The 144179-nt window shown below is 42.8% G+C and overlaps 3 protein-coding genes across 4 annotated transcripts; 2 read left to right on the top strand and 1 right to left on the bottom strand.

Annotated features, from left to right (window-relative positions):
* The first annotated feature begins 35920 nt into the window (after nt 1–35920).
* Nucleotides 35921–74173, top strand: tfpia (tissue factor pathway inhibitor a). Of its 2 annotated transcripts, none has more exons than XM_079731232.1 (7): nt 35921–36065; nt 56270–56473; nt 67163–67339; nt 68756–68839; nt 69169–69207; nt 72255–72440; nt 73270–74173. In XM_079731232.1, exons 1-7 carry the CDS (start codon nt 35939–35941, stop codon nt 73329–73331), a joined length of 879 nt encoding a protein of 292 aa, XP_079587358.1. In that variant the 5' UTR covers nt 35921–35938; the 3' UTR covers nt 73332–74173. The 2 variants fall into 2 exon arrangements, with proteins under 2 accessions (XP_079587358.1, XP_079587357.1); XM_079731231.1 differs by having other exon boundaries at nt 72252–72440.
* A 10513-nt stretch (nt 74174–84686) lies between these two features.
* LOC307072982 (calcitonin gene-related peptide type 1 receptor-like) lies at nt 84687–112891 on the top strand. The gene is made up of 13 exons (XM_079732603.1): nt 84687–85089; nt 89648–89747; nt 90296–90449; nt 91393–91509; nt 92437–92549; nt 93700–93791; nt 94012–94138; nt 94502–94655; nt 108656–108716; nt 109003–109069; nt 109282–109500; nt 109886–109927; nt 110206–112891. The coding sequence occupies exons 2-13, from the start codon at nt 89691–89693 to the stop codon at nt 110395–110397; spliced, it is 1395 nt and encodes a 464-aa protein (XP_079588729.1). The 5' UTR covers nt 84687–85089; nt 89648–89690; the 3' UTR covers nt 110398–112891.
* A 23716-nt stretch (nt 112892–136607) lies between these two features.
* LOC307072983 (uncharacterized protein) lies at nt 136608–137784 on the bottom strand. Its single transcript, XM_079732604.1, has 4 exons — nt 137558–137784; nt 137305–137462; nt 137097–137208; nt 136608–136993 (listed from the first exon to the last, which is right to left on the bottom strand). Exons 1-4 carry the CDS (start codon nt 137703–137705, stop codon nt 136665–136667), a joined length of 747 nt encoding a protein of 248 aa, XP_079588730.1. The 5' UTR covers nt 137706–137784; the 3' UTR covers nt 136608–136664.
* Between the last annotated feature and the right edge of the window lie 6395 nt (nt 137785–144179).

Here is a 144179-nt window from a genome sequence, read left to right as displayed (position 1 = left end):
TGTGTATGCGTGCATGTTTGTGTGTGATTATGCGTGTGTATGTGTGTGTGTGAGTCTGATTTTTGTCTGTATAAGGAGGTGGGAGGTGAGTTTGTGTTTTAAAGTGTGTTTTTGTGTGGGGGGGTGTCTGTTGGTTGATGTGTGCCTGGGAGCGGTTTGGTGAGTTTGTGTGTTGGAGTGGGTGTGTGTGTAAGCCTTTGCACATCTGTCTGTGCATCAAATGTAAACACAAATAATAATTGTTAGTTTTATTGTATCACATTAATAAGAGAGCATAAGAGAGGTTATCAGTACCTACACATTCTGTACATACCAGTGACCAACGGGTTTTACAACAACATTGTCCAAATATAAAAAGAGCTGCATGAATCAATACCTCATTACAAGTATTTGAGGGGAATTGCCATTAAATATAATTGCATATTATCGTTTTTGTATTGATCGAGAGGCACATCATCTTTCCTATTGATTAACTAAGGCATCATCATCAAGTGTTTGTGTGTGTGTGTGTGTGTGTGTGGTGCATGCGTGCGCGTGTACGTATGAGGGGCCGCGTACGTGTGTGTAGATGTGTGTATGTTTGTGTGCTGTGGTGAGCAGTTAATCTCCTCCTAGTCGGGGATGATGGGAAACATTTGCCACACAAAATACCTCCCACCCCCCTGAATAAAGACTCACCTCCGCAGGGATGGGACTGGAAATCCTATTAAAATGCCCGCTGTCGATAAGACGAGCATGTTTCCCCCTCAAAGTCGCTCATTAATTCACCCCCCCCGTCTCCTTCCTTGCGGTGGATCCACCAGAGTGGGCCGCAGCGGTACGGCGAGGTTAGCGTAATAACGCACGCAAACAAAAATATTTCGGTGGGCAACGATAGCGGCGGTGGGGAAATGTGCCAGGACCTGGGGTATTCAAATGTATTTAAATCACAGGGTCAAACGCAAATTGTGCAGCATATGAGATCATCTCCGTGAACCTCTATCCGAGGATCAGAAGATGCCGGCGCCCGGGGAGGAAGAAGTTTCTTATCTCAGAGTCGCAGATATCCTCGGACGCCCCCCCGCCTCCACCAACGTTCCGTTTCCACCCCGGAGTCACAGGTTATCCACCTACTAAAGGTCACGGTTTGGCTGAAGCGTTTAGCAGACGATTTTATCCAAAGCGGCGAGCAAGTGAACTTCACTTACATTAAGGAGTAGCGGGGGAAGGAGGTGGGGGGCTAAGGTAAGGGCTGCCTAAAGGGTAGGAGCATTGGAGTTTGAAGTCGGAACCTTTCGACTTGGAGTTAAACATAATTATTCTACATCATTTAAGAATGCTTGATTCTGATTGGCTGAGAGGAGGGCATTAACCCGGCAAGTCGCCCGTTGACTTGTCGGTTCTACTTGCTGCTGACTGAGCACAGCATCATCAAATAATAGATCAATACGCCGCTTGCATTTCATGGAATACTTGATTCTGATTGGCTGCAGGGTGTCCATTAATCACTGATGTATGGTATCAAGTAGTCCCAGTCCAATTGTCTGTTCAGCCTTCAAAACGAGAGCTGGTAAATTGTGAAAAATGCATTAAACTGTAATCAGAAAGTGTGATTATATGCTATACACCCTATAGTATCTGTGGTATAAAGGCTGGGACGAATTTCACATTATAAATATGTACACTTTATGTTGAAAGTATAGACCTTCGCGATTCCCATTGAAACGAATGGCGCGGTGATTAGTCTTCAAAACGCTGGTAAATTGCGAAAAATGAATTAAACTGTAATCAGGCAATGTGGTTACATGCTATAAGAGTATCTTTTGTATAGAGGCTGGGACGAATTTCGAATTATAAATATATACAATCCATAATGTTAGCTCTCTGGCTCATAGCTCAGCGGACTAGAATACCTCCCGTTGCCAAGTCGTAGCTAAGGTCCGTCCTATTTAGTGTGAGTGAACAACGTTTCCTTTGCATAAGAACCTTGCGGGAGGGTAATGATTGTTCCAGGTATTAGTCAAACCTTCAGACGTTACCACGGAAACTAAATTATGGCATGTGAATAACTTTATATTTGGATTGTAAAAAGTATGAAAATATAAATTAATGATCTTAATTTCTTTTCTTTGGTAAGTGACCATGGTATAAGCTGGATAATGCCCTTCGAGGTGTCCAAAACATGTTTGATCGATCGTAATTAAAAGGGACTACTTTTTGAGGGAAATTAACTCAAACAGAGTATACAATACGAATAAGAAAAAGCATCATTATTAAAGTATTTGAATTGTTTTATTATGTTGGCAAGCAAGAAGTAGAATAAACGGGATAATCACCTCATGACGGGCAATAAACAGTTTGATATGCCAGGCTCGTGGACAGCTTACCGCTCGAGACGAAGTCGAGGGCGGTAACCTTCCACGAGCCGGTCATATCAAACTGTTTATTGCCCTGCCCCTTGGTGATTATCCATTACTTACCACTCCACTGTCCTGCCTTGAGCCCTTACCTGTTCTTCTTATCTACTTAGTATAGCCATCAGGGGGGCTGTTAAATGCTGTGATATATGGGTTACTGTGTGTTCTGAGGTATCGCTGATGATTCTGTGCCAGATGAAAATCTGGCAATGATATCAACAGCAAGTATTCAAAATGAGTTGACCATGTTTGGAATGGAGAGCATGTTTTATTTAGTATTCCTCTATGTCAGCCTAGTTGTACACAGAGTTAAGTCTTTATGTTGTTCATTAGGTCCAGAATACATGCATCTAAGTTCTTGCTTCTAAGGGATATTAAGGCATCTGTTCAGTGCAAAAGAAAGAAACTCTAACCCTGTAATTGCCGTAATTGTGTAATTGTGTTTCCTGCTCGTTGCTCAAAAACCTGTTGCCCGGAGTAACCAGACCATAATGTCTCAGCATTTGGACCGCATACTCGACTGACTCTCTGTTTCAATTTCATGGCTATGCACAAGAAAGTCCTGGGATCATAATCAAGCAGTGTGTCAGTCTATAAGAGGCTCAAGTAAAGATTGTCAAGAAAAAATCCTATTTACTGCTATTTTAAGTTGTTGCTTTTTTAGCAGACTTCTTTATCAAAAGCGTTTTGATGCAAACTTCAAACGTCAATAGCGAGCAGGTTGGGGCTTAGGATGTGTTGGTAAACTGTGGACGGCTGGCATCAAGCCCTGAACATTTCGGCTAGGAGTCCACAACCGCACCGCTGTGCCCTTGGAGTAGTCGAAGGAGTTGCTCATGTTGTATTAATAAGGGGTGTGTGTGTGTGGAGAGGTTTATAGCAGGTGAATTATGGGCGAACTGTGGGAAAAAAAATCCCCCTATTTCCTCCAGCGAGAATTTAGAGAAAAGATCCCAGGTCCTGGGGAGACTGGATTGGCAGTGCCAGCTCCACAGCAGTCACCGCTCAGCGACTAGACAGAGGATTTCATTACTTACCTTAGCCATCGATTTTCCTCCCACCCTGATAATATAAGGGGTCTTTCAAAATAGAGAATAGATCGCTGTCCTCTGTCCTCAAGAAGGGAACTTAGGACATTCTGTTGGGGTAGAAAACGTCTGGTTCTGGTGTAATGTAGGGGTGTTTTTGCGTCAGTTAACCATCACTTCTGTGCCCTGCTAAGCTGTGAAGTGGTTCTCCTCTCGTGTCTTCAAAGTAGTTGGAAGACAAGACTCGGGATGAGACTTTCCTCCTCATTATATCAAGTCCCAAGCCATCAAGCCCTTCTTCTTCCCCTTCAGGAACCAATCTATGTGAAAGTGTACATGTGAGATACTGAAACAAGATCATCCCAGACAGTGAATTTGTGTGTGAGCAGCAGAATTACAAGACCGTAAAATTATAAAAAGAGTAAAGATAGAAGGGCTTGGGGGTGATAAGAATTGCAAACTGATTTGGTAGTTTGCCAGTGACTGGTCTTAAAGGTCCCGCTGCCTGCTGCCTGCTAGCCGCTGCCACGAGGCACCACCGTCGCGAGGCACCACCGCTGCGAGGCACCACCGCCGCGAGGCACCATCGCCGCGAGGCACCACCGCTGCAGGGCGGTGGTGCTTGTTTGTACTGTAAACAGAGCGCATGGTACCGTGGCCGCAAGCTGCTCAGGGCCACACCCTCACCCTCCTCCTTGACCAGCCTCTCGCCTCCTAATTTGCATTAAAGCTAAAGACACCGAAACGGTGCGTTTGGGGAAAGCTCAATGTGCGACTGGCTCGTAGTGGCTGTAATTCTGCACCACGGCTACTACTAGGTATTAGTGGGCCCCTAATACTGTGTTAGGGGCCCACTAATACCTATATTAAAGCATCCATAAGGTAGCATGCCATGGGACCTTTAAGTTTTTCAGGGGTCAGTTCAATATTTCCCTGTATACCTTGAACTTTGATTACAACACAGCATAATTTATTTAGCAATACATAGCAAACCAACATTTATATGTAGTATTTATCTAGATGATAATACTTGACAATAATTGAGTGTAGTTGAATTTGTGTTCTAATGGAAGTTGGACCTAGCAGTACGGGTGAGAAGAAGGCGAGGCAGAACCTATTTAGCACACATCCGTGACTGTACACGCAACATCGCCTTAAAAGCTCTTAGTGCGCACGTGTTTTAGTGGGAAGCCATTCAGGGCAGGAAAGGCAATATGTTCCACTTAAGTAAGCATTACCACTCATTAGCGAGAGCTGGTTTTCCAGCAGGGCCCAACAGATTGCCTCATTTAAGCAATAATCATATCGTGTAACAGTTCATCTGAAAAGCATTTTGGTCCTCACTACACACACACGCACGCGCCCACACACATGCACACACACACACACACACACACACACACACACACACACACGCAGAATCAACAGAGGGAGTGCACCTTAATGATAATTTCATCTCTTAATATTTTGGATTTTGAAAAATCGAGAATTGCTATTTCGATAGGTGATTGAAGCCAGAAGTTTTAATCTTGATTGAATCTCACTTCTCTGGCTTCAACAAATAGCGACAGAGGTTTACCTGTGGTTGGCAAACTCTTCTGGACTTTTTTTTTGGTTGAAAACTGCAGACTGCTTTTTTATTCATCTATTATATTATCATATCGTTGGACACCATTGGGTTTTACTGCCCATTTGTTGCATTGCAAATTTTCAATGTCGTTATTTTGAACAACAAAGTTTTGTTTCGCTTAGTAGTAGAAGAGTCAGAAGGCTGAGCATCATAAATGGCTACCTCATAGCAGGTCGATAAACTGAGAAAACAAAAAAAAAAGTCCCCTATGTTAGACATCCCAGGTGACTCAGAAGCAATACCTGCAGCTGGCTTTGAAATGTTTGGGGAAAATAATTGAAAAATGCTGGGATGAGGAAGAGGAGGATGAGGAGGAGGAGAAGGAGGGTGGGTGGGAGGGGGGGATGATTGCCGCATGCTAACCCCATTCTAGCGCGTGTTCGTGACGAGGCATTCAGGTGGCTCATCTCTTTCTGAATGGGGACCAACACTGAGAGCTGGCGGTGGTAAAAAACAACCTAGAAGAGTGCGATAGAGCGAGTGGGTAAACAATCACAGCTGTCCTCCCTGCTACAGGCGCTCCCAGCGGTGCTGGAGCTGATCCGGTTCCGAGCAGGCCCTCGGTCCTGATGCATGCTGATGTCCTTATCAGGCCGCAGCGGCTTGGGGTCCGTCTGCCGCCATAGGGAGGTGGTCTATACCTGATGTCCCTCATCCACTACCATCACCACCTCCACAAATACCACCACCACCACTCACACTAACAACGCCACTAACACTCTGTGACTTGCTAAGTCCGCTGCCGGGTTCTCGTTCTTTGGCCTCTGTGGGGGTGAGATCTCCATGCTGATCTCATGTCCAACGCCTTGCTGTAGGACCAAACTCAGGCAACGTTGTGCCCTGTCCCTCACCTCTTACAGTTTCAGGGAGTAAGCTGGTCATCTCAGGTTGGAGAGCTGACACCGGAGAGAGTTTGTCTCAGGGTCCCCCCCGCCCCCAATGCCCGAGGATAGAAGAATGAGGGGCGAAAGAACACAAGGGAAGGAGCGAGGACGAGTAGGAAAACAGTGATAGAGAGACAGTGATGAAGAGGGAGAAAGGGAGAGAGCAGAGCGGCCGGAACAATGGAGACAGTGACCGATGACGACAAGGCTATCCATGTCTCAACGACGACGAGGAATGTGAAGCAGGCCTTTTCACAAAGCATTTTAATGTAGGACCCCCTCCCCCCCACCCTCCCTCTTCACGTCCTCTATGGAATGACCCAATAATCCCCCCCCCCCCCCCCCCCCCCCTTCCATGCTCACCTCTCGGGGGAAGGATCCTGGACACAGTCCTGCTGGTCCAGTGCTGAGAGCTTTGAGCGGCGGAGCTGGCCAGTTGCAGAGGGCGTTGGGGCTTTGAAACACCAGCCAGCAATCAGCCCCTCCAAGTCTCAAGTGAATAGAAAGTGCTTATTATCTGTGTGCATGGCTTGGAATTACGTGCACGTTTTACAGTTGCAAGCTCGTTAGGGCAAGAATGGGCCGCTTAAGTCTTTGAGCAAAGTAAGTAGATTGATTCGTGAAGCGTGCCAACCACTTTTGTCATTTCGTCCCAATCTAAATTTGCATCACTGTTTGATGTTTGATCCAGCGAAACTCACAGACGGGCTTTGTCTCGGTTGGTTTTTCCAGCTGAATATCAATGTGTGGTGTATATAGATCAGGGAGTAGAGGTATCGAGGCATATTGGTTAAGTGTGTTTGCAAATGATTATGCCATCGAATTGCTGCAATGCAAACATTGTGCCCTGGCAACAGGTTCTGCATGCAATGAGGACATTTAAAAGACAGATGTTTGTACATCTACACTTCATACAAAGGACATACATGTGTCATACACTCTTTAATATAAATGATTAATGTATTCATACCAAAACCTCCAGCTTATTAATGAGTGTGATTTGATTTAGATCAGCATTGAACTTTGATCACATTCTTGAAATATCCTCATTCAAGGTCAAGCCAGGCTCACTGGACTAAGGAAATGTACTTAATGTAAGAGTTAATTAATCTAACTTAAGTTCAAGTCAGGTTTAAATTAGTCTGATTAAATATAAGCAACTCACGATGATCAATTAAGCCATCAAGGTCACGTAAATGTTCTGAACCTGTCTTTTAAATGACTAATAACCTATAAAAACCATCCCTATAGAATGACTAAGGACTACCAATATACAAATTGCTCTGATTACCGTATGCCTTTCATGCTTCAAATATTCAGCTAAAAAGAGCTAAGTTGGATATTCCTTAATTTAGATCTGGTATTAACGGTTTTAAATTCCTTCCCTGTGCTTCAAGTGATGAAACAATTTCTCAACATTTTGTCAACACTATTACTGCTGAAGATGTTGAAGCAGAGAGAACCATCCGATGGGTGTTTGGCCTAATTGAACACGCGGGCGAACATCTCTTGTAAAGAATCCATGACTGTCATCATATACTCAAGTCTTCCTCAAGAACAACCGCGAGACAATTACACACGATGATGTCTCAAGATATTGAACCCAACAACAAATTGAAACCAAAAATTGAAAGTGTGTGCTGTGTAGCAACGGTAACCAGATATTAGGCTAAATCAGTTGAGTGGAGATGAGTTGGTTCATCTCTTTGCTGCTGGAGGTCATTATTCTGGCTTTATTACCCAGTATGTTGCCAGCTTCTGAATACTTGCAACTTCATGACACGCCTTTTCTCAAATAGGAGATGACGGCACTGAGTGGACTGAGTGCAAGTCGGCGGTTTGGTGGAATTTAAAATGGAATTAGATTCACTGAACTGATGCGTTTGGGAGTATAAAGTATTTTATACATTACATTTATAAATATTTGAGGTGTTTAGTGTTAATCGCCTTGCATCAGAGACTCGTTCAGGGACCCATTTATGTTCGCTTGGTTGCTTTTTTACAAAGCATGACCCATTTCTTGAATACTATTCACTATTTACTACTATAGTCACTTAGAAGACACTTTTAACCAAAGCAACTTACAGTGGGTTTAGATACATTGAGGAGCAGGTAGAGATCAAGGCATTTTGCTCAAGGATTGGGGATTGAACTCAGAAACCACCTCGGAATTGACCCCAACAAAAGACTTTGAAGACCCTTTGGGAGAACAGTTGATTTGTTAACTTGTTCATGTCTTGAGGCGTTTTTTTGTGTTATAAAAATACTTCAATGGTAAAATGTACATTTACGCCATATATATTTAAACTGCATCGACATCAAGGGTTTGCTTTCAAGCTCTGTAAAAGAATACTGACTTCTGAAAGAAAACATTTTCATAATTTCTATGGTTTGTTAAATACTATGGGAAGGAGTCTTTGTGTGTGTGTGCGTGTGTGTGTGTGTGTGTGTGTGTGCGTGTGTGTGTACGTGCGTGCGTGCGTGTGTGCGTGTGTGTGTGTGTGTGTGTGTGTGCTTGCGTGTGTGTGCGCGTGTGCGTGTGTGTGTGTGTGTGTGTGTTTGTGTGCGTGTGTGCGTGTGTGTGTGTGTGTGTGTGTGTTAGAGAGTTTCAGGAGTTGGCATTTTAAGCAGCAGGGGAATAGCAGAGGGGGTATAGTGGGGTCGTGGTCCTGGAGTTCCTCTACACCTAGCCAGGGTGGAGAAAGAGAGAGGGAGAGTCGGACGGGGGGCAGAGGGAATGGGGAAGGAAGAGAGAAATAGGGTGTGAGAGAGAGGAAGAGAGAGCGGAAGACAGTAAGAGGAAGAGATGGAGGAGGAAGAGAGAGATAGGAATGAGAGAGACAATGAGAGTGGAAGTTAATGACAGAAAAAGGGAGAGAGACAAGGGTAAGAGGACGAGAGGGAGTTGGAGAGAGAGTGAGAGGATAAAGAGAGAGGGAGATAGAGGGAACTTTGGAACGAATAAATACATAAATCTACAGAGAATAATCTGCATAGAGTTAATGTTAAGTCCCCCTTAGAGCTGGGGGAGGGGGACACTAGGAATCGATAGCAGGGAGTTGTTAACTACATGCTGACGCATTGGAAACCATCCAGGGCTGGATTGTGCACCAGTCATGGAATATCTGATTGCATTAACATGTGATTATAATTCACTTTGAATAAACAATTGGCTTTTGGTGTTCCTAAACCCAAGAGGAGATCATACTGGAAGGTGTAGTAATTAAAGCCATATCTTATTCAAGTGAATGGCATTTGATTTTGTTTCCCTGTTTTCTTCTTAACTAATTAAAAATAGCATGGGGTTGATTATTTTTGCATACAACATCATTGTATACAACATAAATAAGATAAACTATGCACTATTAAACCTTAACAAAAGCTATAGAAATGTAAATGTGTTCCGGGCATATGTATTCATTGTGTGCAGCTGTTTTCCTGTTTGGTGAGATGCCATATTGTTTTTCGGGTTTGCTCCAATTGGAAAAGCTACCACAAATGTGTCGGGCCTTAGAGATTAGCATAATAAATATTGATATATATATATAGATGTATTATTATTATTTGTCCACGTAGTATAATATAACATTGTATTATATTCTGAGAAAATGGAATTTGCAATGAGTTTTTCTTTTGTCGTAGTCTGCATACTGAATCAGTAGAATGTCTAACATGTTCTTTATTTTTGGTCATTTAGTTGCAACTTTAAATTTAAATGTATTCAGTCGTTATCGTTTATTTGTCAATAAAAATATAATACTACATTGAATATACGTTTTTATATTTGTAAGTGAATTGTGAGTTAAAGTAAATCGATCATGGTGTGGACCGGCAAGCAGGCAAATGCTTGCTGATAAACCAAACTCTAAGGCATTGACAGCAACTTCTTTAAATTGTAGAAATCACCCACTCTCCCCAACAGCTACTTTTGCAATTGCCCTCAAATGCCCCTAAAGGGGCCCTCGTGGTGTTTTGTGCCCTGTAGCCAGGCTCTGCTATTCAAGTGCTAGGAATTTCACTAGAGCCTGGGGAAAGCTGTTTACAGAAATGTGTTAACCATTCACAAACTGATCTGCTCATCTTGGTTCCTCTTCCTATGCTTGCCTTCAATCTTAAAATAAACATAATTGAATTGCAGTCTGCTTTCAGTTGAATATGTGCAACAAGATTTTGTGTTTTAAATATTCTTAGAAAATAGTTGGAAATCATTAGAATTATATATAAATATGCCTAAATATGACAAATTATATAATCAGATCTACGGTGGGTATTTCTGCCTTTGGCCTAGTGAAATCTTGAATTGCAACTGAATGCAGGTGTCAAATATTATTTTCAAACATACCAATAATTACAGATAATTATCTCTTTGTAAGGCAGATATGTCCCGCTTTTGGAACGAACTGCCGCCTTCCATCAGAGACACTCCTTCCATCACCAGTTTTAAATCTAGGCTCAAAACACACGTTGTTTTTTTATGTTTTCATGTACTGTTCTTTTTTAAATCAACTTTATTGTGTGTATATACTGTAGGTATATAAAGGTGGCTGTGTTCATTTAAATGCTTTTTTGCAAGATGGATGGCGCTTTTCCCTGTGAAACCTGTATTTAAATGTGCCTTATAAATAATTGTTACTTACTTACTCAAGACCTATTCCAAACACTTCCAAGACTGTCAAGTCGATCAAATTTTTTTATAACTTTTTACAAGATACAAAGAAAATCACATCCATCTTTGAATAATGGAATTGTCAGTCTTTAGGAAATAAAGTTTCCATTTATGTTTTTCCGTTATCCGTCTCAGACAAGAAGGACAACAGCATTTTGTTTCTCCCAATCAGCCCAGTTCCCTCCCAAGTCCTTGATTAGCATTCGATTGAGTTAGAAAAATCCATGCAATCCGATTTCCTAATTAGCCCAAGCCGAAGTAATGATATTTTAGCGATTTCACATGTCTCTCAGTGATGAAATGGTTGTTGTGAACTTCGGAGACCACTGGGCTGATTTGATGAGTATTCCTTTAACATTTGCATTAGCATGAGCTTGTCTTGCTTTATAATATATGTTTGCTCAGTCAGAGAAAAGGAGTGATTCACAGTTCTGCATGAATTAAGTACTTTCCCTTTTAGTTCCTCAGTAATCAAATTAACTGACATGGCGCTTTCAGACAGCATTGATTAGGATTGACTGGAAGCACTTTTGAGTAATGAGTCAAGCATATTCTCAGCACATCTTTGCCCATTCAACTCTCAGAAGCGTTTTTTTTTGGAAGAGAACTGAAAATGGTTGAAAAGGTAAGACCAATGCCTTTTTTATGGTTTCTGGGGGAAATCGTTAAAATTTTGTCTGCTCTCTTACCTGGAGAATAAGCAATTTTCTGGTGACTAAATCGTTGAGCACTGTAAATCATTCAAATGCACAACAATGTGCCTGGCCTGAGTTTGAAACTTTTTCTGATAAAATTCATTTCAAGTCGGAGCTCCAGAATTTGGCTTATGTCTACACCTATACGTTTGGATCATGCATTTTGTGCACACGGCGGTAGGCCTGTATAAGACCTTCAAATTCAATATCGATTTACTAAGTTACATCAGGGTGTGTTTGCCACATCCATTGTCAAATGTTTTTTTCTGTGTCTTTATTATCTTTTCATGACGACATGTATGCTGGCTATCGGTCGTCACAACGCTGGGTAAGGTAAGCTAAATGCTAACAGGGGCAGGGGTTCGAAGAATAGTGAGGTCCGGAGGGGGGGTGGGTATAAACTGAACTAGCCATGTCTCTTCGTGGCTGTGTGTGCTTTAGACCATGTAAGTAGCCTACTATCCTTTAACACAAATGCTTACACTATTTCTGTGTATGAATAATCATACACAGTTTGTCGTATGAATTATTTAGTTCTTCAGTCTGTTGAAACCACATGCCTACATCCATGTCGGACGAAAAATTACAATAAAACCAATGTCAGCCAAGCCTGCTGCCTTGTTCTGACCGAACAACGCGCTCGCTGAAAGGTTTAAAGGTTTCCCAGAGTGGCTAAATTGGTCTGCTCTCCAACAACGGCACCAGAGGTTCTGAATCTACTGAGGCTGCAGCCTTTAAATAAGAGTCTGCAACAATTCCTCAATGAATAAGGACTTATCCCTGTCTAAGAATGTGACCAAGTGATTCATTCCAGTGTTTCCTCCACCGTGAATCCTGATTCAAGTTCAACCGGAGAGGATCCACGTGACAACTTCTGGGTGAGCACACGTCTCCGGGGGTTTTATGAGAAAAATAAAACATAGAAAGTCATGCGTTCTTGGATAAACTCACCCTGTTTAATGATGTACAAAGACAATAAAAGCAATGTTTCTGATCTCTTTTGTTTCGGGTGGTCTATAAAGAATTAGGGAGGTCCGGACCTTGGGAGTCCTGATAGCTGGCTATGGGCAGGACTGTCTCAGCATTCCCCTACTTTGAGGTTATTGAAGGAGAATTTGTACAAAACCATTTTTTTCTTTTTTCTTCTTTTTTTCATTCCTTATTCATTCCTCTTTCATCTTATGTCATTCCTCATAGCCTCTAGAAAGAACTCAATGAACCATTTTTATTTCTGACATTAAATTCTAGGCTTATGTTGCATATGCGGCTGCTTTCGAAATCGAACAGCTGAGCTTTGGTAAAGAACAGATTCTTAATTATTAGTAGCACTTGACTCTGCTCCTTCGTTGGGTTAGGCTCTGAACCCAATGAATCTTTTAAGGCTGAAGTGTATTGTTTACACGACCACCTGTTTGTCTGAACGCAATCTAGAGAATCTACAGGCAAAGTGTGTATATGTGAGTGTGTGTGTGTGTGTCAATGTGTGTGTGCATGCAAAAATGCGTGTATGTGTATTAATGTTCTTGCACGTAAGTGTGTGTGTGTGTGTGTGTGTGTGTGTGTGTGTGTGGGCATCATAAGGAATTTACTGCAGCTGTTTGTTTAGCCCTTGTACTCTAAGCACCTGAATAACCTTTTCATCCTGATATGCAGGATTAAAAGGCAAGTTCATAACTCACAGCGCACGGCTCACAAAGGCCTGCGCCTCATTTGTTCAGAGCATCCCTCGATGCAGATATGAAGCTCATTCAGACTGCAACTTCACACTAGGGCTGAGTCAAAGTAAACACCCCCCACGTTTTCACATTATACTCCAACAAATATAATCGGCAAGTCAGATAAACCAGTGAATCACAACCATACAGCACATCAACAGAATCTGTCTCCCTTTTCAAATGTCAACATTGAAATGTGAAATCACACAGAGTGATGGAAAATCCGCCAGGGAGATATGTGTGTTTTTGCCGTGAAAGAAGCAGTTCATTTCAATCACAGCTTGAGTCTTGAAAGGTCATCACTCTTGTGACACCTGGAGTGACACTCAGGTGTCAGCATCATAACTCAAGATCAGTTTGGATGCCCCAGGAATGTATTTTGGTATTTCAATTTCTCACACATAACAACCAAAAGTATAAAGGTGTCCTTCCTTTGCATGGATTGTGGATGTTTGGTGGCTGTGCAAAGTTATGCCCTTGAAAATTGCACCCTTTCAAAATAAAAAAGGTTTGCATGTATTCAAGTTCTCTTTTCCATTTCCTGTCATCCAATATAACAGGAAATCCAAAACAATCTAGTAATGCCCCACCCCCAAACCCCCTTATCCAAGATGCATCGTGTCTGCTTTCCAATCATCAGCGAGATGCTGTTTGAGAGCGACAGGCCACTGAGGATCTCATTAACTCTGCTTTCATCCCCCCTCCCCATCACACACACACCCTTTTATTGACTTTGCAGAGCCCCCCCCCCTCCCTTTGACACCTTTTTAAAAACCAGCACAGGAGAATATGAGTCCTCATCTCAAGTTCCTGGACAACACTCCTACCCACGCCCCACCCACCCCTCGTGATCCCAGTCTTTAATCGAGTTACCATGACAAGGGTATTACTCTTCCTCTTTCTCCTCCTCCTTCTCTCTCTCCCCTCTATATCCTCCTAGGGCTCTCTATCCATCTCTTTTCTCCGATCCTCTCACTCTCTCCTCCTGTCTGTGGAGTGGATACATGCCCAGGTCCGCCGGTAGAGTTCCGAGGCCTCTTTATTCCCTGAGGAGCGCTAATGGGGGAGATAATGGGCGGAGTAGAGGGCGAGGCTAGTCAGCGAGCTAACCTTGTAAACTGTCAAAGTTGTTGATGTTTGACTCTTTGCGCGTTGATTGATCACGATTCAAATATTAATTGTGTTACATTTTCTCTCTTCCCTTTCATTCCTTTCCCCTCTCCCTTCAACAATAATCAGACAAAGACAATAATGAGCATGTGTGTTAAACTAGCACCTTGTTTCTTTGTGAACCTGCTAATTGGTTTCTGAAAGTCAATTACCGTAAAGGTAGTGCGCTACGGCCAAGCCGTCATAGGCCGAACCTAATGATGGTAATTTGTGTCAGATGCTCAAAGCGATGGATGTCGCTGATGATGACTTGACTCGTGTAAAATATGATGACAGTGCTGTCACTCTTAAAGTAGGAGACAAACAGGAGTAGGTGCGATGTCATTCACGCGGAATTGGCTCATTACACCTATCACACAATGTAGTGTACACAATGTAATGTACACAATGTAGACAATGCAATTTACACAATCTATACAATGTAATGTACAAAATTAACACTATGGACACAAGGTACACAAATGAAACTCTTTATTCATTGAGGAGAAGCTTTCATTCAAAGCAACTAATTGTATATTTAAAGAAGTAGGGGCTAGGGCATCTTGGAAGCCTTAAGGTCATGTTGTCATGCACTTCACCTAGAATGTGTCTAGTAGTGTGTGTAGCGTGAGATAACCAAATAGCCTCGGTACTAAGGCTTCTATACTGCAAGTTGAAACTATTTTGGAAATTAAAACAGGGCAAACAATATATCAGCGGCCCATTTATCAACAAAATATCAGATTTGATTATTTCTGAAAAAAAACAAGAGGGCATATGGAAATTGTGCCTTTATTTTAATGGTATATGTAGGCCAAGAAATTGGGAAGTACATACAATGTTTTACTATAATGCTTTGGTAAAGCAGCTCGAAATTAGAATCGTTCTATATTTATTGATAGCCTATTGTTTATGATCGGTCATGCGTGCTAATGGTATGAAGTTGATAGATAGACCGTGTAAGTGAGGTCGCGTCACAGCCAGTCAGATAGACTAACTTCGATCTGTCTAGAAATGAATATTCATGAGCAAGACAAAAAAATTGCCATTTCAAAATCTGTTAATATATTTTACAAATCCTATTTGTTTAAACAGGGACTTTTACGGGGAGAGCTACAACAGGAACGGGCTACCAGGCTGTAAAATGGGCAAGACCGGCCCCCTATCATACTGCTAATGAGTCATTAGGAGGACAGGATTCTGATACTGTTAAGCTTTTTTCCCACATGCAGTCTTTCCCTGCAATGTTCAGATAAGGCTGCAAAGGGTGATGTAAAGTCTGACATGACATGCTTTCATGGGGAGCAACTGGACCAATCACAAGGCTCAGTTGAGGATGTATTTCTATCTCTTTATCGTAACGTGCCAAAGTTTGAATGAACATCAACAACGTTTCTTTTGTTTGTTTTTGTGTAATGAAGGGGCAGGTAGGGTAGACATCTTGCTCAAAAAACTTGTAATAATAGGTTAAGCTGCGGAAGTAGGGGTTCGAACTTAGTACCTTCAGGCTGGTGGTGCCCATCCTCACCAGTACCACCAGAGTCAACTTAATTCCCATTTTTTAAGGTTTAAAAGTTTTGGTTTAGCAAATACTTGTAATTGCATGCAACCTAAACGAATCAGTAAGCCAATTTCAAGTTAAAGCATTGCTTTCAATAACGTCCCGTCAAACAAATTAAATAAATAACCATTGAATAATCATCATTTCCACTGCTTCTTGAAATGTAAGACTTCACATCACAGTTACACCAGCACCAGTGTTCTCTTGCTCATGCTAGCTGTGGCTACATCACATAGATTACTGCTGGAGTAGGGTGGTGAGTGCTCAGCTCCACCAATAGAAGAGGACTGATGAAAATATGTGTGGGCCAATAGTAGAGGAGATAGGGACGTGGATGTGATCCAGGGTACACAGCGGATGCCTGTGGCTAACCGCTGAGTGAGCCATGCAACTCTTATTTCAGCTGTGCACTGTGGCTGAACCCTGAGGTAAAACCAGTCTGTGTGTATGTTTGCTTGTGTGTGGCTGTGTGTGTGTGCGTTGGCAGAGGTACATCCATCTGAACCTGAGGTATAATGTGTGTGTGTGTGTGTGTGCGCGTGTGTGTGTGTGTGTATGTGTGTGTGTGTGTGTGTGTGTGTGTGTGTGTGTGTATGTGTGTGTGTGTGTGTGTGTGTGTGTGTGTACAGTATGAATGTTGTACGTCCTGGCACTTGCACATTGCACTTATTGAAGGTACTTAATTGTGTAGCGTCTACAGTAGCTGCTATCGTTGCTTTACACGGGGAATGGGTTAGCCTAGCGACTGTAATACTTGCACTTGGTTCTATGAACATCTTTACTGTACCGACAGCGATATATTGTTTCACTTCTTATGACAAATGTACTTATTGTAACAAATGCACTTATTGTAAGTCGCTTTGGATAAAAGCGTCTGCTAAATGCCCTAAATGTAAATGTAAATGTGTGTGTGTGTGTGTGTGTGTGTGTGTGTGTGTGTGTGTGTGTGTGTGTGTGTGTGTGTGTGTGTGTGTGTGTGTTTGTGTGTGTGTTTGTTTAAGAGAGCTAGTGTATGGACATGTGAGTGTTTGTGGTTGTGTGGGTGCTTGGGTGTCTATGTTTGGGTAAGTGAGTCACTAAGTGCATGGATGTGCACAGAGGTGTGTGTATGTGTGCCGAAAGTGTATGTGCGCATGTGCAGACGTACGTTCGGGAAAAATGTCCTTACTGCTTTATTTTCTTACACAGCATCCTCAGGTTGAAATACCAATAGTGGTTTGCTATTGGTATTTCATAACAATTTCACATTTCGTAACATTCAAAACAGTATGAATGAACAGGAATGTTGATGGCTTCCTGGGCTCCTAAGTAGCAGAACAAATCACTTGGCAAGTGAGGCAATTCAATTAACTTTGCATTTTCTACGGCAGCCTTTGAAGCTCCAACTTGACAGGCTTGGTTTGCTGCCCACCCCTGGTCTCGCTTACAGAAACACAAACCCAGCGCTGCTGAACTTGCAGTTTTACTTCAATGTGCTTAAGAAACCTTATCTGTATCCAAATACATACACAGAATGGAGGACAGCTGAGGTGAATGTGATTGTGAAATAAATATTTAGACTTTGCATCTCAAATATCTGTTTCTTTCTTTCTCCCCACAAGTTTATTTTCTATATTTTCACTAAATACAGATTTTGATGTTGGTTTCTGAGCTATGGATAGGCAATTTAATTTGTGAGAATTTAGCTTTCCTCCCTATCCACTGTTGCTGTTGTCATATTTACCAGATGCAGACCATGCCAATAGCAGAATCATTGCCTCGTAATAAATGCAATTATTAATTTGTATCATTTTACTATTAAAATGGAATCATCAATCATTCATTAAATAAAATGCAAATTAAAATACATTTTATTTCTTCAATAATACTGTAATTATAAATATAAAACTTATAAGCTAGGGTCACTAGCTTTTAAACTATTTATTTATACAACACTATTTATTCCACTTTAATTAGTGGTAAATATGATATGGTATGCATATCCAAAGCAATTATGATAATGAGGATAATGGTAATTAAAGCGTTATTGTTATTTGATGTTGGGTTAAGCCATGGTAAACTGTCTCCCATACCAAGGCAGGGAGGATTCATATCAGGGAAAAGCTGTGTGCATGGTACTGACCTAGAAAGCTGTGGTGCTGGGAATATGGGGGCTTTCGTGGTGTCAACAACCATTAAGATTCGCTCTGCGGTCTGGGAAAATGTGGCCGAGCAAATTTAAATTGAGTTTGAATCCCTCCCTGCTCAGTGCCATGCCAGAACAAAGCAAATGAGTACCTAAATGAAGCCCGCAGAGCGGGGTGGGGGGGGGGGGGGGGGGGGCTGAATAACAGCAGGACAATGCAGTGGTTTTCCTCCATTAATGGGTGGATTGACTGCATGAATATAAAGCAGGCGGATATAGACTGTCCGTGTAGAGACAGGATGGTGTATAGTGACTAGGGTGTTTCGCTCCCAGCCGAAGGGAGATGCGATGTACCCAACACTGCTTACCTGTAGAGATCAAAGGAGCAGGATGCCACTCTACGGCTTATTGACATGAATCTGAACGTGCTTTATGTCTCCTTGGATAACGGTGCCTGCTAAATGGACCAACAGTATAAGTAATACCAATTATAACTATTTAGACATTATGTCTAAATATAATATGTTAATAATAAAGCAATATCGTGATATAATTTAGCAGACACTTTTATCCAAAGCAAAATACAGCAAATTGCCCTTCACCTTTTAATGTTTAATGACATGTCAATGACATGCTGTATGTTACTTTGGATAAAAGTGTCTGCTTAATGTCTAAATAGTAATCGTAATAATATAGTCCTTGAACACTGTATTCTTAAAGATTTAACAAATCACTAAACACTGCCCTCAGAATGTTCAATGGTTGAACAAGGCATCAACTTGAAGAAGGGCCACTAGCCAATAGCACAGAGGCTCTCTGGGCCTCAGTGTCCACTGAGACTGATGAGGCGACCGCGTGGACAAGATGGTGGACGCTGTCAGCAGACGTTCTACCGGAGGCACCGCCGCCTTCGCAACTGTCTGTTTTGTGTCTTCAGCTAATCATGTCAAGCCTTGGTATTATATAATCCAGAGGAGACTCTGTCACACACAGACTTTGGCTACGGCGACACCCTGAATGTTAAAAACACGCGCTGTCTTGGCAGACATTCATTCAAAGGAGAAATGAGAATGTTTCTTTTGCTGTGTTTCTCTCGCTCCTCTGTAAGCTGCTGAACGGAGGGCTTGTCAGGAGATGTGTAAAGAAGTGCAACGTCTGACATAGGGATGTTACCACCTCCTCCTCCTGCAGAGAGGAGGAGAGAGAGGGAATGAGGGGAGGAGAGGAGGACAGAGTGTGAGAAAAAGAGGAGGAGAGAGAGGGAATGAGGGGTTGAGAGGAGGAGAGGTGGAGGAGAGAGAGAGAGGATGAGAGGAGGAGAGAGGGAATGAGGGAAGTAGATTAGGAGAGAGAGAGGATGAGATGAGGAGGAGAGAGGGACAGGGAATGAGGGGAGGAGAGGGAGGGTTGAGAGGGGTTGATAGGAGGGGAGAGAGATAGGATGAGAGGAGGAGGAGGGAGAGAAAGCGGTTTAGAGGAGGAGGAGAGAGAGGGAATGAGGGGAGGGGAGGTGGAAGAGAGAGAGGATGTGAGAGAGGGAATGAGGGGAGGAGGGGAGGAGAAGAGAGAAAGGGGATTAGGGGAGGATATGATGGGGAGGAAGAGAGGAGGAGATCGAAGGTTGGGAGTGAAAAGGAAGTTACAGAGAAAGAAAATAAATGAATGGATTTCGTTGTGTTTTCTCTTGATCTGAGCTGGAAAGCCTTTTTCTGAAGTGCTTTGTCTCCTATAATGTCTACTCCTGGTTGTCTTGCATGTCAGATGTAGTCATATTTTTCATTTAAGTTTACGGCACATTAGAAATATCATCAGAAACTCACTGTTTTGCATGAGACCTTTGCTTTACCCTTCAAAAACTCAAATGAAGAACCCACACGGTCATGCACACAGTTCCTGCAGATTTTTGCTCATGATGTATGCATTTTGTTATTGAACAACAATGTTCTTTTGTTCTAGGGGATGCTTGTCTCTTGCAATTAATGTTTAGTTTATTTTTTATCTACATTTTTTATCCATTGACTGCCAGGACTGAGCACTGAATCAGAGTGGATAAAGATGAAAATGTGGATACAAATACAACAGTGAGCTATTGTTACTCATGACCATGAATGAAACTTATATGTAACACTTTACAATAAGAGTACATTAATTAGCATTAGTTAATGCAGAAATAATGATTATTATATAGCAATAGCATATGGGTTAGTTTAACTCTATTGCATATTTCATTAACATGGCCACATAACCATTACTAAACAGGAACCATTAGTAAATGATGAGTAGATCATAACTGTTAATTAACTGTTCAACTCATGTTAATTAATGGTTAATGAATACCATTATTGTAAAGTGTTACCAACTAATCAAACCAATTGTATAGTGACACATGTCGTGCTGTTTGTCTGTAATGTTCATGTGATCTCCTTTCAAAGAGTGTCCTATTGGAAAGGGGATTTTCTTGTCCCGCTGTGCCTTTTCCGGTTCAATACAGCTTACAGAAAACGGATGAGAGAGAACAAAACAGCAACAATGACAGTAAAGAAGCCAGCGTTTGTTCTACAAATGGTTTCAGACAGCGAGTAAGCCTCGCCTTTGTTTGCTCGCCGCCTGTTTCATCTCTTGGAAGTGTTGCCTCATGTCCCCCTCCTGTGCTGGCTTTGTTTTGTTTCCCCCTTCCCTCTGGAACCGACTGTGGTCCTATGTTCCTCTTTGCCGCGGAAACCCATATTGTTCCTAGCTTAGTGTGTGCATAGTTTGTGTATATGTCTGTGTCAGTGTGTGTTTGTGACGGTGCGTGTGTCTCAGTCTGTCAGTGTGTGTGTGTGTGTGTGTGTGTGTGTGTGTGTGTGTGTGTGTGCGTGTGCGTGTGTGTGTGTGTGTGTGTGTGTGTGTGTGTGTGTGTGTGTGTGTGTGTGCGTGTGTGTGTGGTTTGTTTTTGTAGGTGTTCGGCACACCCAGCTGACTTTGTATGCTGGGAGATGGGGTCCCACTTTGATGAAAGTGATTCAAACATTCATTTATTTCAATCTATAGTATATATCTGTTTGTCTGTTTGTCTGTCTCTCAGTCTATTCGTCCATCTGTCTGCCTGTTTATTTATTCAACTTTTATTAATTTACTTTTCTCCTCACATACACCTCACACCTCTCTGTGATAGGTTGACGGTCATGTCATTTCCAATTGGTTGACGGCCAGGTCGTTTGTAATTGATTCTCAGCTATGTTGTTTCTGATTGGTTCACGGCTGGGTCACTGATACGAATGGTCTGAAAACACACAGCCTGGTTAAATTGAATATTGATGTGGCTGTGTAATCTCCCCATCGGCTCCTTGATCAATATGTCACCAGGGAGAGCTGTTGTTCAAGCAATGGCAACTTGACTTGTACACATAGAAACACCACCTTATATGTCCAAAACAAACCAGAGGGCCCACGGTGCTGTACTGTGCTGAGGGCCAATAGTGCTGTACTGTGCTGAGGGCCAATATTGCTGTACTGTTCTGAGGGCCAATAGTACTGTACTGTACAGAGGGCAAATAGTGCTTTACTGTGCTGGGGGCCAATAGTGCTGTAGTGTGCCGAGGGCCAATAGTGCTGTACTGTGCTGGGGGCCAATAGTGCTGTACTGTGAGGGACAATAGTACTGTAGTGTACTGTGATGAGGGCCAATTGTACTGTATTGTGAGATCAAGTAGTGCTGTACTGTACTGAGGGGGCAATAGTACTGTACTGTACTCAGGGCCAATAGTACTGTACCTTCTCCAGTGGGGAAACAAGTGGGTCTAAAAGCGTAGCCATCTTTAGAGAGATTGCACAGCCCTTCAAGCCGATGCCCGCTGTGTTGACTTGTTCCTTTCCTTTGTTTCACAGCGTAAGACAGAAACCTTAGTGGGTTGTACGTCCAGTCAGATGTGCAGAGGTCCAACGGGTTCGAGTATTGAACAAGATGTTCTACGTGCATCAGAGGGAACTGGTTGAGTGTGGAGCCAATGCTAATGGTTATATTACCGCTGAAGAACCAAGCGCCACATCGTATGAACTCGCCGTTGGGCAATGCAACCGAGCAGTAATACACAAACAGAGCAATACGGCTGTTTTTACAAAATATTGACAACTATTTTGAACGTGAATTGAATGTTCAGGGTATTGTATTATTGTGTGGCTATCGCTGTTCCTTTTACCATTTACCAGATTTTGCTTTAATGACAGGCCTGTGTCGTTAAGGAGCAGATAGGGGTTAGGACATGCCGTCAGGTAACATGCAGAACATGGGGATCAAACCCAGTACCTTTACGTTTGGATGCAAACAGCCTAGTCATTTAACAATTATAGATTTGTATTATGCCTGTATTATACTATGCCAAATTGTGTGTAGGCTACTAGTAAACATACGCACACAAATATGAACAGTGACGGAAATAAATATCATAGTTATACTGAACATTAGGTTCATTGAAAATGGTCAACATCCAGGTTTGGATTATCGGTTACTGACCCATTATCAGTTATGGACCGTTTTACCAGAAGGCCGCTGTGAAGGTTTTTGTAGGGTGGGGCTGGGGATGTTTTATTGTTGCCGGTGGAGGGATATTGCCCGCAGAGGGAAACAACAGCCATTTGGAACAATTGTCAAGAGCCTAATTCAGTGTTTACAACATCATTATTCCAGTGTAGCCTCGTAGCGCATGGCCCGCTTAATGAAAGGCTGGCCCGCTAATGTCCCCATCGAGGACTCCCACATGCACAGACGACACACTACAGGCTTCCACTTAGTCACTCATCCAGTACTCGACAAGGGGCCCTAAACATGACATCTAATGTTTTGTAACTTTGTGGCATGTTAACTGCTAATGTAGGAAAGGTAAAACTCTCAGTTTGGGTGAAAATTTATAAACATAAACAAAGGGAGGTGAAATGTATTTTTTGTGTTGGCAAATGTTCTATAAAAAAGAATACAGAAGAACAGAAGGAACAGAAACAGAAGAAATGTTAATAAATATATTTCTCAGGAATCCTTTAATGGTTGGTTTAGCTTTCTTCCCTATTTATTTTTACAATCTATCGCCCTATCTACTTATCTTTCTAACTTTCTGTCTATCTGTCTCTCCCTCCATCTATACTATGTCTGTCTTTGGATAAAGGTACCTATATGTTTGTTGATCTGTCTGTCTGTCTGTCTGCCTGTCTGTCTATGGAACTATCTGTTTGTATTAGATGTTTGTCCATCAGAACATTCCACTGAAGGACACTTGGTGGAATAACATGGCTCTATAAGATGACCTTTGAAAGTTGACAGTTGTTTTGGCCAAGTCAGTCACTCAGCTCTCCCACTGGGCCTTATTCACCTAGCAGCCCAAAAATGCCCAAAATATGCCATTAGCCTTTCTGGTCGTCTTTCTCTTTACATAGAAAACCATAAATTAGCTTCATCCTATATTCATCAAGACAATATCAAAGAATGGACCAAGGACCAAGGAAACTAGTTTAGAATTATAGGAATTCCCCGACCACTGAAATAAAATATAAAAGAGATAGAGTGAGTAGAGAGATAGCGGAAAAGAGCTAGTCTCTGTTTTTCTCTTTTTTATCTCTGCATGGTAAGTCTTACCCATGATCATATATTCATAACATGGATGATGAACAAGAGGCTTAACTGCAGGGCCTTTGTACTTTGATGCAGTAATTGTGTCAGGCAGAATCCCCTGAAGGTTTCTTTGCTCAACATTAGCTTATTACCTAAATCCATTTTAATTGAGTTTCCCTCTTTCACCCTTCCTTTGGTATGTTTGGTAGTGAAACCCAACCACACTTTCCAAAGCAGTAATATAATGTGAGGGAGAAATAATTTCTTTATTTATTTGAGCAGTTTTCATTGGTATATTTGTGGTGTAGTGCAACATCTACAAATACAACGTAGGCTATCAAATATGAGTTTGTTTTGATTCATGTTGGGAATGAAATTAATCTATCTATGACTATGAGATCTGCTTATGATAGCAGTACACTTTTTCATCAACATCTTAAGCTATACATATTATAGATGATAACGTCAGTTATTTAATACATTTATTTTTGGTCAATTTACACAATGAAAGTAGGCCTATTCAATGTTTTATCTTTCTATCAGTGCTCTGTGCTGTTATTTTCTGTCTAGAAATTCAGCAACATATGATTTTGCTGCCAAAGAGTTGCATTATTGTAGACAGTTAAATACTACACTTACGCTTTCTTACTTTCAAATATGCCCTGCGATGTTTAAAGAAAAAAGCAAAGCAATCATATAAGGGAGGATTTTATGCTGACTGAAGCACAGGAGTGGTTCTGTGACTTTTTGTAATGTCCTTTTTGGACCACTTCTGAAGTCTGCTGCACCAAAGTTCTGAACCAAATCTATTTTTTATCTAAACTAAAAAAAAGTTTCTTGAATAAAGTGATTTCTATATAGCTCCCCTATGGGGATATTTTGTGCCACTGTCTTAACGTAAGACAACAGATGGTAATATACCCGTATCAATATTAATTTAGAATTGATCATTAGGACTATTGATCTAGGGTTGTGTGTTTGCAGGGTGTAACAAACATCGATTTCAGGTGAAGCAGCGTTAAAGTTCATTAAGTTTTGCAATGGAATGCCTGCATTGAAAAGTGTTTAGTCTACACATGGTTGTATAAACCCTGCCGCAGGTCATTGTATAAGTTATGTCTTGTTTTTAACACAAAATAATACCAAAAAAAGCGTTAAAGTTCATTACGTGTTGCAACGGAACGCCTGCATTGAAAAGTGTGTAGTCTACATATGATGGTATAAACCATGCCGCAGGTCATTGTATCAGTTATTTCTTGATTTTAACACAAAATAATAGCAAAAAAGAAAGACAACAGCAAAAAGTTACAGAGTTGAAAAAGTTACTAAAAAAAAAAGTTACTAACAGAAACAACATTGACATTAACAAGCTCCAATCAGCAATGTGTTCTCGCCCTGTGTATTCTTCCTTTAATGGCGAGCCGAATTTACTCGTAGGTGCTTTAATAAGCAGAACAATTAAAATGAACAACCACAATTATAACAACAATATGAAAGAAAGACCAAATGACGGCAACATAAACAACATAATCGTACTACACTTTGTCATACATTCCAGTGTATTCTCTCCCAGTGGAATCTGGAAACCGCATGCACTCATGTGAGGCTAATTGTTTCTGACTACTCTCTACACGGGGGCGGGGGGTATACATCGTCCAGGAATGCATTACTTGTTGGTATCCAAGCAACAGCTTGGATTTTATACTTGTTTTTGGCTCTTTGTGGGAGACATATCCTATATGCTCTGTAGTGTGTGTGTGTGTGTGTGTGTGTGTGTGTGTGTGTGGGGGGGGGGGGGGGGGGGGGGGGGGGTTGGTTAGAGACATCTCTCATTTATCATATCATCGCCGTCATGTGTTAGTTTGTCTGTCTGTCTGTCTGAAAGTCAGTTTGTGTTTGGTGGGTGGGGGGGGAGTTGTGTCTTTGTGTCTGTCTGAATGTCTTTGTGTGTCAACGATGGCACTTTAGGAGATAAATTCAAAACATGTGAGCGGTGGGGTCTAGGCATCAGCAGAACAAACAACCTTAGCTGAACCTATTATTTTGGGGAGTTTTAAAATTGGCTTTCATGGTTTGTATTGAAGAGTGAAAATGATAGTATTACATTAACATTCAAACTGGATCAGGCATTCCTTATCCTCATCGGCTGTCCTTGTTCCAATGAGTGGGAGACCATTGACAGCCATGTCGAAGCATTCTGTATTTAACCAGGAGCAAGTCATTGTGTGATTATACGTTTGACACTTGTGTGTGGGTGTGTCTATATGTGCGTGTATACAGGTGGGTTGACCTTGACAAAGTGTGTGTGAGCGCGTGTGTGGGAACATTCCTGTCTTTAGAACTAAAATAATGACACAATTACAATGATAATGTTAAATGTTTAATCTAAGGTGCCTGTTACAGTGTTTTTTTGTCTATTGTCGAGGTGCAAATATTTTCGGGGCAATAATGTCACCCTTTAGGCAAGCCAGTCAAGAAAAGCCGGGTTACTATGTTGATTCCTAATCATAATCATCAGAACAGAATTATGGTTGTGATGAACTCATATAACCTGATGAAGGTATTTTTTTATTAATGAGTCACTGTTTATCTGTCTTTCTGTCATCAAAGCCTTATTTAATGACAAGGGGGCCGACCATAAGATCTGTAGCCCAGAGCTGACTACGTACCGATGGGCCGTTTCTACGGCGACATGCGGTGATGTTAATACACCAGGTGGATAAGGGTTGAGGAAGCGGGGGAAGCACCGGAGGCGAGCCAGCAGGTGTGGCTCTCTGTGATTCATCATTCATACATATGTGCTGCTATCATCACAGAAGCTTTTCATACACACACACACATACACACACACACACACACACACACACACACACACACACACACACACACACACACAAATACATATCCGTACTGTCGTATTGCCTACATTTTATATTTCTTATACGTTTTTGTATTTTGTATTTTGTTTGTATTTCATTTCAATTCAATTGTATTTGTATAGCCCTTTATCACCATTAAGGGCTCAAATGTTTTTGCCAGACCCCTGACCCAAGCCCCCAAAAGGGCAAGAAACAACTCCCTTAATCAACAAGGAAGAAATCTTGAGGAGGAATGCAGAGTGGTGGTTCCCTCCTTCCAGGGATGGTCAGGAGTGCAATGGATGCCATAATTGACATACAAACATACATACAGACATACATACAGGCGAAACATATTAAATTGATGATTGGGTGCTGGCCGGTTAATCATAAGGAGAGTCCAGGCATCCAGTCGCAGTCACCGCAACATGTTAGGACAGACAATAAATTAGAAGATAATGAATTAGAAGGGAGAAAGTGCATAGTGGAAATGTAGACTGCTCCCGAAGACCGGAGGGGCAGAGAAGACTATAAGGAATGATAAGTATGATTGCGTAAGTCCTTCAGGTATGATTGTGCTGATCCATGCAAGGTTTATAGGTTAGCATGGCACCTTAAAATCTGCTCTGGCAGTTATTGGTAGCCAGTGCAGAGAGGTGAGAACAGGGTTAATATTATCAAATTTTCTTATTCTAGTCAATAGTCTAGCTGCAGCATTCTGTACAAGCTTGAGACTTCTTGTGGTTGGCTAGGTAGACCTGAGAACAATGAATTACAATAGTCCAGTCTTGATATAAATGGGTTAATGAGTGTCTCTGCATCTGCTGCAAATAACATTGGTCTGATTTTTGCAATATTTCTCGGATGTCAAAATACAATTCTAGTTATACTTCTAACATGTTGGTCAAAACAAAGCAGAGGGTCGAACAGCACACCGAGATTTCTGACAAAGGGCACTCTGCGGAATGACCAAGCCATCGACACACAGCGAGACTGTCTCAAAATTTCTCTGGTCCTGCTTTCAGCCGATAATTATCAGCCCTGTGTTCCCAGTATTAAGCTGCAGAAAGTTCTGTTACTTTCAACTCTCCACTGCAGCCAGACAAGACTCAACCTACTGGATCTGGGCTGAGTCCTCTGATTCTACAGGAACAAAGAGTTAGCTAATAACGTCCCCAAAGGGAAGCACGTAGATTGCAAAAATCAATGGACCAAGGACCAACCCTTGACCCTGATTTGCTTTGCTACAATCCTTTCCTGTACCTACGACAGGAAGCTGATTAATTCAGGATCAAGGCCAGGGTTTTTGAGTCGCGGTATTATCACCGCAGCCTTCAAACTAGAGGGAACAATTCCCGTAGAGAGCGAGAGATTCATAATTGAGAGGATTGCAGGCCAAACAGTTGGAAGGAGTTCTTTAGGAACCTTTGAAGGGAGAGGAACCAACAAAAAAATTGTTGGTTTCGATGCCTTTATAACCTTTTCCAGTTCAACCAGATGGATTGTCTTGAACTCCAAGAGAATTGCTTCAGAGTTCCCCATCCTACGAGGCAAGTCCCCATCTTGCATCGCAAAATATTGAAGACAAGAAGTATCGGCAAGCATTGATTTCCTCTTTAATCGATTCAATCTGGTTTGCTTGCTTCAAGATGATTATGAGTATCTACATTAAACCAGGGAGCTGTTTTTTTTCCTTGATCTCTTTTTAATTACAAGTAGAGCAACAGAATCAATGGCAGCAGACAAGGCACTGTTAAAATCACCAGGAGGACAATCCACAGAGCCTCTATAGTTACAGAGGGGAGCAAGTGAAAGGGGTAACTTATCTGCCATAGCTGTAGTGGTTGCAGGGGTGATGTGACGAATGCTGTAAATAGCCTGGTGGTCGTTACAGGGGCAGGATAGCACCATATGGTAAGTGGGCAGAAAATGGTCTGGTAAAGCTGAGGTGTAGGGAGAGACAACCAGGTCTGAAATGTCAACACCGCGGGTAAAGACGAGGTCCAGCGTGTTTCCACAGATGTGGGTTCTGGACGAGCTGTTTGAAACCAAGCGTATCTGCAGTGGACAGAAAAGCCCTTGCGAGGGAATCAGATGGGTTATTCACATGAATGTAGAAATATTTTTAAATAAATATATAAATAAATACATTTTAAATAAATATTTTTAAATAAATATATTGAAAAATAATTACATAACATTACATAACATAACCACTTTACTATTTATATGTCATGTTAGTGTATTTAGTGTATTCAGTGTATTTTGTGTATTTTGTGTATTTTGCAATTTTTGTTTGTTTTGTATTTCTTGATTGCACCATCACACCGAGAGAAATTCCTTTGTCTGCATAACCTACTTGCCAGTAAATCCCATACAGCTCCCGGTTCTGCAATAAAACGTGATTTGCGAATGACAAGCTGACATATTTTGAGAAAGCATCGAGCATTGTCTGTAGTACAAGTGAGGAATAATTATCCTTACTGGGGGATACCGTCTGTGTAGTTTGCTTCCTTTCTTGTTCTTTTTAAAAATTGATACACTTGAGGATTGGATGACACATATTACCATAGCAGGAAACTGCTAAGATGTGAACACATGATAGAGGAAGAGCCACGGGACTCGGTCCAATAACAACGGAACAAAGTCCATGACAAGCCTAGTTAAACATATGGAGCCCACTTTAATTCCCTTATGCTCTTTCACAATTAAGGTTGGGCTAAAATCATCAAAGACTAGTGGAAGGTTCTAAAATAGTGACTAATTTGCCAATTTGTGTCTTAATGTGGCAGTAAGTCAAAATAAAGTGGGGTAATACTTCTGATTCATTGGAGTTTTGAATAGGGTTGCGATGATTTATATTGAACTTTGAAATCCATTAACATTCAACGAGTATCATTCATATCCTCATCAACTGTCTCATCGGCTGGCTTTCTCTCTTTCACATCCGATACAACTCTGGTGATCTCATCCAAGCCTTTCAATTGGATACAAGCAGTAATCCCATCATCTTTAGTGAACACAATTTATATAGGTATGCTGGTTTCCATGACCCATCCAACAATGCAGATGTGTGAGAGCAAGAGAGCATCTGCGAGGGAAAGAAAGATGCAATACAGAAATAATAAGAGAAACACAGAGAGGGAAAGGTAGAGAGAGAGCGAGAGAGAGAGAGAGAGACAGAGAGAGAGGGAGAGAGAGAGAGAGAGAGAGAGAGAGAGAGAGAGAGGGGGGGGGAGGGAGAGAGGGAGAGAGTGTGAAAGAAATGAGTGTGGGAGACATTACATTTTGTGTAGACCATTGAAGGCCATGTCTACATGCGGGTGTGCAGTGTGTGTGTGTGTGTCTGTCTGTGTGTGTGTTTGTGTGTGTGTGTGTGTGTGTGTGTGTGTGTCTGTGGGCGTATGAGATTGTTTGTCAAATATGTGTAAAATAATTACACAATTACAATTATCGCATGTACACTTTTTAATTAAAGGTGCCTAGTTCATTTGTTTGTTGTCATGTTGATAATATTTCCAGGATTGATCTCATCCAAGCTTTCCTATTGGAAGCAAGCAGTTATTCCATCAACCCTATTGAATGAGTGTGAGAGAAAGAATAAGTGGAATTATGTTGACCTTGAGCCATCAGAAATAGGGAGATTTTCCCATTCTCAAAAATATCAATTTCATAGACTTTGTTTCCTCCATTGAAGTAAATTTTTAAAGGTCCCATGGCATGCTACTTTATGGATGCTTTAATATAGATATTAGTGGGCCCCAACACAGTATTTGAAGACATTCCCGAAATTCAGCCCTGGTGCAGAATTACAGCCAATACGAGCCAGTCGCACATTGAGCTTTCCCCAAACGTGCCATTTCTGTGTCTGTAGTTTTTATGCAAATGAGGAGGGTGTGACCCTGAGCAGCTTGCGGCCACGGTAACATGCGCTCTGTTTACAGTGGATGTTTCGCAATGGCTAGGGGCACACAGCCTTTGGCCATATTCTGTAAATATTCTAAAACACTCCAGCGGGAGTCTTGAGCTCTATATCAAAATAATATCATATTATACATAAATATCTATATCATATAATATATGTTATCACAGCCAAAATCTGTGTGTGCCTCCAGACGATATTATGAACCTCAAACGACTGTGTCAGGTTCTCCGACGTCTCTGGTTCTTCCACGTCCACATTAATCTGAAGTCGACTGAACCACGACATGGAGGAGAAAGGGATTGTTGCCCGCCATAATTGACCACAATTGTCTCCCGCCGGAGCTTCGCTGCCGAGGGACCACCGCCTCGGCAGCAGGCAGCGGGACGCGGGCAGCGCTTAGGCACCACCGCCTCCTGCAGTGGGCAGCGGGCAGCACCGAGGCGGTGGTCCCTCGGCAGCAGGCAGCGGGAAGCGGGGCTCCGGCGGGAGACAATTGCTGGCAGCAATCCCTTTCTCCTCCATGTCTTGGTTCACGTACTTCAGGGAGTCAAAGCCAAAGTTCCTTTCCCCCAGTTCTTTCTCACCCATGGCGGAGATATCCCCCACTAAGAGTCTCGTTGTGGAAATACCAGAGACGAGAGTCTGACGTGTTATGCGCCATAACACTAACAGCAGAACTGTTATCCAAATAACAAAGAAGTGTACAACACTTGCGTTACAGTCCTGGAGCTCTATGCCTAAATAATGTCATATTGTGGTGATTAACATAATTCCGGCCCGTTTTTGAGGCGTTACATGGCCTTTCCCACCCCAGCAGGAAGCCGTCAGTAAAATGGTTTCCCGGAATATTGTCTGGCAGGGGCTTAGAAGGGACGTTAGTGGTTGGGTCTGCTAATGCGTTGACTGTCAACGGTCCAAGGTGCACCGCCATATTAAGGCCCTCTTTGGAGAGTTTACTGTTCTCGAGAGGAGGTTCAACCACGTCAACGTCGACCTGGTTGGACCGCTTCCCTCCTCTCACGGGTTTACCTACCTCTTCACAATGGTCGACAGGACGACCCGCTGGCCTGAAGCGGTTCCCCTCTACTCGACGTTGGCTTCCGACATGGCGCGCGCGTTCATTGGCACGTGGGTTGCACGCTTTGGGACTCCTTCAGACCTCTCCTCTGACCGGGGCCCGCAGTTCACCTCGGAACTTTGGAACGCGGTGGCTGAGGGGTTGGAGGTCAAGCTCCACCGCACTACCCCCAGGCTAATGGCTTGGGTGAACGTTTCCACCGTTCCATGAAGGCGGCCCTGAGAGCCAGCTTGAAGGACGGCGACTGGGTGGATAGGCTGCCATGGGTAATGCTCGGCCTAAGGTGCGCCCATAAGGAGAACCTGCAGTCCTCGTCAGCGGAGCTGGTCTACGGGCAGGCCCTACGAGTGCCGGGGGATTTTATTCCTAACGCCTTGGTTCCCTGGTGGGCGGCCAGACAACGTTCCTCCCTCCTGGAAACCGCCAAGGTTTTCGCGCCCGTTCCCACGTCGCAACACGGCAACCCCGCTTTCCGCATGCCCCCCAATCGGCGGAGCAGAATGCCTAGTGCTCGTGCATAGGTAGGCTAGGGGAACTCATATTAACGTTAGAAATGTTCATGCCATGGGATCTTTCAAGGACAACTTTCCATTTTCAACCTTTTCTCTAACCGTCAACGTTCAGGGTGTGTTGTGAAAAACGCTCGCAGCTGCTGCGGATGCTCTCTGTGTCTCTGGGGCGCCGCGCCGCGCACATGAAGAATCTTCGCATTACTTTATCCTTTGGCGCTGACAGTGTCGTGGTTGGAGTAAAGGAAGAGCTACGGGCCATTCCAGCTTGGATTTCCAGTCTTTGCCTCTGCCTAGCCAGGTTTAAATGCCAGAATCCGTAGGCCTACTGTTCAGTATATGAACAGTATATGAACAGAAGGCCTACTCAAAGCTTTCGCATTGCATCCTGGCACATGTTGGCACTGCCTTACTTCGAAAGGCAGGATAGCACCGTTTCTCGGTCAATATAGCACGACTTTGGAATGTACAGCTTTAATTTACTTCATTTACCATCAACACTGTTCATTAATTTCATCTCCAAACAACAATCCCCATGGACGTCGTGTTGTGTTACGGTTGGATGGTAAGTTCAAATCGTACTATCCTGACACTCCCTGTTAACAATCCTAGTAATTACAAATGACAGATAGAGAACATTATATATATATATGTATATATACATATATATATATATATATATATATATATATATATATATATAAATGTGATAGTCGCCTAATTGGGGAGAACAGCGGGGGAACTTTTTCACCTTGTGACTGCCTAGAGGTGCCAGTGGGATGAGAGGGAGCCATACAATATTGTGTACAACATTTAAGGCCATGTTGAAGTGTTTTGTATTAAATAGTGAGTAATGGTGGTTAAACATGTGTGTTAGTGTGTGTGTGTGTCTGTGTGTGTGTGTGTGTGTGTGTGTGTGTGTGTCTGTGTGTGTGTGTGTACACACACACACACGTGCAAAGTTATGTTCTGCTTCCCACTACTTCGTACAGACTAATTTCTGTTCACTTCCGCAGCCAGAAAAACGTTCCCATTGATGACCTGTCTGCAGCATCGCTATGCCAACAGAACTGATGAGGTCATGGTACCGTGGGAGCATTGGAACACAGGAAATTCCATCTGAGCTGTTAAACAGACGCTGGTCATTTGACCCCCCCCCCTCTGGGAGTCAAACCCCCCGGAGGCCCACCAGAGAGGTCTGCTTCTCTTTATTACACTGAGTCAGACTTCTGAGGTAGCACTTTCACAGCCTTCCCTTATGACACACACATACAGACATATACACACAGACACACTCATCCACACTCTAACGTATGAACACTCACACATACACACAGACACTATCTCATACACTCACACACACAGCACACACACACATACACACACACACACACACACACACACACACACACACACACACATTTCACAAATAAGATTTGTTTGAGGTATTGTTTGGAACCCATCGCTCTCAGTGTCATGGACAAGACAGGGAGAGAGACAGAGATGGGGGATGGAGTGAGAGAGGAGAGAGAGAGGAGAGATAAAGAGGGAGAGATGGAAGGGAGTGGAGAGAGACATGAGGATAATAACTTGAGCATGGTGCTGTCTGTGGTTTCCCTGGCAACCAACCAAGATAATATAATTGTACTGCCTCTCCATAGTGCTTATCTGGGCACTATTACCACTTTAAAGTTCTTTACAATTAATTCCTCTCATTCACACACAAAAATACACACACACACACACACACACACACACACACACACACACGCACACACACACACACACACAAACACACACAAAGAAAAAACACTCACGCATCTGGTACGGGTGATGCGGGGACATTTGTCTTTAAAACCACAATAGATTTTGTTATTGTGGTTGTAGTGTCATGAATGTGATCATCTGTAGCGATTGTTTTCACCACTTCTGTCTGTCTGCTTTGCATAATAACAACAGCTAATAAAGAACATTTTCTTTCTATGGTAGCATATAAGTCAACAAGAGATAAACAAATAAATATGAGATTACAAGCACATCCAAACTGACCATGACGAAGATCGCAGATATCATTTTTTGTATTTACATAAAATAATAAAATAAAAGAATGATCCACAGATTGCAATCTTTTTTAAACAGGAACACCACATCAATAGGATGTTGGCTCATACAAGGGGAGGACTTTATATGAACAGCTGTCGGATGTAAAATTACACAGTAGACTTCAAGTAGGATGAGATTTGATATGAGTTGGCTCATGTGTAATCTTGTAAGAGGAATTACAGTAACTAAAATGTGTAATGGTTAAAGCGAAATCCCCTTTTCCGGCTAAAATTAATACTATCTCTCTCTCTCTCTCTCTCTCTCTCTCTCTCGCTTCCTATCTCACTCCAATGCCAACTATGTGAAACTTTTTAAAGCTTCTGTTCTTCAGTACTGTCACTGAGTTCAAGTTTTATAATTATCAATGTTGTATATGAAATGCGCTATTAGTGTCCCTTGGAAACTTATAGTAAGGTAGGCAGTATCTTCAAGATGGAGTTGGCATTTTTGAGAGGCAATCGCAGTAAGCTTGATTTTATAGCATCCGCCAAAGCGCCCCTCTCTCTCCCTCCAAAGCAACTCGCCCAAATCTCTTGCCTATAACTAGCTTTAGCAAGAGGTCTGTCTAGACTTGGGAAAGAATCTGGTCAGGTACAATAATTGCATGGGCAGAGTGTGGGTAGGCTGGTAGGTAGGTAGACATAAGCGTAAAATAAAATAAATGATTGGATGGTCTTTGAAAGAGCAGTTGATTTATTGTCTGTGGTCCGGATGTAAAGAGAAAAACAATAAATATTTGTGTTGCCCTAGTTTTAAGCCTCTCTTGGATATGACAATCAACAGCAAGTGCTGCCCAGAATATGCTCCAAACAGCAACACACCTTTTCGCCTGGTATGCCTTGTTGCAACATTTACAATTACATTTATGGCACTTGGCAGACACTTTCAATCAAAGCCACTCACAATATGTACATATGTGAGGTGTCATGACGTCACGAGAAGAACACAATTAAGTTTAGGGAACAATGTTCACAAACTGGTAGGTGGAGACCAACAAACGATACATACATACGATTTTAAATGCCAGTCTTGTAAAAAAGAAAATAGCTAAATGTATTGCTATGTTGAAGATAATAAGACATATTACATATTATTACACACCACTCATCAATACTCATTTCCAAATAAAAGATAAGAATGCAATGTCATTTATTAAATGTGACATCCCTGATGACTTGCCATCTGAGACACCTGTTAGTCAAACTCTAACCCTGGAGCAGTTCCTTCACCAGTGCATGTTGTTAACTAGATAACACCTCAATCATGTCTTCAGATAATGCCCATCAAAATCAAACACAAGTAGGCCTAAACAACAGCACAGCTTCAATGTGAGGCGTAGCATATATAAACGGGCATTTTTTTTACAATTTGAATTGCATTCTCTTGCGATGCAAAATGGCAGGGCATTTCTTTTTTTCTTTCAAAAGACAATTTTTAACCGTAATTCAATTGTTCGCTACTGGCACATAGGCAGCAAAGTTGAAATCCCTGCAATGGCACAACTCCGGGCCGACACTTTGATGGAGCTTTTTGCCCAAAGCCGGACCTGGCAATGTGCCTTGGATGAAAACTTCTCATTACAGAGGCTCATTGGCTGCGGATTACAGCGCAATTACGCATTGGAGGTTTAACAGGGTGGTTCAGATCGGCATTATTCTTTCTTATTGTTTATAGCAATAATATATATATATATATTACATTTTTGTAATAAAGTATAAAAGCTAGCGCAATTCGCGCGTCGATATTTATCTGTCATCTTCTTTAACAAAATACTTTTCATTCTGAAAGTGAAATTGTAATGTAATGCTGTAAAAAAAAAAGACTTTTAATTACGTAAAAGAGGATGCGATTGTTTCCTATGACACTTTTGTTTTCAATGTGTGCTTTATCAGCGTCAAGACGGGTGTGTGTGTGTGTGTGTGTGTGTGTGTGTGTGTGTGTGTGTGTGTGTGTGTGTGTGTGTGTGTTTGTGTTTGTGTTATCAGCCGGAAGTGCGCGCCGAAGGAATCCTCAAGCCTTTATATATGCGTCCATGAAGTTTCTCCTTAACTTCGCGCTCTCCTCACCGAGCATGGCTGCAATCAACACGGGGTGGATTCTCTGCGTCTTTTCGCTTTGCTTCGGCTCCGTATCCCAAGCTTTCCGCTCAGCTCATATAGGTAAGACACTGGAAAAAAAGACTCCCCACACACGTCTTTTTATTTGGCGATGTCAAATCTAACACGTTGCGCTTTTAGTCCTGCATATTTTGTAAGCTGTATGCAATACTTTTTGAAAAGTGTCTCATGCTGTGCGTAATTGGCAGCCTACAGGTAATACGAATTTAAAACTGTAGGCTACCTATATATATATATATATATATATATATATATATATATATACACACTGTATATTAGAATGGCCTACCAAAGGGAATATACGCCTATATCAACACTTCGTTTTCAAACACAAGAAAGCACAATTGTCTCTGCTCTGAAATTAAAAGACAAAACATCTTGACGAGTCACTTGGCGAGGACAATCGGATAAGGTAATTGTGTCTTGTATATGATCACATTTATTCGGTGACTTAAACTCATGACTCAGGTGATGAATGGTTCCCGCATCTTTCACAGAACCTTGTATAAAAGTCTCACATCGGACGTCCTGTGAATTGGTAGCCAACACGTTTTACGGTCCATAAGATAGACCTATTGTGCTTCTGACCCTAAAAGGAAAAGTTTACTTTCCCTCTTTGAAACCTCAAACAGCGCAATAAGAACCTATACATTAAAACATGGGTGAATCCTCCGCAGCACCGTTTTTTTTCCATCGTCCGCACCAATAACCAGCAGCTGACTTTGGGCGAATAGACTCTCTAAGACCAGAACCGGAGGTTCCGACATGCTACAGTCCTCTCTGGCGGTCGAGGGCTTCAATAAGGCTGTTTGGATGAATGTCAGGGATTCAACAAGCTGTGAAAGCCTCAAGTCGCCCAGTACAGCGCATTGAAGAGGGAGGGAGCCATTTAATACTCTTACATCATCCGTTTCGCCTGAAGGTTATCACCCCACGATGTCTGGTGAAAATACAAAGAGTATAGAGTTCCATATGTTGTGCATTAGCCAGACTTCCAGTCCATTGTTAACAGGGCTTGAGTGATACAGACCAACGTGTTATCATGGGGATAATCACATTGTGCTGTTATCATGTTATGTCAATTAAGGCAGATGACGATCAGTATCTGTCTGTTTGGGTCAGATGCAGCTTGGAAGCAGTGTAGCAATGTGCTTGTGTATGTTATGTTATGTGTATGTGTGTGTGTGTGTGTGTGTGTGTGTGTGTGTGTGTGTGTGTGTGTGTGTGTGTGTGGGTGTGTGTGTGTGTGTGTGTGTGTGTGTGTGTCATTTTTTCAAGATTGTGTGTGTGTATTTGTTTGTTTTGAGTGCATCATGATGTGCAGATATATAGGCGCTAGAGGACCTAAACAGTCTGTTCCAAAATTCCCAAACACAAAAGCCATGGCTGGACACTCCTGATCAGTGGACTTGTCAGACATCGCTGGGCTGTGTCTGCATGCAGGAATGTTTTTGTTTTTGTAACTCAAACGACTTGTTATTCAGAAGTCTCGGATGCTGTCCGTTCCTGACTGCCTTTGCATGTTAGAAGTCACCAGTTACAAACTATACCCTTCTAATGGGTGCTAAGGCAGATGTTGCAACACCAGCCACCACTGCAGCAAAGCGATGGCTGTCCTTCAGAGGAAAAGCTTGCCCACTCACCTCCCGATGCCTTCAGAACGATACACGATATCGATGGAATTGTCCCAGTTTGCTGCCGTCGTTACAGGGTTTCACATTCCAACCCTGAGGTTGCAGGTTCAAGGCCCCACTCCTTGGCAGTGTGGTGTCACAGCACGGGGGCGTTGCACCGTCACATGAGCCGTGTTTTCTCAGTAGCGGCAGTTATGAGCAGAAATCTAGAGTTAGCAATCTAGAGTTATGGCCCATACCTCGAGTTAGTTATGGGCCATCCTTCAGGATTAATGACCTAATTTCTCACAATACCGGGACTCCAATAAACGGAAACATTTCTATTATAAAAGGTTTTCCATCTGATTTTATATTTTATTTAGTCGCACAGCACCTTGTGATAAAGTGTTATCTTGAGTGATTAACATGTGGATTCACGTGAGATACATGTGTAGTTGTTTATTACAATTCTCCTTATCATATAAATTACCCAGGCTTATCAGGGTGGTAAATTGTTCCATGTTGACAAGCCCTGTCCAGTCGCGGGTAAGCTGATATACTACAGTGTTGTTTTTTAATCAGAAGTTGGTAACCTTTTTTCGTTCGGATCTAGTTGTTGTGTTGTTTGGTGCTTACACACAAGAGTTAGGTCTCTGACATATTTCCCGCACACACAAATATTTGCATTTTAATTGCTTTTTGTGCCCGTGAGATATCAGACATAATGATTACTAATGGATTGCATATCAACAAAAAAATTAAAATTAAAAATAACTCAATCACTTACGTTACCTTCAGTTGTCACTTAAAATATTTTTAATCATTGTATAACTATTGTTGATTAATTCTGTTTAGTCTATCAAAGCATTTTCTTTATTTATATAATCCTATGATGCATAATAGGCATTGACTACTACACAACAGTCTGCAGTTTGCTGCAAACCTCAACAAACTGATTACAAGGCCTTAATTCAGGTGCCTTGCTTCAGGACACGTGCCTTGCTCTCAATGCTAAGAAGGAGTGGCACTTTATTACGTGGCCGCATACCCTGCCCTGGGGCCCATAAAGAGCTGTTGGATTACGCCATAGGTGTACTTGTGGGACAAAAACACATTTCCCTCTCTCTCTTTGTATCTTTCTCTCCTTGCCCCACTCCTCTCTCTCCCTCTCTCCATCTCTCCCTCTTCCTCTCTCTCCCTCTTCTCTCTCTCTCTCTCTCTCTCTCTCTCCCTCTCCCTCTCTCTCTCTCTCTCTCTCTCTCTCTCTCTCTCTCTCTCTCTCTCCATATTTAGACATTATAACCAGCGGGGCTGCCGTGGTTATATTTGTTCCTGTCCCAGACTATTTCTTCAATCGCGTGTTGACGTCTGCACTGCGTCTTATTAGAATGCAGGGAAAATTAATTAGTTACGCGGAGCGCAGTGTTGCAAATAGTTCTGTTGTGTTGAACCCTTTAAGGAGATGAAACTGTACAAAGTCAGTTGTGTGGCGTTTATTTTTGTAATGAAGTCCAGCAGATTTAATGTTTACGGTCCTAACTGTATAATACAAAAATATAGTTGTGTCTAGTTATTCAGCAGTGAGTAATCACATTAAACTCCATTATTTAGTTGAATCAGACAATGTTCATTCATCCTGATTGGGAAGTCCTCCTCTTCGACAATAAGAAATGTCTAATTTCATCTGAATATTTTTGGGTTGTTTTTCTGCCAAGCAAATCAGCTTTTTCTTCTTTCATTCCTTTTTAACAAATTTACCGGCATTGGTTTGGTTTCACATTCTCATACTTATCTCCTTGTTGCTCTGGCGATGACTAACGACACCTGATCCTTACAATCTCTCGGCCTCGCAATCCACCGACCCAAGGTGTGTTTTCCCATTTGTTCCTGTAGTAGTCCTCCTCTTGAAAACGTCGCTGCCTGGAGGCAACTCAATTATCTATCGCCAAGGCCTATCCCGAGAGACCTGTCGTATCTAGTGAAAGCTGTGTGTGTGTGCGTATGGAAGAGTGTGCAGGTTTGTTTGCAAGTCATGAATATTTCAATGAGAACATATGAGAAAGAAAAGCAACAGATACATCCGTGCGGGTTGTGGCAGTGGGCCGTGGGACTGGAGTATTGATATGGAGATAATGTGGCTAACAGCGGGAAACGTGTCAAGCCAGCAGACACCGAGGCTAATGAGGGCCTGTGTTCCCGCACTGCCTCGTTGTTCATTAGCTTCCTGCCGACGTTGTCAAAGCGCTGTCACAGCGATGTCACGGCTCCATGTATTCCTTCCTTCTCCCTTTGTGTTGTGACTATGAAAGATTAGCTTCTTGGATCGACGCCTTAATACCTGGCGGTGGGGTGACTGCTCGGCCGCAGTTGTGTTCGCTGTGTGTGGCTCTGGGCGGGATTAGATTGTGGAGCCATTAGTGATGGAGTTGAATGGGTTCTGCCCTGTCCCAGTGGTGGGATGTACCTCCGTACTGTATGGGGTCCGACCTCTGCTTGGGGCGCTGCCTCAAGTGGCACACATTAACCTGGTTGCCATGCTCTCTCCCTCCTCCAAATCATTCTCTGTCACTCTTTCTTCATCTCTCTTCTCTCTCTATCTCTCTGTTCTCTCCCTCTCTCTCTCTCTCTCTCTCTCTCTCTCTCTCTCTCTCTCTCTCTCTCTCTGTCTCTCTCTCTCTGTCTCTCTCTCTTTCTCACTCTCTCTCTCTCTCTCTCTCTCTCTCTCTCTCTCTCTCTCTCTCTCTCTCTCTCTCTCTCTCTCTCTCTTTCACACACCCCAAGTCTCCTCTGATACTGTGTGGTATGTGCAGCCTCATCAAAAGACCTTATTCACATAATTTTCTAGAATCTTTCGAAACCATGGAAACATATTTTTAGTTTATGGGGTTGCCAGAAGTTTCAAGGAAGTTTTTCCTCCAAACTATCCAATACGGCCGCTAGTTGAATAAGGTCTTTATGGGACAAGCAGTCATTAGTCTTCTCTCTCTCCTCCCCTCTGACACCAGTCAAAAACAAAAGGTATTGGCTATGACTAAACTGGTGATTAGAAATACATCGCAGAAGCAATCGCATGCTCTTCATTTAGATCACTTATTATGTCTGACTCACACCGTATACCATGACTCAATACAAGATAGATTTATTTGTCTTATACATTAATCATAATAAGCTACATCATATCAAGTTGATATGACTGTACAAATTTCATATGAAAACAAATGATGTTGTGCAAGTGTATGTTTGTGTGTGTGTGATACACCACGTGAGCTGTTACAGTAGGCGCTCCTTTACGACTTCCATTCTTATGGCACCGCATTCCAGGGAAAGAGTTACACCTTCTGCCTCGTCATCAACATCATCACACAGTCAGCGCAACACTACAGCTGCCCTCCTCAAACGCCTCCTCCTGCCACTTCCTCGCGTGTCCCCTCTCCTCCTCAGGGAAACCGTTCCCCGCATCTGACCGTTCCTCGAGAAGGTCTGAAGTGCCATTATCTGCCTGCATGTCGGTTAGCTGCTACCTGCGCCACGGCCAGCTAGAGCCGTGACTCTCGTCCCAACCTCTTTTAGCCTGATGTAGTCGACCACAGCCCCCGGTCGGCATGGCTCGAGCACCCCTTCAGCCAAACGAAAGCACCAAGTGTTTTGCTGTGATCTCATATCACACTAGAGTCGTCAAGTATCTATATTGACATTGTAGTTGCCTAGAGCTGTTCACACTCGGAGAAGCTGAGGTGTACTTATGTTCTGTTGGTCAGCAACCAACATTTACATTTATATTGTATTGAACAAATGTATTATTATATTATAATATTTTATAATACATGTCATATTTCATATATTATATCATATTTTAATGTTATCTGATGTCGCCATATTGGTTTTGTAGATATTACAAGGCTAAATCTTTGCATACATACACAGAAAAATAGCCATTTTAATTTGATTGATTACGATAAAGGTCAACTGAGTCCAAACGAGTGGGGGACATTGACTTTTGTAGTTTATTTTACCAACCAAAAATGTTATTTCATTTTGTCACAACGCTGCTATGGAAGATAAAAATAGAGACAATCTTTTGACCCAATTATTGTGCCTGGGCGATGACAGGGAGTTGGTTCACTTGAGGGTGTGCAGCAGAGAGAGAAGAAGAAAATGCTAATGTATGAAATCGATATCTGTTGACGTATTCTTACTGTGTAAAGTTAAATTTGTAGGACCTTGGTGAGCATTATGTGTTGGCCTTTGGATGACCGAAAACCCTTTTAATATATTAGCATATTGCCAGCCATACTGCATGGTTGGACAGTCATGGGCTTGACTGTTAATTACACACCTTAATGTACTCGTTATCCCTTTTAACCTTCACAACGATTCATTCTTCCTTGTTGAACATTAACCCCATCATTTGGTGACTGTTTTGCAACTCCTCCAATGGCCCTTGTGACTCACTGACACACACACATACACACACACAGATGGACACAGGGTGGGTTGGCGACAGTCGTCATGGTGATTCACTGGGTCATCTGCAGAGGGACATGATTAAAATGAGTCACATCTTGAAGAGGAAACACTGTGTGTTAGTGTAGTGTTTCAGGAAACTGCAGTTTCTGTGGTCCTGCTCACCAAGTCAGCCAGGGATATGTTGGCTGTATGTTTGTCTTGTGATAAAATAACTGACATTTATTTTTAAATATGTCTGCAAGAAGTTGTGGTTGTGTGTGTGTGTGTGTGTGTGTGTGTGTGTGTGTGTGTGTGTGTGTGTGTGTGTGTGTGTGTGTGTGTGTATGTGGTTGTGTCTGTATGTTTCTGTGCTTGTGTGCATTTCGTGCATTTCCTTGTGTGCATCCATGTGTTTGGGTTTTGTATTTCTGTGTGTTGGTGTGTATTTTTATGTGTTTGTGTGTGCTTGAATTTCTGTGTGTTTTGTGTATATGTATATGTTTTTGTGTGTTTGTGTGCCTGTGTCTCATTCGCATGGCTTTGTCAGTCTCAGTTATGTTGCCCAAGTTCTTATTTCTCAGAATTTCGTGTGTGAAACGTGCAAAAGCACAGTTAATTCCTGCCCGCATCAGAATGATCTTGTTTTCCCCTGGAGCATGTCACCCTCACATCATGTGTAAACTAAGCAGCACCATAAAATCATTGTGTGCCAGGAAAACAGCTCTGATGAAACCAAAACCCACGGAAACCCTGGGAAGCCTTCTTCAGAAACACCAAGATAAAAGACATGAAATTGCACGAAACCAAACCGCCGGTACATATTTTTCTTTTACTCTGTGTTTCGTTTTCCATGGCACACTGAACGTGTTCCAGCTGGAAGACACAGTGGTGTCGGGTCAAGAACACCGCAAGTAGACGTGAGCACAAATCAAACACGTCGCTTCTAAAAACCCTGAAAGATAACAAGCCCAGCTAATGTTTGTGATCCTGCAACCAATCATCCAGCGTTCTGTAACGAGGCGATCGCATATTCATGTTGTGCTGTTGGTCGGAATAGCCGGGTCGACTCCCACATAAAAGGTTTTAGGCTCGAACCCCCTGGGGTCTTGCCGTCTACGGACCTGCAGCACCAAACAGTAGACTATTGTTTTGGGCTATGCTATCCTTTTAGGATTAGTAAAAGTCTTAATCTGTTGTGCACTTTATTGTTTACTTTAGTGTGAAGAAATGTCTTGTCTTTATCTGTTGTGCCTCTGCACTTTATCTCTTTCACCGTTGAATAGTGAGAAACGAATCTTTTAGATTCCTTTGTATGTGTGGTACCTGTGAAGAAATGGACAACAAAGCTGACTTTGACTTTGACGTACAGGCATCTAAACAACTATGTATTCAAGTTGCTTGGCATTTGCTGAAGTCAAATAAATGTTAAAGAGTAGAGGAGCTGTGTGCCACAGAACACCTGACTATCTGTTAATCTGCTGGGCGTGGAAGTACAAAAGGGGTAAAACAGATGTATGGAGAAGGAATGAGTTTGTACTTGTTGGCGACATAGCACTCATTGGGTTCTCTTTCCCTCCTTGTAAGTGACTGAGAGAAGGCTCCGACATGTCCAAGTGCTGCCTGCGTGTAAGTTGTAATCTAGGAATTCAATTTTATGACCCATGGGAGTCATCGCCACCACAATGAGCTGTGCAAGCACAACAGACACGCTCTATTTTGGTTGAGTTTGTAGTATTAATTCCCTATAAAGCATTCCCCCACATTCATTTAGAGAGAAGCAAATTGAAAGCAGATCAGTCTGATGCGATAAAACAGATTTTCCTGAACTAGACGAAAATATGTTCTTCTCAATTTCACTTCTTACTTTTCAAAATAAAGTGCTCCATGTGATACAATACAACATAGAGATACACAAGCCAACAGAAAAAACATTGGAATATAATGAATAAACATATTTATTTTGCTGCAATTTCTTCTAGACACTCAATGCCGTCTACTTGTTCTCAGCCATTTCCGTAAGTCTGAACTTTTTTCCAAAGTCAGTTTTGAAAAAAGTTTCAAAAGAAGTGACTTTACATGACCTGCTCCTCCTGACCTGTGTCTGCATCACCATAACCCGCATAGGAACACACATTATTATAATCATATCCATTGGATATGTGTCCCAGAGTGAGGAGCTGTGCAGAGCTATTGCATCACAGCGGCCTATCCCCAAGGGGTCTGGTTGGCATGGCGATGTGCATGTGTTTCGACAGCTTTCTGAAGCCTGCGACATGATTGCTGGTCTGTGCACACGCAATGCATTGCTTTCTGTAAACACCCTTGTATCTAATGATTCTATGATCCGCATGTAGGACAGAGATGACATTCATGACCCCTGAAATAGGTCATCTCGACCACGGCTGTTGTTGTTGTAGAGATGGGAATTACACACTTTTGTGCCTTTAAATGTGGTGGCCATTACTCTTGGAAGTAGTTAATTAGCAGCCACTTTTATCCTCAACTACTGACAGAGAATTTGGAAACATGCCATTAAAGAGCAGGGCTTCTTGCTCAACTGCACTTGCAAGTTTGCCTGCAGAAACTGCAGGATCGAACCCAGAACATTTATATCGGGAGTCAACAACGCTGTTTTCTGTTTGCCTTGTATAAGCTTTGTTTGAAGGTTTTTGGCTTGGTTCAGTGGCCAACCGAGACTCTAACCTTCTCCACTAATTATTGTCTGATGCCTGGAGAACAGATGCAAAATAAGTTGTTTTGGGGGTTGTTCACACAACCACCTGTATAGCCCTGCATATGTTGAGCCCAGCCCGCCTTTTAGCCCGCCTTTTAGACACAAACAGGCTGAAAAAACTTTTTTCTGACACACAAAGGCATCTTAAAAGTGGGTCTTTCCGATAACATGTTTGAGCCTTTATACTGTTTCACCTGTGGCTAAACCCAGTGTATTAAAGCTTTGTCCTATCCAGTGGTCTCTAATATAATGGGCTATAATTGAAGCCTTTTACAGTACAGAAAATCACTGTAATTTCTCAAAATGGGGCTGCTAAAGGGTCGCATTGTATTTCGTGACCCATATTTTCCATTTAACTTAATGTTATGCTTGTATCAAATATTCACACTAGCGTAACAGCTAGTACTGGCTATGAACTTGAAGAAGCAATGCTTTTTACTAGAACATGGCTGCGTGTAGAAAGACCATGTGGAAAAAAAGGCCTTTAACATTTCCATATCTCTATTAAAGCTATCAGCTAGCTAACTAATTAGAGGAGTGCCCTTTTACTCATGAGGTACACCTGATATTTAATATTATTTATGTATAAAAATTCTTACCGAAATATATATTCAGCTAAAGAAAGAAAGGTAGACCAAACAAACCAAAGAACCAAAGAAGGCTGGAGAAAATGGAAGGGAGTTTCAGGTTGTTGTTGAACATTACAGTGTCAGCAAGAACTCTCTCTATACGTGGAGCTGAGCATGAACACAGTGGATAAACACTGAAATGTGAGATAATATGGGCACTGTGGGACACATGGACTCTGTGTCAGACTTGTTAGATTATCACAACGCGATATGTTTTGGATTCCGCATCAAAGGGGGCAGCCAAAGCAACGTCTGATGTTGATAGAAGCCATCAAGGTGTGCGAGAGGCCCTCTAGCCAGCCGTTTGTCCTGTCTAACCTCCGTCTCTTCTCTGACATCTGTCCCTGTGGTTCTGCTTTCATACAGCAACACACATAGTTCATTTAAAAAGGGGAAAGAAACAAGCTTTGTCTGTCGGGGACAAAGCAAACACAAAAATTTGGAGGAAAACATCTGGGCCTCACATTGTCCTTCAGAAACGAACAACATCAATTCATTAGAAAATGAGTGGTTTAATTCCCTTATCTTACTTCTCCTCCTCTCCTCCTCCTCCTCCTCTCCTCCTCCTCCTTCTCTTTGTTGGAGGAGGAGGGAGGAGGGAGCAAATGTTATTGAACGAGCGCTTCTCCGCACCACAGTGGAGTGACTAGCACGGCTCTCTTCATCTCATCTGTATTGTTTGAGTGGCAGCCCAAGGCACAGGAAAGGGAAAGATCGGTCTGGTATATCGACCCCCTCCTCTAATCATCTACAGTGGCCGCCGCTGGAGTCGTGACATTTTGCAAAAGGCTGGATGAGGCCTTTTGCCCTCAGCTCACTCTTCAGGCCATCGATCCCTACCGCCGGAAAAGACCCCGTCGGTGGATATGCAAACCCTTAGAGCCGTTGTGTCAAAGAGCCATCGTCTTGGAAGGCTTCTCTCACATTCATACGTTATAGACCAACTCTCTTTGGTCAATAGAAATATAGAGTCGGTGAAAACATGACCAGACACATTCTGGTGGATTTCTATCTTAAATGGAAGATTCAGCCTTTTGAAAGTTGGAGGATGATTGTGTGCGAGTTGAATTCACTTGAAGGACAGTTGAAATAAGGACACCACCATGCATCGAATCCACAATGCAACCGGATGTAACACAATAACACAAAAAACTGCAAATTCTGCAATATGGCTATCTTTGTATTCATTGATTCTTTTGTAGAGCCAGACAATGTAATGAGTCCACAAGGGTGTCACTAAATGCCAGTAAATATTTTAGCATTGATCCTCCCTCTCATGCCTTTTGTATTTTACAAAGCACTTTGATGAGAGGAAGTAAGGAGTGAGACAAATGGAGCGTATCTAAGATATATTTGACTTGGGGATTTGATGCGGTACTTCTGAGAAACGACCAAGGACCAGAGCTTAAAGCAAACTGAAGGCGATATACAGGTATATGAAACAAACACATTTCAGTTCACAGTCACACCAAACTCGTCAAGTAAAGGTATTAATGTGAAAACTGGCAATGTAACCTGTTCATGTAACAGCTGCCTCAGGCACCAGGACAAATTGAAAATGAAAACAAAAGTAGCTTGTCAACATACTGAACATTGCATTTATGCTATTTCAATAAAGACAGTAATACATGCCGTCATATGAGAATGAGAAATATGAGTAATACCTTGCCAGGAGACAATCCTGATGAAATTCTGTTTCGCTACAGAGATCAGTCTGGACCTCCTACTACCAACATCGATTCCCTGAAATTACAATGTAATCAGGAACATTGTTGCAGTTGATGACTTTTCGTGTCATTCATCATACAATAGCAAATAAAGATGTGAGTTTGGTGTGATGACGGACATTGAGGAGTAGCAATTTGCATGGTGCTGAGGTATTAAAACTGGTAATAAGCCACAGATGCCGTGAGAGATCTGAACCAAGAAGACAAGGACGCCAGTTTGAACAAGTTTACCAAACACATTTAATAAGAACCCAGTATACATCGGAGCCCTCATCGACTGTTCAACAAGAAATAAAGACAAGCATCAACAGGGCAGCCATTGTTTTATGTCTTAGAAATTGGTGGATGTCTGCTTTTATTGCCCCGCTTAGCCACTAAAGTAGACACAAACGTATCTGTCACTTGGAACTTCTTGACAGATACTCCACTAAGGTTTGTAATTAGACCATGGATTTTCCGTGATGAATACTTTTCTTCTGCAAGGAGCTTAAGCGGCCCCACGTTCCTGTGAATCATGTTGGTTGTCTTGGCTTCTGAGTCTATGAATAACTCGTGGAGCATTTTGTAAATGGGACATCGTGTCTAGCAGATGGTGCTTCGATATCGGCCTCCCCCCACATCCCCTGCAGCTCTGTATAACGAATGGCCAACTGATGTCCACCTCAATGTTCGCCATATGCTTCTTTGGATCTGAGCGGTGGCCATTTTGTGTTTACTGCATAGTCATTTAGAATACACTTTAATATATTGCCACGCGTCATTAATGAGCTCAGAGGAGTGGAAAACCTTTTGCTAAGTATACACGGAAAATAGTATTATACATTAAACAACCTGAAACAGTTTGAAAACAAACCAAATCATTATTTTCTAAATAATGCTTATACTTTGTCATATTCCATTTTCTTTCACTTATGCAATATTCAGTGTAAAAATGTAATTTAATTGTGATAATAAAGTATATTTTAAGCCTTGCTGGTCAGCCACAGGCCTTTACTGAAAGAGCCAAGTACGGCCCTTGAGGTTCCGGACCCCTGAGCGAGAGCGTCCAACTCTAGGACCACTGAGAGGTAGACCATATAACCTTTCGCATGGCCGTCGAACCAGAGCGAGTGTTTGGAAATGACTGCGCGTCACCAGGCGCTTTGGATCAGCCCATCAGCCTTCGTAATGCCACCAGGGGAAGCCCACTTTACCCCATCGATCGGCTGCACAGCCGGCCCCCGCCGTGGTCCTCTAATTGCTAGCGTGTGTGTGGGAGGGTTCTGGTCGCCACGGCGTTGCACTTTACTAAATGTCAGCGTGGATTGACAGAAGCGTTGGTGCGGGAAGGAGGAAATTTTCCCCCCCGTCTCGGATGCAGCTGTGTTATTATCTGGCGATGCCAGGTGAGACAGAAAAAAAAAAAGGGCCTCAGCTCAGGTTTATTGGCAGGAGAGGTCAGGGCAGGCCAGAGATTTCACCCACAGATGCAGCATCTGCGGTGGATACAAGAAAAAAAACGACGCAACCGCTGATAAACACAAACCGTGTGAAATTGCAATTGCCATATCTGTGGCAATGAGGGCTGAAGGCACAAAAAGCCATGGTGTGATTGATTTAATGCTTGCTGAAGTCTCCGGCGGTTCCGAAGTTAAAATAAAACTAAAAGGCTTCGGGGGCTTATCGGTGGCAAAGACAAGGCCTATAATGAATGCCTAGACTGGTGCCACGCGGACACGGGGATTGAGTTAGTTTAGCGAGCGGAGCGGCAACAATTAACTCTCTGCTCGGCGCAGCCCTAACCTCATCAACCTACACCCCCCCATCAACCTCCTCATGCTAACATGTTAGCTCTGATTAAAATTGCATGGGTCTCTTTGTGAGCTTTTTGATCATAAAAATAGTTTTGACTGCAGTGGGGGGAGAGATGTAATTGTTAATATATGATGTGATGGATTTCACTTAGTGTGTCGAGGTGAAAATTAAAAGTCCATCGGTTTGGTGTAAAGTTGTATTCGTCCATCTTTGACCTCAGTGTGAAAAACCGACCCCCCCCCTTTCACACACACACACACAAACACACAGACGCACACACACACACAGAGGCATACACACACACACACACACACACACACACACACACACATAAACACACACACACACACACACACACACACACAGACGCATACACACACACACACACACAGACACACACACACACACACACAAACACACACACACACACACACACACACACACAAACACACACACACAGACACACACACACATACACACACACACACACACACACGAACACAAACAGAAAGAGAAACCAATGGCCCATCCTAATTTCTTTCACTCAGTGTCAGTGTGCAGGAGAACTCTCTCTTATTATGTCGTAAGGAAAAAGCAATCGCTTCCCTCCAAGTAGCAGCGATGACAGGGACATATTACGGATGGCTTTCCTTTGATTTGCCTCCCCCCTCAAAAAAATAACCCCTTTGAAACGGGGTAGACTTCTGCTTTGATCATTCGACCGTGGAGTGCCAACGTTTACATGTGCACGACTGGGAGTCGCTCTTGGTCGGTGTGGTCACTGCGGAATCGGACCAAGAAGAACTCAACCGAGGATCTGCCAACGGCAGTCCTTTATTTATGTTAAGCATCTAGGATGCGTCCAATTTCTCCCTGATTGACTCGGGTTCACCCCTCACAGTTGATATGCCACCGGACATCCATCTGGTTTTACCGCACTCTCTTCCTTGTTGGAGTCCTGAGTGGTCCTGAAAAATACTCCTTGAAAATTCTATGTTTGGGCAGAACCTTATGAATCTTGGAGCAATACCTGCTCTCTCTAGTCTTTTGGTACTTGCACTATAAGCCCTAACCCTAACCCTAAGCACTATACTATAAGCTTCCAAACAATGACGAAGTGTATGCTGTTGGTATCAATGTGCACACCTTAAAACTATTACATATATATTTATGACTGTCCTGTCCTTTTGTTCTTTGGAACACCCTAATTCCCCTTCTGTGATTGATACAGTACATCTAATCTTAGCCTAATACATACTTCTGCACAAGTGCAAAGTCATGCAAACAAACACACACACACACACACACACACTTACACTCACTCAACTACACACACACACACACACACACACACACACACACACACACACACACACACACACACACACACACACACACACACACACTCTTCTGCACAAAGGCACATTCATGCAAACAAACACACAAACCTGCACACACAAACACAACCACACACACGCACCTGACACACACAACCAAACACTCACTCACTCACAATAGGATTATGCAACCCAAATTCCCCTTGTGATTTACAGCTATAGTCTGCCCTGGCCTCTATCCTATAGCTTGACAGATGAGTGCACTGCGATACCGTGAAGACCCACATTTACCCAACAACAGTGACTCAACAGCAGCAGCAGCATCAGGTCTTTTCTCTGCATGGCGCAGAGTTTAGAGCTTTGCTTGTCTGACAACGATGACATTCACGTCAGACAGTTGGGTCTGTTTTGAACTGGTAAATCGCTTAGCTCTATGTGTGTCCCATCACCGTAGGAAATGAGGCTTTCCAACATACTTACCCTAGAGAGGGAAAGTATTTTGGAAGGCCTTGTCTGGGGTAAGCGTTCTACCAGTTCAAAATAGCCCCAACTCTTATGACATGATTGTCACTCCCTGACCCAGCATTTTACAAACCTCTTGCTTCCTTGAAAGGGTGCAGGTGAAGGAGTTCTTTGGGACCCCAAATATGGGATAGTGTTTCAGCAGCAAGGACTCACATTGTGACAGTGTAAGTTATAGGCCAATATATGTGATAATAAAAACACAGGGACCGATAAGGCAATGTTTCTGTGCTGTTTCACTCTAATGGGATCCCGGCTGCCTCTTATGGCGCCTGGATCTAGTCTGACTGACCAACAGACAAGGGATTCCTTCATATATTGAAAAGTTCCTGAGATTACTAATGTTCCTGAGCCTTCACTATTCACATTGAGTCATTTTAGGAGGCCCACATATGAATCCACAGTGAATTCAGATACAGGTCATTAAGGAGTAGGTATGGGTGAGGGCATCTTGTTTAAGGTTACCTGCAGGTTAGACTGCAAACATCGGGGATTGAAACTCATAGCAACAAAGTTTCCACATCATTGAATCTTCAATTGATTAATTTTGAATGCGACAATCTTTTATTATTAAGTCTTCCACCTAAAAAATCCTATCCTCAATATGATCTATGACATCAAGCTGTTAATTCAACAGCTGTTTATATTCAGCTTCAACTTTCGGTATCAACATGGTTCAAAATGAGGGATGGTAAACATTGCCTCGCATTGCATCATGGGATAACCTCAGTGTTGGATGAGCACTACAGTTTGCCCAGGATGGGACTGCTACTGGATCTTACTGTGGTGTCACCTAAGTAAACGCATCACTTACCCGTGCTGCTAAAACATGTCAATTAGATTCAGTTGGTTGTGCCTTCCGGAATCTGAAAATGTGACAGCTAATGCAGCAGTCACTCTGCCGTCACCATTCCAGCTGTCACACCTGCATAATTGCTCCAATTACGGGCTGCAGTCGTGGCGGTTCTCAGTGATAACCAATTACCACGAGGGAGGTGGGCGGTGTGTGCGTGTGCGTGTGCGTGTGTGTGTGTGTGTGTGTGTGTGTGTGGGGGGGGGGGGGGGGGGGGGGGAGGAATATGGAGCCATTGTTATGCCTTACTTAGAGTAGGTGGTTACTTAAAGCACCATTCAACTGTTCTCCTCTTCTCTTCTAATTCCTTGACATCTATTGTCTCCTCAATTTTCTCCTACGCTCCTCTCTTCTAATTTCATCTCATTACTTCTCTTCCATCCTCTTCTATCTTCTCCTTTCTTCTCCCCTACTCCTTCCTCTCCTCCTCTCCTCCTCTCCTCCCGGATCAATCAACGTGTGATACAATAACCCTGTTTCCAACTGCACTCTCAAGCCTCCAGCGCTGTTCCTCCTGTGCTCCCAGGCCCTCGTTACAATGGAGGCTTTGCATGAAACAAACTCGCCTTTGTGGTGACCTTCTTCTGACATTTAACTTAACAAGCTCAGACGCTGCGGGAGACCCCCGCATGCTCCCCCCAAAATCCACCCCCCTGCATCCTCACCCCATCATTCTCCCCCATCCTCCTCCCCGCGGAATCCTCCCCCCAACATCCTCACCCCAGTATCCTCACCCCAGCCTCCTCACCCCATCATCCACCCCCATCATCCTCCCCCAGCATCCTCACCTCATCATTCACCCCCAACACTCTCCCCCCAGCATTCCCCCAAGCATCCTCTCCCTAGACAGAATCAGCCATTGTCCTCCCCCCAGGGCCCATAGTGATGCCGCTGACGTATGATGGTTGGTTCATTGTTAGGAAAGCAGTGGTGTCTACCTTCAACATGTCTATGCGAATAGTGTGGTAGGAAAACAAGTATTTCATCCCGTATTGGGTTTAGCAAGCATTCAGCCGAACAGAAAAATGGATGTAGCTGATGGTGAAAGAATGTGACTTGGAATGTGACTTGTCAAAACTTGTTGAATAAGGTATATTTTGTATCATGTTGGCCCTAATTATGATTAGAATAAGAAATGCAGGCATTGTGTGTGTGTGTGTGTGTGTGTGTGTGTGTGTGTGTGTGTGTGTGTATTATGTGTGTCTTCGTGCTTGCGTGTGTGTATGTGATGTGCGTCTTTGTGCATGTGCGTGTGTATGGGATGTGTGTCGTTGTGCATGTGAGTCAGTGTGTGTGTAACGCGTTGTGTTTATTCTCTGTGTTTTTTCAGTCCAACCCATTTTCCTGTGCAGGGAGCTGTATTTTGCTTGGGCCCAGTGCTGGGAAAACCCGTCAGCAACGCCACAACATTTGTTGGCTTTGGAAGGCGCTGCAGTCCTGGGTCATGTGTCTTCTGCGGACAGCCCTGTAATGATCTCATGTTCCACACCATCCCGCCGCGAACACGCAGCCCGTAGAGTCCCGACTCGGAGGGGTTGAAATCCATAAGTGCATCCTGTTTTCCCCTCTCATCTCATTCAAAGACAGACGCCGGGATGTTTGACGCACCTTTGAACATAGTGTCTCTCCAACACCACCTTATTATCCCCTTTCTAGGTATGTTTCGGTGTTGTTCTCCACCAAAAGAGTCAGCTTTCAGGCCCGTTTGGTTGGAAAGAGAAAGAAATATGAACACAAGACTACTAAGAAATGTTGAGAATGTTGAAATGCACAGAGCTATGTTTACGTGGTCGAGAAGATGGCCTGACGGTGGACTGGTTCTGGTGTGGTTAAGAGTCCCAGCCCAAAGGTTCTTGGTTCTATTCCCAATGTCCACACAGCTATTTTATGCTGTATTTTGCCCTATTGAACCAATACTGCAATGACAACAAAGTATGATTTTCACTATTTTCACTATTCAAACAAATGCGTGAATTTTAGATACATGTCATCAGGGGGCAGGTAGGGTTTGAGGAATCTTGCTCAAGGACGCCTACAGGTGGGGACATGGGGGTGGAAGCTAAACCAAATGTCAAATGTAGTGTCATCTCATCTAATGGGATAGGGGGTTGCAGAGAGGGTGAGCTGGTGCTGGTGGTGGAGGGGGAGAGGTGTGTGTGTGTGTGTGTGTGTGTGTGCCAGGGGTTATGTGTGGGCGTACCTGTGGGAGCTCATTACCTCACTGGTTTTGTTTGTTGCTGACTGGCATGACGGGCGTCACGTCACGCTACGTTTAATCATACCGTTGACCTTTGTAAGGCATGAGATGGAATCCACCCCTTGTTAATCATTGTTTGTATTGGATCCCAGTAGATATGACTGAACTGGAGTACAGTGTCAATTAAGAGATATTACTCAATGTTACAGCCAACCCTAGCTCGACAACAAAACACAAGGGTGTTGGAACGCACGCATGTTTCAACAAAACCAGATACTATTACAAATACATACATATGTATGTATACACATTGTAATTGGTTTGAATGAGCGCGAGCAGGCAGAGCTCAGCGGGAGATCGTTTTATTGTCTTTTGACGGAGAACACAAATACTCGAACTATAACGAAGGTCCTCCAAAGTCGTCTCTTTGTGGGTTCTCGGTATGCTGCACTCTCTCTGGATCTCCGGGGTCCTTTCGCTCCTGGTTTTTCCCTCCTCACTACATCACAAAGCAGGCACATAAGTACACCCTCCCCGATTGGCCTGAGTATGGACACCTGCTCCCAATCAGGTCCAATCCCCCCAGCCGATCCCGTGCGCTCTCAACCTGCCCATACTCCCCCTGCAGGCCAGACGTCGCACGTCCCCCCACACACATATATATGCATACATACCCATATACACACATATACTCCAGTCTATATATATAAATATGTTTTATGCTATTATTTTGAACAAACCTAATTCAATCAAAAACCTTTCTATATTATACCTGTAGCGGTTGATTAACATAACTTGAAACATCACAATTTCTTGTGACCTTGCTCCGCGCTGCAACAAGGGCAACGAAGGACAAACCCTGTCACCTCGCGGATGAAATAAGCACCCTGGCCACCTTATCTCTCTGTCCAGTCTCTGCTCTCTGGAGTCGTGCTCTCCCTTTACCTCAAGGTGAGAGAGGCCCAGCCCCCCCCCACCCTTATCCATCCATCCATCCGCTAGACACAGAGCCTCAGTGGAGGGCTCCGCAGGTCCCCCCTGAATGCGGTCAGCCAGCCGCGGGAGTCGGTGTTCAGGAAAGCCATTACGCCACACCGTGCCGCGGCGGTGATTTAACACGGTGACAAGGCGGGGGGGGGGGGGCACCGGGCCCCGCAGAGGTGGTGGACAACGCTGCCGCAGGGACCTGGGTCTCCGCGGCTTGGCCCCGAGACGCGTGTGAGGAATAGTAATGGAGACGGTGGGGGGAACGGTTGTGTGTTGTTTGGAGCGCTGCTGGTGCCTTATCTAATGTACTATATGCAGGGTACACTGTTAGGAGGTAGGTGTGTGTACGTGTGTGTGCGTCTGTTGTTTTTTGGTTTGTTTGTGAATTAAATTGTATATATAGTGTATATGAGGGTGGAAAAAGTAAACATGGAACACAGTGTATATGTGTGTGGGTGTGTGTGCGTGTGGGATTATATGTTTATATGTGCATGTTTATGAGTGCATTTGTGCTGTGGGCATGTGTAGGAGGGATAGTGTGATGCACATTGCTAGACATAAATACACAAATACATGTGTATGTGCAAGGTCGGATGGAAACAGTGTTGGGTGTGGATGGAAAGAGTGTTGAATTAACTGTCAACCACTTACACAATTTCAGGGATGTTCAAACAATAACACTCAGGATACTTCAGCCTCTTATCTCAGGGCTGCAGTTGTGTTCTGGCGCTATCCCTTCAAAACTAGACCCAAAGTCATTCTTTTGTGATGGCTGAAGACTCACACCCACACCGAGGCAGTATCCCTTGCATCGGTTTCACTTGCCTTACCGATGGGCCTTTTGTGATTGGATCTGTGATCAGATCTTACAGGTGTTGCGTCTACACCTGACAAATGAATGCAAACTCTCTGGCCAAACATGTGAATCAGATCTCTTGTTCGAGCTATTTATTTCAGACACTTCTCAGTAAAATGCCGTTTTAACTTTTTATTTTTAGCTTAAAGTGTTATGTATTGTCTGCTTAAAGTGTTATGCTCCGTGATTCAGGAGACAATAGCTGATGTGACCGGTTAGTTTGTTTTACATTACTCAACAAACATTACTGAATATTACTGAATATCAGAATTTCGTGGGGAATAATGTATTTTAGAATACTAAACCAACTTTCTTTGGGGCAGAAGCAAAATTTACCTAATTGTAATGTTCTGGTTTAATAATCTTTATTTGAATGGTAATACACGATGTTGACCGAAGACGTGCAAGCATTCCCGGGGATTGACAAAGTCTTGTCAAATCTTGTCCTTTGCACATTGAATCGCAGTTTTGCACAGAAAGCGTTGTTTAAATAAAGTTTGAGTTGATTTCCTCGCTCATTTGACACCCTTCTCTCTCTCTCTCTCCCCCAGCACCAAAGGCCCAGGCTGCACCCTTCATCTTCAACGAGCTGTGTGTGATGAAGGAGGATGCGGGGCCCTGCAAGGCCATGAAGGACCACTTCTTCTTCGACATCGACATGGGCCGCTGCCGGCTCTTTGAGTACGGCGGCTGCGGCGGGAACGACAACAACTTCCAGACCATGGAAGCCTGCGAGCAGACCTGCCTGGTGTCTGGTAGGTTCCTTCTGTCCGTTATGTTATTCTGTCATTTAGTTTGTTTGTCTGTCAGGTGAGGTCAGATCAGTTCATGTCTTGTCTGCCTGTTGGTCGTTTGGTCCTTCCTGTCATGTCCTGTCTCTCATTCTGTCCGTATGCCTACCTGCCTGTCTGTCTGTCTGTCTATCTTTTTGTCCTCCTGCATATCTGTCTGCCTCTTTGTCTGTCTGCCTGTCTGTCTGTCCATCTGTCCTTCCTACTACAGATAAGAACAGCGTTGACACGCTTGAATAATGATTCTCTATAAAGAGACACGCTTGAATAATGTGTCTCTGTAGAGAGTCAAATTGACCTTTGAGTGACGGTTGTGCTGTCCTAAATCCAACCTGCTCAGCTCGACCGCTGGCCATGATCAAAGCCATTATCAGAACCGTTAGAACCGCAAGCGCATCCTCTCCTCCTCGCTCATCATGGGCTATATTTAACAATTCCATATTTTGCAAACAATTGGCATTCTGTTCACAGTGGCTGACCATGCATAGCACCACATTTTCCCTGAGTCACTTAAACTTAACGACGGCTGCAAAGTACCCCGCTCCGTGTTGTTCACCGTGTGATGCTGCTTCACACATTATCTATCCATCCTATGAATATTCATGAGAAGACATTAAACGTATCTGCACTTTGGCTCTATAGCACAGTGGACACACACACACACACATACATCCCCCCCCCCCCCCCCCACACACACACACCAGACACACCCCACACATACGCACACACACACACACGCACAAACACACACACACACACACACACACACACACACACACACACAAACACACACACACCCCCCCACACACACACACACACACACGCACAAACACACACACACACACACACACACACACACACACACACACACACACACACACACACACACTCACATACATACACACACAAAGACGCACACATTGAGTATGCAGAATACATCCCATGTGAGTATTTCATTGTTCTCTCTGCCTGGCAGAAAAACAAATCAATGACCTAGTTTTGTTTTCCAGTGAGTAAACAAAACAATCATTGATTAATTTTTAATGCCATTACTCTCAAAACGTCAGAGGTATAAACATCTCTTTATCTCCATGTCAATAAGTCCATCCGTCAATACTTAACTATGTGTTGTGAAGAGCCCTGACCTATACCGGCTGCAGTAAATGAACCCAGTTGTCAATGAAGGCATGACAACAGAGGGAATATACTCCTCTACCTTCGCTGAATAATGGATAAAAATTCAGAGCCAGGTCCGACTGATGTGCTGATAACTAGGCGATCACAGCCCCCGTTATATAACCGCGCCACGCCCAGTTCAGCAGTTAGTTTGTTTGCACAACAAAATCGTTGTGCAAACAGAGAAAAGAAGGAAGGAGAGGAAAGGAAAGCATTGCGCCGGGGAGGCCCAAGAGAATTTTAGAAGAAACTATTTATTGAACAATGGAGAGAAGTTGTTTGTCTTTTTCTACCCCCCCCCCCCCCCCCCCCCCCTCCCCCCCCCCGCCGATACCATAAAGTGTCTGATGAATGTGGAATGAATACCTGTGCTTTACGAAAAACAATAACAACACCAACTATGCACAGGGTAAATATACGCTGCATTATTAGCATCTCTTGTTCTCTTGTTGCGTATCGTATCAGGGCAACGTAACCCCCTTCTAGCCATAATCAGCATCTCTCTTTGCAAAGCCTGTCCTGTCACACACAAGGTCTAAGTCCAGGGTAAAAGCAGGATGAGTGCGTTGGCACTCCAACCCAACGGCTTTTACCTTACGAGATGAATAAATGTGTGGTGGTGTAAGCACCGCCGTGACTCAAGATGCACAAATCGAATCATAAAAATACTGAAAAGTACCCCGCCCGCAGCCCCAACCTAAGCTGACATCTAATAAATCTGCTGTTGTCGACAGCGCTGTGCGTGGCACAAACGTGGATCAGACACCAATGTGGCGTCTGATCATTTATTTGTTGCCGGGTGACTCTTTCTTGAGTTGATGTCAAGGTTACAAGTCATGTCGGAGCCAATATCCTGTGTTAGACAGGGCTTTACATGTTGCGTGTACACACACCTTAGTGTGTGACTTATTTTAACTACTTTCATTCCCCTCCTGTCCTTTAAATTGTAAAAGATTGTGGCTGTGCATGAGCCGTGACATAATAACATGTAATAAGAACATCATATTATGCCCAATGCTTGGACTGTAGTGATGAGAGAAATGTCATTATAGATCCTAGTTCATATGTCATATAGGTGTAGCAAGTCCCATAGCATTTGTTTGCATAGCAGATGGAATAAAACGACAGTCCACGACCAAAAAAACGTCAGTATAGGCTGGCAACGTTCACTCTTTATGTCAATGTGATCTTGAACACAGCTCAAACAGGCCATGATCTTAACTCATAAGTTAATTTATACAGCACCCTTCAAGCCCATAGCCAAACAGAGTGCTGACCCTAGCCAAGAATCCCAGTTTAAACACATTTAAAGAACAATCAATAAAGTCAATGATGGGCAATGACGCCCAAAAAGGACTATATTCCAGTCACAGGCTCTTGGTGTTGATTACCTGGTATGTTTTGTTGTTTAACGTAGCTTTCTTAAACAATTAGAAAGCTGATATCCTCAGTGAGAAAGATGTCCTTAGCACCACAGTGCATCGACGCAAAACAACAGAAATATTACATCATCAGAAGTTACAGTTGTCAGTCAGAAACACCATTTGTTTTTGAGTTTTTGATTCTGAGAAAAATAACCCCTATGGAGAAACTATTTTCATCTCCTAGAAATTGTACTGAAATCTCCTTCACCAACGAGTTTCCACTAAAACCCTGACAATGAGTCATTGGTCTCTTCAGTCTGTGTTTTTATAAAGTTCCTGGCCACCCCTGCTTTGTGTTGACGGAGGGCGAACAGGATCACACAGAAACAGACCAAAATTTTGCTTTGCTGTTTGGCTGGCAATCTGAGATTGCTCAGAAGTAGAGCACTTTTTTACAGAAGACAACCATCACAGAAACCAGATCTGACTGTATGAATAAAATCTTTTGAATACGGCAAATATGAAATACATTTATATATTCAAGGATTTTTTGGTATCTCTCTTTGTGCTCTTTGCATTTCTGAGAAAAGGCAGAAAAAGTAATAGAAAAATCACTTCTTGCTGTGAGGTTGAAAAGATGTTTGAAGATGCTGCCTGAGCCGTTTATTTGGCTAATCACCATCTCATCACACTGGCACAACACATGCCCGGGATCAAACGTCCAACCGCTCACAACGCTTTACCCCGCTGTGACCCCCTGTGGCTCAACCCAAGCTTTGCATTGGGGCGGCCATGATGATTATGGTGACAGTAATGAAAGCCATCTCTATTAATAGCCAACTGCCATAGCAGAAATTCTAAAAGATCTGCAGACAGCAGAGAATTGGAGTGAGTGAAATCTAATGAGGCAAAAAACAGATCCCTCATTTTCAATGATATAAAAAAATTGGCTTGTGGAATTAAATAAATGATGTCAGATAGAAGAAGAAGAAGAAGAAAATCTATCAAATACAAACAAAAACACATATTAGATTAGATATGATTGGTTGATGAGGTTTTGAAATCAAAGCCATCCCTGGATGTTAATGCAGGTATAAAGCATGAAGGGTTCCAGATATGAACACATAACTTCTTATAGACTGGTAGTATTGACAAATATTTGAGTTACGATTTGGATGGCTGTAAGTATCAATTTGAAAAAGTGACATTTCATGTATGGGGTGATTCAACAGAACACTATTTTATTTTAACTATCTGTTTTAGAAGTTTGTATCTGACTTTGCAGCACTCTGACCACTTCTGACTTTAAACTCCACCAGTTCAGCTCCCTCACCTGCATTCAGGTTCGTGGTGGCAGCCTTCCATTGGTCCATCAAGGTTCCCATTCCGCCCTTTGATTCTCGTCAATACCAATCCACCCAATCTCAGCTAAAGTGCCACCCTTTTTGAGATGGCCCAAATTGATGGGCTCTTCCTCCACGCTCGTCTTGTACAACAAAAGTGTCACAAGACAGAATGGAAATCGGGGCTAATGTCAAAGTGACCTCATTATTTTTGTGGCTTCATAGATGTTGCAGTTGACTTTGCCAACTTCTTTTCCCGTAACTACTCAAAGAAAACCCTAACCCTCAAGGGTGAAAACAAACACTGAAGACGACGCAAACAGAAAGGACGCTTTCCTTCAAAATCAGCCACAGCCCGAGTCTTAAGCGCCAAAGTAAATTTTGCTGAGATATTGAATTCTACGTTGGAGGGAAGCCAACACGACCCCAGGACAGGCGGTAGGACACATTATTTAGAGGCACTGGTTATAAACCACGCTAGTTGATTAAATCCTACGCAAAACACCAATCCCCAGTACTGCACCTTTGATAACGTCCTGAAGAATTTGGGCATTTGTGAATTATTCAGCACGTAATTACAGAGGAAAGAAAAAGAAGAAAGCACCCCATATGCTTTAGCCCCAAACTTTTTGAGCCAAAGTCACCCCCTTTCAATTTAATGTAATAACATATTCGCATGATAGGCTTTTAATTGAGCTCATTTCTCAGTTTGATTATCTGAAGCCTGGTCAGACGGCTGGTGTTTCTGATGAAAGGTTAAACACACTCACTAGAAAACTGCTGCCAAGATCATTCTGCCTTCAAGGGCATCTGAATCAGGAAAGCATTCGTTTAAAAAAGAGCGATTACAACCCTCTGATACATTACTTATAGATACATTTTATCATAGTTTTCTATTTTTGGGATACAGGGATACAAAAAAAAGTAATTAGTATGGTACACGAGAACCTCCTAAGATAGCGCAATTTGATTGGTTTGCTATCTCAGGATATTGGGCAATATCCCATGATTGAGATCACAAACTCGGGATATTGCGTGACAGTCGTCTCGTCACGCAAATAAAAACCAATAAACCGCTAATGAAAAAACAATAAATCCAGGCAAAAAAAGTGATCTTGTTTATTTTTGGATTGTTCACATGTAGTATATACTAAAACAATTATATACAATAATTATTAAATATGACAGGATCTCATCAAGTCTTTCTTGAATTGTGAGGATTCATAATTATAACAGTATACAGGCCTTTACAGGCATGTTATAACTAAAATGTATTATTATTAGTAAATGGTACATTAACAGCATTTATTTAGAGCCTTTCCGACTAGTGGCCACCCAAAACACTTTACAATCATTGGCTCATCTTTCTATTCATTCACACATTCATATATCAACGGTGTATGAAGCAGGGATGGTTAGGTTTCTTGCTCATGGACACATCAAAACTTGTCTAGGGTGAGCCGGAGAGCAAACCAGCAACCATCCAGTTACCAGACAACCCACTCGTCCTCCTTAGCCAGCTGCTATCTTATGGAACCCCATTAAAATGTAACCCCATCATTTCTAAGTACTTCTCTGCCTCATTTGAGCTATTTGAGCTTTATTTTTTCTTGTTCCATTGGCCTCCATCTTGGTTTTATACTAGCGAGCTGGGTGGTGGAACTGAATACATTGTCTCACATTTGTAGTGGAACATCATTTCTATATACTTCAAAGCTTCAATTGAACTATTTGAGCTCATGATGTGTGTGTATGTGTGTGTGTGTGTGTGTGTGTGTGTGTGTGTGTGTGTGTGTGTGTGTGTGTGTTTGTGTATGACTCATCAAGTGAGTGTTTGTGTCTGTGAGTGTGTGTGTCTCTGTCCATTTCAGTGTGTTTGATAAAACAAGTAGATGAGAACTGATCGATGGTGTGTCATCCAGTGCAGACCAGATAGATGATCACCAAACACATTTATCACCAAACACATTTATCTATATTTTGGCTGAGAAGAATCAGCCAAAAGTTTTGAGCCAAGGGTCTGCACCGTGTCCATAGTAACGTTAAAATTATCTTTTGATTACAAACAGCTGTTATTATTGTGTGGCAGAGTGCAGGATCACTCTGCCACTGATAAAGTTTCATCCATTAGTGTTTTAGAATGAACACCCACCACTTATTTAAGTTGGAAGAATGAATCGTCTCCCTCTAAAATTAATAATTATATTAATTATAATTAAAGATTATTTTGCCTTTTAATATCTTGTTTTAAAAAAGTAGATCCTATCAAAGGAATACCAATGAAAATCAGTAGAAACGAGTACAGGTTGTACAAGTACCAGTAAAAACGGGATTCAAAAGATGTGCATAATTGCCCAATTAACATTAGGTCAACTGAAGTTTAACTTTTGTCCGAACCCGTTTGCGGCGCTGAAAGTTTACGCCCTGATGCAAGCTGCCTGTGATCCTTCATGTTATCCGTTGGTTGAGTTCGTTTGGAGGTTTCACACTAGGTCATTCACATTCCAAGCAGTCATCTTGGTACTTATTCAGCATTATTATATTAGGAATAATAACAACTGGTTGTTTAAGTATTCTAGAACTTTTGGTCAGGATGTACCAAGATAGCAGCCTGGAATGCGCATTTCAAACTTCAGTTGAGGTCAATGGGGCCTTATTTCCTTAGAGTCCATCATTTTTTTAACACTAGCTGGGTGGTAGAACTGAATGTATTATTTCGGCATTCACAGTTCGGTTGAAGACAAACGAACAACCAAGCCAAGATGAACGTGAGATAGAGAAGACATTGCCGAAGTGCATTCCTCAAGTGGAACAAAACAGAGTACAGGGAGCTACTGCAGGAGAAGTATAGTTCCGGGAAATAGGACCCAAGCTATTTCTCCAAGGGGAGGAGATGTCAGCTTGTTTAGAGAGATAAGAAGAGGCTTAGATATCCTGATTTAAGGACTGGATAATCCTTCAGAGCAAAGCCAGGACGTGATAAAAAAAGCTCTTATTTTTTCTTATTCTTTTGAAAGCAACGGCCGCCTGACTTCATAGTGAGGGAATACACATGGTTCTGAATGTGGATGATCCTGTGGCACTTCTCGGACATAAAGCACTATTTGTGGTTTTCTTCTCCATTATTACAGATAAAAGAAGATCTTGCTTTTGCACTTTCACATATGAGATTGGTGACATCCGCTGATACAATGACCGATATCAACCTTTTATTGATATCCAGATATTGACAGCCATATGAATTAATATTAAAGGGGCCAAAGGTAGTTTGAGAGTTAGGCAGAAGAAAGAAAGACTTTGTATTTAAACAGCCCAAAAATACATTGAGTTGTGTTTAATTTAACTGACATGTGATTGAATCCCCAAACCAATCACAAAAGAGATGCCCTGATTATTGATTTAAAATCTAAAAAGGCTCATACGACGGCATGCACACTCAACTCAAATCAGATAATTTCAGATATTGCATTTCACTCATCTCACTAACATCTGATGACTAAGAGCTGTGCCATTTTCAACAAATACACTCAAATAATAGTTCTTAATTCTTACCTAACCCACCTGTAGTTGATCTGTGATCCACCATCAATAGCCATGACCTCGAACTGTATCCATATTGCAGGCCATTTAGAAGGATGTCCATAAAACATTAAACAGGGTACAAACAGAAAAGCAGCTGATAAATAAAACATATTCTCAAAGTAAACTAACACAGTGACTAATATCAACCATGATCTTAAAGTTCTGGGAGATACAGCTTGCGAAGCATGTTTTCCAGAGAGGAAAAACAGCAACCGTATTAACTGTATAAATTAAGTCTCTAATTTATGAGTTCGTATTAACATGAACCACACATTTGGTCACCTTTTCATCCCAACTTTACATGATATATAAGAAAAAAGTTTTGCAAGATATAGGTTTATTTAAAACATAAAACACTTTTTATGTAGATCCTTGTACATCATCATTTACAACATTGTACAGTGTAGAAAATGTAAATGTAAATCTAACCCTACCCTAACCCTAACCATAGTAAGAACTGCTGTTAGGCTAGTACTTGGGAGAACCTTATGCTAACAATGTGCTAAACTATTAATTAAATATCAACGCATAGGTCCAAGGGCTACATAGCTATTCAACTTTGTGGACTTCTTGACAATAACACATAGGGCAAGCGGTCAGTCTGACAATGTAAAAGGCTATATGTTACTTAGTTTGAGTGATAAATCAAATCTCTTGTGATTAGAAATGGCTAAATAAAACATGACTTTTTTAAGAATGTTGACCTTATGAAGTAGTCGCCTGTCATATGTGAAATGTTCCAAGTCAAAATTACTTTTTCATTTTTTATTGTATTAATGAGTTATTTGAAACATGGTAAGGAGCATATTTGATCAGTTGAATATAGTTAATTAAGCTAGACATGTTGGCATGGCATGCCTGCACAATGCACAAACCAAGCCTAATAAGCAAGCAAGCACGCTAAGTTTAAAGTCCCTGGACCACTTTGGATTGAATAATGAGGCTGATTGTTTAACATTTACCGCAAGTTATAGTGCCCCCTGTGGTTAAAGTTGTGTTGAACATGTTGGAGCCTTGCCCACGTATGTCTTCTATATTTATACGTTCTTGACACAAACTTATGAAAACGGCTTTTAAACTGATACTGTGACATCAATTCTTATTTGATAAAAAACGTAAAAAAAACGCATTAAGTCGGCAAAAACCATAAAGTGATAAAGTGAACAGAGGTTTAAATATGTTTGCAGGATCTCAAAGTCCAAAATGATATGACCTCTATACAAGGACAAATCTTTTTTTCTTTTTACCAATGTTTCACTTTTCACAAAATTGGAGGATTTTCAAATGTTGAGAGCCAAACTACCCTAAGGGGATTTGAGGTGATGCACTGGCAGAGTCCGGCAGTCAACAAGACACAGTACAGGGGTCAAATCTGAGTGGGATTAAGTGGTGTCAACCATTCATCCCATGTTAGCCGAATCAATCATTAAAAAAAACGCTCGGTAGAGTAGGTGTTTTGATGGGTTTGGGCCGTTGCAGCACAAACCCATCAAAACCCCTAGTCTTCCGAGTATGTCCTAAAAGTATTTAGAGTGCCTTATTCAAGATTTTCTACATAAAGAATAACACAAACATATTTAGTTGCAAAATATTTTCTATTCCATTATGTGAAGTAAGAAAGGTCTTAAATCAAGCGTAACCCCTCACTAAAAAGGGCTTTGATGAACAGATGATAATCGACTCTGTAGCACCTCCAGTCCTCACATTATTCACTGTTAGAGGAGCTGATGGTAAATGAGTCCCTCTGGGACCATCTCTCTCCCAAGTTCACACTCAGCCTCAGTACAGCAGGTGTGTGTGTATGTGTGTGTGTGTGTGTGTGTGTGTGTGTGTGTGTGTGTGTGTGTGTGTGTGTGTGTGTGTGTGTGTGTGTGTGTGTGTGTGTGTGTGTGTGTGTGTGTGTGTGTGTGTCCCCTTGGATAGGTAGGGCCTGTAGGAATCAACAAAAATGAGGATCAAATCTATGTTGGGATGCAGAAAAGTCGGGATTGTTAATAAAGAAATGTAATTATTAGAACTTTATTATCATTATATTATAAGGCTAGTTTCGCTATGCTGGCTCTGGAGTGGAGTGGTACAATATAAAAGACACAAATTGAACATAAAAAATTAAAAGAATTTACATAAATGACATATGTATACTAAGACACAATAACAGTATTTGAAATAATAGTAGCAGAAATATTGTACAGAAAATACAAATGATAAACAAATGTTGATGTTATTTACAGTTGGGTTGGGATCAGCAATGTTGGGCTTTGAGCATGGTTTGTTTTGAGTTCATCTCTGTAGTTCACTCAGTTATCAGCGTGATGCCAAAGCTTCAGCTGGAACAATCTCAACTGTGAAATCATTTTATTTTCGATAACAGGGGATGCTACATTCCATGGAATCAATCTAGAATGATCTATGGTTTTGTATCCACATTGGGAATGCAATTTATCAGATGAGTAATTTTGGTTTGTTGTTGTTTTCTTTTGTATGCATTTTTCTGTTTTAATTGTCTGGAACCAAAATGGACATATTTGGAGAACGGAGACATTGCAATGATCAATACAAGTCATAAAATGTCACTGGGACTTATTGGTGACCACTGAAACATATAACATCCAAAAGGTGCTTGGTTCAAACCTCTCTTACTATTGTATAGATATATGTGCAGTTTGTTTGCAGTTTGTGCAATTTACATCTGATGCTTTTCAAACAAATTATGGTTTCATAATTGGTAACGGTTAGGAAGGGAAATATTAGGGTCAGTTAGATAAATGACGGCATGTTTCAGAACGATGTACCACTTCCTTAACATCGGATGGTTGTCCCCATTCTTACAATCTCTGATGTAGCCACACATTTCTAGAATACATCATGCAAATTAATAGCATCAAACATTTTACAACTAAATACATTTTATTATTCTTTATTTAGAAAATCTTGCAATTTATGGCAATTTTAACACAAGAAGAATTCTTTATGAATCTGAAATCTGTATGTTTTCCTCTCTCATCAAACGTTTTTGTTGATGTGGGGGGGAGTGGAAAGAAGTTAATGATTTAATCGTCTGCATTTATCTGCTGCGTGGCTTCTTTGTGACATCTGAGTGAATACTGCATCATGTGGTATCAGAGAGTCCACCAGCGGTTTCTAAAAGCCTCTCATTCTTTGCTTGTTTCCCCAATTTCTCTTTTTAGCCGACAAGAGTCCGTGTAATCTTGAAGAGGCACCGGGCCCCTGCCGGGGACTGGTGACGCGCTACTTCTTTAACAGAGTGAGTCGCGAGTGCCAGCAATTCTATTACGGCGGCTGCTTCGGGAATGCTAACAACTTCAGGAGCATTGCGGAGTGCCAGGCCAAATGTCAAAACCCTGGTAAGACTTTTACACTTTTGTCTGGCCACAGAGCAGCCTGGGCCCATTATCAGTAAGGGGTCAAGGGGCTCTGTGGGTGAAACTAGTGTATCATTGTGTGTTCCAACTTCCAACCGAAAGCTACTGTGTTTGATCCCCAAATGCCCACGGCCTAACTTGTAGGCCTCCTTGAGCAAGATTCCCAAACAGCTCCCCACCTGCAGCTTAATGATGTTTCTGAACTCGCCGAAAAATTGCTTCCTGTTAAAGCTTCTAAATGTGTCTACATTTTGTAAACATGTGCATAGTATACAATCTATTATACAGACATAGTTCATAGAATACAATATTGCCCGTTGATGGGCTAGCTTTAAACAATATGCACTGCCTGACTGCATGCACTAACTCAAAAACACGCACCAACAAAAACTGGTGATGGCAGTTCAAAAACTAGCGACAAAGTCTCACAGTTATTCCAGTACATTCTCAACAGTAATAATAATCACTCACTTTCATTTTTTCATTGAGTGTTAGATGAAGACATTGTTGACATCATTTTGAGCTCTGATGCTGAAAATGGTTATTGTTGCGCAATGTGAGCAGTTAATGACAGAGGAAGTAATTAAACCGGCTTCAAAACGAGAAGAAGTTATTATTTTTGGTCTAGCGAACACGTAATGCTGAATTAATAAAGCGTTGTGGAGCTCCTATAAATAGATGATTTGCGGTAACCTGCTCTGGATTAAAAAGGGAAATGCCAGAACTACGAAATCCAGACATGTGAAAAATTCAAAGCAGTGTTACCTCATGAATTAACTTTTGATGGATTTTTTCATGCCAACCGTGAAATCACGTTCTGGCCTGATTTAGCATTTAAATAGTTTTCAGGCGCCCAAAAAAACACATTTCATCATGCCAGACTTTGACATTTTCTGAAGTCGTTAACATATTGAAGTTGTCGACGAAAAAAGAAAGCCATTCAAATGTGACCAAATCTTGCCTACATCCTATTCTATGTGAATGTATGACACACTTAGGATTTTAATCAATGTAGACATTAGATGTAAGGAGTGTAAAGGCAATAGTTTAAGATAAATGAATCTGTCCTGTTTAATTTGTAGATTTGTTCAAGGATGTACACAGTTTCCACTCTGGTAACAAGGTGGTAGGAAATAACAGAGTAAATATAATGTACAAAGGATATTTAATATAAAACGGATAGAATTTTTCAGTTTCTGGATTTGATTCCACCAACTTAACTCGCACACAAACTGTATAACCCTGTGTCAAGAAAATAAAAGAACAGAAAATGTACATAGAAAAACATTATGTACTGTTTTTTTCTGTAGTCCCTTAGGTTGCTAATGACATAACCACTGAACCAATTAGCTATATGTGCCTTAAAATTAACATACTGTCTTGTTTTATTATTAACAGCAAAAGCGACCAAAGAACCAGTAGCAGCAGTTCGTGATCCAGAACCTACCAACTCATCGGAAATACAGCCTCTGATTATCAAGGGTAGCTTTTGGAATTAAATGTTCAATATAAGCCCATCCACCCAGACGCATGCTCCTGTTGACTTTCTGACTCAGAAAGATGTACTTACTGCTATGGTAACTGTATCATGCTCAGAGATACTGAGTTTAAGAAATTCAGTTGATCAAACTTAAATGAATAGTAATGAACAGCTTCTAAGTGAAATGGCTTTAGTGTATTTACAAAATGGAGGCTTGCTTTTTGAAAGTACTGGGAAACAGAATCAAAGTGGGCATGATCTAGATATACTGTGTTGTATTTCAATTAATAACACCTCTTTATCTATTTATTTTTTGGGTGGATTTCTGAAGAAGCAACATCCCTTCCGAAGATCTCTGTGAGACAGCCTGGTAAGACAATGCACTCGCCTTCAATTCATTGTTTCTTTACTTAGTCCAACTTAGTCCAAAACGTATGTTTGGGTCAATTTACGGAGATTTCTAAATAGGTGCAACTTCTTCATTTGTCATTGTACTACAAAATGAATAGAAATACGGTTGCATGAAAGGGGAGTGGCTAGGAGCAGGGGCCCTAAAACTTGGGGGGCCAGGGGAAAATGGCATCAATCATTCTCGTCCACTCTGAGACTCTAAATATCATGCCCACAGCACCGCCTCAAGTAATCGTCACTTCAATGTTGAGTAGTCTCTACTCTAAACATGCTTTTAGTAGTCTCATACCTTATCTCGCCGACTACCACACATCTAGAGATTTCCTAGGAAATTAATCCTAAATGGGAATACGGCTCTACTAAACTATCAACCATAGTGAAACCAAGGGAACATATAGCCAATCACTTTGCGACATGGAGAGAGCTTTTTGGATGTCCCTAGCAACGTAACATTATTTGATTCAGATTCTGATGTGTTGTGAACCTTGGAGATTGTCCTCATCTCTAGTTATGCAATGCTTTTTGAGGCAGACTTGTGAGTATAAGCTGACCGAGGCAACAGCAAAATGGTAGACGACGAGAAGTCATATTAGAGTGCAACTCTCCTCGCATGTAGGCTTAGCCATCAACACAGTATATGCACAGCAGATGCTGACACAGAGGTTGGGCCTTATAGTTTAGGTACAGGTATTTGAACAACTATAGTCGTACTGTCTAGAGTTACATGCTACTGTTTATGTAGCCTACTCTTTAACCAAATTAAATGTAATTTTATTTTTTCTTATCTGCTTTATTTTGTATATACTCACTTAAACTCTGTCTCGAATCCTAAACTTGATCAATGGCCTCATGAATATCAATGCTTACAGAATTCAGATTACTTGTTGAGAAATATGGAGAGCCCATGGTCAATGGAGGAAACAATTTGAATCAATTGATTACAGCGAAACATACAGCCTCAGATTAAAACTCTTGGCCAGGGTTAGAATGCCTTTGCCAGGGTAACTTTAAAAGATGGACTACTTGTGTATGAAGAGAATTGCAGGACGTGATCTATTCTACATGCAGTCATTTGCTAACACATACGGTCTAGCTTACTTATTACCAAAATTCTGAAATGTTGGCATTTCATTACTTGCTCATCTAAAATAATTTTCGATGGTCTGTGTCCCGGAATAAATATGAATGCATACGAAGTTCAAATGACAACAAATGACACGATTATATAGCCTTACTTTGCGAATTAAACTTTGGAGAGAATTGAGTAACAGTGATGTCTATTACTCAATGCCAAGTTGAGAGGCTGCAATTCTGAAATGATTTGGTGCCCCTGGCTAGGAGTGTTTGACTTGCAGTCGAAAGGTGTAGGCATTTCCCAAGATGCCCTATCCCCTAACTGCTCCTTAATGATCTGTTTCTGGATCTGACCAAAGAAGGACATACAGGCAGAAGACAGACAGCATAAAGACAGTGGGTTTTAACTTGTGAATTCTCTGTCATCCACTGGCTTGGCATAAGTTACCAGAGCATTTTCTGCGTGGGAGATGGGAAGAGGTCAAAGGGCAGTTGCATGTGTTTTCTGGTCTCTGCACCAATAAGCTCTATTTCCCTGGTAGCTCATCCACTGCTCTCTCTCTCTCTCTCTCTCTCTCTCTCTCTCTCTCTCTCTCTCTCTCTCTCTCTCTCTCTGTGTTATCAGATATCAGAGTGTGTGAGATAGAATTGAGGTTATATCTCGTTGACAGGGAGAGGTGGCCAAGAGGTCTCATGTGGCATTTTATCATCTTTGTTGTTGTATTGAAGTACTGTCATGCATTTTAAATTACATATATAATGATAGATATGATGGCAATCCTCACATGTTTGGTGTCGATGTGATTGCTTGGGAATTTTTGAGTGCAGTTGTGTATACTTTCTGAATATAATTCTTATCAATATTTGGTACTCAATATTGAGTAAAATCCTTCCTCCCTAGAATTGATTAAATAAGTCCAGCAAGCAATAAACTACTACAGAAAACAAATGACATGCAATTAATTCATCAACCTACATTCATTTTTTCCCCTTCATGTTTGTACGCTGTAGATAACTATATAAAATATTATTATCTCGACACTGACATCTTGTGGTCTTTCTCCCTCACTGCATACTTCCATACGTCGATGCACGCTGACATTACACATGGAAACTAGCCTAACTATTCTCTTAAGAGAGATAAATAATCCAAATAAAACCCCAACACAGTCATAGGTTTAGTCTTGGAGGGAAAAACTGCAGATAAATCATTACTGTGCCATAAATAAGGGGAATGCCTTATGATTCGGCAGATTTGTTTGGTATCATGAGCACATTGTTAATATATTGCCACTTGAAGCTTTAAAACATGGCTGTTGAACCAACTCTTAATTCCCATATTCTATTCATGTCAAGGACCGTGTGGCCAAAGCGACAGATTTAATATAAAAAGTTGGATAGAAATAGAGTCATTTATGTCACTGGGTATGGCTATAGGCCTTACCGGAATATGAATATCCATGCATGTTGCTATACTAGGCTGGTTGGAATAAATCAAACCTCTTGTAACCCTACTGTCATTTTTTCAGACATAGCAAAAATACTATAACATATCATAGTAATAAACCCCCCTAACCTAGGGAACAGACAATGAGAAGGTGCACAGAAGAGGGTGCAATAGTGTGCCATACAGAAAAACAAGACATATGATAGGTCAGAATGATTACATGTATCATAAGATAACTAGTGGATTATAATCACATGGTTAGGTTTAATCACTAACAAATTATTACATATACAATTTGAATAGCCCTTCTGATTCCTATATTATAGCTTGTCTGCATCCCATCGTTTTGTTTATAAAAAACATGCGACTCCAATAATGATGATATGCTACGATTGTTGCCAGCCTAAAGTTGCTTTGAATACCATAAATAGTTGCGTAAATAAAACATAGATTGTACATTGTTTGTTTTTCTCTTTCTCTAGCAGTTTTCAGCACCCCAAGCTTCTGCCTGCTGTCCACAGAAGAGGGGCCCTGCCAGGCTAACTATCGGCGCTTTGCCTACAACCCCCTGACCCAGGAGTGCAGTTTCTTCCGTTATGGAGGCTGTGAGGGAAACAAGAACAACTTTGTGTACAAGAGGCATTGCATGAAGATCTGCATGAACGTCCACCGTAAGTGTTACACAGCGCAGCATTTAGTAGTGGACAAGGTTTATTGGATTATATATATTTTTATTTGTTTGCAATTCTTTAATATACATTAGACGTAAATGATCCAATATATTTTTATGGTGGAAGATGTGGAAGAATCAGATATATCTTCTCGTTACTGACCCCTTTGGATGGTGCGAGAACTGCAGCCTGCTCGAGCTCTCGCATGGAGAGCACTGGAGTTTCTTTTACAATCCTAATTAAACTAATCGTTATAATCGTTATAATCGTGAATGACAAAATGAAAAAAAGTTAAAACAGACATTATGAGTGGCTTCAGTTGATATAATGCACATACAATTTACAAATTACAGAGCTATGAAAGAACATAAATTGTTGCTATTTTCCGTGCTTAGACGTCACTTCCATTTTCCTGGCAAATCCAGACTGCTTCAAATATAATATAAATAAGCCAGAGGCTCTATGCAAGATAGAGTAGAACAAGTTCAAATTTATTCAGACGACCGCCTGTTCATATTTGGCAAGTAAAAGCGATCTATGCATGATATATTTATATTCTATATTCTTATTTAATCTATACACTAATTAGACAGGCCTACCGGTATTTTACCTATGGCACACTTTGGCTATAGTGACTACACATGTTACTACATCTTCTCTCCAGAATAATCAACATTGAATCATACTAAAGCGTTATTATGTGTTGCCCTTAGATGGCACTGTTAGCAGTTGTGAGAACGTACGATCTGCTTGATAGTTTTCATTTGCTTTATACTAAAGACAATTAATTTATAACTTTTTCACGGATTGTGTTATGTTTGTTTTGCAGATCATAGGACGGGGACGGTGAGAATAAAGAGGAAAAACATTAGCAGACTTAACAGATATTAACTAGCTTGAAAATCTCTGCAATTACCACTTTACGTCTTCACACCTCTCGGTTACCTTCTATTCCTTCAAGCCAATTTAATGGGCCGACTCTATTTACTCCCCTTGCTATTTAGAAGGCATGTATTTAATTACTGTACACTCACGTGTCCCCGGTTATTACCAATTACTGACGTTGACATATATGAATGTACTTTTTGACATTTTCTTGAGGTTTTTTTTTAATGTGTAGTGGATACATCTCGATGTGATATATTATTGCTATTAAGTCTTTGTACATCCTATTGTCCACTCTTTGTATTTGCTCGTAGTGAACAACTATGATATTTTACTGTTTACTTCCATTCGATAATAATACTTTTTACTGATTTTGACAATAAAACAAATATGTTTTTGCTAATGTCTGTTCCACAGTTACGCTTTCTCAATGTGCTTTATGTGTTTCAGCAATTTGGGATCAATCAGGGATTATGAAGATAGTGGTGTATATTAAATGTCACTTCAAATTATTGTCTTTTTTTATAATAAGTATGGTTTACCAAACGATGGCTTCGAATTTTTTTACCAATTTATGTCCACCAATTTATGCTCCAATGTGTTCACATTAGAGTAAAAACATTATTATGTAAAATTTAAATATTTCATGATGTGTCTTGCCTCTTAATTGAGTCCACACATGATTGTTTTTATAGTTGATTTTAAAAGTTGGTAAACAACCAAACATTGAACCTTTTAAAAAATGAAAATGAAATTTGTTGATTCGTTTACCAAAAATCCAAACTAACATTTTTGAAATTGTGTAGTCCATACACAATGTATCTTTATAAACATAACCTGTCAACATGTTTGTTTGTTTGTTTGTTTGTTTGTTTAACATGAGATGAATGCTGAATTCACTCTGTCTATTATTAAAAATTGAATTTCTTAATAAAATCCATCAAAACATATCAACATACTTTAAAAAGTAAAAATTTGTTTCAGGGCCTGAATGTAATATTCAAGCATAGACAGAGGAGGGCAGTGTTGCAAACAAGTAATAGTTTGTGCACGTTAGTTGATGTTTGCGTGTGTGTGTGTGTGTGTGTGTGTGTGTGTGTGTGTGTGTGTGTGTGTTGTTCGTTTAGGGGGCCTGCTAAATGCAGCATTTTTGACTAATATCCTACATTTCAAAGAAAATCAAAGATGTGTATATATATTTATATACTAATTGTAGTGTATATATATATGTGTATATATCCATATAAAATAAAAACATAAACGGGTATATTATTATGCTTGATGATTATGAATCATGTTAAATCATTATATGTGAATATGATTATTATTAATACTAATTGCAATCATCATTTAATATTGTTGTTGTTGTGGTTATTATTAATATTGTTACCGATCCACTTCAGCGAGGATTCTATATTATGAACATAATAGATAATCTTTTCAACGGATAGACAATGTTTTCACATGGGGGGATGGGGGGGAGATGCGACAGTGACGTGAAGCTGTGGGTTGACACGAGTTGGTATTCCTTCTCTCTCACCCCAGCTCCTCGGTGCGCGCAGAGGCGCAGAGTGCCTTCCAACCTTTCCCGACCACACGATCAGATTGGCTGGCCATAACACTCAGGTAAGGGGCACTGCATACGTTTAGTATATGCCATTATGATGGGAACGTACGTGCGTGTTAATGGGGGCAGATGTGAAATAAAACAACCTAGGAAATTGTGTTCAATTAATTCCACCGCAAATAACCTGTGGATCGTATTCAGTAGTGGTGCCTGGAGAAGTAGGTATAGGATAAAAGCCCTGTGTCAATAACAGTGATATTTAAGACTACTCGTGTACATTTAGTTCACCTAAAAATGGGCGAGTAGTATTTGTACATTGTCACTTAACTTCTGCTGCTTGACTTCAGGGAGTAGGGATCATTATGAAATTACATTAGCCACAGACGAGGGGCGTATATAGGGTGAGACTACTACTAAACAGCGATTTAATTCCATTGCCAACAATTTGTAAAGTGAAACATATCCGGGTTAATTACGTTTTTATTAGGCTATTATTAAAGGCAGGGTACTTTGCAATTCGGCTGTTGCGTTGAAATATTCGCCAAACATCTGCCCGTCTCCTGGGCAAATGTAGGCTTTTTTAGTTCCCCGTGTCAGATCGCTGTTATTTGTAGCGTCAATATCTGTCAAACATCCAATATGTTTCTATCTTAAAAAATGATATACTTTCCACCTTAATATGTGTTATTGTTTTAATAAACCACAGTAGCAGTATGCTGCTCAGGGCCGGCCATGTACACCTGGGGCCCCTAAGCAGGATCATTTTGGGGTCCTGCTTTGCGGTTGATAGGGTAGTTTTGCAGCTGTATGCATTCATAACCCTTATGGTTTTTATCCGTAACTCTTTGAACATGATTAGCCGCAATTATTTCACTACTTATTAAGTATACTCACTGAAAGAGTCAAAGTAAAGCACTTCTAAAAACACTTCTACTTTTACTTTACTCTCTGAATGCCTTGTACATTTTAAAACAGCATTAACTGTTTTGTCCACTAGGCGGCTTGCAACATTTAGTATTAAAGGTCCCATGGCATGAAAATCTCACTTTATGAGGTTTTCTAACATAAATATGAGTTTGCCTAGCCTGCTTATGGTCCCCCATTGGCTAAAACTTGCGTTTGGTGTAAAACGAGCACTAGGTGTTCTACTCGCCTTTGAAAAAACGGAGGCTCAAGCGCGCTGATTTGGAATGTGGTCCCACATGTCATCATAAAGGATCTAAGCTCCTCCCCTTTCTCTGCCTTGCCCGCCCAGAGAATTTGGCCCGTCAATGAGACACGACCGTGCGAGCGCAACATGTGTGTGAGTGTGATTACACAAACTGTAACGCAAGTGTTTGCTGTTGGTGTTATGGCGCATAACACGTCGGTTCTTTGACGTCTCTTGTATTTCCACAACGAGACTGTAGTTGGGGTTATCTCAGCCATGGTTGAGAAGGAATTGGGGGAAATGAACTTTGGCTTTGACTCCCTGAAGTACATGAACTGCGCCTGCCGCCAGTTGCCGCGAGGCATCACCGCCACGAAGCACCACCGCCCGGCAGTGGGCAGCAGGCAGCACGCGTTCAGTCTACTTCAGATGGATGTGAACAGAGCACATGGTACCGTGGCTGCAGGCTGCTCAGGGCCACACCCCCACCCTCCTCCTTGACCCGCCTCTCTCCTCCTCATTTGCATTAAAGCTTCAGACACCGAAACGGCGCATTTGGGGAAAGCTCAATGTGCGACTGGCTCGTAGTGGCTGTCATTCTGCACCATGGCTGAATTTCGGGAACGTCTTCAAATACAGTGTTTGGGGCCTACTAATATCTATATTAAAGCATCCATAAAGCATGCCATGGGACCTTTAAAACATCTTCAATAAAGTTGCTGGAGTCTTGACCTTTTGAACTGCTTTTTCCTTTCACATTTAGAAGAGGTGAAAGTTGAAATTTGTATTTTGTTGAATTTTTTTATTGAATTTGACCTCATTGAATTATTTTGGACTATTTAAAAAAATATATATTGCTTCAAAGCTTTGCCTGAATACGTATCAACATAATAAAATAATAATAATCTATTCAGAAGTTGGAAAGAGTTAGAATAGAAAGGTTTGTATGTTTGGCGGTAGGGTATTTAATGTCATACCTTCTGTATTTCTAAATACCCTGGAATACTGTAAGGCTGCCCAAGCCTAGTAGCGTGTGTGTGTGTGTGTGTGTGTGTATGTGTGTGTGTGTGTGTGTGTGTGTGTGTGTGTGTGTTGTGGTAGCCCGCTTCCCAATGTGCCAGGTTTCAGGTACGAATCACACGTTGACCAAGGGTTAAGCCGCACTCTGCATTTATTCAACAAGAGTCAGAAATACAGGTACTCGATCTAGGGTCTCCGTGAGCCTCTAGTCCGTGGGCGTGTCGAGTAATCCCTTCGTGTCGCTCTTCTCCCGTCTCCCGCTCTGTGGTCCTTTTTAAGATGGCTCCGGGGCTTTCTCCTCCCTGCGGCCAGGTGTCCCCCATCTCGCTGATTGGGGGGAGAGACGTGGTGCTCTCTGTCGCCGGTTGGTGGGTGGCGGCAGTATACCCCGTCCACCACTGATACTCGGACTCGCCCGGGCCGAGGTTTAAGGGGCGGGATGCCACAGTGTGTGTGTGTGTGTGTGTGTGTGTGTGTGTGTGTGTTTGTGTGTGTGTGTGTGTGTGTGTGGTGTGCTCATGTATGCATTTGAGATTTCCTTTACTGATTATGTATATGAGTGCTTGTGTATCACGGTCATGACCCCTGACCCTAACTTACCCCCGCTTAGTCATCGACGAAGTGTTCGCACACACACACACACACACACACACACACACACACACATACACACACACACACACACACACACACACACATACACACACACAGTCCCCTACCTCAATTCCCCCTGCATTACAGAGCAGCTCAGCATAGCATCAGTCAGTTCCAGTACCGTTTTTAGCATTATCTTACTTCATATCATCATATATATATAAATAAATATAAATATATATATTGACTATATTTGAGGCAGGCTAGTCTAGTGGTTAGGGTGACTGAGCCCCCAGCCCAAAGGATGTGGGTCTCTTCACCCACATGTTTGCAGTCTACCTGTGATATCCTTTAGCAATGTCCTACCCTTATGGAGACAAGCAGCTGCTGAATAAGACTGAGAAGTGTGATATTTATTTAAATCAATGCTGGTGCTTTGGTATGCACACATTGTGCTGCAGTCGACTCACCAAAACAAGCCACATTTTTTTGATTTCCTGGCAAACATAACGTGTCTTCCTTCTCTTGAGAAAAACTAAGAAACAAACCATGAGAAACACCCTGACCACATTAAAACAAACACTAAGTGTGCCAGAACAGCTCACGAACCCCCCCCCCCAACACACACACACAGACACACAGACTCGCACACACACACACACACACACACACACACACACACATGCACACACACACACACACACACACACAGTCCCCTACCTCAATTCCCCCTGCATTACAGAGCAGCTCAGCATAGCATCAGTCAGTTCCAGTACCGTTTTTAGCATTATCTTACTTCATATCATCATATATATATAAATAAATATAAATATATATATTGACTATATTTGAGGCAGGCTAGTCTAGTGGTTAGGGTGACTGAGCCCCCAGCCCAAAGGATGTGGGTCTCTTCACCCACATGTTTGCAGTCTACCTGTGATATCCTTTAGCAATGTCCTACCCTTATGGAGACAAGCAGCTGCTGAATAAGACTGAGAAGTGTGATATTTATTTAAATCAATGCTGGTACTTTGGTATGCACACATTGTGCTGCAGTCGACTCACCAAAACAAGCCACATTTTTTTTGATTTCCTGGCAAACATAACGTGTCTTCCTTCTCTTGAGAAAAACTAAGAAACAAACCATGAGAAACACCCTGACCACATTAAAACAAACACTAAGTGTGCCAGAACAGCTCACGACCCCCCCCCCCCCCCCCCCCCCCCCCCCAACACACACACACAGACACACAGACTCGCACACACACACACACACACACACACACACACACACACACACACACACACACACAGAGGATCTCACAAAAATATTAGTCCTCAGAGATAACATGGAGGACGCCCGGGGATATTCTCTGAAACCTTGAGGGCTGTTTTAAAACAGTATTGAATTATTGAATTTGACCTCACTCCCCCGACCCAGGGTTATTTTGGGACATAAGCTATGTTCGAAATCGTTCCCTATCACGGATATAGTGAACTATATAGGGTGCTCGCCATTTTGTAGTGGTGTTCGAATTCTCAGTGGTTAATTTCATGCACTATGTAGTGGACTTAAAATACCCAAAATTTGAGTGAACGTACGATGTTCCCTACATGTTACTCCCGTATACCACAATGCAATGTGGTCGTGTATGTATGGAGGAGAAGAAGAAGCAGAATAACCGCGAAAACAAATACATTTAATGATGGCGTCTCCGGCTTTCATTTAGAAATGTGAACAATATTTGGGATTAAACATAGAAAATGTAACATTCAAAATTAATAAAAAAAACCTTGATCAAGGAAATGTAACATTCAACATCAATACAACCTCCAGCTTTCCTTGTGAGTACCAGGTTTGTTTACATGATCTGGGCGCATTTGTCTGCGTCACACAAATACCCGGTGCATTTACTGACACAAATGACGTTCAGAAATGTTCAGCGTAGTGTCCGAATTCTCGTTTGTTCGTTCCCTATATAGTGCACTATATCATAAACACTATATAGGGAATAGTGAGTGAGTGAATAGGGAATGATTTTGAACACAGCTACAGATGTCAGAAGGGAACTACTTCAATTGGTTTGGGTATGGTGACGTGTGGGTAAATGATTGCTGGTTTAAGCTTCCTCACCTGGCCGAGTCTGATTGGACTCGGGGGCTGGGGGAGGCTGCACACCTGTTGCACATTGAGTAATGAGTGTGCACAGGTTAATCCGGGGGCCTCTAAGGATTCTCTTTTTTGCATAGGAAATTTCCTTTCCTTTCCTACCTATCTGTTATTTTATTTTATTGTATGACAATGTTTCCATGTAAGGCACTTTGAGTCTGCCTCGTCTATGAAAAGTGCTATCTTGCTACCATAATAGCAGGCCTGTCGCACCAGTTACTCAGAATACACAGAAGCGCACACACACGCGTGCACACACACACACGCGCACACACCGCACGTCAAGAAAAAGGCAGCGACACTCTCGCAGAGGTAAGACGTCATGTTTTTAAACATAAAGACTCCGCCATCGACACACGCAGGTAAGAACACAAACACACGCGCACACATGGCAGCGACACTCGCCCAGGTAAGACGTTAGGTTTTTGAACATAACGGCTCCACCATCAACACACACGCAGGTAAGAACACACACGCACGCACACACACCGCAGTGACACTCGCCCTTAAAGGGGAACTATGCAACATTTTTGACTTAATTTACCTTGATATAACAGGTCAAGAGTCATTGTGATGTTTCTATAACACTTTATGGGTCGATTGGTCACTGTTTCGACTCCCCCTAGCGCATCTTGGCGGAGAAAGGCAATATGCAAGTTTCTGCCGGCGACCCGCCGCCCACTCTCGCAGGAGTCTCGGGTCTCGCAAAGTACAGACCTGCAAACACGGAACCGGCTCGATATAAACACAAGTAGCGAAGGGATTGTTACATTCATTATGGATCAGCCGATTAAAAAGAGACAGAGAAACCCAATGTTGGAGTAACAGAAGAGAAAAGGGACCGACAGAGAGTCCAGACTGTAGGGCGAGCTTCCCAAGAATAGCGTGAACTGAGAGAAAAAGAAGACTACAAATCGGATGCCTAATTGGCCGTATTGCTCTTGAAAATGTAAGTACCCTTGCATGAACTTTGTCCTCTATGTATTGTGGCTGTCCTCTTGTTTATAGTCTCTGTAAAAATGTGTTTGCTCGACCGTTTTGTTGTGAGCCTTGTATGTTTCTAGCTTGCTTTCTTGCTGGGGTGTTAGCGTACTCGCTACCAAACACGTTTGTTTCCATGGTTGTTTTGCTGTATGTCTGTCTCGTCCCCCAGATACAGGCTAAATCCCCGAATCCAGGTTCTTGTTTATTAAGATCACTAGACCGCTATTCGAATGCCTCCAATTTTTCTAAGAGTTTAGCCTATATCATGTGATATGTCCTGCTGGCCATATAATGCAGTACCCTGCACGAGAGCTGCTGTTAGCACATATTCGTCAGTAACAGAACTTTTACGAGACGTGAACCTCCATTATAGCTTTAACCATGTTATACCTTTTGTGTAGTTCCCCGCTTGTAAACATGTTTGTAAAAAGATTGCTTTGTATTTTTTCTTAATTAGAAGAGTTGGCAAACAGCATTGTTATGAGTTATCGTGACGAGGCTTGATGACCAAAGACGGCTCGGCCTGCTTGCCCCGGTACAGCCACCACCCACATCCGAACTTGTGCGGGTACAAGTGTCACGAGGAAATACAGAGAACCTTCATGAAGATGATACACAATAGCCGTAAGGCAAAAAACAAAACAAGAAGAACTGTCACTTGCATTTCTTTCAATATCCAAAATAAATATTTTTCTAACCTAAGTGTGTATTATTGAACAAATGAAAGGTGTTGAAAACATCTGTTATTTAAAAAAATGGAAACATTTTAAAACCATATAAATAATAATAATAATAATCGATCAGTTTTTTATAGCGCTTTTCTAAATACTCAAAGACGCTTTACAAATAAGAAAGGAATACATACAGACAGTACAGACACAAAAGGGAAAAAATAAACAACACCATAACAATAGACAACACATTAAGAGAGCGGGAGAGAGTGGAAGTGGTTGACGGAGGATGGGAGTAATGTGTTCTCTGGAGGGGGAGTTAGTAAGCAGTCGGGCAGCGATTAGTGTTTCGGCAGCTGAGGATGAAAGAGTGGGTTGAAGGCGTGCAATGTTGCGGAGGTGGAAGAAGGATGTTTTTCTGGCGCTGTTTTTGTGTGACTTGAAGGAGAGCGTGTGGTCCATGATGATGCAGAGGTTTCTGACCAGGGTGGAGGGAGTGACAGAGTGACCATCGATTCAAAGTGAGAAGTTCTGGGAGGTGGGCAGGGGCGAGGCTAGCCCATTTTTAGGGGTGCTGAAGCACCCCTAAAAAGGGGCTCAGCACCCCTAAAACTTGGGAGTAAGAAATGTTATTCTAAAAATTATATTTGTTTGTCTTTGAAATTGTTAAATAATGTCCAAAACATACAATGTTAAAATTATGAAGTTATTTTTCAATAGAAATATTTTTTGTTTTTGTGTGAAAAAAGGGTGGGTGGTGTGGCAGTAGGGCTCATTGAGTGCTCAGCACCTCTAAAGCTCTGACCCTAGAATCGCCCCTGGAGGTGGGGATAATGGTTTTTGGGCTGAAGATGATAATTTCATCATCATTTTATTGCTGTTGAGTTTGAGGAAGTTGTGGTCCATCTAGGTTTTGATGTCAGTGAGACAGTTGGTGGGAGTGGATAGGATGGCAGGAGTAATGGCTGTGGTGGTGATGTATAGTTGGGTATCGTCGGCGTAACAGTGAAATTGAAGACCATGGCGGCGGATGATGTGACCTAGTGGGAGCATGTAGAGGATGAAGAGGATGGGGCCAAGCACTGAGCCTTGGGGGACTCCTTGTGAGACAGGGATGGTGTGGGTTGTTGATGGAGATGTATTGGAATCTTTCAGACAGGTAGGAGGTGAACCAGGAGAGGGCGGAGTCAGTGATCCCAATGGATTGCAGACGGCTGAGGAGGATGGAGTGATTGATGGTGTCGAAGGCAGCACTGAGGTTGAGGAGGAGGAGAATGGTGAGGGAGCCGGAGTCAGAGGAGAGTAGGAGGTTGTTGGTGACATTAAGTAGAGCTGTGTCAGTACTGTGGTGGGTTCGGAAGCCGGATTGGAATGTTTCGTACAGGTTATTGGAGAGGAGGTATTGCTTGAGTTGTGTTGCGACGGTTCTTTCCAGTAGTTTTGAGAGGAATGTGAGGTTGGAGATGGGTCTAAAGTTGTTGGGGTCGTCGGAGTCAAGGCCAGGTTTTCTAACCCATTTGTGCCGGCTGCTGCGCGGCGCAACATTGTATCTAATAGATACAATGTTGCGCCTTGTAGCAGCCGGCACAAATGGGTTAAGGAGGGGGGTGATGGCAGCAAGCTTAAGAGGTGGGGGAACGGTGCCAGAGTTTAGGGAGGAGTTGATGGTGTCTGTGATGAGTGGGGCAAGAGAGGTGAAACAGGGGGGAGTTGGAAGATTTCATGGTGGAGAGTATTTTGGAGAGGTCTGCTGTGGTTATGGGTGAGAAGATGGAAAGCCGGTGGTCAGGGTTTGAAGGAAGTGGAGGTTCTGAGTCAAGGCTTGTGGCAGATGAGGTGGCAAGCTGGTTGTGGATGATTTCTATCTTGGAGTGGAAATATGATAGGAAGTTATTGCATTTCTCCGTGGTGAATGAGGATGTGATGTTATCCTGGGGTTTGAGGAGTTTATTTATGGTGGAAAAAAGAGTGCGTGGGTTGGAGGATCCAGAATGAATGATGCCAGAGTAGAAGTCAGAACGGGCTTTGTTGAGTGCTAATTTGTAGAGGTGCATGTGCTCTTTTTAAGCGAGGGCGTGTACTGTGAGACCAGTTTTCTTGTGTAGTTGTTCTAGTTGTCTAAGTTGTTTTTGAGTTTGTGAAGTTCCGGGGTGAACCAGGGGGCCGAGTGAGGGAACGTGACAGTTTTAGTTTTCAGGGGGGCCAGTTTGTTGAGGGAGGTAGACAGTGTGTTGTTGTAGATGTTGAAGAGGTCCATGGGGGCTGGATTTACAGGAAGGGTGAGGCCGGAGAGAGTTTTTGATATGCAGATGGAGAGAGAAACTGGACAGATGGGTTTAAGGTTGCGGAGAGTGATTTTGCGGTCCTGTTTGGGTTCGGGGGCGGGAATGTCAATAACAAGTGTGATGGCCAGGTGGTCAGAGATGGAGAGGTCGGTGCTGAAGACATTGTGGATGTGGAGGCCAGTGGAGCAAACCAGGTCTAGGATGTGCCCACGGTTGTGGGTGGGAAAGTTGATGTGTTGAGTGAAGCTAAAGCAGTTGAGTAGGTCCAGGAAGTCCATAGTGTTTTTACATTCCGGGGAGTCAATGTGGAGGTTGAAATCGCCGAGAAGTAAAACAGATGGCGAGATTGAAGATAGTGCAGTGATGAATTCAGAGAGATCTGGTATGGTTGGGTGGTGAATGATGGGTTGGGGTTGGGGGGGCGGGAGATGATTGAAATGATGAGAGGTTTGGGGCCAGGTAGTTTGAAAGCCAGGTGTTCAAATGATGGGGCAGCAGGGATGGAGAGTGGTTGGGGTTGGAGGTCTTGATGGTAAACAGCAGCAATACCCCCTCCTCTGCCCTCAGAGCGTAGGTTGTCCAGGTAAGAATATCCAACAAGGGTAGTTTGGTTGAGTTCAAAGTAGTGCAGGGGTTTTTGCCAAGTTTCATTTAGACAGAGGACGTCAAGTTGCTTGTCAGTGAAGAATTTGTTGAGAATGAGGCTTGAGGCTTGATTGATGAGGGATCTTGTGTTGAAGAGGGCGAGTTTTAGGCACTTTTGTTTTGAAATTGATTGAGCGGAAGTAGGGATTGGTCAGAGGTTGAAAGTGTTCACGCTGGAGTCATTCTGATGACGTGTATTGTTGTGATGACGTGATGAGGAAGTGCGGGAGCCGGTGTGTGAACTGCGATCAGACCACAACGATGGAATAGTGTTTATGGCAGTGGAACTGTGCATACATTTATGGCGGGAGCCTCTGTGAATGAATGGGACGGAGAAGAAGTCGAGAATTCTTTAGTGTGGCGGTGAGTTCAGTGAAAGGAGGCATTTGGGGAAAAAGCTGGCGGAGCTGCATGGTTGAGTAGCGAAGTGCCATGGCCGAGGCTGTGAAGAATCAAACGCTGCTGGAGGTGAATGGTGGCCTCAACTGAGCGGCGATGAAAGACGTCCGCCAGATGGGAGATGGGTTGGCTCGAAAGGAAGGCAGCGGTCCGGCCAGAGCGAGAGCCAACGCAACCGTGCCTGTACAGGTGGAAGCCCGCCCGGGTTTACCTTCGACCAGGTTATGGCGATGGATCATGCAGCAGAAGTCCAAGTGTCCAAGACGGATGGTCAATAAAGTAGGTAGCTAGCTTTTTAAAATAGGAAAGCAGCACCAAAGAACTTAACAATAAGGTTCAATATAATGTTCAGAATGATGTTAAGAGCAAGGAGCGGCAGCCAAACGCGCCAGCGTCCACCACCTGTCAAGCAACTGTAGAGTCCACGCATAAAACACGTAAAAAAAGAAAACTGGCGCAATTACAATAGGGAAAAGTGACTATAAATAAATAGTAAACTTAGATAAACTACTATATACAAAAAAAATCAACAAAATGCTCAATGCCTTCATGAAAAATATTAAAAATACTGAATAAAAACAACACAGACACACAGACACAGGCGTTAGACTCGCCAGCGTCCCCGTTACTAGGCAACTTTAACTGACATATACAATAATATTTATTTACAATGTTTATTTGAAAGCATTTACACATAAACATAAATGTGTCCCTAATCTTCCAGACACAGCATCTGCCTATGACAACTCTCCTGCGGGGACTAGCGACAGCATGCCGTCTCGATCTCTGAATCCATTTCCCTGTAATTCCGTACACAAGTGACGTATTTGAGCAGATACATAAATGTACGATTGCTGCGCAAATTGTTCATGCTATCGTTATGTATTATGTTGGCCAAGCCTCTTACACCGAGCGTTCTGTTCAACAACCAAAGATAAAACAATTCTAATCTAGGATATAACATCTCCCCGTCAACTATGAAAAAGGATGGGTTTATTGTAGCGCATAACCCTGTCTACTTTTTATGAACGTCTACCTCGGACGCATTCGCCGGCTTCTTTGAAAACAAATGCACATGGCTAGCGTAGAAGTGGATGGGGAAGGGTCGTCAACGAGTTGTTACGACAGTGTTGTAAAATACCTCCTCCGAAGCTGTAGGGGGAGCTCAATGCGAGCCCAAACCAAGAAAACAGCGAAGAAGTGGCCAAAGTTGCATAGTTCCCCTTTAAGCCCTTCCGAGACAGCGTCTACACATCATCCAAGACCAGGGGCGTAGCCAGGACATTATTACTGTGGTGGCCATCTCGGGCCAGTCTTATATTTGGGGTGGCACTTGATTGGCAACAGAGGGGAGGGGGGGGGGGGGGGGGGCTATTTTAAGTGCAATATTTATTCATAATATCAAAATATAACACTTTCAATAGGAATAATAAGTCAAAGTTAGATCAAACTAATAGTGCATATATTTCAGCTTTCTTTAGACCGTTTCCGTTCAGGATTTTTTATTTTATGTTTTCAGACTCGGGGGGGCCAGCAGGGGTGGCCAACCTCTGACCGTGCCACCCCCTGGACCCCATGTGGCTACACCCCTGTCCGAGACTCCAGTCCGTCTGTGCACGGCACCTTCTCAGCAGGCAGGTGCGCCTGCAGCCAGAGGGGGCGCCAATATGCCAATTCCCCCCACGATGATATGATAGATCATAGAAAACCGCTTCGCGGCGCGGATGTTTTTTTTTTAAAGTGCTCGTGGCGCCCCCCACGTTAAAAAAAAAACGCCCCTGCTTGACATCCACATAGCTTTTCTTGTACTTATGACAAAAGAGGGTGAAACTACCTTTGTGTGTGTATATTTAACTATTTTCCTAAGAAAGTTACAATTCGGTCCAAGAAGTGACAACAATTGAGTCACATAATGAAAATCTGATTCATTGCAAAATAATGTAAATTATTTATTATTATTTACATGATGAAAATATAATCTACATTGACAAGATACTAATACCCAAGCAAACCCAAGCAACTTATTTCAGTAACATGCAGGTAAAGACAAGCAGGTCCATCCATCTCACGGTAAGCTGTGGACATTGGTGGGGGATCAAAACAAGTACCTTTCGTCTTAGAGAAGAGAACGCCCTCTTCTACACTACACTAAACAACACTATCCTGCCGCAGGAAATGTTGGAGGGCATTCTGGGATGCAGCACAGTTAACCTTAATCCATCAGAAGCTATTCCCCTGTGTGGCTTCATTGACAATGTTTCTTCTCACTACATTATCTACCTCTGCCAGGGCACGATAGTATAGTTGGGTTGTGGATTCCATTACATTACCTGCAGGCATCTTGAGCAAGAGGCCCTCACTCTTAACTGCTCTAACTTGAAGTCCCCATCTGCCATTTGGTCTATTTTCCTCTCAAGGACCTCAACCTTTCTTCAGTAGAGCCATGGGTCATTAGTTATTGGGTGTCCGTTTTCAATCCAAACCAGCCTTTATTAGGATGTTGCTAGAGAAATTGGCAATGTCATGTTTGGGCATATTTAAAGCCACATTGTCTACCGTGCATCCCATGATTGGCAGATGATTGGCATGCCCTGTCATTCGAGCAGAAAGCCCATTGTCAGTTCAAAAGCCATTACATTTTTTGAAGAAACATGTAGGATAATTTGTCAAAGTGTCCTGTGTGGGCAGAAGGAGGTTTACAGTGCTGGGCACCAATTGATCCAGGAGAGCAGGGGATAAAATGTGAACTGGGGCTCTGGCAAAGGACGAATGGACCTCGCCATTTCTTAGGCAAACCTCTGGGTGTTGGCAGATGTAACATAGGTGTGACGTAGGCTCTTGTGTAAAGTGTTCATGACTAACATGGAGAGAGGCAGGCCACCCACTCGAGTGCATGGTTTGCGTTGACACCGATAGATCTGTTATCGTGCCTAGCGGATAAATGGAGGGCCTAGCTCTTTAAAATGCAGAGCGCTGGCATTTATAGAACACAGGATAAACATAATTGCTACAGAAATAACAGTAAGCTTTTACCTCCCCAAAATAACAGTTTATTCCGTTACAAAAAAAAATCCTCTCTAGATGTTAAATGATTTTGGCAATGTTCTGCAGAATTTATTTGTTGAGTGATGTTGTGTGATAATGTTAATATTGTCCAAACCCATGAAGCAGTTAATTAGCAGCAGTAATATTTTTTTAATGAAAGTCGAGAAAATAGTTTTCAGCAAATACTTTTTATTCTTTAGTTTTTTATCGAGACAAGATTCATCAACTATCTCAGTTTACACGGATAGAATAAATACATAGACAGATAAATAAATAAAAATATCAGGGAACATTATGTTGTTTGTGTGTGGCAAATTTGAAAAGAATCACACAATTTGGCATTTGTGTGTATAATTAAGGAGAGAGTGAGTGAGAGAGTGAATGAGAAGGAGAGAGAGAGAGAGAGAGAGAGAGAGAGAGAGAGAGACAGACATTGGCAAGACAGCTGCATATGTTACCAATCAGACTTTTTTCTATTTAATTTAATTGTGTACAAACCCACTTCCTGCCAGCACTGCCTCTCCCACTTCGCCAACTCCTCTCTCCCTTGTGTCAGTGCGTTTGTTGATTTGGAGCAGCTTTAAGTAGGCTTGTAGCAAGATGAAGATTGGTTGACATCAGAACTTTTCACTGCTTATAAAACTGTTTAAATATGAATCTGTTTTCTTGTTAGTCCATTGTTGGACTCCAGGATGAAAGGTCTACCATTGTATTTAAGTGTATGTGTGTGTGTGTGTGTGTGTGTGTGTGTGTGTGTGTGTGTGTGTGTGTGTGTGTGTGTGTGTGTGTGTGTGTGTGTGTGTGAAGTGTTTAGAAATGTTTAGAAGTTTATTAAGGCTATGATGACGGTCTGAACAGAAGACGCAAAAGTGGCGTCGCTTCTTCACTTTATTCCGCGTTTAGACGAGCGTTTTCGGGAGGAAATCTGCGTACATACGGTGAAGCAAAAGTATGTGGATTTCGATTGCGTGTGCATGTCAGGCGGCTACGTGGTGCTGTGATACACCATCACACAATACAACCATGTCTGAGCGCATGTGTAGAATCTTCCTTCTTCTCTTATCTGCGCCGCGAAAACCAAAACATAATTACAGATCCTTCTCTGTTCAGTAATACTATCTGTACATATCCTGTACATTTCGTGGAAAGACTCCTGTAAGTTTATTAGAGCTGCCAGAGCAGCTTGACGGTCCGACGCATGATAATACAACATGTTTGTTTATTTCCCTGTACTGGCGCTGTATGTGACGTAAACGCGTACGCGACGTGAGCAGATCTGAGCAGAGTTTTGCGTCTTGGCAGTGTAGACGGAAACGCTACGGCGGAGCGTATTCAAGTTTTCCACTCTGGAGGGTGGTTTCAGATTTTTGCGTCAAGCCCCAAAAACGCCGTCACCGTCTAAACGAAAGGCACTTCCGATAAAATATGTTGTAGTTTTTACCCGCAAACGTCCTCATGTAAACGCGGCCTAAAATGCCTTTAGAAATGTCTGTTTAAGTGAAAATCTATCTGGTTTAATATTGGTTTAATATCACGTTTTATTCCACTTATGGCCTTAATGCCCTAGCATGTGGCCTTTGTGCCCCTCAAAAAGTTTTTATCAGTACAGAACACTAGCAATTACTTTAGGATTTGTCTCTATGATTCCTGGAAGAAGCCATCATCATCATCATCATCATCATCATAATTTGGATACTGGAATAACATTGTATGAAAGAGGATCCCTGAGTCTTTAAATTATTATTTGAATATTATGTTGTTGACGGTCATTCCTTTTTCTATATCTTTATAGATTTCTAACCTAATTGGCCAACTCGGTCATTACCCATTGTAAGATGAATGTGATTGGATGGTGGTGGATCATGGCCCTTTTCCTCTGCACGCCGAGTGAGGTGAGCTTAATTTGCAATGTGAAACTGTATAATGTTAATCAAAACATGCAGTGATATTAATAACCAACCTGGAGTGGACACATCTGGCCAGTGTTGTTTTCTCTCTCATTGAGCAAGGGTCATATTTTCTATTTAGATTGTATCTAAATCAGTGTGTGAAGGCCTCTCCCTGTGGGCTAAATTAGGATACTCTTTCCATCCTGTTTTTTCTGTGGGGTTACAGGGGGAATAGAACTGGGTTAAAGTTTTTCCCAAATAATTTATAGTCAAAGAATCCAGACAAATCTTAGATTCCAGTTAATCTTACATAATGGAACGGATATTGAGGGTGTGTTGTGCAGTGAAATGGTTATTGATTATGAGAGACTTTTCTTATTGAAATATAATCAAGATTCACCATTATTTTTAATTAATATTACTGACTAACTCTAGGAGAAAATAAGGGGTCAGGGTTAGCAGCACTGCCCTCTTCAAGGTCTGCTTAATGGTAAAAGTAAGTGGGTCAATGTTAATCCAAGGTTGACGTCATTGGTCTGCCATGGCTGCAGGTTTTTGTGAAGGCGAGTCTGGAGGTGAATGAGACCCAGCAGCCACAACTCACCAAAGAGAAGGCTAAAATGGGGAGCAGCGACAACATGATGACCACTGCACAGTTTGAGTGCTATCAAACAATTATGAAGGACAACAACACCAAAGTCAAAGGTAAAAAGTTAGCATAGCACGGCATGAGATATAGAACAACATGGCAAAGCACAACATATAATAGCACATGACATAGCATACCATGATATACTATAGCATGATATATAATAGCATAACATAATGCTTCCGCAAAATTACTTTTTTTGGTGGAAGTGTGCTTGCATTTGTGAGAGACATAAGTTATACACTGTGGCATCCCGCCGCCGGACCTCGGACCGGGCGGGTCCGAGGACACTCAGTAGACTTGGTTTACCGTCGCCAACCCCCAGCCGGCGACAGAGAGCACCACGTCTCTCCCCCCAATCAGCGCAATCAATCAGGGACACCTGGCCGGAGGAAGGGAAAGGACCAGAAGCCGGGTTTAAAAGGCACCAGACCGGGCGAACTAGGGGGTGCCTCGGAGAGGGTCCGCACCACGAGGAAGTGCCTCGGAGAGGGTCCGCACCACGAGGAAGTGCCTCGGAGAGGGTCCGCACCACGAGGAAGTGCCACGGAGAGAGTCCGCACCACGAGGCAGTGCCACGGAGAGAGTCCGCACCACGACGAAGCGACACGGAGGGATTCCGCACCACGCCGGCGAGCTAGAGGCTCACGGAGACCCTAGCACGAGGATACAGACTATTTATGCTGCGGAAATAAACGCTGAATGCGGCTTTAACCCCTGCTTTCTGTGTAATTCGTACCGGGTATCTGACAATCGGGGAAACGGGTTGCCACAACACATATGAATTAAGGTTAACACATTGTTAACCTTAATTCATATGTGTATAACTTATGTTTCTCACAAGTTACTCCAAGGAAGAAACTTAATGCAATCTCCTTCACAAACATGTATTGTGCTTTTTTGCCATCCATTACCTTGAGAGATGAATGAGTTGATTCCAAGACAATGATTGTATTTACCATTTGGGTTCGTCACTTCTCTGGTATTGTTGCCCCCCAGGTTCTGAGTCCATGTGTAACCGCACCTGGGATGGGTGGCTCTGTTGGGAGGAAACAAAAGCAGGCATCACCTCAGAGCAGAACTGCCCCAACTCTCACAAGGACTTTGATACTTCAGGTGAGATGCTGTGGCTATTGGATTAACCATGAGCGCATTGTAGGCATGCTACACCAGCTGAATGGGAAAGTCACTGTGATATATGTGAAATTCTTTTTCACATATATATATATATATATTTAAATAACTGCAACACTGTAAGGTTGCAGGTTATCACTCAAAATGAGATGGAAGAATAAGAGAAATAGCTAGCATGTCGACTCGATTTTCTGAAGAAAAAGAGCCTGCAATATTCTGTGAGTAAGCTGCCATGCTAATGATAGCATGGCTAATGGGTCAGCACGCCAAGTTTCAGGTCCCTGGTGCCACTTTGAAGCGGACTTGTGATTGATCGAATAATGGGTCTGATCGTTTTTATTTGATTGCGAGTTATGCCCCTTTTCCACCGACAGTACGAGCTGAGTCGTGGCACGACTTTGTTGTTTCCAGGCACATCATGTTTCCATCTAAAACTTACCTCTTCAACATGTACCAGGGACCAGGTACCTAATTTTGGCAATCGAAATGCAAAAAAAGGTGGGCCGGGTCGAGGCGAGTTGAGCTGGTACTGTCGATGAAAAAGGGGCTTTATAGTGCCTCCTGCCACCAAAGAGGTACTTTACTTTTTGGAGGCCAAGTTACGTGTGGTTTCTATATGTGTATCAACCTTGATAGCTTTGAGTTGTTCACCTTCAGAATGATTGAAGTCAGCTTTTTTTCCCCATTTTCTTCCATTATAAAAAATAGCTCTCTGAGAAGCTGCAATGGTAATTTGAAATTGACCCTGTGACATGATTTACTTTGCTAATGATAAGAAACATGATAATATTAGTGTGGTTTGCTTTGCAACAACACTAATAAGTCAAAGCCAAATAAGCTTTTGGTGACCAAGTGGTTCCAGTAAGCACGAGATGAGTATCATGAATGCATTTTCCCTTTGACATGCAGAAATGGCTGTGAAGATCTGCTCTGACAATGGCAGTTGGTTCATCAATCCCAACAGCAACAGGACATGGTCGAACTACACCCGCTGCAATGAACATGACAAACATCGACAGAAAGTAGGTCTTTTGGGCAGTGGATTTAGTGTCCGATTCCCTGCCAAAATGAACTGGGTTCATTCGCACATAGCTGCACCCTACCTGTTGCCATCCTCTAGAAAGATGGCCCTATTTCCTACTTGCTCCGCAATTACATGTATATCTGAATAAACTTTAGTTGCTTTGGATGAAAACGTCTCTCTAATGCTGCGTTCACTCCAAAAGACAGCCCGTTCGCGTTGTCGCCCAAGTTTTGTCGCACCACAAATCATAATCCGTCACTGTGCAAGTTCTATCAGGCGAATTTGTCGCGCCACATCTTTTGCCCTCCAACGGTGCTTCATGCCAATTCATTCTCAACCATGGCCGAGATAACCAACATTCCATGTCATTACCTGTTTTGGAAGAGGGAGAGATGTCGGAGAACCCGACGCAGTCTAATAATATTGTAATGACCACGGAAGCGGCAGTGAATGAAGCATTGATTAGACAGTGATTTATTAGATACCACCGCTAATAAACCGTTGGAACAAACAAGACTGGTAACCACAGCAATGCCGGTAAGTACAACAAACCCCACAAAGCCCAATTCCCACGAGAGCTCCCCTCGCAATGGCCATCCGGAGGCGCACACAGCTTGAATGCACCTTAACCAAACGCGACGAGGCAACACGACTCCATAAAAAGTCAACGTAGAGACGCAAATTGGTCAAATTCTTCGCTAGAAAAAAACCTGCGACAAGATTTGATTTGTATCACGGCACTTTCGCCCTGCACAGGCGAGCGGAATTGAATTGGCATGAAGCACCGTTGGCAGGCAAAAGATGTGGTGCGACAAATTCGCCTGATGAAACTTGCACAGCGACGGATTATGATTTGTCGCGCCACAAAACTTGAGCGACAACGCGAACGGGCAACAAATGTGTCTTTTGAGATGAACGCAGCATTATGGCTAAATTAAAACCACTAACAAGTCTTGGTCTCGGATGTTGCTAAATATGTTAAAGTCCTATAAAGGCATCCTACAGGGAGCACACCCTTTTTGATTTAATTATGTATCAGTAAATAGTTAATGACCCTAACAATTTACAATAATGGCTTCTGAGTTATCTTCTCTCGCTCAACGTTTTTAACAAAAATGCACAATACTCATTTCTACATTTGCCTCCAGACTGCAATGAATCTTATGTACTTGGCGTACTTTGGACATGGGCTGTCGATTATCTCCCTGATAATCTCGCTTGGAATATTCTTCTATTTCAAGTACGTCCGCAGAAAAATAAGTTTCATACACTAGTTTTCTATATATATGTATAACCTTTTCTGACACAGAAATATAAATATATATATATGCAGTTATACCTGGAAAAAAAATAGTGTTTAGTTAGATAGTTAAGCCACATTCATTTTAAAGACAATGTCCTTATACTTTAGAATACATTTCAGAGCGGCGTACTTAAATTGTTTTCTTCCATCATTTTAGGAGTTTGAGTTGCCAACGGATCACCCTCCACAAAAACATGTTCTTTTCCTTTGTTCTGAATTCTGTTATAACCATCATCTGGTTGACGAATATAGCAAACAACCAGGATTTGGTGCTGAGGAATCCAGTGAGTACTTGGATAATATACCCCCAAAAAATACAAGCTACTACATTAAACAACTCCAGTGACCATTTGATCCCAACATTTGATGAACAAGTTTGTACCAATTACAAGCTCGTAAAACAAGAAAACAAAATCCACGTGAATTATAAATAAATACTTCCTAATAATGGAAAAACACCACTTTTTATTAAACTCCTATGCATGCTCCTATGCAAGCTGCTCTTCAATCCTCTGTCTGTGGTGAAGTTGCAAATGAACTTGCTTTCAGATTTTTCCAAGCCTCACTTGCAAGCCACATTGGATAAAACTGTCTGCTTAATGACTTCCTGTCAATGTACCTATAGCCATTCCTCTTGCTGTCCCCAGATAAGTTGCAAGGTGGCCCAATTAATACACCTGTACCTGTTTGGCTGTAACTACTTCTGGATGCTGTGTGAGGGAATCTACCTGCACACGTTGATCGTGGTGGCCGTGTTTGCCAAGAAGCAGCACCTGATGTGGTACTATCTCTTAGGATGGGGTAGGTCATCACCATTAACTTCCATTCAAATAATCCGGAATGTCTTCTTGAGGCACCCCCTTTTTACCACCAGATCTATGATGGATAGATCAACCAACTCGAGGGGTATTCCATCAACCAAGCTTAAGGCTAAACCGGGCTTATTTAGCTTACACCCCTTGCCCACTGCATCTGTCCATTGACGGATCTCATTGACTTTGCATGGGGCGATCCCGAAATGCATTGTGGGTCCATCCGTTCCATCAGCTCCATCTCTTGTGTTCAGAAGTTGAGAAAATTGTAACTTTTCAGGCTGCGACAGATCCGTCAGCCAATCAGATCGTGGCTCCGTCGGCAAATACAACTCCCCCATCCGTCAGACACGCCTTCTGTCGTCCACTGACGGACGGATGTAGTGGGCAAGCTGCGTTAGCCTTACGACTTTCAGCTAGAGTTGTGTTCCATTAATGTGACTTAAGGGAATCTCCGCTAAGGAACCATGAAAACTTATCCGACCAAACTAACCTGGTCGGTACCAGGCTAACTGTCAGGCTTACTTGATCGGTGTTTCAGAGATGTCCATCTGTCGGAAACAAGTGTATCATTAGAAGGTTCCGCCAAGCCTAGTCCTCATGATTTTGTCATAAATGTACATATATGAAGTACAAACAACCAATATTTTCACTAAGGGTCTAAGATTAAATGATCCAAATAAAATAAATAAATGAATTGCTATCTATTGTTATCCAGGATATTTTCTCAACACATTTTTACAAAAATATATGTATTCTATCAAATGGAAAATAAAAGGCATGAAAAGTTGTTCAATTTCTCCAGTAATCCTTCCTAAATTACTAAATGTGTGGGGATCTGACACTTTACCTCTAGACTATCTCCCTGATGACAAACTTTAGTCGATATTCAATTTAAATATGTTACGCTTAATACTCTGCGATTAAATTGCAAGGCGGCCTCCCTGTTTTTATTAATGGTTACGATGTTCCCTTTTTGAGTTGTTATATGCTTGTACTCCTCATAGACCTCCACAAGAAGCTCGGTCCTTTTCGGACATTTGATCCACGGGTTGGGCTGGTTACATATCTCGTGAGCGCGCTTAATCCACGATAATGTAAGCCTGACTTGAACTAACCTGAGCAAGGCGCAGCTGAACTGGGTTGATGGAATGGCTTTAGCCTCAAGTGGAAGTTGGCGTTAGCTCTAACCGGGCTTAATCAACTAAGCGCCACTTTCGTTAGCGACTTTGATGGAATACCCCTCTGTTAGGATAGTTCACTGGGTAGGCTGGTAAGTAGATCTATTTATCCATCATGCAACTGGGTGAACATGTGTAAAATTGGGGCCCTTTAATGTTAGAAAAGTTATATTTCATTCTTACTGACCGCCAGAGGCAGTGCTTAACACTGGTTGTTATCCTTGCACATGCGCAGGTTGAATATTTAATATCAACAAAGTCACACGTGACCGGGGATGATGTCGGGCCGCCCGTCTATATAAGCCCACGTCACTCTCCAAAATGTCCCTTGCATCTTCTCGCAGTAGCAAATACAGGTTTAGAGTACGAAATAAGCTTGAATAAAAGCAATATTTGCCGACTCTTTTGGTGACTCTTTGCTGGTAGCCCTGCAACCACATGGTTGGAGCCAACTTTCGTTTCAGTTAATTAAAGGCTCCCTGACGAGTGTTTTCGCCCGTTAAAGCATGTAATCCCTTGTTTGGAATTTAAGAGCAGAAGCTCCCCATTACGGTTAAGGCTAGTAGGTAAATAAGGAAAATACATGTAAAAAACTAAAACCCTGTTTTAATTTGAGTTTCTTATGTTGAGCAGTTTGCTGCTCTTTTGTTGAATTATTACTGTTGGGTGCTCAGTAGTAACTACTCCACTTTGGAAACAGACTATTTTGGATAGCTTTCATCCCCCAACATGTTAGGCCCACATGGTTGCCGCACTTGCATGGCTCCACTGCTAGCCCTAGATGGACTTGATGAATGCCCCGCATGCCTCGGTGTGGTCCACTTGAGGGAGGGGCTGTCCGACAATCAGTGTATGAATTGCAGTTTCATGCCACATGGGCTGAAAGTGGCGAGACTAGCCGAGGAGGAAGGACCTCAGGTTGAAGGTGAGCTTCCCCCGCCTGGAAGAGAACCAGTGGTACGGGTACGCTCCCCACCCATCACACCAGTGACAGCAGGGCCTTGGCTTTAATGCAGAATGCCAGCAAGCATGGACTTGACCGAATGCCAGCCGTAGAGTCAACCATTGCCTCCCTCATTGTGGCACCAGAGGAGGTGTTGATGCCGAATGCTCGCTGTCCCAGGCCACAGTGTTGCATCACTGATGACCTATTAACGAAGTGCTATGACACTGCGGCACGTATGGGCCGTATCGGGAACTCCTTGTCCCATTTGATACTGGCCCTGTCTCAGTCCATGCAATCATCCAGCGCAGATACTTCAGTGCAGAGCCGAAGTTACACGTCTTTGCAGGCATTTGCCTTCATGACCAGAGAGCTTGGTAGGCTGATGTCGTCGCTTATGCTGGCTCACCGCCAGGTATGGCTGGCCCAGTCCCCATTATCAGAGCCATGCCGGAGAACCCTCCGCACTCTCCCCGTAGTTCCGGGAGAGCTGTTTGGCCCAGGAGCACAACAGGCCTTGGATCGTGGCATCCAGGCTAACCAGACATGGCAGCAGTTTGCTAGCCTTCGGGGAGCTACATCCCTACCGAGACAGCAGCCTCCACATGGTTATGGCACCAATAATCCACTGCCGCCAGCACGTCCTAGTTGTTATCCCAGGACCTCACCAGCTCCTGAGCGACCCTATCAACCCCGTCGGGCTCCCACAAGGCCAGCACCCCGGGCACAGAAGGGTCAGGGGTCGGGGTTTCCCCTCCCCAGGCCCCCAAGAGGACGTGGGGGCAGGTACTGACGGCTCAGGGCCGGGCTTCGGGCGCTTCGCCCAGCAGCTGGGGAATCTGCTGGGGAAGTTGCACTACAGACCCTTGGGTGGTGGCCACACTTTCCCAGGGCTACAATCTCCAATTCCGACGCCGGCCCCCAGTTTTCAGGGGGATCAGACTGACTACAGTCAGCGATCCCACAAGGCGACAGACCCTCAGCCAGGTGGTATTCACCCTCCTGGAGAAGAAGGCCATCGAGATCGGAGATCCTCAGACACAGCAAGGTGGGTTTTACTCATTGTATTTTTTAGTTCCAAAAAAGGAGAGTGGGTTTCACCCTATACTCGACTTACGACGGCTGAACAGTTTTCTGAAAGTATTGCCCTTCCACATGCTAAAGACAGCGGATGTGCTCCAGGCCGTCGCACGGCAAAGCTGGTTCACATCAATAGATTTAAAGAATGCATATTTTCACGTCCCGATAGCACCACATCACAGGCCATACCTGCGCTTCGCATTCGAAGGGTGGGCCTACCAGTACAGGGTCCTCCCATTTGGGTTATCACTAGCCCCACGGATATTCACAAGGTGCATGCGGCCAGCGCTCGCATCAATGCAAGCCACTGGAATGCAAATCCTCACTTATCTGGACGATTGGCTTATTTGCGCTCCAACCCGGGAACGGGCAGAGCAGGACACCACAGCCCTCCTAGGCCATGTGGAAAGGTTGGGTCTTACAGTCAACTATGGCAAAAGTTGTCTAATACCCAGCCAACAGGTACTGTTCCTTGGCATAACCCTGGACTTGGCATAAATGCTTGCCTCCCCGTCTCCGCGGTCGGTAGAGGCCATACTCCAGATCCTCCTGCATTTTCAGGAAGACAGGATGGTAAGGTACAGCCTTTGTCTCAGGCTGTTGGGAATGTTGACGTCAGTAATGTCAATAGTGCCACTGGGCCTCCTCCACTTGCGGCCGTTCCAAGTTTGGACCAATGGCTCCACTTAGATCTGAGGTTGCATGGATCCAGGAAGGTCAGGGTGTCCAGTCAATGCTTCCTGGCGTTGCAACCCTGGAGACGCAGGGCATATATTTTGCCAAAGGTGTCACACTGAGTTCGATCCTCTCACGCCGCGAGGTGGTGGTGACCGATGCTTCGCTCTCTGGCTGGGGGCAGTGTGGCAGCACAGGGCGGTGAGAGGGCTCTGGAGTGCGCAGCACAGGACACAGCACATAAATGTGCTCAAGATCCGTGCTATTTATTTAGTGCTCTGCAAATTCCTGCCATATTTGAGGGGCAGACATGTGCTGGTACGATGCGACAACAAGTCAGCTGTCTACAATGTGAACCACCAAGGGGGCACAAGGTCGGCTCAGTCATTACAGGTTGCACAGCAACTTCTTGTATGGGCTCTCCCTTACTTTTCCAGCCTCAGGGCTATGTACCTTCCAGGGCCACAGAACATGGTGGCAGACTTTCTTTCAAGCCAGAAACCTCCGTCGGGGGAGTGGTGACTCCACTCAGAGGTAGTAGAGGGAATATGGAGCAAATATGGCACAGCGGAGGTGGAGAAGTTTGCTTCAGAGTCCACAACACAGTGCCCTCTCTGGTTCTTTCTGTCAGAGACAAGTCCGATGGGACAGGATGCCTTGGCACATCCATGGCCATGTCAGCTCCTTTATGCCTTCCCGCCATTTCCACTGGTAGGGTTAACTCTACACAGAGTTCAGAAGGGGAACAACAGACTCCTGCTGGTTGCCCCAAACTGGCCAGGGAGACCTTGGTTTCTAGTAATGTACAGGCTGCTGGATGGAGATCCATGTTGCCTGCCGAAGAGGCGCAACCTGCTCTCACAGCTGGGGGGCCACATCTGGCACTGGTTTCACCCTTGAGGGGCCTGATCCACTTATAATGGAATGTGACCCGAAGGTAGTTCAAACCATCATAGACTCAAGAGCTCCCTCCACCAGGGCACTCTATGCTAACAGGTGGAAGATATTTGCAAAGTGGTGTGAGGCTCAGAGAGAGGTACCCGAGTTTTTCCTCAGTCCCAATGATACTGCGTTTTTTGCAGTCCTTACTGGAAAGGAAGCTATCTGCTTCCACATTAAGGGTCTATGGGGCTGCCATTTCATCCAGGCACATTAAGGTTGATAGCCAGATGGTGGGGTCTCATTCTTTGGTGACCCAATTTCTTAAAGGAGCCCAGCGGAGGAACCCCCCACGGGCTGTCAAGGTTCCCTTACGTCAGCCAAGCGTGTGAGTGAGCTTCATGCGTTGTCAGTAAGTGAACAGTGTATACGCTGGAGCTCAGACGGCACAGGGGTGGCACTGTGGCCTAACCCATTTTTTTTTCCAAAGAGACTGCCCTCGGCCCACTATAATCATGAGGATGAGGAAGCTAGTTCAGCAGAACTACTCTGCCCGGTGAGAGCCTTGAGATGTTACATACAGGAAACTGCTGGGTTTAGACAGTCTGAGGCTGCTACGGGGGCCCGAGGAAGGGGCAAGCGCTGTCCAGACAGAGGATTTCCAAGTGGGTGGTGGAGGTAATTGACGAGGCATACAAGTCAAGAGGACTGCCTTTACCTCTAAACATCAGAGCAACCTGGTCTCACAGGAATCCGTGAAATAACCTTGGACGCTTAACTCAAAATCCCTGGAATCCTCACGGAAACACGCCAACTTCCGTGATATGACCATGGATTTTGATCCAATGCAAGTTGATGACACTCATATTCCGTGGCACACACACAGATCCCCGTTTCAATGAATAAGTCGACCACGGGTGCTTAACTCAAAATCTGTGCTGGCCTCACGGAATCACTTCAATTGTCTATGATATGCCAACAGAATTAGCTCCAATGCAAGTTAATGACACTCATATTCCGTGGCACACACACAGATCCCCGTATCAATGACCGAGTCGATCACAGGCACTTAACTCAAAATCTGTGGTGGCCTCACAGAATCACTTAAATTGTCTGTGATATGTCAATGGAATTTGCTCCAATGCAAATTAATGACACTCATATTCTGTGGCACACACACACAGATCCCCGTCTCAACGACCGAGTCAACCTGGTCTCACAGGGATCCGTGAAATGATCATAGCCTATATCAGGGGTTGACACTTAGGTTTCAAAAGCACTTGCCCATCGGGCAAGTACAGGTCATGTTCAACTTGCCCGAATGCGAACGGGCCTCTTTTTGCCAGGCACCCGGCCTGGTTTTGGGTGGCTCAGAAAACTCATCCTAGCTCAGACTGAAGCTGAATGTTGGCTTCCACACATGGTGTGTTTAAAATATAACAAACTTCTCTTTGTTTACTTATTCATCGCGGGGTCACATCGTGGCATGAAGTGATTTCAGTCCACCGTTGCAACCTATTAAAGCTATCGCCCAGTTATATGTAGACCTGCATGATTTTATGCAAACGTACATAACTAAATGTCAGAGGTAGTAGCAAAGATATGTCTTTTTTAACTTTCACGTTTCTTGTAGCTCTGACTGAATAATCACAATTGCGTTTCTAGTAGTGTTGTCAGTCACGATACTGGATTTTCTAACTTCGATACTATACCTGGAAAAAAATATCGATATTCTATACCATTTTCGATATCAGGGGAAAAGTTTTGTTCAGGAAAGAACGTACCCAAAGTAAATAGAGTATATCTCCACAACTGCAAGGGCAAGAATTTCCTCTTTGTGCCAAAAGAGATTGTTGTGCAAGTGAAATATTCAATGGGGATAATACTTGGTTAAAGTGAATAAAGCCATGGAACACAGCATAAGTGGAAGATAACATTTCCACCTGAAATAATTATCAGTTGGGTGTTATCAGTTGGGAGCGCTGTTTTAATATGAGACACAAATAAAGGTAGATATCTTACAATTTTGACACTTGACAACTCTATTTAAAGTTCAGGGCAAATATAATCGAATGCACCAAGCCAAACACTTGCAAATACACAAATGGCCACTAGATTGCGCTGAAGAACACGTTTTCTGATTGAAGGCAATTTACCTTTTTCCTAAGAAACCTTCTCTTAGTCATCGATTGTAAACACCATGTTTGGTTGCAAAATTTGGCCCAGACACTGTATTATCTGTTTATGGTGGTTTTATGCAATCAGAATCAACTTTGTGGACAAAAATCACAAAGGTAAAACTTCATTTTTGGTTGTTAAAAGAAAAGGGGACGTTTCTTCTTAAGTTGTTATTTGCGAGGTTTAGTCACAGAATGATATGGTTTGGACTGTTAGAATAAGTGGAGGCTCAGCTTTCATATAATATATAGTTTGTGAGGGTCCAATTTCGTGAAAAAGATCACTATTGCTGTGCATGCGCACAGTTATGAAACCCAAAACCGTGTTCTTGCATATGACTTTCCTTGGTAATTTACCTCAATCCAAAGTACTTCCAAACCGCACTCCTCCATCACTACTCCATTTTCCTTCTACCTAAACCTTTTGCGGAGGCGCTGCACTTGAGATGCTAGCTGTGTTGGCTAACCTTTAGCTAACACCTTCGAAACACTGCAAGAGACTGCACTGCGAGTGATTGACAGGAGTTGGGGCTATATTCGCGCTGAAGCGATGCGTGTCTGTTAACTAGCTGTCCGAGAGCAGAGAAGACAGTGCGCTGATCAATTGCAAATATTTCTATTTTGTGTGATTTTGCTGAACAAAAGGTTGTTCTGCAGTTTCTAAAAATGCTTGAATAAATAGCCTTTATATTAACATCCACCCAAAATCCACTTGCCCGTTCGGGCAACCAGAAATCAATCTCAACTTGCCCAAATATTACTTTTAGTCGCCCCGGGCAAGCGGGCAACCGTTAATGTCGAGGCCTGCTATATGAATGAAATTCATATTGACGGTATGGCACTATATCCCTGTTCTCGCCCATGCACCCATCTTGACTTTAATAGACCATTTTTGTTTATTTGAGGAGGTCTCTGTATATAATAAATAAATAAACAACTATATATAACGAAATAAATAAATATCTATAAATATGTATGTGTATTTATATATATATATATATATATATATATTGTGGTACCCGCTCCTCGATGTCTCGGGGGTCAAAGTACATATCACCAGAGGTGGGGGTAAGTCACTCATGTGCAAGTCACAAGCAAGTCTCAAGTCATAACCTTCAAGTCTCAAGCAAGTCCCAAGTCACTGTGGTGAGAATCAAGCAAGTCACAAGTCAAGTCATACAAAAATCTGATGATCTTACCCAGTTTCCACATTTAATTTTTGTAAAGAGAGTGGTTCATAAGTTGAGTTTTATTTCAACATTAACAATGTCTTAATATTAACAATAACTCAAACTATTTCAAAACATTCAAAAACCATTATGTGAATAGTTTGAGAATGTTTTTTATGATCATTACCTCCAACCTATGAACAGAATCAAATCGAACCTCTAGGTGGCTGTATACGAGAACAGTTCAAGTCAATCAGTCAATCTCCCTACATGTTGTAGAATATTATTTGCAACACATGGCATCAGACGTGAAAAAAATGAATGTTTCAAAAGTAATATCACATACACATACTGTAGGAAGGGGAAATAGTAATACACAAGCCTGAAAGCTGGTAGCGATCTTGCTGCCTCGCAACATACATCGACTTACAATGCATTGCATTTGCAAAAAATTAAATTTGACAGTACTTTGTCACTGAGTTGTGAACGATGGGGTCGCATTATTACCCCACCATGGCTGAACACACGTTCAACAGGTGCACTTGATGCAGGGACTGCCATAACTCTTACCGCCACCTTGAACAAGCCTGTTCATGGCCCAAAACTGAAGGCTGCTCTGTCCATCACAAATGTCCAAGTAGTGGTTCAACTGAATTTGGGGACTGGAACTTGAATCCATCTTAATTTTTTTGCGGTATGCTGAGAACAGCCCAGTCTGACGCTCTGGCTCTGACAGTGTAATTTGGTCCTGCTCATCGGTGGTTGGACTGGTCGTGGTCGTGGTCGTGCCAGCATCTCTGAGAATCAAGTCTGATAAACAAGCAAAAACAATAGTCACAAAATATTTCTATCAAAATTTAAATTTTGTCCACTTCATTAACATAAATGTGGGAGGGAAAATATTAGGAACACTTTTCAATATAACACTCTCCAGTACACCACTATCACCCACTACAACCTCAATAATAACTATAAAGTAGAATTATCACCTTTCTGACAAAGTAAACAAAAACTGAAGTGCTCAGTGTGTATATATCAACATACTGAACATTTCTTTTACAGCCTATTTTTTCTTAGGTCTTACATTAAAATTGGATTACTACGGAAAAAATAACATACCTTTTATCATCACAGACACATCCTCCTTGACGTTTTCAGAGGCCAAAACATCATGGGCCAACCACATGGTGCCGAATGAAGGATCCAGCAGAGCAGCTTTTAGGTATAGAGGGTCAGAGAAGGGCAAGGTTGCTCCATCACTCTGGTCATCTGCCATCCTCACATGTACAAAGATCCCTCTGAATCTTCTTTGGAGTGATCCTTGCAGGCTACGGATCAAGCGACCCAAGTAGTGCACTCTCTCTTTTTGATTTCCCAAGTGGTGATTTAGAGAAAGGATGCAGGGTACCACAGCACTTATAGTGACAATCTTTTCTCCTTGTATGAGATCCGTGCCTTCTCCAAAGGGTATAAGAACATCCACCAGTTCCCTTATCTGACTCCACTCTCTAGCTGCGAATGCTGTCTCTTTGTGTCCTGCATCTTCAAGAACTGTAGACAGTTTCAGTTGGTCACAGTTAAGCACTGATTTCAGTTGCCTCAGTGTGGAATTCCAGCATGTGGTAACAGAGGCAGGGATTCCACTGTGTCCAAACTCCATCTCAAATTTGTCTTTGAAAGTGGTGCTTGTGTGGAGCAAAGAGCTCAACCTTGAAGCTTTGGAGAGAGCTGCACTGATTATTTTAGTGTCTTTTAGGCCATCACCTATAGTCAATTGAAGGGTGTGTGCAAAACATTGAAGTCTTGTCTGGGACTTTGCACTCATGACATTTTCAACCCTCTCCTGCTCTTCCACAGTCAGGTCGTTCCAAATGTTGAAATCATCAAGGTCATCATCTTCATCTTCCTGTCCAGGAAAACATGTAGAGAACGCCTTTTTCATGTTTGCAGCATTGTCACAGATGATGTGGTCGACCTTTTTTTTGATTTCATATTCTTCGTATATTTGCTCAAACTCTTCACAAATTCTTTCCCCTGTATGGGAAACTCTGAAGCGGTTGCATGCAAGCAACTGAGATTTCAACTGAAGACTGTCATCTTCGATGTTGATCCAATGTCCTGTGACTCCAAGAAAGCCTCTTATCCTGCGGTCTGACCATGTGTCTACAGTCACTGACACATTATCTGCCATTGCTAGTTGATTTTTTAGCTTGATTTGTCTTTCTTCCACCAGACTGTCAATCTTTGAAGTAATTGTTCTTCGACTGACTGGAGAGTACTTGTTGTCCACTATTGACAAAAACTGATGAAAGCTTTGATGTTCAACGATGGACAATGGCATGTTGCAATTTATAATTAGGTCTGACAGTATTGAGTGTGTAATGGCTTTCTGCTGGGGATGGTTGCAGTTGTATAGTTGCACACTCCTCGATTCGATGAATTGGGAGATTGAAGGCTGTTTAAGATCCAAAGTTGCTTTGGTATGGATGTACTCTTCATATCTGTAGACAGTAAAAAGAAAAGAGAGGAATATATTTAGCCCACATTATGATCTTCATTGCATAGTAAATCATTAGAAATATAGTTTAGTTCTATGAATGCAAGAATCAAATAAGATTAATTGTAATCTTGGAACTGCAGACCATATAGCTAGGTCTCAATCAGTCTGTTAAATTTCTGTGAATTGGCTGTTTTAAAATGCACTGAAATGTTCATACATGAAAACTAAATCTGTTAATATGCAATCTGAGAGGCAACTTTTATAGGGCTTATGACAAGTCAAATTAAAATCAGAGTTAAGTTTTCCTAGAAAATATTGACTTTAGGATACATTTATAATATTAACAAAATCAATATTATTCACTCCTTTCTTTCTTTACAATGTACGTTATTGTGTATATGTATGCTATTAAGTGACTTTTAACAAGGCCTACATTTCATGGCTTTCAGAAACTTTCGGGAAAAACTTGACTATGAATTTGATCATCAGAACATCTTGCCCATAGAAAGTGTGTAGGTATTTACCAAGAAAAACGTTAAAAAACAGCTTAGAAAACGGTTAAATGGCAAAAACCAGCTTGTTGATACAACTTTTTTTCAAGTGAATAAGACAGAAAATAAAATAGAGCCTCAAATCTATCACACCAAATTCCCTTACAATAAACTATAAAGATTGTGGCAAACAGGATTTGAATTATCATTGCTACACAACAATCAATCAAACACATAGAAATACACTCTCTATTCACCAATAGTTTATCTCAAGCCCTCGCTCACACACTCTCTCTCTCTCAAAAACTTGAGGTGATGTTAATCTGCAATGACAATCCGCGAGTCGCGGCTGTTAGCGTGCATCATTTACACAAACACTGTTAAATACAGAAAAATACCTTCTCCAAATAATTCCCCCCCACTGCTTCTAGCCCCTATGCGTCACATATAGTGCATAACCACTTTTTGCGCCACTGATCTTATGCATATCTTCAACGTAATGTTAGCTTAATAAACTACTGTGTTGGAATTCATGTTAGCAAACGTTACCTTTCTAGTTAACGTCTGAACCATTTGACCAGCCAATAAGTTAGCTAAAGACACTTTTACTTCGCATTTTATTGAGAAGACATATACATTAGGTAGCGTTCTAGCCAAGTTAAGTTTAAGCTATGTTAGTGTAAGCAAACTTAGCTTACTAACAGCCGTTACAGCTAGCTAAAAGACGCAGTCACGTAGCTTACCTTTTTTTGTGGGTTTTGTAGTGACGGATGAAGTTGGATGTTGTGGTGATCGTGTCACTGATTTTTGAGCTGCAGACCTTGCATACCACTGTCCTCTTTTTCTTACCGTCATCGACAATGTAATCCTTGAACCCAAATTGAATTATTTTGGTCTTGCCGCCTCCATGACTGCTGCTCCGGCAATGACCTGCTCACGCAGCGGCAGTTTGACAGTGCAGAGTGCAATCACCCGAGATGCGTGCATTCATTGCACTGTGAAATCACCCGATCATGTTTCAAAATAAAATTATATATATATATAAATACATCATTTCTAACTTAATCTAACCTTAAAAAAGTCCTTCTGAGTCCAAGTCAAGTCGAGTCTTTTATCAGTGTTAGTCAAGCAAGTCTCAAGTCCTCAAATTTGCGACACGAGTGTGACTCGAGTCAAGTCATGTGACTCGAGTCCCCCATGTCTGCATATCACACTTCAAAGTCGGGGTTAAGCCACACACGGCATTTATTACAAGGATCCTTCACCATGGGGAACACATGCACTCTACATAGGGTCTCCGTGAGCCTCTATTCGGTTGGTGTCTCCAGCGCTTCTCCCGTGCCACTCGTTCCCCTTCTCCCGTTTTGGTGCCCCTTTTAAAATGGCTCCTGGGCTTTTTCCTCCCTCCGGCCAGGTGTCCCCTATCTCGCTGATTAGGGGGAGAGAAGTGATGCTATCTGTCGCCGGTTAGTGGGTGGCGGCGGTATACACCGTCCACCACCACCACAGGTTTAAGGGGCGTGATGCCACTATATATATATATATATATATATATATATATATATATATATATATATATATATATTTTGGTGCTTCGAGGAGGTCTGGTGGTCTCTGTGTATAATAATAAATAAATAAATATATAAATAAATTGGTATGTATATACCTATTTACATTAATATTTATATTTATATATATTTATTTATTATATACGGAGACCACCAGACCTCCTCGAAGCAACGAAAATTGTCTATTAAAGTCAAGATGGGTGCATGGGCGAGAACAGGGATATAGTGCCATACCGTCAATATGAATTTCATTCATATATATATATAGGCTATGGTCATTTCACGCATCCCTGTGAGACCAGGTTGACTCGGTCATTGAGACAGGGATCTGTGTGTGTGTGCCAAGGAATATGAGTGTCATTAACTTGCATTGGACCAAATTCCGTTGGCATATCACAGACAATTTAAGTGATTCCGTGAGGCCACCACGGATTTTGAGTTAAGTGCCCGTGGTCGACTCGGTCGTTGAAACGGCGATCTGTGTGTGTGCCACGGAATATGAGTGTCATCAACTTGCATTGGAGCAAAATCAGTGGCCTTATCAAGGAAATTGGCGTGTTTCCGTGAGGATTCCAGGGATTTTGAGTTAAGCGTCCGTGGTCATTTCACGGATTCCTGTGAGACCAGCCATTCCACCAGGAGTGTCTCCACCTCCTGGGCAGCACTACGAGGAGTGCCTCTAGGAGAGATTTGTGTAGCGGCCCCCTGGGCTCCAGCGTGCACCTTTGCCCGATTTTACAGGGTCAATGTAGCTGCTCACCACGCAGTGGCTGCAGCTGTTTTTCAGGAACCCCCAGGCCCTTCCTAATAGGTGGGTACAGTATTCCTTGTGACTACATTGGTAATAGTCATCCAGTGTTAAGCACTGCCTCTGGCGGTCAGTAAGAATGAAATAGAACGAGAGTTACGTATGTAACTACGGTTCTATGAATTCTGGATGACCGCCAGAGTTCTCTTTCACTCGGAATCTTGCGAGAAGATTCTGAAGGGACATCTTGGAGAGTGACGTGGGCTTATATAGATCGGTCACGTGTGACTTTGTTGATATTAAATACTCGACCTGCGCATGCGCAATGGATTACATCCAGTGCTAAGCACTGCCTCTGGCAGTTATCCAGAATTCATAGAACTGTAGTTACATACGTAACTCTGGTTTTAGCTTATTGTAAAAAAGTCCTTTCTTACGTTAAACAAATCCACATCATCATATATGAATTTGTTGGTACAGTAATTTGCTTATTTCCTACACGTATAACAGGCTAAATGCTGATTGACTGGAGAATAACCAGTTATGATAACATATGGGTTGACATTCTTGGTTTTCAGGCTTCCCGCTCATTCCACCTTGTATCTATGCCATTGCTCGAAACTACTACTACAATGACAAGTAAGTAAAGCATCATCACTGTAAGTATCATAACTGGTTATTATGATGCTTTGTTTTCCCCATCCTCTTTCCTCTCTCTCTTTTCTCCATTAAACCCCCTCTGGTACACATTTATTCCACATTCACTTAATAGCCATTATACCAATCAATAAGGCGTTGCCAGTCTTTCCAAGTTGATACCACACAAAATACGTTGTGGGACCCGATCTCTTAGTGTGCAGGCGGGTCAAGGACGTATGATGTAATTTATTCTCTTCCTCTCATTCCTCTCCCTCCTCTTCTGAAGCTGTTGGATCAGCGCTGACACCTCTCTTCTCCACATCATCCACGGGCCCATCTGTGCTGGGCTCCTGGTGAAAACTTTTCATCCCTTTTACTTTCTGATGTGGAGTAATATGATTGCCCCAAATGTTCTGATGTTTCAATCTGGGGTTAAGAAAATAAATTTATCTTTTTTTTATGGTGGGTGCAAAACTGCCATTTTGTTTGTGCGAGCAGAACACACCAATTTAAATGTGTTTTTTGTGTACAAAGAATATTACGCTAACAGTGTGTTAATCTCTAGGTGAACCTCTTCTTCCTGCTCAACATCATGCGGGTGCTCATCACCAAGCTGAAGGTGACCCACCAGGCAGAGTCCAGTCTGTACATGAAGGCAGTGAGGGCCACCCTGATCCTCATCCCCCTCCTCGGCCTCCAGTTTTTACTGCTGGCCTACAAGCCCGCAGGACGTGTTGCCTCCGAGATCTACGACTACATCACGCAAATCTTCATGCACTACCAGGTACACATCTGGTGTAAAGTGGTGGACCTGGACACCAAAATCTGGTAATTTCTAGTGTTGAACTCTGGGCAGAGCGGAATGCATTAAGACGTTCCCAGCATGATCCTGCCAAATACCAGGTGAAAGATCTGTCTAAACGTCCATAACTGGTGGATCAGGCAGAACATCTTTAGCAACAAGCTGTATAAGCTCAGAAAGAGTGCCTCTTATCACCACTCTGATTTTCTCTCGTTCACTTCCGATCTTTACCTTGTCTCCTTATAGTATATTTCAGGTATATATAAAATAAATATTTATATTTATACAAAAATTAATATTTGATGCTCTAAAATAATTAATTAATAATAAATAATAACCCTACCTTACATTAATGTTGTTTGTTAAGGGCCTGCTGGTTTCCACTATCTTCTGCTTTCTTAATCAACAGGTAAGTATGTTTGTTCATTCAATTCATATAGAGCTAAAGGAAGCAACTAAGCTCTAAGCTGTGAAAAGCAAGACAAAAGTTGTCTTGCTCTTTTTTGTTTGTCACGCTGTTTAATTCAAGATAAATACCACTTGTCTTAAATATGTTTTTTACCTTTCAGTAGGTCTTTGTACAATATATATCATGAATAAATATTTATTCTTCTATGACCACTAGTTGTTTTCACCTCGAGTAACATTTGGTTTCACAAAAACGTGTTTTCGCACCTGTCTTGGCAGGTGCAAGGGGTTATACGGCAACGCTGGCAGCAGTACCGCATCCAGTCCGACAGCGGGCTGAGCTCCCAGTCCTTCCGCCTGCAGTCGGTCTCCTGCACAACCACATCAGAGGTGCAGGGCCGCAAAAGCATCAACGCCAATTCAGAACACATCGTGGCAAAGGATTCCACGACCTTGAGACTTCAATCTTGAAAGCCGATAACCTTTACTCCTGAACCAATGGGGGATCTTTCTTCTCAAAGGCCCCAAAGCACAGGAGCCTTCAATGCCCCTCAACTCCACCCCTCCATTGATAACTCCTGGGCAGGTTGCTGCCTTTGGAGGTTCCTGCTGCCACTGATTTGGTCTAGGCCCCCTGCACAGTCTTAGGGCCACTGCATGGTTCTAGAGGCCCTGCACATTCCTAGGGCCACTGCATGGTTCTATTGCTGCGTTTCCACCGGCGGTTGCGCTTCGGCCAGCATGCCTTGGCCAAGTAGTGAAGGTGCGGTTTAACCTAGCTCAGTTACGGCTCACGTTTCCACCGCCGTCAGTACCCTTATGGTAGGGCGGGGTTTAAGCCTGAGGTGATTGCCGCGGCAGCTATGTAAACATCGTGACATCATAGCAGCCCGACACAGTGTAGCCTCTTAATAAATCCATGAAAAGAAGAACGCGACACAAAGAGCAAGAATGTAGGACGTCCAAGAAGGACGTCAAACTTTTGCGCAACATTTTCTTCAAGAAACGAAGCTTTTCTTCAATAAACGAAGTCGTTGTCCAGAAATACCTTGTATGGAAGTGACGATTCTATTGACCAATCAACGGACGGTGTGTGTAGCTCGAACTTGTTGGCACCCTTTCAGTCGTCTCAGTTCCCCAACGGAGGAGTGCTAAGAGATGAGTACGGCTCATCATGGCTCAGTCCGGACCCCGCCCACTTTTGGCGGTGGAAATGCGAACACTGCCGCACCTTTGCATACCGAACCGACCCGCATCCGCTGCTGGAAACGCGCCATATGGCAACTGAATGGTTCTAGGGGCCCTGAAAAGTCCTCGGGCCTTTGCACAGTCCTAGGGCCACTGCAAAGTCCTAGGGCCACTCCATGAATCTAGGGTCTTGAGTAGTTGTAAGGCCGCTGCACAGTTCTAGGGCCAATGATGGGTTCTAAGGCCACTGCATGGTTCTAGGGCCGCTGCGCAGTTCACAGCCACTGCAGATTTCTAAGGCCATTGGATGGTTTTAGGGCAATTTAAGATTCCTAGGGCCATGAAATGGTTTCTAGGGCCATTGTAATCCCCCCCACTACTTCCACAACCATAACTCAACACCTACAGACTCAGCCGGTGTCTTGCAGGATTTTCGGATAATTGATGACCGTCGTGTTGAATAGTTGGAGACATTGGTATCAGAAACAACAGTGTTTTCATGCATAATTTTATGGATGGTAAGACCTTTCAAGACTTTATGTTGAGCATTTGTCACGTACATGGCTGCATTGTGTTAAGTATACGTTTAATGGTTAAAGATGTAGAATTTATTTTAAAAAATCGGTGAAACCTGGCCTGTTCCATGTGGGAAATTCCAATTGATAATATATAATGGCTCCAAATGTTCTACGACAACAACAATGTGTTCATGCAGATGTATTACCTATAAATTGGTACATAGGGTAATGGTTTGGGTAATTTATACAATATCTAAAGGATCAGCATCATTTAGATCATGAACCAACCATGGACTAATATGATTTTTTTTATGATTTTGAATATGAGTTTGTTGCAAAGATAAGTTGGGTTATAGTTGGCTTGTATTTTGGAGAGGGGTTGAGGGATTTGTTTCAAATGAAAGTGGGTGGAACATTAATGGAACCTTGATTCAATGGTAGTTTGCTAACGTCCTGTGTCGATCATCCTCCCTCTGTTTACTTGTTCTATTTGACTGGCGTACAATTATTCGGGAGAGAGGGACTCTGTAAAGCTGTGTTTTAAACTGAAATGCACAATCAAAGGAGTATCACACTAAATGGTTTCTGAAGCACTTACTGTTAGTATTAAATTATTTTCAGCAGCTTTGAGGATGGGGGGGATTTTCTTTCGCGACTTATGTCGAACCCTGAAGGGTAATTTAACAAGTAATCCAACCTTTTCTCACAGAAGTATTTCCCTAGTAAAGGTCTACTGGGTCACAATATCCTGACATCTTTTCAGTTACATTTAGTGGCAAGGCTTTGACTCAATCCAGTTTTGTCTGATAGGATGCATACTTTTGGTTTTGCATGCTGTGTCTATTTTTTTTTGTTATTTCCTCGACAGAGACCACATGGATTTCATTTTAGTTTTGCCACGGAATGAGTTAGCTATGCGGCTAATATTAAAAGGTTGCATTTCTCCCTCTTTAGCTACATAGTTGACTTTCAGAATTACAGTATGCAAATGCAAAGCTAATGAAGTCAGACATGTTCAATGCGGCTTTTGTTCTTCTTAATGTTTCGTTTTTGATTATTTTATTTATTTTACAAACATTTCTTACTTTTCCATCATTATTATTCACAATTATTTTGTGAATTGCTTCTCAAGAAACATTATTAGACGTGTTAAGTGTACATCATAACCATTTACTAAGCAAATTACTAAATGTAGTATTTTGTCAACTTTTAAGTTGGCTTTACTTATTTTAGATAGCTTTGCAAAGCTTGACTCTCTCAATGAACATGATGGTGTTGTATTATATACGTTATTATATTATATACGAAAAAAAACTGCATGTTTACCTGATTAAACTAATACAGCATAGCAAAACCAAACCAAAGTTGTGCCTTTTCTGTCATGCATTTTATTGTGGTCTCAATACTAAACTCCTGTAAATGTATACATAACATACTACGACAAACACACTATAGCTAGTTGGTTTACACTTGCTCAAAACCTTTTTTCAGCGATTTTCAGTTCGGTCTCAGCCGATTCCAAGTTTGTTATATTACCAGAAATAATAACTGGACCAACTGGCCTACTTCGAATGATCACAAAGCAAATAGGTGGTTTGAACATTTAGCCAAGTTCTTAATACATTTCATGGTTAGTGCTATTCATCCGGTGATGAATACAACTGGCTCTATTGTATGGGACAGATCAACATAAATAACATCGCTGCCTGTTATTTTCATGTTTACTAAATAACCAACACGTTATTATAAATTGGTATAGCTTTTTGATCTCTTATGGACTTGTTTGAACATTAAACATTTTCATGAATGAATACCAAACAAATATCAGAATACTGAATTGAAATTGAAATACTTTCCTAATGAATGAATATCCGGATATTCAGATATTGGGGCTAAGGCCTATGGAGCAGTGGACTAGTATTCTCTCCAGGATATGTTGAGGAGAGGAAGATGATAACGTGTTTTGTTCAGACGGCCGGGGACCTCAAGGCTAGCAGCTCAGGCTTCCTCTCATGTTTAGCCATGCATGTTTAGCCAATGCATGCACAAACAACACACACTCAAATGAATACATGCACAAACGACAAACATTCATGCAAAAAACACCACACATGCCCACAAATGCATGTATGCATGCATGCATACACGCACATTATGTATTGGAAGGCATTGCTACTCATTTTAGACAGATTGAACTATTAATAAATCATGTTTTCTCAAATAAAAATATATAATTCACGCAGTAACTGGATGAAATGTGTGAGGTTTTAAGGAGTGTGGAGTACCGTATTTCCCGCACTATAACGCGCACCGGATTATAAGGCGCACCTTCAATGAATGACCTATTTTAGAACTTTTTTCATAAATAGGGCGCACCGGATTATAAAGCGCATAGCATAGAAGATACTGCAGTCAAACGTTTGACTGGGGATGCGTTATGCATCCACTAGATGAAGCTGTGCTAATTGTATAGCTCGTCACGCGCAACGCAACTGTGAGGACGAGTTGCTGCATTTAGCAGATATAAAACTGGAACCTTTATGACAAAAAAGTAAAACACAATTACGCAGTTCCAAACCTTAGATTTTTTAAATATCTTGCAAACGTGAATGATACAAAGTAGAGCATTGCACCCTCGAATCTTGTAGTGTGGCCAGTCTTCCGCCCGATTTCCTGGCTCTGTGATCGTATAGCGTGACCTTCCGTGAGTAAGCGCAGTAAAATGCTGTGTGCACTGACTTCGATAGCCGTAATGCTGCAAGCGGTGTGGCTTTATCGTAGTCGTAGTGAAACATTTTATTATTATTATTAAATTGTTTTTATTGGTTTTTCATACTGAAACATTTTGACAGAGCGCCGTTTACAACCAGTATGGATCAACCAATTAACCAATTGATCCATATATAAGGCGCTCCGGATTATAAGGCGCACTGTCGTTTTTTGAGAAAATTACCGGCTTTTAAGTGCGCCTTATAGTGCGGAAAATACGGTAATTGATCCACATGGAAAGCAAGTTAATTGGAATCAAAATAAACCAAAAAATTGGTTATGACTGTATCATCACTTTAGTAATATGTTCTGCTACTACATTTTTATATCCTTTGAGAAACTACCAGTATAGTCATTGCTGTGATTTCCCCTTACAAGCCAATTCAAGTAGTACCTACTACAATCAATTATTCAGCCAAATCACTTTTATGCTTTGGCCATTATTTCACATTAATATTACATTGCAATTGCTTTCCTTATCAACCCCCATTTGAAATTGGTTCAGAGTGCACCCCTTTTGTTTAGTTGTTCTATATTTTGAAGCTATTAAATTCTTTAAATTCTATAAATAAATACCTTGTGAAGACAATTGCTTAATCAAATGAAACCATTGTTTCAACAGACCAACAAACACTTTAATTAAAACACAAGTAGTTGTGTAGTAGTTGTGTAGTGGTAGTAGTTGTAGCAGTCACTGTTGTTGTGGGTCTTTTTTTATAGTAAACATAAAATCAAGTCAAAGTCAAGTCAATGTTATATGTTTAGCCCTTCATCACACAGTAACAGTCTCAAAAGGCTTTATTGCCACATTTAATGACAACCCCCTATTCCCCAAAAAGAGCAAGGAAATACCCCCTTAATTATCAGGGAAAAACATTGTGAATGAAGACAGAAAGAGGGATCGCTCCTTCTAGGGCTTGTTAGGGGTGGATAGGGTTGGTCAGGCTTCCAGTCATGATCGCAGCAATTAAACCAAAGACAGCATTATGGTTAAATGGAACAGGCTGGACACTTAAACTTCATTAAAGCTTTTAACCTTCTCACATTTATTTCAGCTACTCAATAGTTTTTATACCTCTTATACATCATTACACCTATATTCCGTTGCGACAGTTTATTCAAACATCCAACATTGTTCAATCTTAATCACTTTAGCTGCTTTTTATCAGTCACAGTGGTCGACACCACAATGGAATTATTCAGATTTCTTTTATAATTTCTGTCAACTTTTTAAGTCAGGTGTGACCCAGGGTTTTGTGTTGCTCTTGAATGCAAAACATAAACAATACAAACCGATACATCCGCAAATATCCTGTACTTCAGCTGCATAATTTTGTTTGTAATATGCACGGTCATGGAGCAAAACTTGTTTACCTTTCTAATCGCCAACATCAACAGTGAGGAAAAAACAAAACAAAAAAACAGTTTTTCACAACCACCCTTCTGGCCTTAGTGTAAGTTGAGCAAATGGTTGACCAAAAATGACATGTCAGCCTCTGACCCTGTCTTTTAAATAAATTAAGATAGTAAATAAATAAGTTGCTTTGAGTAAAACAATAATCTAATTCTAATTGCCTGAAATCATGCATGGCTTATTGCTTGGGATACAACCCCCCGGTGTTCAAGCAGTCTGAAAGCATCCACAGGACGAGAAGGCGTCAACGTTTAGTTAGCTTTTAGCTCACTATCTAATCAACCCCACCCTGCGAGCTCTCAGTGACAGCAGAGGAAATGAGGGTGAAGGAAGGGTTTCAACTCAATAATAAAGCTCCTTCTGTCTTGCACTGAGTGCTCCTCCAGTGATGCTTTCCCTGGAATCAAGCTGGGCTTCGGCTTGAGAGAGACACAGAAAGACGTACATTCCTCTGTGTGCTGGACTATCTACTGTAATATAACCAGTGTGTGCTCGTCTTTCTATAGTACTGTATTATCAGCAGATTTTGATCACTGTTTCTCTATAGTATTGTTTAATAACCACTGTGTGATGGTCTCTCTTTAGTACCTTATTATAACAAGTTTGTGATTGTCACTCTGTATTATAGCCAATATTTGCTGGTCCCTCCATTTCTCAAGTGTGACAAAATAGGGAGTGACTGTAGGATAAATAGCTTCAAGAGAGAGAAACCAAGCTATTTCTCCAAGGGAAGGTGTTGTCAGCTTGTTTAGATTGATAAGAAGATATGTATCCTTATTTAGGTCCAGCTAATCCTTCAGAGAAAAGCAAGGATGAAGAAAAAAAGGCTGTATTTGTTCTTGTTATTTTGGGAGCAATAGCCGCTAGACTGAATCGTGATGGAATACAGATGCACTGGGATTTTCGAGTGCAAGCAAAGGGCAAGCATTCTGGCAACCGGAACATTTATTTGTAAAAAATAAATAGACAAACTCAACATATCTGTGTTACTTTGTTTGGGTTAACCAAGCAGTCTGTATAAAGGGCAGTAGTGTGTGTAAGAGTGTTTGTGTGGGGGTGTATGGGGGGGGGGGGGGAGCCCTGAATTTAATAGTATTAATAATAATATTGTGGCGATCATACAAGAAGCGGAGGCAGGTATCCGGTGTAACAGCCGGTTGGCTTTATTCCACGAACTTCGCAAACTTTACAACAGTTAACAAGGAACACATGTATCGCTCTACACCCACGTTTCACACACTCCTACTCGGAGCTCGCACAGGAAGACACCCACACACACTGCGCAACCTCCCCCAATCACAAGCCCCCATGTTGCTGGACCTAGTAACCCTGCTTGTGATTGGACTACAGCGCTGTCACTCACTAGTACACATACCAGGGTCGCTACACTACCCCCCCACCACAAAGATCCTCGCCCTCGAGGAGACTAACAGTGACTACAGAACAGAAAAATACATGAGCATGAAACAACTCAAATTGTGCATGTTTTTTTTTTTTTAATGTCCAACATTTCTTTTACTAACTAGGAAGATCTGGGCAGACTGCCATCACTTCCAGTGAGCCCAGGGCGCATTCTTGCCCTTCTAAGAACTCGGGTCTCACTCCTAACTACTCCTCTTCCCAGAGAGTGTCTACAAAGTCCCTGTAACGCCCCGGGGGTCTCCTCTGACGGCGGGGCCGCCCTCCTTCCTGGGCTGGAGCACCTGGACCAGGGGCTGAGTTGCTCTCCCCGTGAGGAGGGGACTGTGACGGTGAGGGGGGTGGTTCAGCTGGGTCTGGGCCTGACGGGGGCCTCAGAGTGAGCTCTGGCGGAGTTGGGGGTGGGGGTCCTGGCGTCCCAGGCCGGGAAATGGAGGCGTCGCCATTTGGATGAGACGTGGGAGGCTGAATAGGCGAGGCTGGTGTCCCCTCTGCTTGCCCCTGTGAGCCCCCACGGTACGGGGCCAACCGGTCTCGATGAAGCGCCACCCTCCTCCCCCTGCCGGGGAGCTGCACCCTGTACACCACCTCTCCCCACCTCTCCAGTATCTTGCAAGGGCCCACCCACTGGCTCTCAAGCTTAGGGCACCGCCCCTTTTTCCTCTGAGGGCTGAAGACCCAGACCAGTTCCCCAGCCCGAAAATGTCTCCCTCGGGTCCTCACGTCATAATTACGCTTCTGCCTCCGCCCAGCTTGCTGCTGCTGTTTCCGGGCAAAAGCGTGGGCCAAATCCAGGCGGTCCTGCAGCCTCCTGGCATACTCTGGACCTGGGGGGGCCTCTGGGGAGTCTGGTGGACGGCCAAACGACAGCTCGGCAGGGGTACGGAGCTCTCTCCCCAGCATGAGAAGAGAGGGCGTACAGGAGGTGGTTTCCTGCATGGCAGAGCGGCAAGCCATGAGCACCAGGGGTAGGTGGTCGTCCCAATCTCGCTGGTGCTGTGACGTGATGATGGCCAGCTGCTGGCCCAACGTGCGATGAAACCGCTCCACTAAGCCATCGCTCTGAGGGTGCAAGGGCGTGGTGCGGGTTTTGTGCATCCCTAGGCGCTCACACATAGAGGCAAAAACCCGGGACTCAAAATTCCTCCCCTGGTCGCTGTGAATGGTCTCCGGCACTCCAAAACGGCTGAACATGCCTTCCACTAGCGCATCGGCCACCGTCACTGCCTCCTGATCGGGAATAGCGTAAGCTTCGGGCCATTTAGTGAAGTAGTCGATGGCCGTGAGTACATAGCGGTTACCCTTGTCGGAGCGAGGCAGCGGCCCTACTACATCCACCGCCACCCTCTCCATGGGGGCTCCCACTGTATGCTGCTGGAGCGGGGCATGAGAACGACCGGGGGGACCCTTACGTGCTGTACAGGCATCGCAGCGGCGGCAGAAGTCCTCTACGTCCCGCCGACACTGGCCCCAGTAGAAGCTCTGGCGAAGGCGTCTTAGTGTCTTAGTCACTCCAAAGTGCCCCGAACCTGCAGCTCCATGCATGGCCTCCAACACTGCCTCTTGCAGGCCATGGGGAACCACGACCTGCCATCTCTGTTCTCCTGTTGCTGGTTGTGACCACGCCAGCTGTAGTACCCCCTGACACAGCCGCAGAGCCCTGAATTTGGCCCACAGCCCCTTGGTTATTGCTGAGAACCTTGCCACTTCCTCCCATGGTGGCTGCTGCTGAGCCTCCACCCACTGTAGCACAGGTTTAAGGTCGGGGTCCTGCTCCTGTTGCTGTCTCCATTCAGCTGGGTCGACCATCTGCAGCTCGCGGCAGATGAGTTCTTCTACCCGACGCACAGCGGCACAGCCCCCGTTTTCCTCCTGCAGTTCTCTCTCACGAGTCTCTCTCCGCTCGCAATACTGGCACCCCACCGCGGCACACGGGCGACGTGACAGGGCATCGGCGTTGGTGTGGCGGGCCCCCGGCCGATGCTCCACGGTGAAGTTGAAAGCCTGGAGCTCTTCTATCCACCTGGCGACCTGTCCCTCTGGCTCTTTGAATGTCATGAGCCACTGGAGAGCCGCGTGGTCTGTCCTCACTCTGAACAGTGGGCCGCACAGATAGTACTTGAAATGCCTGATGGACAGCACTACAGCCAAGAGCTCCCTGCGGGTGACACAGTAGCGCCTTTCAGCCTTGTTGAACGCTCGGCTGAAATATGCCACCACCCGTTCCCCATCGGGGCCAGTCTGGGACAGCACACCACCCACCCCCGAGCCACTAGCGTCCGTATCCAGGAGGAATGGCAAGGAGGGATCAGCTGGGGCAAGAACCGGGGCTTCGCTCAGAGCCCGTTGAAGGCTGGTGAAGGCCTCCTGACACTGCTCGGTCCAGAGAAAGTCGCAGTCTTTTTGTAGCAGCTGAAACAGGGGGGCAGCGGTGCAGGAGAAGCCCCGTACGAACCTCCTGTAGTACGAGGCTAGGCCCAAGAAGCTCTTCAGCTGCTTCTGGTTGGTGGGTGCTGGCCAATCGGTGACAGCCTGCACCTTGTTCCCCAGAGTGCCAATGCCCTCCTCTCCCACCTTGTGACCCAAAAAGGTTACCTCTTGCGCATGAAGTGGCACTTTTCTGGGTGAAGCTTAAGGCCAGCAGTCCTTATCCTCTCCAGCACTTGACGCAGGGCTCCCAGAGCTGTCTCGAAGGAACTTCCACGAGCCAGGATGTCGTCGAGGTATACCAGGCACTGTTGCCGGGGGACCCCGGCCAGCACCCTGTCCATCAACCTCGCGAAGGTGGCCGGGGCATTACAAAGGCCAAAACTAAGGACCTTGAACTGCCACAGCCCCCGCCCTGTGCAAAACGCTGTTTTGGGTCTTGCCTCCGGGGAGAGGGGAACCTGGTAATAGCCGCTGCGGAGGTCCAAGGAGGAGAACCAAGAGGACCCGGAGACCAGGTCCAGAGACACGTCTATGCGCGGCAGGGGGTAGGAGTCTTTCCGGGTTATCCCGTTCACCGGCCGGTAGTCCAGACAGAGCCTCCAACCGCTCACCTTCTTGGGGACCATGACAACGGCGGCGGCCCAGGGGCTGTCTGAGGGCTCGATGATGCCTGCCTGCAGTAGGTTACGAACTGCCTCATCGCAAGCCTCTTGACGAGCCAGGGGGAGGCGGCGAGGCCGGCACTTGATGGGGCGTGCGTCCCCCGTGTCGATGTCGTGATGTACTAGGTGAGTCAACCCCACCTCCTCGTCGCTCATGACAAAGCTGTCTTTGAATTCTAGTAACAGCTGCCACAGCTCCTCCTGCTGTTGAGGGTCCAGGCCGCCACAGTTCTTCCTCCATATATCTCTCACAGCCGATATTTCCCCCTCTCTCTCTGTATTGGTCGAAAGTGACCGGGACGTGGTCGCGTGTACGGTGGACGTGGTCCCTGAAGGGGTGCTGTTGACTCCAGCCTCCACCGTACCTCTGGGCTGCAGCTGTGAGGCTTTTGTAAGAAGAGGGGGAGAAGGTGAGAGGGGGGGGGTCGCACCTGATGGGGGGGTCGAGGTGAGAGAGGGGCCGACACTCCGAGTGGGAGTGGCAGGAGGGAGGGACGCGGCCGGGGTGATGTTGAGAGCTGCCCCTATTGATTCACCAGCCGGTGTGAAAAGTCTGACAGGGGGTGTGACAAGGGTGTCTATGGGCAACATAGTGACGACTGGTCCCCCTCGGAAACTCACCAGGCCCCTCCCAAAGTCCAGGACACATCCTGTAGCTTTTAGAAAGTCCAAACCCAGAATACAGGGTTCCTGAACGGCAGCTATCCATAGCAGGTGACGTACCGCCCACCCCCCTATAGTCACTGAAAACCTGCTTTTTCCTGTCAGGGGAGCTAGTTCCCCGGTGACGGTGCGCAGCCACTTGGCGGTCGGCTCCAACTGGGTCCCCCCAGGCACCACATCAGGTCTCACCATGGAAACTGTCGCCCCAGAGTCTACTAGAGCCAGACATGGTACACCCTCCACAGTGACTGAAATATAGCACGACTCACCCACCGAGGCACGCCCCACTAAGATGTCAGGTACCAAGCTGGTGTCATCGTCTGCTGTGGAGGCTGGCTGGGAGGTAGGGGAAGGGGGTGGAGTCCGCATATTCCCCTCTACGCGGACCCGGAGCCGTTTCCCTGAGCCGGGCGCTGTTTAGGGCACTCTCTAGCCAAATGCCCTGGCTGTCCACACTCCCAGCAGACTCTGGGCCCTGGCCGCGGCCGTCGTACGGGCTGTAGTGACATAGCTCTGATCAGTTCGGTCATTTCAGCCGCCCAGGCCGGTTTCTCCTCCACTGTGGGGCCCCCGGCTGCCGTCCTCACCGCCAGCGGGCTTTCTTTTACGCTGCTCCCTGAAGCTACTCCCCATACGATCTCCCTCTCTGCAGCCATCTCCAAGGCTGACTGTAAGGTCCGTGGGTGCTGCAGCTGAACCTGAACCCGCAGTTCAGAGGGGAAAAGGGCTCGGATGAACTGGTCACGGGCTAGTTCGCTCAGTACCCCCGGTGGCATGTGTGCGTAAGCCCGCCTGGTCAGACTCTCTATGTCGTTGGCCAGTACACGTAACGGCTCCCCGGTCCTTCTGCATCGATTATTTAGTTCATTACGAAGGAGCTCTGGTTGTAAACATTGTCCAAAACGCCTCTGTAGGGCCCCTACTAAAGCCGTGTAACAGTGTCTGTCTTCGGGGGTGAGCAGTAGGAGACAAGTCAGCGCTTCGTCAGTGAGGCAGAGTGCTAGCTGTAGGGCTTTAGCTTCTGTCGACCACCCCACTGCATGAGCTAACAACTCAAATTGTGCATGAAAAGCCTCCCAGTCTGACCTGCCAGAGTACTTGGGTGTTTTAACGGAGGTAACAGAAGCGGGAAGATGAACGCTGTTTACCTCGCGCTGTTCTCTCTCTCCGGTAGAGAGAGGGTTGCTGCGCCGCGTGAAAGACGGCGTCATGCTCGACTCGTGAGCTATTTCCACCACCGTCTCTCTCCGGCTCTCCTTCGCCTCACGTGCAGCTCTCTCGTACCCGCTGGCGGTTCCCGACCAACCGTAGGCTCCTTCCTCCACGTCTCTCCTCTCCTCCTTCACTCTTGTCCCGCCGAAGTCCTCCATACCGTGCAGCTAGCGAGATGGCTAATCTTCTGCTGTGGCTAGGCTAGCTCCCGACCGGATCCTTATTTAACGTCCGAAGTCACTTCTGACACCAGTGTGGCGATCCTACCAGAAGCGGAGGCAGGTATCCGGTGTAACAGCCGGTTGGCTTTATTCCACGAACTTCGCAAACTTTACAACAGTTAACAAGGCACACATGTATCGCTCTACACCCACGTTTCACACACTCCTACTCGGAGCACGCACAGGAAGACACCCACACACACTGCGCAACCTCCCCCAATCACAAGCCCCCATGTTGCTGGACCTAGTAACCCTGCTTGTGATTGGACTACAGCGCTGTCACTCACTAGTACACATACCAGGGTCGCTACAATATTAAAAAAGATAATAATAATAATAATAATAATAATAATAATAATAATAATAATAATAACAAAACAACAACAACAACAACAATAATAATAATAATAATAATAATAATAATAATAATAAACTAGTAGTTTAAAGGCTCAGCACTGTGTTTCAGTCATTTTTGTTTTCATCCTTTCTTAAATGCTTTCTGAAAACTCCTCATCCTCATTTAGTATGACCCGTTACAATGTGTCATCAACAGTCATATAAGTAGCAGCAGTTTGTAAGTAATTTGTCAGTAATTGATATGTCAAACTTTGGTTCTCAAAATTCACCAGGTGGATGCATTTAAATGAAATCAATTCAAAATATTCTGAAGGATTGCGAGTCCCCCATCATAGTCTCTACACAGTAAATTCCCCAGTGTTAAATATGCAGTGTCAAACTCCATTAACTCTATCTGAGTTAATATAACAACAGCTGGAGTAGAATGCCCACTAGTGTTGGTGTCAATTTCGGTAGTTAAAACACGGGGTGTAAAAAGTACTCTATAAGGCTCCGCCCACCCCTTTCTCATTTCAAAACTGCACCGACTCTGCACTCCGCCATTTTCAACTGCTTTCGTCGTCGAAGAAGTCTGGTAAGTTTCTCCTCTTCTTTCATTTTACCAAATGTTTAGCATATCTACATGACTAATGTTTTTAAACTGCTTTGTTGTCATTTACCGTGTACTGCAGTTAGTTGTGTACTGTAGAAATAGAAAATCCAGTTGTGGCTAGCTGAACAAATAAGCAGTACCTAGCTTCTTCATTTCGGCTAACCTGCTACCATAAACAGGATTTAGTCGGTAAGAGGTTACTTTCACATTATGAAGGTTTATAAAAGTGCATTGGTGGTTATCCTGTAATAATTTTAGACTCCTGTAGGTAAAATGGGAAGACTGCATATGTGGGAAATTGCGACTGGCAATACAATTGTGTAGCCTTACTAGCCTAGCCACTCTAATTTTACCCTAACCCTATTAAATTAATTTCAGATTTACAATTTACTGTGAACGTTATCCAAATAAAGTTACTGTTAATTACTTTCACCTCCGCTTAAATTGTAGGCATTCTCTTTCTGATGCCTGGCAGTTTTAAACGTGTGATTTCGGTGCAGTTACGAGACAGTTTGAAACAGGCTTATTGCATGTCAAAGAACGTGGTTTTCAGCGGGGTCATCCCTATGTTCCCCGTTTTTCCCGAAAAGGGTCCTATGTTCCCCTGTAGCCATACATACCGGGGAGCATAGGATCCTTTTTGGGAAAAGCGGGGAACATAGGACCCTTTTCTGGGAAAAGGGTCCTATTTTCACCGCAATCTGTCAATCTTCAAAAATATTTAAACTTTGACGCGACATTCGCGTGATGACAGCCAATCGGCGTTAAAAAGCGTGGCCACTGATTGACATGTGTAACGTAACAGCCAATCAGCGTTCAACCGGCCAGCTCAGTGCAGTGCAGTCCGGGGTGAACTGCAGCATGGAAGAGAAAGTGATTGTTGCCGTTTTCGACTCCCGGAGCTCTTTATATAATAGTATATAAACTAATATAATTGTATAATAATATCAGGGCCAAAAGCTATTTTCGCCTCCGGATGGCCGCGGGAAGCTCTCGTAGGGATTGGGCTTCTCGGGGTTTGATTACCGGCGTATGAATAGACTGCGTCAGGTTCTCCGACGTCTCTCACTCTTCCACAAAAGGTAAAGACTTGAAATGGTAGTTATCTCGGCCGGAATTTGGCAGTAATGGTGAGAAAAAGTAACAGACCGGGGAACATAGAACCCTTTTTTAAAAAAGGAGAACAGGGAACATAGGACCCGGGGAACATAGACACGCTCCCGTTTTCAGCCACGGTGCTTGTCTTCAGTTTATGGTCACTGTCTGGTGCTCACATTACGCGCGCGCCAAAGTCCACCATTTTGCTTTGTCCGCCATCGGGAACAGCACATCCAAGTGCAACGCCGCTGCTTCTGCCTGTCACTTTGTCACGGGATAGCCATCGCTGGAGGCAGACATTTTATCAATAATCTACATCATCATTACTTGCTGAATTTTCAAACGATTTTCAAGCCGTTTGCTTTGCATGGCATGGGTATGTCCGGTGAAGGATACTTGGTTACCAAAAAGTAAACAGTAGTTCTGTATGAATGCATATTATTCTATTTATTATTACAATTTATATACATTTTTGTGCATTTGACACACAGGTATGCTATAATACATTTCAGGTTGCACTAAAATATAAAGTTTAACAACTAAACTTTGCAATGATGCTGAAATATATTATGGATCTTAACAGTGTGTGTGTCAAAAATTGCACCCGGTTATGTATTTTGATTGTAATAATAAGACTGAGACATTAATTGGGAAATGTTTTTTTTGCAGGGAGAATGTTACTGAAGGTCAAACTCGGTGATTGCCAAAAATTTGTCCGAATACTGGAGCCGACTCTGTCAGAGTTTCTGATTGCAGGTAAGCTTTTGACTTAATCGATATTTGTGATCAGCTTTAAGTCACTTAAATTTATATCCACATGGCTTTGGATGGACACATTACTCTGCAGTTAGGATGCTACATTTTAGCAATTAAGTCGTTTTATTTCACCTGAAAGTGTTATAGATTTTGTGAAAGTGAATCGTAGATTAATTTGAAATTACCCTTTCTCGTTACATAAGCTTTTATTTTTGTTTCCTAGCTTTTGCAAAGTTTGGTGTTCCTCCAGTAACGGAAGGTGTGAAAGTGGTTGACAGTTCAGGCACTGAATTGGATGAAGATGTGTTTGAGGACATACTAAAGGATCCTCCAACAGGGGTACTAACCATCAAGTATGACACAGGTCTGTTTCAGTAAAACATTAATCTATATTTAATTCACAAGTTATGTATTTGTAATGTGAAGCTTATATTATTGATTAGATATGGTAAGGCTCTATGAAGAAGTGTGTCATTTTCTTTCTTTATTCTGCTTCTCCAATCATGGTTAGAACCTGTCCACACAGTGGCATCCTCTTCTGAGCCGTCCCCACCATCATCACTCGATTCGTCTGACTCGCAGGATACAATTATCCTTACAGAGAGCCCTTCCAGAAAACGCCAGAGGGTTGATACAGAAGCTAAACAAGTAAGAGTTGAAACACAAACTTCAATTCTTTCTTGTGAAACTGTGTGGTCTGTTATTGAATATTTTTTAGAGTTTAGTTCAGATTGGCACAAATGGAGGTTGTATATTACATGGGTTCAATACTAGAAGTAATGATGTTATTTAATTAAAGCTAAAAGCATTAAGATTTAACTTTGAATTCAAGTCGATATATTTTCGTATATTGCTGAATTGTTTTGCATTGTGTTTTAAGTTGGTGTTTCCACAAAACCTGGAGGGGAACGTATATTACAAGAATACAATCGAACCAAGTCTTTGGTGGACGAAACCAGGAGGAAAATGGTCAACATACTGGCAGCTGACTTGACCGAGAAGAATGGGTAATTTGATGATTGTTTTTAGTTATACCTTATGTCCTTTATCTAGCTTTCAGGGTTAAAGTTGAACCTAGGGAATATGAGTGACAAGTCTTATTTTTTTTGTAGAACATCACCTCCCAGGCAGTTGAAAGAAAAGTATGCCAGAGGAATTGTGACATTATTCCCCTACCTCAGTGACCTATTCGCTAAGAATGGCTATGTGAGTTGCGTAGAGTAATAGTTTTTGCAATCGAGAATAGTGTATTAAAGTTGAAATCCTACAAGCTTTTATTAATTGTATTTTTGTTATCCTTTCCTCTGCCAAGGAGCATTACTATGATGGGGAGAGTGGCACTGGGTACTTGGCTTGGAGGATTAAAACCATTCAAAGATCTACTGCTAAAGACAGACGATCATCATTTGGAGGTAAACCTGTAATAACTGGCTAAATGTGTAAACGGAAACAATCACAAGATGAGTTATTGCCTCTTTGTACATTATTTCTCAAGATACATATTTTTCAATTTGTTTAAACATACATAGAATCAGCGGAAGGATCATCCGGTAAAGACATGTCTGGAGGACCAACGGTCAGAAGAGAGACCCAATTTGTTCCTGAGGCATCCCTAAGTGAAGATGAGTGCCAGGAAGCAATGTCACTGATGAGACATTCAGCTGACGAGGACTTAGTCAAGAAGAAGATGAAGCTGCCATTATTCCATCGCCGCAACATGCTCCTCGACCCCCAGCAGTCAAGCAACATACTATCTGTCTTTCCACGTTTCAAAGACGTCAAAGGCTTGGTAATTTTCTATTATTACTGTTGACAGGAGTATAACAAATAAATTGTATTTCATAGTCAAACAACTAGCACATATGAGGTCCTCAAATTCTCACCCACTGCCCCAATCCAGGTTGAACAGGATTTCGTTCTGATGTTTGGTGAGGGTGTGTCCGACATGTTTCTGGAGCGATGGCCAGGCACATTCAAGAAAAAGATCATCCAACAATGCAGAAAGCTTCCCAGTGAGCTTGAAGAACTCCTGCTGGCAGCTGATCCTCCTCTGGATCGCATTGACGTGGAAGAGGACTTAGGTAAGTTATCTGTAACCATACTGGTATTGAGTGTACTAGACTTGTAGGCTTAAAAGGATACTTCAGTATTTTTGGTGTTGCATAGGGTACTTATGCATAGTTAGTATTTTACCTTATGGGAGATGGCAGACAGCGCAATCATTTTAAGGAGCAATGCCTTTATGAAAAATGTCTGACATTTTTCTATATAGTAAAAGTCAAAAACGTCATTCCCTTGAATGAGAAAATGCATTCTAACTTTTGACTGGTACAGTATATTCAACAAAGTTTCAAATAAAAGAGTTGGCAAGATTTCTAGTCTGGCAGCTTTTTCTGCAGATTTAAAACCGCTATCCGTTCTTTTTTGTGAAAATGCTTACATTGCAGATGAATTGTAATGTAAAGAGTTCACACAATTCAAGCCTGTAAACATAAAACTGGTGTTGTTACAGGTTGGGACAGTGACCTCTCATCGGTATTACTGCTGTCACACCTGATTCCACCGTCTGCCCAAGGGACGGAAGAGACCAGGGAAAGTGTCCGCGTCCCAAGCAGAGAAACATCTCGTCATCTTCAAGAAGGTTTATATTTTTCCTAATTAATATAAAGATTATTCATTACTAAAATATTGCATCCATTGTAACGTCTAATGATACACACAAGACCCTGTTCTTTTCACAGATGTTTACTGTTGCACTTGTCGTCTTCAAACAACTGCATTCTTGCATTCTTCAGCTTGCTAACAAGTTTCACCATGACATCATCACACCCTAACACCATAGGACTAAAATACAGACATACAATTAGCTCAAGCTAACTTCTGGAAGCTTCCAGGGAGTAATCAAAGGGTCAATCAAAGAAACAAAGCAACAGGTACATTTACAAAATACTACTAGAGTCCACCTTGTGGTCAAAGAGTGAAATTACACATATAGTCCACAGGGCAAGAAAACGCTGCCTGAAGTTACTACCATGTTCATTTAATCAGCTATGTGTGCATATTTCTTCCCAATAATATATAAAAAATATTTAATTATTGCATAACAACCAAGTTAATTTTGTCATCTGTGTATGTGTATCTTCTCAGACTGGAACAAGCATCCAAGAACATCTCGACACCATTACTACCAGCGCTCAACCATATCTCCTGGCTGTTGGAGTAAGGAAGGAAGCAGTCCACCAGTTCTTCATCATTCTGGATCGGAGTGCCATACCTTGCAGGTCAACTTCTTCTCTAGGGGCTTTCGATGAGCTGTTTAAGGCACATTTTGTGTTTGGCACATCATACAACTCCATGCTCCATAACATGTACATGTTCATCCAGACCACGGTGTACAACATTGATGTTGGGAAAGTCAAGGAGAGTCCTCGTGTTGCTGAAGTAAGGGCAAGGTTACTCATTAGTGTGTGAGGGTTTTCCTCCATCATGAGGTGCTTTGTTTGTCAGGCTGAATTAAAAAGTTCCAATATGCTTGTTAGGCACTTGCGTTTAGTTCATGGTTACGTGCCTGGAAGAAACCTTCGCCTTAAATGTGTTCAGACTGAATGTGGATCTGTGTTCGGTACTTTTTCTGGTTTTAGGAAGCATTTAAACACCAAGCACACAGAGTATTTAGACCAACAGGCTGAAACTGATGTTACGTTAAACGGTGCAGGAGAGGTTTTGGCAAGTAATGTAGATGAGACGCCAACATCATCTGAACCTTCTATAAATTCCGAGAAGAGCACTCTTGATATGTGTGCCTTTGCTGTTACACAACTCAAGGCAGCTGGATTAAGTCAGTCTACTGTAAACAGTTTTGTCTCATCCATGGAAGAAGTGTTTTTTGAGATTAATAGTCAGGCTAAAGATGCAGCTTTACAGTGCTTATCTCCTCAGGACACTGAAAATAAGAATGAAATAGAGGAATCTTTCAAACAGTTGGAAAATGGAAATCCCTTCGCATGCTTGAATACAGAAACCAAATGAAACAAACACTTCAAAGAGAAATGGGGAAACGTTGAACCTGTTGAAAAGGTGCTCGGCACAAGATTTGACAGCAGAAGAAACAAATCTACTGGGACATATGACCAGGTCATTATAACAGATACGTTTTCATATGTTCCCATCCTAGAAACGCTTAAGAACATTTTTGATAACCCAGAACTGACCAACATGTTCAAGCCCAGGCACATTCCCAAAGAAGGTGTTTATACAGACATAAGAGATGCCAACTATTTTAAAGAAAATCTGTTATTTTCTAAAGAGAATGATGCATTGCAGATTCAACTGTTTTATGACGACTTTGAAACAGCAAATCCCTTGGGCTCTAAAAAGGGTATCCATAAATTAGGGGCTATATATTTTACTCCCAATCTTTAATTCGGCTTTGATTAATATTCATTTATGTGCTCTTTTCCACGCATAGGACATAAAACGTTATGGTTTTAATCTGATACTTGAACCACTGGTGAATGATCTAAAAGTACTTGAGACAGAGGGACTTAACATTTCCATGTCTGAACGTGTTATTCATGGTACCATTGTCCAGGTCACTGGGGATAATTTGGGTTTGCATGGTCTGTTTGGCTTTGTGGAATCATTTAGTGCTCGCTATTGCTGTCGTTTCTGTCTCCTTGAGAAAACTTGTTTTCAAACTGTGTTCTGCGAAGATAATCCTGAAGTTGTATTAAGAACTATTGAGATGCACACCCAGCACTGTCAAACTTTACAAACTAACTCTACGCTACCTCATACATATGGTGTGAAACGCACTTGTCTGTTGAATACACTACAGTATTTTAACACATCAAACAACTTTTCTGTAGATATAATGCATGATATCTTGGAAGGGGTTGCTCAGTTTGAGGTCAAACTTGTTTTACAGTACATTCAGGGCAACTTCCTGAATGCCGAACAACTGGCTGGTAGAATCCATGCTTTTGACTATGGTTATAATCAATAGCGAAATCGACCACCTAGAGTAAAAATGCTTGGTGGAAGTAATGATTTGGGACTGAATGCTATACAATCCTGGTGCATATTGCGCAACATGCCGTTGCTTTTTGGTGATTTATTTCAGACAGGTGATGGTTATTGGCGTCTTCTACTTTTGCTTCTACAGATTGTTAACATTGTTTTTTCACCTGTCCTCTCAGAGGGCATGACCATATACCTCAAACCGTTAATCATTGATCATCATCAACTCTTCAAGCAGTTATTTCCTCAGCTCAATCTCTTACCAAAGCATCATTTCATGATTCATTACCCTCGTATTATAAGGACCATTGGCCCAATTATGCACATGTGGTGCATGCGTTATGAAGCTAAACATAATTTCCTTAAGAAACAATTAAAAAACTTTAAAAACATTACACAAACATTAGCCAAAAAGCACCTGAGTTGTATGGCATTCTATCAAGAATCCTTTACCAAGGAAAGACTAACTTTAGGCCCTGGAAAAATGCTTCCACTAAGTGAGCTCAAAAATGGCCCAGACATTGCTTCCAAATTTGGAGCTGAATTGTCAACCAGTATTTTTTTCTGCCAAATGGATTAAATACCATGGTACCGAGTACCGCCGTGACTTCATTATCTGTACTGAGGTAGCATTTGAGATGCCTGTGTTTTGTAAGATAGAGTCTATTGCTGTGAAGGATGAAAATGTATTACTCTGTGGAAAACCGATGGAAACTGTTTGTTTTGAGCATCATTATCATGCCTTTAAGATCAGACTGCATCCAGAAAATGTTCGAAAAGTGTTGCACATTGATGAGCTGTGTTACTTCAAACCATTTGATGTTCAAATGTGTTATGGAAATATAGATTGCTCAAAGTACATAATCCCATACTGCCATTTTATGTAGCCCTCAATGATTGAATAAATTGTCTCTTTCTGCCTTGACATTCAAGCCTGTCCTCCTGACAGTTTGCACTAAAATAAACAAGTTGAACTGCATTGTTTTCTGATAACTTGTCATTTTTTAAATATTCTGCTTTTTAGAACATTCAGAAGTTTTAATGATACTTCAGTGTTATTATTTTACTGTTTTTTAACTGCACAAGAGTAACTTTTCAACACAGTAGTGTGTAACATCAACACTAGCCAGAGCTACCTTTTCACTGCAATAGAGTAACTTTTCAACACACTAGTGTGTAACATCAACACTAGCCAGAGTTATTTTAATGGCCAGTGTTACCTTCAAATAACTCAATGCAGTGTCAATCAGCATTCAAATTAACACCATCAGAGTTGATTCGTTATCACAGAAGAGTTATTTATTAACACTGCTGGGAATAATATTAACACTCTAGAGAGTTGTTCAGTGTTCAGTGTTAAATTTAGATAACACTATACAGTGTATACGAGTGTTAATTTTTAACTCTATTTGGAGTTAATTTAACTCTAAAATTGTAACACTTTGAAAAGAGTTAATTTAACTCCAATTCAGAGTAGGACCAAATACACTTGGAAATGGTGTTAAATTGAACTCTTATAGTGTTATTTTAACACTTCAAAATTTACTGTGGGGAAATCATGTGGAAACACTGATTGGGTCATTTTTTAACCCATCCTAACCAAGAGCAAGCAGCAGCGGGATGCCACAGGGCCCGGGACCCAACTCCAGATGTAGTGCCCTTGCCCTGGCGGTGGGCAGGGCAGAGTGTTAAGCCGGAGCACCCAGAGGAAATCAATGTGAACAAGCGAAGAACATACTAACTGGACACCGAAAGGTCCCATCCCCGGGGTTCGAAACAGGACCTGCTTACTGGGAGGCAGCAGTGCCCTCAAATAGATGTCCTTAATCCCAAACTGGACATGTGGATGTCACAGCAGGAGTGCAGGATAAGAGTTCTATACTTGTTCTGTACCATCTCCACAATATGCTGCATACATGTCCAATATTGTTACTTGCTTTACGAATTAGCCAATACAGTGAGTAATTCATATAGTATGACCAGAGATAATCCCATATAACAATTATATTGTTAAATTAATACTTTACAAACACTTATATAATAATGTAGGTTAGGCTACTTTATCCTGCCGGGCAATGCAGTTCACTGTTAAGATGTAGCTGTTAGCTATATGGCTATTTCCAATATGATGTATTATAACCAGTGTCTGCTAATGGTCTCTCTATAGTAATGTATTGTAACAAGTATATGCTGGTCTTTATATAGTACTGTATTATCACCAGTTTTGATCATGGGTTTCTCAATAGTACTGTATAACAACCAGTGTGTGGTGGTCTCTCTAGTGATTTATAGCCAATATTTCCTGGTATTTCCATTGCTCAAGGTAAAGAACATATAGTACAGGGAGTGACTGTACTGTAGAAGAAATAGCTCCAGCAGAAAAGACCCAAGCTATTTCTCCAAAGGGATTTGTTCTCCAAAGATTGATATCCTAATTTAGTACCATTTAGTACCTGCAGGGGGAGTATGGGCAGTTTGGGAGCACACGGGATTGGCTGGGGGGATTGGACCTGATTGCGAGCAGGTGTCTGCACTCAGGCCAATCAGGGAGGGTGTACTTATGTGCCTGCTTTGTGTTGTAGTGAGGAAGGAAACCCCGGAGCACGGACCCCCGAGATCCCGAACGAGGGAAACCCACCCGAAACCTGAGAGACGTTGTTGGAACGGACCCCTTTTCGTTGTCCTTAGAGTTTTTGTGTTCTCGGTTTAAAAACAATAAAACCGATCTCCCGCTGAGGGACAACACCTCTGCCTGCTCGCCTTTCTGTGGACCCATTACAACCATGTAATCCCAAAGCGAGGATGAAAAATAAAATGTTGTCTTTTTTCTAATTATTTTGGGAGCAACGTCCGCCTGACTATATAGTGAGGAAATACAGATGGTTCTGAATGTGGATGATCCCGCAGCACTTCTCGGTCCTCGACATGAAGCACTATCTGTGGTTTTATTCTCCTTTGCAGTTAAAAGATCTTGCTTCAGCATTTTAAAAAAATATATATATATGAGATCGGAGATAAAAACTTGTTGAGATCCCCTGACACAATGGCAGATATTAACATTTCATTTTTGATAAGGGGGGAAAGATTTTGAAAGTTCACTTACCTGTGATTTACAGGAAGAAGAGTCTCCAAACAAATATTTCAAGTTCACTCAGTATGAGGGATAAATAACATCTCTTATGATTAGAAATTGCTAAATAAACGGAACCTTTTAGAGTATGTCAATGTTAGTTAAAGCGCCCTCTGTGGTCAAAGTTGTACTTAACTTTATGGAGACCTTCTTTACGTGTGCTTTGCTTTATGGGTATACCAACTCTTCAAAGTCTTGAAGTAAATTATTGCGCAGTGACTTCTTTTACAAAAAAAATCTGTTTGGGTGTTTGTAAAGCCTTTTTCAAGGTTTTCCAAACTTTTAAGGTACAGAAAAATCGAGGCAGAAAATTATGGATACAGAGTTTGCAATACGTTTGAAAGATCTCAAAATCCAAAATGATATACTGCTGTATATAATGCACACCGGTGTGCCGGTGTGTATGTGTTCACTGGCTCCCAGATGGGTCAAAAGCAGAGGAAAGAATTTCCCCCCACAAAGGGACAATAAAGGATAACTTAACTTAACTCATATACACAGTAAAATCGTTGTTTTAAAACGTTTAGAGCCATACTTCCTGGAGGGGATAGGAGGTGAAGTGCTGGCAGAGTCCTGCTGTCAACACGACACAGGACAGGGGTCAAGTCTGATCAGGACTAAGTGGCTTCAACCATTCATCCTATGTAAGCAGAATCAATTGTTAAAAATACATTTCCGTGGAGCCCAAACCCATCCCCTACTGCCTACCCCCTCCCAAACACCAACCCATATTCTTCAAAGCATGTGTTAAAAGTATTTAGAGAATACGTGTGCAAAAATATTTATAAAAATATAGTGTGGGGTTTGGCCTGCAGGTGGGGCATTAATGTGCCTGCTTTTGTCTTGCAGTAGGAAGGAAAGCCAGTGTGAGCAGGAGCGTGTGCAAGGGCAATAGCTGCAGAAACCAATCTGCATTCCGTGCTACCGCTGTGGCACGCTGATATGATTTACTGGCACTGTTATTATTTTCCTCGATTAAAACTGCCTTTTTGCCAAGCACAACCCCAACTCTGTCCGCTCTGTACCAGGAACCGTTAGTAGTACAGTATAGTTTATTTTGTGGTGTTACACCACAAAGTATAGTTTGTGGTGTAGCCTAATGTTTTTGATGAATACATGATAATGGATTCGGCAACCCCTCCGGTCCTTACATCATTCAGTTACCATCATTAATCTTTCATTCAGCTGATGGTAATTTAATCCCTTTGGGAGAGACCATATCTCTCCCAAATTCACGCTCAGCCAGTAAAAGGACTTTCAAATCAACAAATATGAGAATCACATCTACGTTGGGATGCAGAACAGTGACGATTTCAGAGTATATTTTAGTCTCATAAAGGTAAGATAGTGTTAGTAAAAGTAATAAATAAAAAAATCATTATTTGAGCTGTAAAATCATATTACAAAAAGATATTTAGGTATTTAAAAAAATCTTTGTCGAAAACAACCCAGAAATTACGTCTGTATGAAAAGACACAATAACAGTATTAGATATAATAGTTGCATAAATGTTGTTTGTAAACATTTAAATACACCATTTCAGAAGAACTGAAAGATTCCTGTGATGACTGAATGATGCAGACTGGTAAAGTCGACTTTAGACTGGTATAGTCACATGTTTTGGTAAAAGTAACGGTGATTCCTAAATATATGCAACTTATTTTTTGTTGTTTTTGTTGATACAAAATAAATACTAACACGGGTTCATGAAAGTGTAGTGCTAGGATCTGAGACCCCAGAACTAGGAGGGTCGGCGATTTTTCCATCCTTCTTCACATGATTTTAAGGCGCAAATCACACTATCACCACAATAGCTGTGATCTTGAAATACTAAAGTAAAGGAAAGGACGCATCCATCATTCTCGTCCACTTTGAGACTCTAAATATCATGCCCACATAACTTTCTCACGTAATCGTCGCTTTAATGTTTAGCTAAAAGTGGTCTCTTGATATAACTTGTATTGCCGCCTACCACATGTCGAGGGTTTCTCAATGCAAGTTAGTTGTTTAAATGGCGCTGAGAACGGCCGCTAACATACCTTGCTTCTTACATTTGACAGGAAATGCCTGCTTACCGGAGATGATCTCTCCACCAATCATCTGGTTATATAATTAGTGTAATGACTTTATACCATGGAGAGAGCTTTTTAAAGATCTCATTGTAAAGTTATGTAATTATAAATACAGGGCTGCCAACTTTTCAAAAAGCCTTGGAGTGAGATTTTGTCGGGCCAACCAAAATTTTGCCATATACACGCCAATTTTTGTTTGGCCCACTGCCATACACAAAAAACACATACCTCTGACCATGCATCAGTGGTTCTCAATGCATGGGCCTTAGGCACTACTCAGAGTGTACAAATGGAACCACAGGACACAGCATGGCCCATTTTGTGCATATTTATTTGGGGAAAAAGTAAACACATAGTACAAAGTAAACAGATATGTAGTACACAGTATGTGTTAAAACAATAAAATAATAATAAAAATGAAAAACCCCAAAACATTTTTTAACCATCCCAGAACTATATGCTAACAAAAAAAGATTACTCATCTCCAGCTACTTATCTCATTCCTTGATGGCTGTGTGCTTGATTGTATTTAGACGTTGCCTTTTTTGAGGCCTTGATTATGTCCTGGGAGGGCTCCCACTTGAAGCAGGGCTCCAGGCCAGCCATCTTGATTGTCATGATGGACGACAATGTCCCATCCAGAGCCAGGCTGTTTCTGGTTTTGGTTTTATTCAGCCCCACCACGGAAAAAACCCTCTCTGCATCGGCGTTGGAGTGGGGTAAAACAAGGACCAGCTTGGCAATTGTTGATAGCCTCATGAAAAGAGGTAATCCTGTCACCTATGAAGAAGGAACCAAGAACACAATGTAAAAATATGTAATATTACTTTGTAAGAGGAGTAAAGGATAATTAATTTAGTCTATAACCAAATGCATGCACCTAGTTTTATGCATACATACCAAATGATTCTAATTTGAATTTTCTACTGTTATTGGTGTACAAGAATCATTCTTACCCTTTGTTTACGGGTTGCCATCTCAGCCCAGAAGTTCTCTGTCTCGTGTCCAGAGTCCTGGAGGGGTGGTAATATCATAGTCTGGTATTCCAGGAGCTCTTCACTAAGTTTATCATGTTCCTCTGGTCCATGGTAGGGGAGCAGGTGAGGGAACCTTATTTTAAAGCAGAGTTACAAGTATTTTATTTTTGATATATGCTGTATTTATGATATATGTCATCAACCCAAAGAATTGTTTTTTTAAAAGCCAGTTAGGGATGGATCATGTGCTTAGAGGCATTCTTGTTATAGAATTCATGGCATTAAGTCTCAGATAACAAGCAGAGATTGCTGAAAGAAATCCTAACCTCTCTACAAAGTACAGGACATCTTCCATGCCACATTCCAACCTTTGCCGGACATCTATGAATTTTGCATGCTTGAGCAGTGGCTCTTGCAGAGGCAGCTTCTTCATAGCATACTCCACAGCATTGATTAGAAAACTGAGGGCAGCTTCATGGAACTTCTCAACCTGATGAGGTGTGATGTCTCCATCATCAAGCAATCTGTGGAGCTTGGCCCTAGTGGTAAAGCCAATGTTCAGCTTTCTTCCTGTCACAGATACAACAAATCAAGGTTGACAGATATGCTGTGTCATGCTTATCATAAAAATAATAATAATTATAATTATAATAGTAGAATATTAAACACTGACCTGCCAAATGGTTGTCCTTTTCTTTGAAACAAATCTCATGTGGCTGTTCGTGGCCTATCAGCGCTCTAGGTACCATGAATTTACTGCACATCTTGCGAATGAAGTTCAACATCTACACATCAACACAGACATTTACAGGTGTAAAACAGTAAAACATGTTGCAGCAGAAAAAGCAACAACAGCAAAAGTATATCCTCTGCTTCTGTACCTCATCATGTAGTAAGAATATTGATGAACATTCTCTCTGCAGTAGAAGGTTGAAAGATGTGAATGTTGGTATGGTGGCCTGGAAAAAGAGCAGGTACACCTCTGTCATGGGGTCAGTGAATGCCTCCCGAAGTCTCCTGAACCTCGCCTGACTTTCATCTTAAATGGAAAAAACAAAATTGGCAATATGTACAGCTAACAAACTTGTGGTATTAGTAGTAGATGCATAAGGGAAATGACATGAGGGACCATACTGGCAGATTTGAAGTAGCTGGCCAAAGGGTCATACAGCCTCAGAATCCGGGTCACGCAGCGCTCAAGGCTTAACAAACGAACAGAGATATGCTGCAGGATCTCCATATACTCTGCCTCGTGAAGCTCACAAAATTCTGTTACAGGCATTTAATTATAAAACATATGTATTCAAAAGTTCTGTATTTCAATATTTTAATTGGGACTGTCAAAAGTGCATACCTGTTAAGTAGCCCTTTCGGTTGGTGCTATCCTTAAACCAGTAGCACACATCCACTATCAGGTCCTCCAGATCAAATTTAGAAACCTGCAATACATAATCAGACCAGAAACATTAAGGTTAATGCATGTAATCAGTACACAGATATTAGTTACATGTGAAGTAAAATTAGGCCTATACTTACTTCCAAAAACCCTGCACCAGCTTTTTTAGCGGTATTATGGACAATATGACATGGGCAGCCATGAACATAAATGCTGGGGTGTTCCTTCAGGATTCTGGAGGTTCTGTGAACCTGTGTTCACTGCAGCATTATCCACAGAAAGACCAACACACTTCTGCCAGGGAATAGCCTTTTCTTCCAAGGTGGTCTTGATCTTGCTGAAGATCACTTCTGCTGTCCCACACCTTGCTCCGCTAGTAGTACACATCCCCAGGAAGCGGTGTTCAACCTTATCTTTCATAAAGATCCTGACTGTCAGGGGGTTCATCTTCTCTACTCCTGCAATGACAGCATAGTTAAGCAAAACATCCCATCCTCTTATGTACATGTATGCACAAAAACGAAATAATGCCAGATTATTGTTAAGGTGAAAAACATCATAGTTTGGGAACTACCTGTGTCATTGGATCCATCTGGGACTAGAGTGTATGGCTGTTCCCTCATTTGATCGACCAACTTCCTCATAAAATGTGGTGCCAGCGCCTCGTTTACTATGCTGGACATTTTTGTCCTGGCACACCGGTATTCCTGGGCTGTTCTTGAGTCTTTGAAACACTCCTTTAGAAGAGGCCCCAGGTGGTCTGCAACAGCTAGTGGAACATTGTGCTGCACTAGTGTTGCTGTTATTTTGACCTCAGCCCTCCTTGTCTGCAAGATTTTTTTTATTAGTACTCCCCAAAGAACACAGTTGAGTTGAAATAGACATTATATTAGACAAAACTATAAATTGTGATAGAACAGTAGTAGTACACAAAACTCTTGAACCTTGACAGACCATGACAGTGATACATAGCATACCTTAGCCTCTTGGTCTGCCATACCCACAACAGAGGAACAGGGCACTGAAAATCTGTCTAAAGTTGCCTGAGATTGAAGTGCCTGCTGCTTGTCCTGGTGGCTCTTGCTCTTGATGTGTCGCACAACATCAGTCACCCCTTGGTGGCAACATGAGTTCTCGACACGACACACAGAGCACCAGTAATGTGTGCTGAGGGTCCCTCTTGTTATGAATGGCCATGTTGTGGTCCACTCACTTTTAAAGATGGACCTGTATTTTGCAGCTCCACACATGGCTCTACTCCTCGAACCCTGCTCAGGCCACCGCGGTTCTTCATTCTCTGTCTGTGGCTGTTCTATCTGTTCCTGTGCTGTCTCTTGTTCTGTCTGTTCCTGTACTGTCTCTTGTTCTGTTGGTCGCTGTTCTGTCTGTTGTTCTGTCTGTTCCTGTTCGGTCTCTTGTTTTGTTGGTTCCTGTTCTGTTTGTTGCTGTTCTGTAGCCCTTTTCTTGTGTGTCTGGTTTTTCGATAGATAAAATAAAATATTTCTCTTTGTTCCTGCTGATGGCCCTGGCTTTTTTTTATTGGGCATCCTTGAAACCTTTAGGTTTAATAAAAGTCATGTTGGTTTATAATTCTGCGCTAGCATATCAGTTACAATATGCTTTTTTTCTGGTGTACAATTTATGTTGTGCTGCATTTAGACCTCAAACTAATAGTTTACAAATATCTCTCTTGTTTACACATTAAAACGAATAGGTTACTTTAAGAGCATAAACACTTATAATTATTAAAAAATACATACCTGAAAAGGGGGGAATATAATCCAGTGACGGGCTTCTTTGGATAAAAAGTCAAGCATCTGATAGTAGACAGTAGTCCGACCGGTTCTGGCAGCGCGAAGCGCGAAACAACACAACTAAGTCTTACTAATCGACTAATCACCCTGTGCGGTGGTGTTTATGAATGAATCAAGGCTCAAAAAGGTAGATAACAGATAACCGAACCGATTTTTTTTTCTTTTTTTTTTGCCCGGAGTCAGACGTGTGTCAGACGAAATTCAGCGTGAGAAATCGGGGGTGTGGCGTGAGAGCGTGTGAAGTGATTCAAATGAGTGTGTCTCACGGCCAATGCGTGAGAGTTGGCAGCTTTGTAAATATACAACTTCGGATATTTCTAAGTAGGTGTCTTTATTTTACCAGCCTTCATGGTTCTCCCGTTACACTTGTTCTGTCGTTCTCAAGTCTAGCTTCATCTGATCTAGTAATCAACACTGCCACCTAGTGGTCATAACATATAACATATATACAGAACATACATATCATTACATCCTCCTTTCTCTGAGGTTAAAAGTCAAATAATAGTAGGCCCAAGGCTATATCAAGACTAGACCTGGAAGCTACACCTAAACCTATTAAACACAGTAAGGGCTACCACACCTAAAGCTTTTCTTACAGGTAAACAAGGTTAACAATTAATCCCTTCTTTCAGATAACAGGTTTTAGAAAGTAACCTTAATTGACTGTACTGTGTAAATTAACTGTACTTTTTCTCTTTCAGGTAACAGTGGTAATGAACATTAAAACCTCTTCTTTCAGGTAACACTAGTAAGTAACGGTAGGTAATAAAGTAAGTAACAGATATGCAACAGTAGCAATAAACAGGATATCCTCTTATTTCAGGAAACCAAGGTAATAAACAGTATTATTATTATTTATTTTTTTTCAATGTTACCATAACCTTTACTTTAAGACTATTCTCAGGTTAAGCAACACTCACATATGTAAACCACACATACTCTCACAAGTCGATCATCACTCTTGATCTTCTAGCTCTGCTAGACTTATGGCAGACAGGTGCCCCTGTCTCTGATGTTGGTGTTTGATGCTCTGTGGGCTGCACATCCTGGTGTGCATCAGGAGGGTTTTTCACTTCTGCGTGTGACTGCTTTCTAAATGTCTCTTGAGTCCTGAGCAGGCATCTGCGGTTCCTCCGGAATACATGTTACATTACATTTTGTCTTTAAGTAGGTCGTCTCATATCTAGCTGGGCGTCAGCTTTAGCGTCAGGACCCAGCAAACGAAGACCCGGGAAACAAAGACCAAGGGAGTCTCTCTGTGGGAGTCCCTCGAGGAAGACCTTAGAGGCCACGGTATAGTAGCTATGTGTCGTAATTCAATTATCGTTAGAATCTCTACTCGTAGACAACGCCGCAATAGATCCTCTGCTCGGCGTCGCAACCCATCCAATCTATGCCATTTACCCACCCTCGCCATCACTGACCTTGAAGTGATGGGAGGACTCTGGAATTGCCAGTCAGCGGTCAAAAAGGCAGACTCTATTTCGGCCTACCCGTCCCTCAATACCCTCCATTTCCTGGCCCTGACAGAGACTTGGATCACTCCAGAGAACTCTGCCACTCCTGCTGCCCTTTCCAGTGTTTACTCTTTCTCACACACCCCTAGACCTTCGGGGCGAGGAGGAGGGACCGGACTCCTCATTTCTCCGTTGTGGACCTATCAGGTCCTTCCACTAGAACACTTGGCCAGATCTGCATTTGAACTCCACGCTGTCACTGTCACCCTTCCTATTAATCTCTTCATTGTGGTAATCTACCGTCCCCCTGGTCCCCTTCGTGACTTCTATGACGAAATGGATGCCCTTCTCAGCTGTTGCACTCACCTGAATTAACCAACTTTTTTGCCACCTTTGACTTAACACTATCCCCTTCTCCTCCCACACACAGGGCAGGGAACCAGCTTGACCTGATATTCACAAGGTCCTGTAGCACCTCTGCTCTCTCTGTTACCCCACTCCCCGTGTCTGACCATCATTTTGTTGCTTTTTCCCTCCCCTTAAAGTCCTCTCCCCCCCTCCTTTCTAGTCCCCACATTGTCACCACCCGCCGCAACCTCAAAACTCTCTCTCCCTCTACGTTTGCCTCAACTGTTCTGTCTTCACTACCTTCTATTGAACCATTCTCTCAACTATCCACAGAGGATTTCCTGACACCCTGCTATCCTCCCTCTCCTCCTCTTTGGACTCCCTCTGTCCCTTCCACTCCAGACTGGCACGATCTTCACCCCCCCCTCCTTGGCTGTCTGAATCTCTGCGGACCCATAGAGCAGAGTTGCGGGCAGCTGAGAAGAAATGGAAGAAATCAGACTGTCCTAATGATCTATCTCACTATCTCCTTCTTCTCTCAGGTTTCACCTCCACTGTGTCAACAGCCAAATCTGCCTTCTACCGGACCAAAACTCCTCCGCCTCAAACCCCAGGAAACTGTTTTCCTTGTTCTCTTCCCTCCTCAACCCTCCCTCCCCTCCTCCTCCTTCCTGCCTCACTGCTGATGAATTTGTTACCTACTTTACCCAGAAAGTAAAGGTCATTAGCTCCTCTTTTATCACTGCCACCATCCTCCCTCCCCCGACCCCCACCTCTGTCTTTACCCAATTCATCCCTCTCACCTCAGACGAGGTCAACAGAATTATAACATCTAACCATGCCACCACCTGCCCCCTTGACACTATCCCTTCCTCCCTCCTCCAGGCTGTGTCAAACGACATCCTGCCATTTCTAACCGCACTTATTAACTCCTCCCTCACTTCTGGCATTGTTCCAACGTCTTTCAAGCCTGCCAGAATAAAGCCTCTCCTCAAAAAACCAACGCTTGATACCACTGACATCCAGAATTACAGACCGGTATCTCTTCTTTCATTCCTCTCTAAAACATTGGAACGTGCCGTCGCTAACCAACTGTCCTCCTATCTCTCATCTCGGAACCTGCTTGACCCTCACCAGTCAGGCTTCAAAAAAGCACACTCCACTGAGACGGCTCTCCTCGCAGTGAATGAGTCCCTCCGGGTGGCCAGAGCCTCGTCCCTCTCATCGGTTCTCATTCTCCTTGACTTGTCTGCAGCATTTGACACTGTGAACCACCAGATACTCCACGCCACTCTCGCCGAGTTTGGCATAGCTGAATCTGCCCTTTCCTGGTTCACGTCCTACCTGATGAATCGCACTTATCAGGTAACATGGAATGGCTCCTTGTCCAAACCTTGCACGCTTGATACAGGTGTCCCTCAAGGCTCGGTGCTGGGGCCTCTTCTGTTCTCCCTCTACACCAGATCTCTGGGCTCCGTAATTACATCCCACGGCTTTTCCTATCACTGCTATGCTGACGACACTCAGCTATTTCTCTCCTTTCCCTCATCCGACAAAGCCCTGATTGCAACACGCATATCTGAATGTCTGGCAGAAGTCAGCACCTGGACAACTGCCCATCACCTGAGGCTTAACCTCAACAAGACTGAGCTCCTCCTAATACCAGGGAAAGATTGCCCACACATGGACTTACTGGTCACTGTTGAGAACATCACTGTATCTCCTTCTCCAACTGCCAAAAACCTTGGTGTAGTGTTGGACAATCAGTTGTGCTGCACCGCAAACATCACTGCGGTGGCCCGGTCCTGCAGATTTGCACTTTACAACATCCGCAGGATCCGGCCCTTCCTCACAAGGGAAGCAGCTCAGCTTCTAGTCCAATCACTGGTCATCTCCCGTCTCGACTACTGCAACTCGCTCCTGGCTGAACTCCCTGCCTCTGCAATTAAACCCTTGCAGCGCATCCAGAATGCGGCAGCGCGCCTCGTGTTCAACCTACCAAAGTTCTCACATGTAACCCCCCTCTTCCGAGACCTCCACTGGCTCCCTGTAATAGCTCGCATCAGATTAAAGATGATGGTACTGGCATACAAGGCAGTCGATGGAACTGCCCCTGCCTACCTCCAAGCATTAGTAAAGCCACACACCCCAGCTCGATCCCTCCGCTCAACTACCTCAGCTGGACGTCTGGTACCGCCATCGCTAAGAGCAAGCAAAGGTCGATCAGTGAAGTTACAACTTTTCTCTGTTTTGGGACCTCAGTGGTGGAACGAGCTCCCTACCGATGTCAGGACCGCAGAGTCGCTCACCAGCTTCCGCAAAAGACTCAAAACTCACCTGTTCAGAGTTCATCTCGACTCTGCATAGAAACCAATGCACAGCCACCATTGAATGTTGTACGTCCTGGCACTTGTACATTGCACTTATTCAAGGTACTTAATTGTGTAGCATCTACAGTAGCTGCTATCGCTGCTTTACACGGGGAATGGGTTAGCCTAGCGATTGTAATACTTGCACTTGGTTCTATGAACGTCTTTACTGTACCGACAGCGATATATTGTTTCACTTCTTATGACAAATGTACTTATTGTAACAAATGCACTTATTGTAAGTCGCTTTGGATAAAAGCGTCTGCTAAATGCCCTAAATGTAAATGTAAATGTACATGTCCATCCTCCGTTCGGACTGTGTACGACCTCGGACTGACCTCTTTGAGCACCACTGCTTTTCTGTTCCATGCG

Source organism: Pollachius pollachius (assembly GCF_949987615.1).
Source record: "Pollachius pollachius genome assembly, chromosome: 3".
Classification (NCBI taxonomy): Eukaryota; Metazoa; Chordata; class Actinopteri; order Gadiformes; family Gadidae; genus Pollachius; species Pollachius pollachius.
The sequence above is the reverse complement of the archived record's forward strand: the minus strand, read 5'-3'. Positions and strand labels throughout refer to the sequence as shown.

Excerpts from the sequence above, each read along its gene's own strand:
- tfpia (XM_079731231.1), top strand. The coding sequence starts at position 35,939 with ATGAAGTTTCTCCTTAACTTCGCGCTCTCCTCACCGAGCATGGCTGCA. Across the intron at positions 67,340-68,755 it reads GGCCAAATGTCAAAACCCTG|CAAAAGCGACCAAAGAACCA; the intron begins GTAAGACTTTTA and ends TATTATTAACAG. Across the intron at positions 72,441-73,269 it reads GATCTGCATGAACGTCCACC|ATCATAGGACGGGGACGGTG; the intron begins GTAAGTGTTACA and ends TTTGTTTTGCAG.
- LOC307072982 (XM_079732603.1), top strand. The coding sequence starts at position 89,691 with ATGAATGTGATTGGATGGTGGTGGATCATGGCCCTTTTCCTCTGCACG. Across the intron at positions 92,550-93,699 it reads ATGACAAACATCGACAGAAA|ACTGCAATGAATCTTATGTA; the intron begins GTAGGTCTTTTG and ends ATTTGCCTCCAG. Across the intron at positions 108,717-109,002 it reads AACTACTACTACAATGACAA|CTGTTGGATCAGCGCTGACA; the intron begins GTAAGTAAAGCA and ends CCTCTTCTGAAG.
- LOC307072983 (XM_079732604.1), bottom strand. The coding sequence starts at position 137,705 with ATGCCTGTAACAGAATTTTGTGAGCTTCACGAGGCAGAGTATATGGAG. Across the intron at positions 137,463-137,557 it reads CAGCTACTTCAAATCTGCCA|ATGAAAGTCAGGCGAGGTTC; the intron begins GTATGGTCCCTC and ends TTTCCATTTAAG. Across the intron at positions 137,209-137,304 it reads TATTCTTACTACATGATGAG|ATGTTGAACTTCATTCGCAA; the intron begins GTACAGAAGCAG and ends GTTGATGTGTAG.